Source organism: Odontesthes bonariensis, chromosome 18 (genome assembly GCF_027942865.1).
Source record: "Odontesthes bonariensis isolate fOdoBon6 chromosome 18, fOdoBon6.hap1, whole genome shotgun sequence".
NCBI lineage: Eukaryota > Metazoa > Chordata > Actinopteri > Atheriniformes > Atherinopsidae > Odontesthes > Odontesthes bonariensis.
Window position 1 is genome coordinate 16365681 of NC_134523.1, and position 142069 is coordinate 16507749.

At 40.8% G+C, this 142069-nt stretch overlaps 8 protein-coding genes and 1 non-coding gene across 18 annotated transcripts; 3 read left to right on the forward strand and 6 right to left on the reverse strand.

Annotated features, from left to right (window-relative positions):
- Positions 1–354: 354 nt before the first annotated feature.
- cgnb (cingulin b) lies at positions 355–23518 on the reverse strand. 3 transcript variants are annotated; one of them, XM_075449059.1, is made up of 21 exons: positions 21616–21742; positions 17147–18295; positions 16961–17055; positions 16813–16882; positions 12082–12179; positions 10543–10675; positions 10252–10464; positions 8393–8541; positions 7824–7850; positions 6619–6739; positions 6140–6340; positions 5837–5935; positions 4977–5234; positions 4707–4877; positions 4299–4460; positions 3999–4088; positions 3811–3894; positions 3604–3722; positions 2664–2772; positions 1918–2081; positions 355–1725 (listed from the first exon to the last, which is right to left on the reverse strand). In XM_075449059.1, exons 2-21 carry the CDS (start codon positions 18278–18280, stop codon positions 1593–1595), a joined length of 3630 nt encoding a protein of 1209 aa, XP_075305174.1. In that variant the 5' UTR covers positions 18281–18295; positions 21616–21742; the 3' UTR covers positions 355–1592. The 3 variants fall into 3 exon arrangements, with proteins under 3 accessions (XP_075305174.1, XP_075305173.1, XP_075305175.1); XM_075449058.1 differs by lacking the exon at positions 21616–21742 and adding an exon at positions 23345–23518 and having other exon boundaries at positions 356–1725; XM_075449060.1 differs by lacking the exons at positions 7824–7850; positions 21616–21742 and adding an exon at positions 23345–23518 and having other exon boundaries at positions 356–1725.
- Positions 23519–25325: 1807 nt separating this feature from the next.
- pygo2 (pygopus homolog 2 (Drosophila)) lies at positions 25326–30961 on the reverse strand. 4 transcript variants are annotated; one of them, XM_075449764.1, is made up of 4 exons: positions 30742–30961; positions 29523–29583; positions 28868–28920; positions 25326–28725 (listed from the first exon to the last, which is right to left on the reverse strand). In XM_075449764.1, the coding sequence occupies exons 2-4, from the start codon at positions 29569–29571 to the stop codon at positions 27025–27027; spliced, it is 1803 nt and encodes a 600-aa protein (XP_075305879.1). In that variant the 5' UTR covers positions 29572–29583; positions 30742–30961; the 3' UTR covers positions 25326–27024. The 4 variants fall into 4 exon arrangements, with proteins under 4 accessions (XP_075305879.1, XP_075305878.1, XP_075305880.1 ...); XM_075449763.1 differs by having other exon boundaries at positions 29523–29730; XM_075449765.1 differs by lacking the exon at positions 29523–29583.
- Positions 30962–31688: 727 nt separating this feature from the next.
- Positions 31689–41807, forward strand: LOC142368055 (SH2 domain-containing adapter protein E-like). Its single transcript, XM_075450103.1, has 6 exons — positions 31689–32700; positions 34930–35056; positions 37938–38174; positions 38485–38713; positions 38931–39050; positions 40519–41807. The coding sequence occupies exons 1-6, from the start codon at positions 32191–32193 to the stop codon at positions 40700–40702; spliced, it is 1407 nt and encodes a 468-aa protein (XP_075306218.1). The 5' UTR covers positions 31689–32190; the 3' UTR covers positions 40703–41807.
- A 7969-nt stretch (positions 41808–49776) lies between these two features.
- Positions 49777–52288, reverse strand: s100s (S100 calcium binding protein S). 3 transcript variants are annotated; one of them, XM_075449315.1, is made up of 4 exons: positions 52209–52288; positions 51043–51089; positions 50587–50740; positions 49777–50411 (listed from the first exon to the last, which is right to left on the reverse strand). In XM_075449315.1, the coding sequence occupies exons 2-4, from the start codon at positions 51054–51056 to the stop codon at positions 50214–50216; spliced, it is 366 nt and encodes a 121-aa protein (XP_075305430.1). In that variant the 5' UTR covers positions 51057–51089; positions 52209–52288; the 3' UTR covers positions 49777–50213. The 3 variants fall into 3 exon arrangements, with proteins under 3 accessions (XP_075305430.1, XP_075305431.1, XP_075305432.1); XM_075449316.1 differs by lacking the exon at positions 52209–52288 and adding an exon at positions 51185–51289; XM_075449317.1 differs by lacking the exon at positions 51043–51089 and having other exon boundaries at positions 52209–52271.
- A 173-nt stretch (positions 52289–52461) lies between these two features.
- s100u (S100 calcium binding protein U) lies at positions 52462–59368 on the reverse strand. Its single transcript, XM_075449025.1, has 3 exons — positions 59215–59368; positions 56410–56538; positions 52462–56096 (listed from the first exon to the last, which is right to left on the reverse strand). Exons 2-3 carry the CDS (start codon positions 56527–56529, stop codon positions 55542–55544), a joined length of 675 nt encoding a protein of 224 aa, XP_075305140.1. The 5' UTR covers positions 56530–56538; positions 59215–59368; the 3' UTR covers positions 52462–55541.
- A 1664-nt stretch (positions 59369–61032) lies between these two features.
- Positions 61033–62681, reverse strand: s100a11 (S100 calcium binding protein A11). The gene is made up of 3 exons (XM_075449424.1): positions 62573–62681; positions 62340–62479; positions 61033–61362 (listed from the first exon to the last, which is right to left on the reverse strand). The coding sequence occupies exons 2-3, from the start codon at positions 62466–62468 to the stop codon at positions 61228–61230; spliced, it is 264 nt and encodes an 87-aa protein (XP_075305539.1). The 5' UTR covers positions 62469–62479; positions 62573–62681; the 3' UTR covers positions 61033–61227.
- A 2357-nt stretch (positions 62682–65038) lies between these two features.
- Positions 65039–75812, reverse strand: pbxip1a (pre-B-cell leukemia homeobox interacting protein 1a). 3 transcript variants are annotated; one of them, XM_075449307.1, is made up of 11 exons: positions 75672–75812; positions 74743–74870; positions 73455–73539; positions 73278–73351; positions 72222–72861; positions 70491–70721; positions 69263–69286; positions 68776–68819; positions 68483–68578; positions 68125–68305; positions 65039–67997 (listed from the first exon to the last, which is right to left on the reverse strand). In XM_075449307.1, exons 2-11 carry the CDS (start codon positions 74812–74814, stop codon positions 66955–66957), a joined length of 2490 nt encoding a protein of 829 aa, XP_075305422.1. In that variant the 5' UTR covers positions 74815–74870; positions 75672–75812; the 3' UTR covers positions 65039–66954. The 3 variants fall into 3 exon arrangements, with proteins under 3 accessions (XP_075305422.1, XP_075305421.1, XP_075305423.1); XM_075449306.1 differs by having other exon boundaries at positions 75440–75812; XM_075449308.1 differs by lacking the exon at positions 69263–69286 and having other exon boundaries at positions 74743–75812.
- Positions 75813–77008: 1196 nt separating this feature from the next.
- cks1b (CDC28 protein kinase regulatory subunit 1B) lies at positions 77009–79122 on the forward strand. Its single transcript, XM_075449583.1, has 4 exons — positions 77009–77115; positions 77341–77408; positions 77583–77710; positions 78294–79122. Exons 2-4 carry the CDS (start codon positions 77350–77352, stop codon positions 78341–78343), a joined length of 237 nt encoding a protein of 78 aa, XP_075305698.1. The 5' UTR covers positions 77009–77115; positions 77341–77349; the 3' UTR covers positions 78344–79122.
- Positions 79123–118537: 39415 nt separating this feature from the next.
- Positions 118538–118610, forward strand: trnaf-gaa (transfer RNA phenylalanine (anticodon GAA)). Its single transcript has one exon. It is a non-coding gene; the product is annotated as a tRNA-Phe (tRNA).
- Positions 118611–142069: the final 23459 nt, after the last annotated feature.

Genomic DNA, 142069 nt, shown 5'->3' on the forward strand with positions numbered 1-142069 from the left:
TTTTAAACAGTTTCCAGTTAAAGCCTGACTAGCTGTTGTAGTGCAGAAGAACCAGAGTAATTGGACTTGGTCTGGCAGCCTCTAAGGAGAAACTTTATTAGCAACGTCAGCAGAGATACATGTCACACAGCGGCATACCAAGATTCCCCAAGACAGTGGATTGTGGTATTCTCTATACTTTAACGCTGTGTGCGTATGTCGCCAAAAAACAATCCATGTCTGGTGCCACTGTGTCTGAGGTTTCCACAAACATCTTCTGTTGATGACCTTAGCAGAACAGACTCCGACGTCAGCCAGGACAGACAATACGTGGTGTGGATATGATATCGATTAACTCCTTCACCCTCTCTTGCATACCACTTTCCATCATTGCACTGTCTATAAACACGAGTAAAACGAACACAATTAATATTGAGAGATTAATGACAAAAAAGTAAGACAATAAGGAAAATGCAGTATTGTTTTTTTTTTTTTATTATACACAAAGTCCAAAATTAGCTTTAAATTCATGTCATAATGTTTTTGGGGGAGCTCATAAAGTTCTGCACAGCATGTCAAATGTTACCCACAGTTTGATAAACACATATTTCTCATTAAATAACATTCTTACTTGTGATCCTAAAATATAATAACATCAGAATGTCATTAGAAGATTTGAATCAACATTCATAACAGCCAGAGGCAAAAAGGAGAAATGCAGTTGCAAATGTGACACAATGAGGTGTCCAATAGGAATGTACAGTGGAAGAAGCAGGCACCGGCAAGCATGCGAGACTCAAATCATTACAACTGCAGCAGCTTAAAGACAATAAACATGAGGCAACAACTTAAAGTGAACATTCGGATATGAAACTCATTTTAAAGGCATTTGAATGAGGATGTGCACATGAATCTAGCTCAACTTATACTGATATAAAACAAACAAACATGAGAAATATGGTGGGTAAAGCAAAAACATAACTGTTAGAGGGGCGAGTTTTCTCTGTGAGGATACATAATGCTACTGCGCGCATATTTGATTGTCGTCAGTAATAGATTTCTAATACAGTGTAAAAATACAGGCTCAGTTTCAGTGGCCCAAAACTGTCACATTCAAAAGGTAAAAAAAAAAACATGACTTCACTCAACACAAAGATTCATTTGGAGGTACTAACAACACTGACAGATAGAACTTATCATGCATAAGCCAATACACAATATGCAAGTCTTTTTTTGGTTAAGAGGTGAAATCTGCTGAACGAGCTGAACATGAGCCATGCCACAGTCATACGATGCCACAGCAGTAAGTGTTCCTTAAAAATAAAGCCAAAAAGCAAAGTTCATTTTTAAAAACATGATGCAGGTTGAAGCACAGTGTCACCTGGTAGTGGCTGTAATTCATATTTTCCAACATAAGAAAAAAATCCAATGAAAGATCACAGATGACAGAGGTGAAGGAATCTTAATCACAGTAAAAGGTTAAAAAGAGCAACCCGTCTCAGACTGAAAACAACAACAAACAAAAAGGTTGGAGGATACAGAAACTCAAGTCTTCACCTACAAAGCTTTGCTGCCCGAAGTACTTTATTCTAGAAAAAAAAAAAGATCCTCTTCTAAGAGTTGGCAGTCTGTGGTTGACTGTCATTCAGCTTGGAGGTGATGCTGCCATCATAGAAACCATCCTCTTCCTCAGAGCTTAGAGCAGAGGAGCCCAAAGCAAGGCGATGCGTCTGCTGTGACTTCCGCCTGAGATGATGCAAACACCAGAAAACTCCATTAACACTCATGTACTTCTTTCAGATTTTCATACGCTGCAGCTCACTGTGTCTGGCTTGTTACTACAGAGTGCCACCTAGTGTAAAGAGGACACACTTCTCAATTATCTTGCACTAACATCTAAAGTCAATCACAGTGCTCGGACAGTAACCGAAGCCTTACTTTAGTTCATTCTCCAGCGCTGTGACTTTGGCCCGCAGTGCCTCCTGGAGTTCTTGCTGTTCCTCCAAGTCCCTGAGGACCTTACGGCGGACTCCCTCCAAGCGCTCCACCTCCCCCTCGCTTTCGTCCACCTGCCGTTTCAGGGCCTTAACACGCAGGGACAGCTGGGGAGGGAGAGGAAGAGGAAGGGGGTTAGAGGGGAACAGAGGTCACAGGTGAGGACGATGGGTGCTGGGGAGCACAAGGGCAGAAGGCAGACAGGCTGGGGTTCGAAAGGAAGTGGCTAAGGCCGTAAATGCTGCTGCAGCAGAAAGATGATAGGAGATGGGAGGTCAGAGAGCCTTCTGCTGACCGAGTGAGGTTGGGTTTTGGTCAGGAGGAGAGTAGATGAGATTAGTCTTATGTAAAGAAGCAACTAACTAGAGTTTAAACTATGTTAATGATTAAACAGCAGGTGTAGGTGAAACCTTATGTGCAGATAATTCTTACTCAGTTAAAATTTACATCAATTTGGTGTCAAATCAGCGCAAAAAAAAAACCTTACATCACAGAACTATATTAGACTTTAGACAAGCACAGTTATTGTGCTCCATCTTCATATTTACTGTAAACACATCAGAATTGGTCGTCATCATCTCATGTAACAGTTAGTTTAACTATTCCTTTAAAGGGTAACATTAAATTTGAGTGTCAGCATTTAGTATTGAACAAGCAAGCACCAAGGCTGATGTGCATATGATATTTACCTGATCCCTCAGCTCCACATGCTGGCTTCTCTCCTGGTCCAATGTGGCGTTTAACTCCTTCAGCTTTCTCTCCATTCGTCTCTGAGATGCCTGAATACTGGCCTTTTCTCTGTGTAGAGGTGATGTAGAAACATTAAGGTACTTCGGGGCCATTATCACTACATTTTTAATGGGAATGGCTCCTAAAATGTGGCTCCCTACATGGGTTGGTGTTGTTTTTAGGGAATATGCATACAGTAGATGCAGGTTTGTTGTCATGTGTCAGCTAGTGTTTGGGAGTAATTAGTTACAGTTCGTACACAGTTCCACACATTTTGATTTGAAATTGGATTTGAACATACATGTAACAGCTTAATATAATTGTATTCTATTTTAGGGCTTTTCATAATCCAAAACAGGAAGTTGAAGAGATAATTATCAACCAATCATGACTATGGGATTTCATCACTGGGATATCTCTTTGATTAAGTAGATTTCTTATTTCACAGTCACTGAAAATGAGGATCTTGCCTTTATGATGCCTTGAGTAGAAATAATTGTTGGAAAAAGTTCAAGCAAATACAGAGCTGTTCTCATGGGTGAAGAGGCTCTGCTCGTTTGGCAACAAGAGCTGAAATTTGTGTTTAGTTTTTTCATTCTCTCATTTAAATTTTGCACTAGTATTATCAATCAGTGTAAGGCTTGTTTATCTCCAATGAAAATGTTTCTGCATCTAAATTTATAAGGTGAAACCTGAGGAAACATCTTCAGGTATGTGTGCTGACTTTAGCTCAATGTTGTGCTCAACGCCTGTCTGGAAGGCCACATCTCAAGTGGCCTTCCACTTTGAATAACTTTGAAGTTATTTAAACTCATTAAAATAGTCCCCAAAGAGTATGATTACATATCAAAATTGAGGAAATAGTTTTTCCCTGTCACATTTAGTTTAGTTTAATCACACCTTTCTTCACTGCGTAGTCTCTCTTCCAACTCCTGAATCTTGTTTTCCAGCAGGGTGACTCCAGCTGAGGGTCGACTTTGCCCCTCCATGTCTGCCATGCGAGACTTCCACTCTTTGAGCTGTGAGGGGAGCGACAGTGTGACGTTGGCAATCTGCAGCTTTCACAAAAAGCTGTCTTAAATATCCCGTCAGGATAGTGTAGAGTACCTGTCGCTCAAGTGCACTCTTGTCCATTTCCAGGTCATGTCTCGCCGATCGCTCCTGCATAAGCTCTGAACGAAGCTGGTCCACCTGTGAGACAAAAGAAGAAAAGAACCAGCAGGCAGAGTCAGTACACTGTTCAGACCTTCATGCCTCCTGCTTATTTGCATGTGTATTCAAATATTGTGTTGCACCTGGTCTCTGCTTCGGTTTATGCGATCATTCAGAAGCTCTGCACTACTCCTTTCCTCGTCCAGCTCGATCTCCAGTGTTTTCATTTTATCCTGTCGACACACACAGACTTAGAAATACAGAGCGGAACATGTTTCCATTTAGGGGCTTATCTCATCAAATTGCCTCATCTCAGCCTCACACACATGGCTCTCAAACCATTTCTTTTTTAGCCGTGAACTCTATTTAAACTGACCCAACAATGCATCCTTGATTTACACCCACTTATCTTTAGCCATGAACTTTGACCGGAGAAACCTCACCTCCAGACCTCTGATCTCTCGGGTGCGATCGGTGTGTGTGCTCCTTTCTGATTCTAGTTCGCTCTCCAAGTGCTTGAGGCGGTTGTTGAGAAGGTCTCTCTCAAGCTGAGCGCTGTCTCTCTCCTCGCTGCACGAGAGCAGCTCCTTCTTCAGACGCGAAACCTGGAAAACGGATGTAAGGTGGTGCTATTTATGGCCTTTTTAATGGATGAATGAAATAAATCTATTCTCACAGCTTTTCTGCCTTAATATTTTTATAATTATTAATATCATATCATTGTTTCCTCACGGTTAAATTGTTATTGTTGTTTAAGTACTTTACAAAACATTTTATTGACAGATCTTGGTTTTATTCCCCACATGTCGCTTCCAGTCCTTTACTTTTCATGGGGCCGTGCTTTTCCTCACCTCCTCCTGCTGGGTCTTCAGGTTGCTCTGAGCCCTCTGCAGCTCAGCCAGCCTGTCCTTGCTGTTACGCTGCGCCTCCAGCAGGTCCTTCCTCGAGCGCTCCCTGAAGTCGTCAAGCTGCGTCTGTAGCGCGGCCACAGACTGACGAGAATCTCCCATCAACACCTCCATCTGAGAGCAGAACAGGCAGAAAGAGAGGAGTAAAAGTGATGACAGCGTCTTCATGTAAAAACAAACCGAGACCTTCATATAACCCTAACACTCTCACACCTCCTTGTTAATCTTCTCGAGGGCTCTGTCCAGCAGCCTCTTCTGCTCCTCCAGGTCACTTCTGCTCCTTTTCAACACGTCCCTCTCCAGGTCTCTCTCCTCCAGCCGTCGGGTCAGCTCATCCCTCTCTTTACTCAGACGGGTCGCTCCTCTCTTGGTCTCCTCAAGCTGAGACTTCAGGGAGCGGTTTTCATCCTCCAGGGCTTCCAGCGCCTCCTCATCCTCTGAGTTCCGTGGCATGTTGGACTGAAGTCGTGTCTAAAGAATGAGATATTCCAATCAGTAACCCGATCTTATAGCACGAGGACCGACTTCTATTTAATAAGTTCAGACAGTGTTTATACTAGTCTTGAAACATATTAGGCCAGAACAAAAGATATTCAAAGAAAAGCAAATCCATAATGTATGTGCCCATGTGTGCTTTTACTGTTTGTTCTGTTATCTCTGCTTGGCATGGAAATTTAGAGGAATGGCAGATAATACAGGGCCCTAAAGTCCAGTTTTAAAAGAAGGATTGTACCTCAGACTTCTCTGTCATTGACTACTCCAAACTAAGTCTATTCCATTTGAGTCCTAACTGATCTGCAGTTCTCTCATGATTCATTCTCTTGAAAAATAACAAGATCATATCACTTTAAATATCTGTAATACATTGCTGTTCCAGGAAAAAATTAAAAACGATATCTTAAGGATTATTTTCTGAGCTTACCCCAACGCGATTCACTTTACTTTTTACTTGGTTGAAAATAAAATGTGTGTGGGAGGACATTTGTTTCGTTTTTGCACTGTATATGTGTTTACATGATTTTGCATGCATGTGTACTGTATACTTTTATACTGTTTGCTTTTTGGTGCAGTACCATGCGGGCTAGCCTCTCTCTGAGGCGGGTGTTTGCTTCCTGCAGCTCCAGGTTGGTGCTGTTATCCACCACTGTCTTTCCTGCAGACCCAGCTGATGACTGCAGAAAAGAGTGGATTAAAATTAGAAAATGATACAGCTCATTTTCCTCATACCTGCAGATTTTTTGAAATTGTTGGCATACAGACGCTTTAATCTTATTTGTTTTCTACATTATACGATGGAAGAGGCATTCCTTTTATCTTCAAAATTGCTATTATCATCAAAGTTGTTTCTTTTCTACTGAACTCAGATAATACCTCACCTCCTTTGCCCTCTCTAGTGCCTTTTCCAGCTCGGCCTTATCTTTCTGCAATCGCTCCTTCTCAGACTGAAGCTCGGCCTCTTTCTTTCCACTCGCTTTCTTCAGAGCTTCGAGTGCCTTGTTTTTCTCATCAAGCGCACCCTTTTGTTTGTCCAGATCGGCACGAGTTCGCTGCAGATCGTCATGGCAACGCTGAAGCTCCTTAGGATAAGTAAGAGTTGTATAATGTGAATGAGAGGAATGTGCCCGGGTGCATGACAATGTGTTAATATGAGAGTTATTTTCTGGAGGACAGCTGAGTGAAAGGGAAAGAAAAATTTAAGAAGGAAAACCTATAATCAGAGTACTGCTGTGAAGGATTATAGATGTATTTTAAAAAGCAAAACCACACTACACTGTAACACAAAGGAGATCAGCCCCTGTGTTTCACCCACACAGTGAGAATAATTGCACTGCTTTATGGCTGATGTGTGAATTACCTCCTTTAAAGAACGGGGATCGTCATACACAGGCGTTTCTTTCTTCGTGGAAAGCAGCGAATCCTGAAGATCCTTCAGGGTACCCTCAACTTTTCCTTTTTCCAAATGAGACTTTTTTAGCCTATGCAAAGAAATCAGATCTTAAGCAAGACTTGGAGGTGGTAGCCCTGTAAGGCTAGAAGAAATACACAAATACAAGGATACAGAATGTATAGCACCGTTCAGCCACAACATCAAAACCACAGACACATGAGGCACATATCATAGATTGTCATGTTAAAACAGCACAAGTCAAGGGATGGAATATATTTAGCATCGAAGCTTCTTTGACAGGGACTGCATTGTCAGGGGCAAAAGACTGAGTCAAAGTGGCTCCAAACGGAGGTCTTGTGGTTTGTTCTCACTATGAAGTTGTTAAGGTCTGACCATTGGATGTCAAGACTCATTAATGCACATGAGGAACGATGGCTGTCCCACGTGGTCTGATTCCTCTTACAGTTCAAGTAGATGTGTATGAGGATGAGCTACTGCAGACAAGTCAATGGCCATACTAACACCGTTATAGAATTGAAAGCACCTGCAGAAAAGACAACATGCATGTCTTTGTTAGATTAACCGACTACATGTCACGATGTCATCTGAGACAGGCTGACCTCTGTGACCCTCTGCAGGTGTGAAAAAAAGGAATGGTTTTAATATTGTGGCTGCTTGGTATAAGTTCAGTAAATGCTGCACCAAACATAACGACAAACAAAGCACAAGGAAGTAAAACTAAAGCTCCAACTCATGTCATTAGCTGCACAGCCACAGCTAGTCTTTGTTCTAGCACAACAATTCTAACCGTAGGACTGCATCTTAAGGTGAGTTGGTTCATTTGTTCATTTATTTAAAGGAAAGACAAATTTCATTTTGAAAGATGGAGGTTTAGATCAACAGCATAATAATTGGTCATGAGGGGGAAAAAGAGAATCAATCAAGAAAGCCTCATTCGAATTTAGACTTTTTTTCTACAACGCTCACAAAAATTGGGTTTTATCATCACCAGATTATTATTAGTTAGGGTTCACCGATCTAATGATCGAAACAGATACCATCAGATACGAAATCCACTCTGACAGGAGACCCTCAGGTGAATTTCAGGCTCTGATCAAAACCAGGCTAAATCTACTCAAACCAAACAGTGTGAGACTAATTTTCTCTCTCACGCTCTGCTGCCGGAGTGCTTCCCATTCCTGCCAAAGGAGAGTCAAGCGAGAAAGTGCAGGCATTAAAAATAACTCACAAAAAATATAACAAACATACTTGAGCCAACCAAAGTTTTTACAGTATCCTTCCAAAGTGCATTCTAATATTTCCAGAGGGCAGCTAGAATACTTTGACAGAATTTCCCTTCACAGTTTTGTCTCTGATTAGAACTGAAACAGGTCAAAAGTAATGAGGAGCAGCTGTGAGCTAAAGCTGCTGATTTTTACATGATACAAGCTTGGAGCTGATGTTTGATATCCGTCTTTGGAATAACTAATTGATACGTCTCGTCTTTGCACTCTTTGAGGATATTGTACAGTATTCCAACCTAGTGTTGATTAATTCAACCTGGTTTCTATCATATAGATAAAGAGTGGTAGCCATTTTCTTATTCGAATGAAGGCAAAATATATTATACTTGTGTTTTCTGGTGAACGGTTACAGAGGTGTAACAGCTTCACTGTTACAATATTTTTCAAGACAATCGGTCATGAATAATAATGACTACATAGGATTTATAGATACTGACTCCTCTCTGGTGTCGTGCAGCTCCTGTGCGGTGGCCTCCAGCTCCGTCCTCCACTGCTCTCCTTGGTCTCTGTAGCTCTCCAGCTCCTCCTCCAGCGTCAACACTGAGGCATTCACTTTCTCCCGCTCCTCCTCTATCTGCTCCTGGGACTAATCACATACAAACACACACACAAATTTAATTTCTAACTTAAGTGAGGCAATGTTCAAAATTTCTTTACTCATCTTTTCAAACAGTCTCCCCCATATTTTTACGATATGTAAAGGCATGGTTCCCACTCTAAAGCCAATCACGTTTCCTTTAAGTTGTTTTTCTTCCTAGATAGTTCAGCTTAAACTGTAATCATCTAAAAACATATCTCTACATGAAACACAACATCATAAAATATCAAATGTACAAGATTAACCCCCAACAGCAATCCAGCTACTGTAAACTTGGTGGATTAAAATAAATCCCCTCCATGAAAAGCTGTAAGTCGGTTTGCTTACTTCCTCCTCTCAGGCTGCAAGCTGCTTTTTTCAGACACAGCCATTACCTTTTCTACATTCTGTATAATGATCTATTCCTGTATGATCCCTTCAAGTTTCCTCAACACCATATCCCACGGTACTCCAAAAATATCTCACTGGTAGAAACTGAAACTTTACAACAAAAATTCAAATGGGAGAGTTTTCCACCGCCATCAGAGGAAGCAAGATTTTATTCTCCAACTCTGCAAACTGGGCTCAGTCTGACCTTGTTATTTTGCACAACTTTTAGTCTAAATGCTGACTGCACACAGACACCAAAAACAGTATGAAAAAGACAAATCATGGATGTATACTTGGGTGATCCAACATCAAAGCCAGAGTCAATATACCCCTGAAAAGGTCATACGAACTCCAACTGCTTGACAGATATAACCTGATTGTTCTCAGAAGAGATGATCTTTAACTGTTTCGATATGACGAGTGCATTAACAAACTGTGACATAACGTTCAGAAGTCATAATCTGAGAAATATTCATTTGGATTGCTGCAATTCAGCTTTTTGAGAAAAAAAAAACCAAATTCTTAACACAACGAAGACACAAATTTAGGCCACTTGCACTATTTGTCCATAAATTAATTGAATACAAGAGGTAGATGATGTCTTTTGTTGCTTTCATGGTCAAAGTTTATGGTCTGAAACTGGTCAGAAATTTGCCGTAAAGCAAAGAAATGCTGGAAGAAAATATACAAAATCAGATTAACTTAAACTGTAGTTATTACATTCTTCTGACAGGTTTGCTCTCCATTTGGGGACTGACTTATTTTGGTTGAGTGACATAAGAGTTGCTATGCCAACATCTTTAGTTTTACTGAGCCAAACATAACCCCTTTTTGGTCCAGAAACACATTGAAAAGCACTCATCCGGTTTCAGTTAAGTTGGGCAAAAAATGCAGCAGAAACCATGTAGATTATGATTTAAGATTTTAAAGTGAGAATTATTCATCACCACGCTGATAATTATCCAAAGATCACAGAACTCACATCAAACAACAAAAAAATCTCTATATTTTACTCATCAGTAGTCTCGTTGTGCACCACTTGTCTCATATTAAAATTAGATAGTTAAAAATAATCCCTTATGATTTGTCTCAGTTGCACGGTCATTAAATGTTGGTGCTGATCTGGAGCACTTTCTTTAATGTTGCAAAACAGTTCACTGGCGTTCGGGGAGGATGAGCAAGTGCTGCTCTAGTTTGTGTTAAATGCTTTACTAGAGAATCACTGCTGCTCTGCACCTCAGAATATTTGTTAGGAAAAACTGGGCCCCGACTTACAGGCTTCAACAAAGTTAACTCTGACGGACTCTTAGAAAGTTGTAAGACATCCACCTGTGTGACCTGCTCCATGGTTTTTCTCAGGTTCTCCATGTCCTGGCTGTACTGCTCCCTAAGAGCCTCCATCTCTCTGTCGTGACACTCCACCTCCTCCTTCAGAGCCCCCTTCAGGGCCGTCAGCTCCCGCTCTCGCTGGTGTAGCGTCTCCTCTTGCCGGTGGCGTAACAGGGTGGCCTCAGCCAGCTGGGCCTGTAGGGTTATTACATCCTGCAAAGAAAAAGGCCGCAGATAGAAACATGGCTGCACAGAAGTGCAGTGGTGTGTGTTTTTGTGCAGTGTGCATACCGTCTGCAGGGAGTCTGCTTGGGGGGAGTTTTCTGAAACCCTCCTCAGCTCTTCCTGAAGTTGGGCCAACTGATCTTCCTGAAGGTGCAGACGGGACTCAGACAATTCTCTAGACATACACTCCGCAGCCAGTCTGCACACACACACTTGTCATCAATATTGCAACATCCCTCTCAGAATAACAAGCCATCAATCAGTCATTAGTGAAATTATCCCAAAAAAAGTAACAAGTAAAAAGATTTGAGGCTTTTTGTGGACTCTGAAGTGCGCACACTGTACATTGAGGACAACGTTTACATCCTCATGATAGACATCGATTTGTTTTTATCTTGGGCAGATGAGCTGCAGAAGAAACATCTTCAAAAGAAGAAAAATAATGGCACTCTTCTGTTTTCTTAAGTAAACAAATTACAAATACAGATTCATAAAAGCAGCAAGCAGCACACCGATTATATGGTTGAATGTTGCACCTCGCTAAGATGACCACTCTTCAGTTCCATTAAATCTTTTTCCGTTTCCTTGCATGAACTCCACTGCGACACACCCTCCATACAGTTTCAATAGCACCAAGGTCAGGTTCCTTAAGCATAATGTTAACCTGCTTTGTCCATTCAACAACCAGTTTAGTTTTGGTTCCTTATTATTCTAATACTCAGGGCCGCTGACAGGTTTGGCTGGGCCCAGGACAAAATTCTCTGAATGGGCCCCCCCCCCCCCCCCCCCCCCCCGAACATTCTTTCTGAGAATGTTTGGGGAACAAGGCGGAGCCCATTCATCTGGCGAGTGTCAAGTTAAATCAGTCTAAACGAAAGTTACAGGCTACCCCAAAACGTCACGTTTATAACCCATTCATTACATTCAACTCTATCTAAATGGCAACTTCACACATTGCTATGTCTATACTGGCTTATTTTAAACAAAATAAGGTTAAACCAGAGCCGCGTTACACTGGCTGTCATTCAGCTGACCGGGGATGATTCTCAAATCAATTCAGCCTGATTGGCATGCGTGCCTGAAACATTTGGACATATTTGCGGACTAATGCGCATATTCCTTTTATTTTTTTTTAAAATGTTTTTTAAAAAAAAATTAAAAAAAATAAAAAAAATTTTTTTGGGCCCCCCCCCATTCCTGGGCCTGGGACAAAATACCCGTTTGTCCCCCCCTATCGGCGGCCCTGCTTATACTTGTACAGAACTGTCAAAATGATAGTATCTTTGACACTAAATCTTTCCACAAGAAGACTTTTCCCTTTGTCCATGTGTTCTGCTCAAAACTCAGTCAAGCCTGAATATGTCTTCCTTACTGGATGACAGCCTTTCAGTCCATGCAGAAACAACGTGATACTGGCGTTCCAGCAGCTTCCTGTTCTGAGATGTTGTGGCTTCTGCTTTGTTACTTGCGCTTACAATATCTTGTACTCATGCACAACTGAACTGTCAAAAGTTGTAAAATCATTCTGCCCACGTCCATAATAGTGCACGTGCACGTAATCAAAATGGAACTGTAGATTAAAAAAACCAACACAAATATCCTTACTCATCCTGTGCCTCCTGCAGTGCTCTCTTGCAGCGTTTGAGTTGCTCTTGAAGTTCCTCAAGATTTCCTTTTTTGATGCCTCCATCAGATCCTCCTTTCTGTATGAAATACACACACAGCAAGTGTGGAGGAGGTTGAGAATGAGACGCAATGAAAAAGAAGTACTGGAAATAGTGCAACTGATTTCCACTGTTGACCTTGCAAATGTATTATGCACCCTGTGTTATTTCAAACTTTTTGAAAAAAAAAACAAAAAAAAAAAACCCTGGCATGGATTCTTCGACCTAGTTTCTGTCTGTCAAACAATCTTTGGTAGAACAAGCCTTGCCAGTGTGCTTAGATATCCTTGAAAAAAAATGCGATCTCCCCACCAGTACAACTCTTCTGACAGGCTGCAGGGGAACAGAGTCGGAGAAGCAGCTCGTTTGTCGCCCACAACACTCCGCTGTTTGGAAAAGGCTCCCTCTTAGTGAAAAGGAAGCATTAGCACAGCCACCCCGTGAAACATCTCTTATCCTCCTACACGTTCATTGCAAGAATGCGCACACTCATACAGAAAAGGGAGACAAAGCAAAGCTCACGGATGTTTTGGTGCCTCAGAGGACCTTATATTTCTCTTACACATCAGTGATGGATCACAAAGATAAATTTTGTACGGAGGGATTTCACTTTCTTCTAGTCCGCCCTGAAGGACAGTTTGCAGATAATCCCAATCGGTTTCTCTCTAGAGAGAGATAATTAACAGAAGATAAGATACATAGGAATAATTATAAGCTCTTTTGAGGACTTAAGAGTATGAATTGTATCAGCTTTATCAGTATGTGTATCAACAATAATGCTAAAGAGAATCTCTTATAATGCTTTAACACCAGTAATCAAAGCTGAATAAGAATTACAAGTCAGGACTTGTCTTTTGTTTTTGATAAGTATTAGTCCAAGGGTAGCTACTGATAAAAGCAGAAAACAGAACTCTTGACCCTTAAAGTGAGAAGATCTGGGGGATGTGTTATGCTGTGAGGGGCATATTGTAGGGATGGTAAAACCTGCTGCAAATCAGTCCAAAGATATTTTGAGCGATCATTTCTCCAGTGATGCAATGTTTCTCTACTGATAAAAGTCAGTCATCTCTCAGGATGACAACAGCCCTGATCTTTAGTCACAAGCGTGCGCTTAAGGGTTTGATGAGTATGAAAATGATGTGTTTTTAGAGCTGGGAAAGTGAACCAAAAAAATAAATCTCTGATATTCTCTCTACGAAATTCAATTTTTGTTTTTATATATATTTTTTGTGTTTATTTCCTTCACACAATATCATTGGTAAAGTTTTTTTTTTTTAAAGTTTGGATTTTATTTTAACAATAAAATTAATAAAATAATTTCCCTTTGGATTTACAGTGCAACCAAACACAGCCTAGAAATCATGCTTTCTTTGGCCTTTATGTCCCACTTTCCTGGGACATAATCTTTCCTTATTTTGAAACTATACCTAAATATATATAATATACAGATCTACGACAGTAAGAGAGGACACCATCAAGCTCACTTCAAAACAGAAATAAAAGGGCTTTCTCTTGGACAAAAAAAAAAAAAAAAAAAGGAAAAAAAAAAAAAAAAAATCAGCATTTCTGTTAGATTATTGAATTAATTAGTTCCAAAGTGCATTCAAACAACACCTTACTAAAGTCCCTTTATGTTGTTCCTTTCATTCATTTTTCACCGATACTCCAGATATATAAATTTATTGAACCAATTTTGCTTTGTTTCTCAGAAAATATAACTGGTCAGTGGCATGTTGATGGTGATTAGTTATTTTGGCATTCTCTATGAGCTCTATGATTTGAGGTTTTTTGGCAAAATGTGCCTTGGACATCTTGGTTAACTTGGTGATAAAGCAAAAAACCCTGCGTTACAACTTTTTGTAAAAAAGACATTTTCTAAAACAGTTTTTTAACTTTTGTATTGAAACTTCGACCAGAAGAGTTTACAATGATCCACTTAGCTGAACGTTTGCTTCCAGACCCATGAGATGGCCCAAATAAACTCTCTTTCTTTGCAACTTTAATTCTAACAAAATTATTAGTCTTGGTTGAACGGGTTGTTCCTTCGTTCAGTCTGTGTACAAACAAGCATTGATCAGCTGTCTTAGACTCGGATTACCCAACACACCAGAATCTTATTTTCAGAGACGCTGGGGTAGAAACATGCAGGCAATGCATTAACTCTCCCTTTGACATGAATTAGCTTGCAACTCTTAAGTGAATCAGTCACGTCACCACGAGCACTCAAGGGGGAGTCACAGACATTAGTGAAGGTGAGGGAACGTGCAGCCTTCTTCACAATCCACTTGTGAGTACAACACAAAGGGAGGCACTTGTCAGTATATTGATCTGGATAGTGGCAACACAAAAACTCTATTCTTCAACTCCATCTGGCCCTGCTCTGTTGTGTATTTCCATTTTATATAGACAAATGCAGAATTTGACATGAAGGCAGAGCTGGAGAAGACATCATCCTTTGATTTTTCTTTATTGTATTGCTGCTCAAAAAGCCTGAGATGACTGCCACTGAATCCATTAAAGTGGACACTGTTGATCATGTCATGACAAACAAGGAGGTTTTGTACAACACGACCCTCAGAGAAGGATCTATCCCATCTTGCAAGCCAACCTCCAGCTGGTGCACGGTTCCACTCCAACTCAATTATTGATGGCTCTCAATGACTGAGTCCTCATCACACTGAGCTTTCCTCTGCAGGTGCATCGTTGCCAAGAGACAAGACGGGCAGATAATTCACAGGCAGCCCATGGTCACAAAAACACAGCAACAACTGCATAACAAGGGATCATACATAATCAACAGCATGTGTTATGAGGGAGTAAAGACACAAAGGAATAACTTTTATATGCAGATTTATGCAAAAGGATGCAAATTTAAAGGAAGAAGTGCAAGCGAGTTATAATAAATGTGGCCCAATCTTTTTCAATGAGGCGTCACATGACCACATTTCATGGCACAAAAACTGAGAGTAGTCAGCATGTGCCTTAATTTTCACATTTTCTGGCTTGCCAAAAGAGGATCCTTGGAGACAAAGTGAATGAAACAGAAACTTCATATGCTCAGAAAAGAAGGCTGGCCGCCAACCATCTGTTAGCTTCACTGCAAGATCTGCTGTAATGAGAAAACAACGCCCATCCAAGAACTACTTTCCAACACTGACCGACATGCTGACCCCACATACAGAAGTAGCTGATGGGATTATGTGCCATTCTAAATATGCCAACATTTTAGGAAACATGCTTATTTAATTTCCTGCAGAGTTAAATAAGTAGTATTGACACTGCTCTCAGATCCGTATGATAGAAATAGCTACAGCTAGCAGCTAGTTAGCTCACCTTGTCATAAAGACTGAAAACGGGGAGAAACGGCTAGCCGAGCTCAGCTAATCGCTAACAAGCCGACTGTGACTAAGCACAGCCAAGTTAGAACATGGGGTAAAATGTATCGTGAGATACCGGTAGATACTGAGAGATTTGACTATCTCTGGGCAGAGGCTGGCAATCTGTTTGAGTCTGTTACCAAGTCAGAAGGTGCCTCTGACGTCATTGACTAAATTCAAACTACCTGATCAATGAGTTTATAAACCTACTGAAAACAACAAATGATGATTAATTATTGATTAACAATAATTCGTGACATTTTTTACGGTGTGACGAGGTCGACTGACATGCCAGGGGGACTATGAGAATGAACTTGAACCAACCCTAACCCTTGGCCTTTGTTCTCCAAACACACACAACATTTTTTATCTTCATCACAGATAACAACATTAGATTTTGTTCAAGGACACTTGAACAAGTGGCGTGGCTAATCGGTCACAGAGCTGTGAGTTATCTGAATTCCTATGAACTAAAAACTTGGTTTGCTAACCAAGCTATCTATTTAACAGAAAATTATAGCTATCCTGAATGTTTACTTGTAAAAAAACACCACTCCCCTCTGGTCAAACATGATGCGGTTTCAAAAAAACTATCATGGAAATGGCCAAATGCCAAACATGAAGCCTCAACACTGTCATCAACAAAAACAACCAGTGGCATCAGAATGACATCATCCACTGCTTTTGTATGAAATCTGTGTTGTGGTATAAGTTATCCAACTTTGCCGTGACAGCTTACACAATACACACACGATGTTACACAATTATCCCAAGTTTCTGATCTTTCAATCACATTAGTGATGGATATTTCTACTGATATCCCATGTGATTCACAAAGTCCCAAATAGTTTTATTTTCCATTCCAGTCAATACCAGTTCCGCCCGGATGTGAAAGAGAAGAACATTGCACTAGTACAAAATACTATAAAGCTTCGCACATCCAATGAAAAAGGGATACATCAAAGGACTGATGTGGATTTACTGAATCGGCATAAACTACCCGTTTATCTGCCAGATCTGTTTGACTCAAAACAGCAAGTTTTCTGACTCAGCCATACAACATGTCATACCTTCTTCACTGTGAGACAATGGCATATTTGTAGGTTATATAAAAAATGGTTCAAGAGAGTGTGATGAACATTTGTGTTCATATTACTGATTTCAGGGACAAACAAATAACATGTTTTGAGAAATTACATTTTTCTAATCAATAAGAAGAACTCAGTAATCATATAGTCATGTTAACTTATTGGATGTTTATAGGTGGTGTTAAGAAAACATGGGCTTGATCGTACCTTTAATATGTCGGTTGTCTCGTGGACAGCGTTGACTTTTCGTCTAAGGGATTCTTCACTTTCACCGTTGCTGATGAGGAGACATTGGAAAGTGGGATTCCAGATATCTGTCAACTATTTTACACATTGTCCTTAGAATTTCACCAACCTGTCTTTGAGTTTGTTGTGAAAAGCCTTCTTGATTTGAACCTCATCCCCATTGATGACCTCTGTGTTCTGACTCTGACTCCTTGGAAGAATTCCCTTTAAATGGAGAATAAGCAAAGTATAAAACAGACCCAAAACAATCCAATATCCACAACATGCTCATGAGTTTCCCATTCCTGGTACTTACAGGCTTTTTTGCAACAGCTGGAGGAGCATCCTTGGCAACAAACTTCTCTGGTGACTTGAAGCTTGCCTTAGGGGCCTGAGGTGCCGTCACCTTGGCAAAAGATGCAGGGCTCCTTCCGAGGCTGCTACTTGCTGAAGCAGAAGACATCAATAAACTGGAGGAGGTGGACAGGGGAGCAGTGGAGTTATTCAGAGTGGGAGATGTAGGAGAAGGAAGGGAAACTTCTGGCTGTACGTCTTTTCTAGCATCAAGACTTCTGGACCTGGTGCGCTCATCGAAGCGGAGCCGCTGCCTCGCTCCAGAGCGCCCTCTGCTCTGTGGGGCGCTCCCTGGTGCTCCACTGTTGAACTTATTGATGAGCTTGTTGATGGGAGCCAGGGAGTTGGTGTCGATTGCTGGGGCAGGCTCGTCATTAATTGAGGCTAGAGGTTCTGGGAAGGACTGTGGAGTGGACTTTGGGTTTTGTCTCCTCCCACTGTATCTCCCCAAAGAGCCAGTGAGGCCAGAGCCAGTTTGATGAGCCACTCCGTTTCTCACAGTGTTAGATTTGACAGGTTTCAGTCCTGCTTCATTATACTCTTCATTACCAGTCTGATCTCTTTTTTGCTCTGTTTCACCAAATGTTGCTTTGAGTTGGGGTTCAGGTTTTGGTCTCTCCACCTCCCTTTCCTTCCCAGCTCTACCTTCCTCCTCTCCTTGAGTTCCTGCTTGACCATCCCCTGGAGGCCTTCGAAGAGGGCTCCCAAAAATTTCTCCATCCTCATCCTCTGTTGGAGAAACAGGGGACTGTGGTGGATTTACAACAGGCCTGTAGGGGCAAGTGAATTCTGATGGTTCTTTATTAGGTCTGGGGACACTATTGTATGGTGAAGGGGGCCCCGAGGTGGGGGTGGGAGTTTTTAGCTGAACTCCATATGAGTCACCTTTCTCTCCATCTTTCAGGACCACATAAGGCTGCCCAGAGATTCCCTGAACCCGCACAGCCACACCATATTTGTTGGAGGGAGGAGTTGCAGTAATGTTTCCTCTGGATTTATCGGGGTAACCTCCACCTGTGTCGTCGAGGTCTTTGATGAAGCGGATCTGAACGCCATAGTCCACATGTGGCTTCCTGTCAGTGGAGAGAGTGCTCATGTTCACTTCCTGTTTCTGTGCAAGACGAGGAAAACAGCAGAAATGCAAATCAGGTGATGCAGTGAAAAAAAAAAGCAGGCAGTACTCGCACATTCGTCTCTAGCCACTAAACAACAATGTCTTTAATCTGCTTCATAAGCTCGCTCATAAGACTGAACCCTTGCTGCTTTATTTCCTTGTTTTCTGTGTAAACTGCCTTCTCCTTCCCAGTTGGAGTCACTCTAACCTGGCTCGAATATCAGATTTCTGATACTGTATCTCATGATAAAGCTGTCATCTTCCCTTGCTGCTCTACAGGTTAAATTCCTTCTCTGACAGAATGTTTTGTATTCATATCGTGCCAAATATGCTACTGGAACACTGAGGATCTCTTTGTACAGGTTGAAGCCTACTTTTTCCAAAGGGTGTGGACAGACAGAAGGAAAAACACAGCCGGACAGGTTGCGTGTGAGACGATTCACACCAAACAGACCGATACGTTGTTGTTCTTTTTATTTCCATCATTTCAATCAAGCTTTGGTAAGAAACATAAATTTGACTTTATATTTCTATGCATTCAAAAGCTGTTTAGAAGTTAAAGTAGCATTTAAATGTCTTTGTTGCTTTAAAATTGGATAACACACCTTGTACTTGGCGGTTGTGTAAAAGTTGGATATGTTCGCACAATAGGTGGCTGCGGTAGCAAATGAACCCTTCCTACTCAAAGTTAATGTGGTAATTTACTGACAAAAGGACACATATTTCAACATAGAGGAGTAGGGGTATTCATCCAGCTTTAAATAAAAGGTCACAAGGAGTACTTCTCATCCTGTGATGAGACATGTGTGATGTCTCTTGAGAGGTTTTCTAAAATCTGAGAAATAGTCACCAGCATTACCTCATCTTAGGCCCCAAGATTAAAAATTGATAAGAACAATCTGCTTTACAAAATGGGGCCATGTAGTGTAAAACCAGCCAAGGAAGAATCAACACAACCAAGCAATTTGATACATTGTAGGTTATGAAGGATGAAGCATTTTATTTAAACATCAGAACATAAGGGGATTAAAAGTTGAGGTATGGCCTTCTGTTGTGTCCTTGCTTTTTAAAGAAAAGACTCAAAAGACAAACATTTGTATTTTTTTTTTTTTAATTTCTGAGAGTTTGGGCTTTCAATAAAAAAATAAATATATTCACATCTTTGAAGGCTGTTTTGTGAGCTCCAAATCTTCTCTTTAGTAACATTTATTACATGCACATACCTTTCTGTTTTACTCGTACTAATAGTTTAAAGTTTTTTTTCAAAGGGTCTTGTTTGTGTCCATTTCTAAAAAATTGGTATTAATCTATTCTTTTTTCTGGCCATCTGCAGTTTTTTTTTTGTTTTTTTACGAGTGAAAGAGAGAAATATTTTTAATAAGAGACATTAAAAAAAACACCATTAAAAACCCGGAAAATTAAACGTGGGAAATCTGTGCAAATTAGTCATTCTTTTCGGACATCATGGATCATCACTCATTTCAATATTTGAAAATAGAATATCAGAAAACATGCAATAAAAATAGTCTTAATCAGCAATCAACTAAGGAAGTATCATTGTGGTATCTACAAGCTAAATTCATCAGTATCTCCTTTCTTTTAGAGGTATTCCAGGTTTGTCATAAATACTATATTGCTGACATTGTTTTGTTGTCACTTAATTTGCCTGTAATTTTAACTTCCTGGTTAGTCATTTAGTTAAAAATTTAGAAAGTGTAAAATGGGCCGACAAATAGTTCCTGCTGTAGATTTAAGTATGACTCAAAATCACTCAAAGCCCAAAAGACAGTCTGAATATCTTAAATAACGAAAAATTAGGGCAGCACAATTTTTGATGACATCTGAAATGCCCATATATTCCAAGTCATTTCAGCGAATCGCTGATGCCGATGTCAATATGTACCCATTTCCCAACCCAACTGAGAAAACATCAAGTTTATCTTGTTGCTGAATTAACACATTAATGTATATTGTTGCTGTGAGGGCTCACAGGCAGATGCAGATATAATATGAAGTAAATTCCCAATGCACACATCCTCTTGACAAAATAAGACAACTACTTTATTTTAAACGTAAAACATGCCATCAAACTAAGAAGGACACAAGAGATCCGCAATATTAGATTTTTTGCAGATAACTGATGGCTGTGGCTCCCTGGAGAAAACCAACAGGGCCTCACATCTGAGAGACTGGAACCAGTGTGTTTGGAAATGTTTTAGCTTGACTAAAAAAAAAATTATGGATTATCCAGCAGTTTCATTTCTGGTTTACAGAGGAAATCCAACCATCTCTCTCATTGTTATGTTTGTAGTATAACTTCAGCAAGTTCACCTTTTCTGCTCCGAGATGAAAATGAGAGGGTGAATGCTCCTCGCATTGTGCAGGCTCTGTGGAGCATTAAACACTAACGGCTATGTCAGGAATGCCCCCCCCCCCCCCTCTTTCTCTCTGCTACTGCCAGTCTTCCCAGCCACCAAACTTCAGAGGAGAGTCACTCAGGCATAGACTGTTTACTTTGAGTTAGACAGACACACACACCAACTCAAGCATGTGCACATATTCAAGGTGGGTTCGCACACACCTGCACCTGCATTCCTTATCTTGTTGCAGTGGATCTTGTAAGCATCTCTCCTTTTAGTATCTAAGTGAGTGGAAAGTACTATGAAATGTGGAGTCACTCCTCTGTTACTGCAGTCACATTATCATTTAAAAGGAAGAGTTTCTCCTGCATACATTGACATTGGTCTTCAAGCTGTGCTAATGTTGATTTTTGCTTCCCGGAGCGCACCATCGTCCTTCAAAGTGCCTTTCATTTGTCCGTGCCTACAGCACTCACAGATGTGACTCTCACCAGGAATTAAAATGTAACCGGCACTAAATAACTACTGGTTATAATGTAATGCGCAAAACCTCAACCACCAATGAGATTAGATTAGTGGATCAAAGTCAGACTTTGTCTTTTCAAAAAACATTCTTAGGATTCCAGACGTTCCCCTTCAGCATTGCGCGTGGTTTGCATTTGTATAATAAGGACAGATTAGGAGGAAACCGAGAACTGGGACAGCACCAACTGTAAAGCCTATACATGGGGAAAAGTCTCCATATAGGCAGTAAATAGAAGTGAGGAGGATAATCAAAAGAGAAGAAACTAGAGACAAAAAAAAATTCTACACAAAATAAATTGATCCCACTGTGCGAACATGCAAGCAGGTTTGGAGACAGTGTTGCATATCAAAACAATGGTGTGAAGGTTAAAAATGACCCATCACTGTGCTGGTTTAAAAAAGGAAAATAGATGAAATGGTCGTCTTTCTCACTGTTGTCAAGGGGATCGGTGCTCAGCTGCTGATCCCACCGAAGGCTCCGAGATGTAAATATGTTCCTTGGGTAAATAAAGATTTCAACAAAGGCTCAGTTGTTGTTCAGCGACCAGTAGCTGTGCACTGTTTGGTGACAACTGGTTCACCTTTCATGCTCGTTCTCTCACTTGTCACAAGGAAAGGCTGTGTCAACAGAGACAGGAATGCCACCAAACTGGCCAATCAGCCGTCGCTTGTTCCGTTCTCCTAACCCAAAAGACTCTACTCATTTTCATCTGGATCCTTTCCTGCCTCTCCCCTCTACTGCTACGCCCCAGCTGAACTGATCTCAAACTTTCTTTTAAGTTTCTCATGCCTCAGGTATCAGAACAGAAAGGTGAGTTATTGTCAAAGCTAGGCTTGGTGACGAGGTGTTATGTGACACATAATGAGGACAACATAATCCTTTAAACAATAAGAAAAGGAAGAAATGTAAGCAATTTCAAGAGTTTATGTAACTGTTTAGCAAAAACTAACTTTCACAGGGTCAAGCTTCTCTGAGGAAAAAATTTGCATTTTCCACTATATTCTGACATTTTATTTGATAAAAAAAAAGTAATTAACACAATTTTGAATAGTGGAAACAATTACTGGTTACAGCCCTGAAGAATGCATGAGATTCAATGTAATGAGCTGTATTCTCCACATGTAGAACAGTCTTTCATTATCTTCTTAAATTAGATTTAAACAAGTAATTTATCAAGTATTTGAGTAAAAATGACCACGAACAGGCCACATGTGACCGTGCAACTAAGCTAAAGGAAAGTAGAAGAAATGATGACTGCATTACCACACATGATCAAAATGTTGTGGGCTGTGAGAGTGAAGCAGAGGATGGTCCTCCTGCCTAAAATAGCAACATGATAATATAGTCTCTCATTAAAGGTGCATGTTTATCCGAAAACCTCAAAGTGAGCTTGAAGTGTGGCCCCGAGCAGAAATTGTAGGTCAGAACTGTTTATGGAGCCTTGCAATGTTTACAAGGAATATAATGTTCATCATCCTTCTCTGCCATGTAAATGTAACCAAACACAAAACTCTAGCATATACTTAACTACTTGGCAGACCTGGCATTATACACAACTTGACACGTAAAATAAACAACTTCAAACTGGATACGTAAACAAAGATGCTTTAGATTGTTTGGTCCATTGGAGCACCTTTTGGTTTCTGCATCTGTTGCGTCACACCCACCTCTCCGGTCAGTCAGTATCGGTGAGCGTCGAAACCACCGGTTTGTTTACCCCAGACACGAGCAGAGCAGCAAGATAATCAACCGACGCACCTGCCTCCCAACGAGACGCCATCGCATCCTATTAGAAGCCGCTGTAACAGTCCCTTATATCCTCTTTGCGCAGCGCAGACAGATCCGATTATACCCAGCGGAGTACGCGCGCACACACACAGACACAGAGAGCTGCATCCAGACCTCTGAAAACACGCGTGTAATCGTACAACATATGCTTCTGTTCGTAAAGGTGAGCACAAGAAGTCTGCTGCCGAATCCAGCCCCAAAGCCACAGGTGTTCCTCTCTTGCTTATCCGAAACGTGCCCGCTCAGTTTAACGAGGTACATTGTGGGCTGTTTCTCCTACTTTCCCCCCACTTCTTCCCCGCCAAAGTAAACACGCAGTAATTAGGGAGCAGATGGTTAAGTAACCTCATTATAGTAAACGTTTTACTGTACCTGCAAAGATGATCCGAATTCAGAGGCGTTCTCCTTAATCGGGTGTCCGACAAGTGTCAATGCGAGGACCGCAGCTCCTACGAGATGGGACGCTGTTACTCAAGGAGCTGAGGACATCGGGAAAATTACCACCGCTACCAGTGGAACCTGTTGCCAGCACAGAGGACAAGCCGTCGTCCCAGCTCAGCAACAAACTCATTGGTGAGCGGCTCCCCTGGGGGCGGGGCCTGCTGCAGGCTCACTTTCATCTATGGGCTCCAAACACTGAACACAGCGGCCGCAATGACCCACTTCAGCTGTGCACCGGGAAATATTTTGCATGGCGATATTGTCTATAACAATTAGATAGTATCTCATTCCAGTGCAAGTGATGAGGCGCGGTGGCGCTGCTATGAATAATTCAGCTATAAATAAGGCGCCTAATTTAAAAAAAAAAACAAAAAAAAACAACCAGTGTTGTCTACACGACAGAAAACTTAGCTTAGAACCAATATGCACTTTGTTACCAGCAGCCTGTCACAAAGACACGTCATTAATTCCCCATCTCTTTAGTTGCATCTATGAAAAATGTTAAGGATGACAGTTTCACCAACATAACATAAACAGTGTCTGTGCACCAACAAGGTGCTTCCCAAAGCTGAAAACTGTCTGAGCATGGGGTGCAGTGTGTCCTTATAAAGATCAGGAATCTGGACGGAAGTGTAGAGAAAGGGAAGTGGCAGGAAAACTATGTAGATTAGAATGAACAGTGTCTGAAAGTGATGTCTTTAAGAAAAGGAGAAAATAAAATCCAACAAAAACCTGTCACAGGACCAGAGAGATGCACCTGGACCTTCAGTTGATCCATCTACTGTTCACTGAAGCCTCATCAGAGATGTTCTCCATGAAAAGAAGTCATTCTTAGAGGGGAAACGGAGAAAAAGCTGAGGTATGACAAATGACACAGGAACTGGACTGAAAATCAGCGGCAGCAGGTCTGATGGAGGGATGAATCCTCCCCAGAGCCCGGAGTTCAACATTACTGAAGCAGTGTGGGATCATCTTGACAGAGAACGGAACAAAAGGCAGCCGACATCCAAAGAAGAGCTTTGAAATGTCCTTCAAGAAACCTGTAGAACTGACAAAAAAAGCTTATCCATAAGTGGTTCAGTCTGTATAGAATAAAGGTGCTCGTACCAAATATTGACTTTCAAGCATGTTAGAATTGTACAAACTGGTTTTGCTTCATATACCATATTTATACTTCTATTTGCATTTTCCAATGAATCGACACATTTCCTGAAAATATTTAAAGAAATGAGGGGAGGCTCAACACTTTTGCATGGCGCTGTTGTTCCACTTCAGCTTAGTTTGTAATAAAAATTGGGTTTTTACACCAATAACCATTTCTCCCTATTGGGACCATTAGGCACAACTCACCCAGCTTTACGCAGTTTGTGTTGTTTTGCTTTTTTAACAAGCAACTCAACATAAATTAAACTCCACTAGGCCAATAAGCCCATTATATTGTACAGAAAACACTGTTTGGATGAGTGGAGGTACTGTTTATGTGTCTAAAAAAAAACTTTTTATAAACGAAACATTCAGATAATCCCCTATTTGTTTAATAAAAATCCCTACATAGAGATATACTAAAAAAACGATGGGAATCTTTACCTTGAATTAGAGCAAATTCCAAATCATTTCTTTTATATGAAACTTTCCTTGGTTTTTACACATTATTTAGACATTATTATTATTATTTAAGACATTATTTAGAATTAAAGGTGCATGTAAATTTAACCCATTTTTAATAAAAAAAAAAAAAAAACACCATCATTGGCCTCAACAATCAGTTTTCCACCAATAAAACCTTCACTAAACAGTCAGAAAAAATATTTCATTTCTCAGTAAGCTTGAAATAAAACTTTTCAGGAAATGTTGTAAATAGTGAATAAAATCATTCATCTGTAGCCCAGAGCATCATGACAAAGAACTTAAAAAGATTTAAAGGGTCTTCCAACCCTCATTTTAATACAATTATCAAACAAATTAGAAAAAAAAAAAAACACCCCCAAAAAACTAAAGGGTATTAAAAACAAATCTGGACAAAAACAAAAACAAAAGAAATCAGTCTTTACTTGGTAGTTCAGTACCTCTCCTTCTCCTCGCTGGTTCCACCAGGAGGCACCAGAGCACAAATACCAGTACAAAGCAAAAAGGAACAGCTGAGGGTGAGAAAGGAAAGGCAACTCGGACACTTAAAAAAAGAAGAGTAAGAGCAGAGGAGGAAGAAGAATCATTAGAAACACCTTATATTGTGGGACAAAATGTGAAAATGTTTTTTTTTCTTTTTTTTTGCCCTTTAGTCATTTGGTCTACTTCAAGGTCTCCAGCAGCGCAGAAACCAGAAAATAAACAACAGATCAGACAGTTACTGCATTGGTTCACATGCAACCCCCTCCCCTTATTTTTTCGTTTCTTTTTTTCATTTTTTTTTTAAAGGACTAAGCACATCTGATATGACATGATGTCACTACTTGCTATGCCAACACCACCCAAAAGCACTGATTTCACAATTCATGAGTACTGCAGAGATAAAAAACAAAACAAAAACAGAAACGCTCAACTCAAATGTAGTGTATAAAAAAACAAAAAAAAACCACCATGTACACAACCAAGACATAAGTTTAACTCATTGTTTAGTTCGTTGGTTGACGTTGCAGCTTGTTCACAACTGATGGAAGTTCTGGACAAAAGTTTTGTCCTAATATTTACAACTCCTCAGAGGTGAGATCCTCTCTGAGAGGTGTGGATGAAATCTCAGCCTGGTTCTCCTTTGGAATTATCAGCACGGGAAACAAAATGATAGTATACACATATATATATATATATATATATATATATATATATATATATATATATATATACATATATAGTTGAAGAATGTGCATGTTTGGAGTCGCAGGAACTGCTGAATTTATGTTTTACAATATACTTGATACTGACATTTTCATACTTCAATACATTGATTTATTTTTCCATCTCTTTCACCTGCTTGTGGTAATAAAAAAAAAAAGGAAAAAAAAAGGCCAACGATGTGATAGGGCAGTGCTGGACTGAAGCATTTTGGTTGTAAATTAAGCTGTGAATCGAATAGTTTTGGATCTTCTTGTACCCTTTTCATGTTTTATCCTGTTAAAATCTGTCATTTATCCAATTCCACTGTGTTAATACAAAGTATCAATTTCAACATCAGTTCCCCAAATAGTGAGAATTTTTGACTGTGTGTGTGTTGGAAACGTCGTCACGCACTTGTGATGCATGAGTGTGGAGAGTCAATCACAGTCAGTCAGTGCGGGAGCTTCTGTGTCAGTCAGTCGCAAACTGTTTGAGGTAGTGTGTTGATGTCAGTGCTTTGCTGGTTGGCAGGTGGATATCTGAAGAACTGAGTAGGTAACATTCATCTTGTTTTGACTCATATTAAGGTGGGAGGGGGTGTCATATAGCTGGAGTCACTCAAAGTGCTATGTATAAGCATGAAAGTCAATGAGTGTGTCGCTTTTTGTAATGAACAAGTAAAGGGCTGGCCAAGACTAAGTTGGGCAAGTAGCTGACATGGCACACAGGTCATTCAGTTAGATCAGTCTCTATTTGTCCATACATGCCACACCTCAACACTGCTCCATCTCTGCTGCACCTCAACTCTCATTAGCTGCCACCAGCTGACCTAATCCCTGGCGCACAAAAACGGCCTGTATGTCCTTGGTCTTGATGCAGAAGTCACAAGCCCAAACAGCAGCGCTCTCTCGAGTCAGTAGCCCATAGGCTGGTTCTGTCAGGCCTGTGCAGTCTCGGTGGAACCAGCGTTGGCAGGATGCCTCACAAAGGATGGCATCCTGGTCGTCGTGTACTTCCGCCAAACAGAGGCCACAAGGAAAGACCATCCCGGGACCACCAAGTTTTCCAGGGCCAGAACCGGGACCGGTTGAGGGGGCGGCGGGGCCAGGTGGCAAGGGAGATTGGGTGTTTGGAGTCGATGTGGAGTTAGAGGGGGGATTGGGATTGCTGCCAGGAGTGTTGCCACCATTGTTGTTAGTTATGTTGTTCTGACCAGAATTGGAAGCAGCGTTTGACAAAGGGCCGCCAGCACCAGGAGTACTGTTTTGTTGGTTGTAAGAGGTGGAGCCTGGGGCAGAGTTAGGAGGAGTGGATTGCTGCTGCTGGTTAGAGTTATTAGAGTTAGGGGTGTTTGTGTTGCTGGGGGGCTGTAGCTGACTGGATTGTGGATGCTGGGGCTGGCCTGATCCATTTAGGGGACCGGTAGGAGACGAATTGGGGTTAGGCTGTGGTGGTGCAGAAGGAGGCTGACCTGGTGTATTGGCACTGGGCTGTTGGACATCAGGGTGACCAGGGAAGCCTCCCCCAGGCTGTGATGGGCCAGAGTTAGGAGGGGGGCCAGGAGTGTTATTATTAGTGGGAGCGCCATTAGGGTTTAGATTAAGCTGCTGCTGTTGCTGCTGTTGTTGTTGTTGTTGTTGTTGTTGTTGTTGTTGTTGTTGTTGTTGTTGTTGCTGCTGCTGCGGAGGTCCTGGTGGTGCCCCAGCTCCAAAGTTTTTTCCATCCTCATTGCCTGGCCCTGGTGGACTAGGGCCAGGGTAAGGGCCATCCTGTGAGGGAGGAAATTGTCCTTGAGGGGGCAGACCTGGCAACCCTCCACCCACCATGTTGCCACCAGGGCCCATGCCACCCATGATATTCATCCCTGGACCTATGCCTCCTCCCATGGGAGGCAAGGGCCCTCGTGGGCCTCCACCTCCAGGTAATGGTGGGCTGTTGAAAGGGTGCCCACCCTGTCCGTGCTGCGGCTGGGGAGGCATGCTAAACCGAGGGTGGGGTGGCCCTCCTCCCCCAGGACCTCCCATACTCCCAGGAGAAAGCATGGCATTGAATCCTGGCCCAGGATGCATCGGGGGACTAAAATTGGGTGGCATATTAAATTGAGAGGGGCCAGCAGGAGGAAATCCACCTCCTCCTCCACCTCCCCCACTGCCACCACCACCACCGGCTCCAAATCCAGGCATTCCTCCAAAGCCTAGCTGGTGGTGGGGTCCAGCATTAGGTGCAGGGCCATAGGGTGGCCTGCGCCCAGGCTGACCACCTCCCGGTCCTCCTGGTCCTCCCATGAAGTTCATGCCTGCACTCATTCTGCCTCCACCTCCATACCCACCTCCTCCACCGGCACCTGGACTGGAAAGAAAAGGGGCACCGCCTGGTCCACCTGCCCCACCAGGTCTGGATGGAGGCCCAAAATCATCATCGAAGGGGTTGGAGGCAACCAGATGGTCCACCATTGGCGTAGGAGGAGGTGCAAACTCAGTGAGGTGGGAGAACCCTGCCGCCTAAAGTGAAGGAGAGCAAATTACAGCGTTTTATTCATTCTTTTTACTTCTCTTATAGGATCATATCCAAGCACTTTTCATTATTGAGAAAATGTGCATGTTAACAAAACAAAGACAAAAAAAAATATCCAAAAACTCTAACCTGAGTTGTGGATTTCCTCGCCTTCTTCTTCTCTGGGCTCTTCATCTGTGAAGCTGAAACAGTAAAAATATGGAGGGAAGGGGTGGAAAAGGGGAAACATAAGTAACAGAAACATTGCCTCCATTGTTCATACGACTGGTCCACCACCATTCAGGCGCAACATCACATTTGGACTGGCCAATACCCCTTAGTGACAGAGTGGAGCAGCTTTAGACCTAGGGCCTCTTTATCGAGTCCAACTGTTGACATGAATTAAATGATGGGACATAGACTGGCATGAGGACAAAATGCTGAACATCCAGGCGTTATCACCAAGCTTATGAAGCCTTGAATCGCAAATGACCCAGGCAGACCAAATGACCCAGGCAAGAGGGAGAGAGGCCGCAAACAGAGGCAAAAGAGGTAAGGTCAATGAGGGAGACAAGAAAAGACATGAGAACGAGGAAACGGAATTGCAGGTACACTGATAGCAAGATAGACATAAACCCCGTTCACAGATCCACTCTGTGAGAAAACAGCTACCACCGGAGACAGTCGGGAAGTTTACATATGGGGGAGGCGAAAAGGGATTTGCTAACAGCACCAGTGCAACCCTTTGCAGCGCAGTAATGGATGATTCCGATCTGATTGGGAGATGGGTGAAATTAATTCCTACCTTTTCGTTTTCCTTGTCCCGCCAGTAGTCTCCCCGATTCGGCAGCCATTAGCTAATATGACTGTCGGTGAAGTGGCATATCACCGTTCATATGCAAGAAAAAAAAAAAAGTTAAAAATGACGACGTCTTGAAGGCTTTATGCCGACTCGGTGGAATCTGCCTTCAGGTCATGTCTACGGTGGCCCTAAGGTGCAACACACAACAACACTGGACACAACGAAAAAACAAACAAACAAACCCCCAAAAAAGGAAAAGTTAACAAACGAAAGAACTAAAATATACAAAAGAAAAAAAATCCGAAAAAACTAGAACAAATTTAAAATCGACAACTCAGAAGAAAAAAAAATCTAAACAAAACGGAAAATAGCATTTCGCGGAACTAAACGTGTGTTGTTTAAGCCGCCTGTTTTGTGAAATGTCTTGCTTTCTGCTTTGTTGTAGTGTTTTCTGCAGTGTTTTAGTTTTTTCGTTGTCTTATCTGTGATGTGTTTTCTGCTTTCATGCTGAGTTATTCGCAAAGTGCATCTTGTCCAGGGTTGTTGTGAATTTTGCATCTCAGGGTCACCATACGTGTCTGTAAGGCCTAAAACTGTAATTACAGAATTTGCTAAAAGTCAATAGCAACTGGATTAGCTGGTGAAATAACGCCGGCCCGGGTCTGCGAACTCTTTTCCAGCTGCAAATCTTTCGCCATGGTGTCTGTCACGCCGGGATTTGGTCACCAAATAAACGCCTGGTAAAATGAGCAGGCTAACGTTATGTAGCACAAGTTCCCCTTGATGCAAGCCAGTTTCTCTTGGCTGAGTGAAACTGGTTGCTTGCTACCTGGCGTCACTGTCAGTTCAAGCAAGTTACAGAGGACCCCTTCCTTCTCTAAAGTAATCACTTACAGATGTGTGGCTATGAACTCGCTAGCTAACGCAAGCCAGTTTATACATTAGCGAACTAGCTAGCCACGTTATTCAATGTGGCTAGATAGCAGCGTTGAGATTTCACCCAGCAGTCGCAGCACTGGATCACTTAACCAATTATTTGATGTGTGCCTCTACATCCATATGTGAAAATGTGCACTTAATTAAACGTTTGAAATCATTTATGAGACAAAGCAATCGATTACGTTATGAGAACTGTTGTTTACTATGCTAACATTAGCTAGCAAGCTAATGTTAGCTAACGGTAGCTAGCCATCTTGCAGACTGTCGTGGAAGCAAACTGTACCCTTTCTCCGTTGCTTGCTCTGCTGTCCTTTAAATTGAAACTCTCTGGTGTGTCATTGCCAGCAAACCAGTCGTCACACGGTGTATGCTTGTTGATCCACCATTCAACTATAATTCATTCAAAAACGCAAATTTTGCCATAATTATCATGGCCTTCTATCGCTACCGGACAAAGAGGAATAAGCAGGAGCATCGCGCACTGAGGAAGGTTACATGTCACCGCCAAAATAGGGGTGTCGGTAGGTAACACTAATCAATCGGAAACTAAATTAGGCAAAGACAGTGTAAAATATCAGTTTTTATGGATAACACTGCGGTCTATTATAGTTTATTTTACTGATACACCAGAATTGTCAACTTATATTATATTGATTTTTGCCTAATAGTATCAGCATCACACCCCTAAATGCCACACATGGAGCAGCTCTGAACGGACCATGTCTCAGCGATGCACTGTACATTTAAAAGCAGTGGCGGACATCAATTAGTCAGCCAATTAAGCATATTATTAAGTAATGTTTTAATCAATACTGAATTAATACACTAAATAAAAAAATCTCCATAACACTAGACTTTATTTTAGAGTAATTATATGAATGGCAGTGATATGTACAAAAATACCGGTGCTGTCTACAACTACTAATTAAAGCATTATGGCAATATGCAAAGTTAAACATGAAGCCCGGATTTTTGTTTTTTATTCTTATGATTATTATGTAATAAAATCAAACTGAAAATGCATTATTCAGGCTTATTAATCCACAGAATACCAAAGGTTTCCCTGTAATTAGTGGGTTACTTCAGCGTGGTTCAAAATGTGCCAGATTCCTAAATTCCTTAAATGGTTATTTTGTCATGGTGTCTGCAATCAAAGGGTTTTCACCGCCCACCATGTCCTGCTTCCCCTCCTTAACTAGAGATACCCCCTCCCCTCTGTTCTCCAGGCGCAGTCTGGAGTCTCATTGCGACAGTGGACGTTAGTAAAAGATCGAAAAACCGCGCTGGGAATGGGACCGCAAATCAGCACAAAGAAAAACTTTGCTTTTTTTCGGATGATTCCTCTCCGAAGGCATCTGTTCATGCAAAGGGAATAAACTTTGAGCAAAAAAAGGAATGAGCCAATAATTACAAATGGGATAAAGTAGGTGTTGTAATTGGTTTCGTAACCTGTCACTTTTTTTTGTCTTTTTACATTTTGTTACTTACCTTTAAAAAAAAAAAAAAAAATAGGTTTAAGGACAAAGTCACTGCCTCTTGTGAGCATCTCTGACATAATTTAAAGTGAGGTGTGGAAATGTTTACTTCACAGGCTCTATCCTAGAATAAAACAACGGAAGTCTTTTGTTAGAGAGGCTGTGATTTCTAAAGGTGCGTCCCTGGGGCCCTGGTGTATGGCGCTAAAAGGTGTCAGAGCAGGCAGAAAAGAATACTGGTTTCCATCCGAGTTAACATGGCAAAGTGGTTCAAGGAGTTCCCCATAACTCTGAAAAATGGTACCGACAGAATACGCTCAGCCTCCGAGTCAGGCTCACAACCAAGAGCCAATAAACCCGGTCTGGTGGCCAGCATTGGTACCAAAACAACGGGCTCCAAAACGGGCCATCGCAAAAACTCCTCTGTCGACTGCACAGGCGGAGGAGGTGGAGGCGTTGGGTCACTCTTGTCCGGGAGAAACCGAAAAAACTCGGCCACAGAGCTGAGTAGAAACGGTGTGAACTCCCAGAAAGATGGAAAAGTTTGGGACAGTCTCTTGTCCGGGAAGAGTCGCAAGAACTCCAAAACAGAACCTGTATTTGAGGAGCAGCACAGACCTCTGAAGACTTCTCCGTCTGCCAATGCCTACATCAGCAGGCTGATAAGAGTGGACAAACAGGACAAAACACCCAATTTCAACAGCGGTACCATCACCAGCGCAGTGGTGCCTGAAGCTGAGAAACCGGTCCAATGCAAGACAGAAACAGTGAGTTACACAATATTTAATACAGGCTCTAACTATAATATCTTAATGTTTTTTCCCCCTTTGAAAGTGTTGCTTCTTACCTTAATTGACCATTTTCAACTTTTCTGTGACTGATGTAGTAATTGATGTATGTGCTGTGTCTCTGGAGACATAATTAGGAAGGCAAAAAATAATTTGTACCAATTAAGTAAAAGTTTGAGGCATATACTTTCTTTACTATAATATTTTAAGTTTATATTAATAAATAAACACATATATCATGTTACATACTACATACTACTCACTTTTCATATTCAGATTTCCTTGAATAAACTTCAAAATGGGTTTAAAATATACACAATATATATTATACTTTTTAGCTCCAACTTGACCAACCACTGCTTATGTAAATGCATCAACTTTTGTGTAGAATATGATATCTAGTGAGACGTGAGTGAAAAAATGAAAAAACTGTTGCATAATAATTAGACTTTGATAAATGCACTTTATTTGAACATGAAGTTCTAAGGTTTGACAGGATGCCAGCTCAAACAAAATGAATGCCACCTTCCTCCATTGAAGTCACAATACAATGAACACGACACCAACAATAAAAGTTAAGAAGAGTCATCAAATCTGTTCACAATGAAGAAGCTGGGACCAAGTCCAAGCTCCGAAAAGTGATATTATTGTTTTGTTATCTCCCTCCCCTTTTGTCTCAGTTTCCCATTGTGTCCACTCCTCCCAGTCTGCCTTTCTGTTCCTCTCCACTCTCCGTGCTTACACCCATCTTCCCTGCCTCCAACACAAACCTGTGGTTAGACATGAGGCCTTTACCTTCCCCTCCTGCATGCAATCTGGGTCTGTGTTCACCTCCATTCTGCCCCTCCCTCCCTCGCTCACCCAGAATCATCCCTCCCTTTCACTACATTCAGCCCCCCTGGTGATGGCTATCAGGTTATAAAAAGCACCGTGTTATCTGACACTCAGGCGCTAATCCAAGTCCCCTCCAGCTCATCTTTAAAAAAAAAAACCAGTATGGAGACGTAAGGGAGCTGATGGTGGGGTGATGGTGAGATAAATGAGATCAAAATTGAGGTTTTATTTTTCAGAGATGGAGTGAATCCCCTTTCCCATCTCAAAACCAGCCAGTAGGTTGCAAGTTCTCTTGTTAGGTTATGCCTGTGTGTCCAAGTCAAATGTGGCGTTTCCCCAGGAGGTGAAGGTGAAGACCTGTGTCGTTGAGTGAATAAATAAGTTCCACTAAACTCCCCCAAACTTAACACTCAACAACACTCAACGTTCTCATTTTGGTTAGCAGAGTTTCGGACTTACTCAAACACGACTTTTACAGCAGCCATTGTCTCTTACGGAGTAAAGTTAACAAGGTCTTATCTCTCATTGATAAGCTGACAGGCCAGTCAGGAATGACACAGAATGGAGGTTGATTGAATTTGAAAGGACAAGAATTTATGATAAAAGGAGCACCTGGAGAAGAAAAAATGGGTAAAAAGTGTTCTTCATATCAGCTGAAGGCTGCTTTGTTGTTTTATTACGTTAATTTGGCACGGTGTTATCACACCTCTCCAGCACTCGAGTGAACTGAGACAATTAATCAGAAACTAACAGGAAAATGGTCAAATTTGGCTGTTTCCTGCTTTTCAAACATAAGGGAAAAAGTAATCGGTAGATTAATTGTTTATAAATAAGTGGCAAGTCTTTTTTGTAACTATATGAGCCATATAAACCATAAATGTTCAATCACATAAAAAACAAAACAAAAATAATAAAAATAAACTTTTAGGAGCTTATTTGCACGCTTGATTTTGGAAGACTATTATTCATTTATTTATTTTTCCTGCACTCAGAGGCTCACTGATCCAGTGTTCTCATCATAGTTTGCAGCACCATGTACATTTTAATTTTTTTAATTTAAATTTTAATTGAAAGGAGGAATGAAAGAAAGAGGAAGAGAGGCTCCGACCCGCACCTTGGTAGCCTCTTCTAATCGATAGTTGAAATATTTCTAAAAATCAGCATCGCAAATATGTTACTTTTTGTGTTTTTATTTCCTTCCTAAACACAAAATTGTGGATTTTACTTTTTTTAATTGAAAAGGTTTTTATTCAATGTTCCTAAAATGAGCCTCTTTGTAACTTTCTCATCTGTTTTTCTGAGTTTAAAGTGTCTGGTTCTTGAAAAGAAATACTGATTTCTCTTTTTTTTTTCTTTTTTTTTTTATCAACCCAGTTGATCATTCTTGAAGATTACGCAGATCCCTTTGATGCTCAGAAGACCAAAGAACAAAGGGATGCAGAGAGGGTTGGGGAGAACGATGGATACATGGAGCCTTACGATGCACAGCAGATGATAACTGGTGAGTCTTTCCTCACTTGTGGCAGACAGCTCCGTGTTTGACCTCACAGTCCTTGTATGAATGACGGGATTCCCATTTTCAGTCCCCACAGTCATCGTAGTGAGAACGTGAACTCATTCCCGTAGTGCTTTCTGTACCCCATGGGGTTGCTACAGCAACTGCGTTGAATTTGGACAATGGGTGCAGTTTCCTGTCCGAGCTTCCTTTTTCCTGTCTCTGTTTCCTGGTGCTATTCTCCAAAAAGGAAGTTTGCTCTCAGCGCCTCCCAGCATCTCGGACGCAGCTCTGTGCAAACCCCTATATGGACCTGTCTGGCCATTAATCAAAACTTCCCAGCGTCAAGGAAATGTGGCCAGTTGACCAATCACATGCTGTCCTAACCTTTCATTCCAGCGGTGTATTGTTTTAACTAAAAGTGTTACACAATGGACTGCTGTGATTGTGAAAATGCTTTATTGCTCTGCTGTCTAGTTGTGCTTCAGTAAGGGCCGATGCTGAGAAGTCGGCAGAGGATGTGATGATGTGACTGAGTCAGTTTAAGAGGCTTAAATCATGCCAAGGAAGGAAGCAAGAGTCTGATGTCACTGTGTGTCAGTAAGCAGGCACTCAAAGGGGGGACAGCATCATCGTTAAGACTTTACTTAGCAGCCGACAATGGTCAACAGAATCCACCTTTATGTTTAATTGAAGTGTCTGTTAATACAGCTTCTTCTGCTGTGATTTCACACCCACTTCTGATTGTTTGGTTAGATTTGTAGTGCTCATAGTTTGACTATGATATGACTTTTCCTGCTAAAAGCATAGCTTGGAGAAGCTTTCCCAGGAAACTTTTGCTGCTTCAGCACACATGGCTCTTTATAGTGAAACAAAATGATTTAAAAAAACATTTATTTCACAAAAACTGGAGTTGTCTCTATACTGCTAACGCACTAAACTCTCATGGATACAGCGATAGAGCAAAGATTCATGAATGAAGACATTTATAAATGAATAACAATAAATGAGCTGACACTGATATATGTCTGTTCGTGCTATCACAGCCCAATTCTACTGTTAACTGACTCTTGATTTATGGCTTGAAAATATGTTACGTCTTCTCAAGAATTCTTACCCATTGGACATATTAGGGTTGCAAATGAAGGGTTTGATAAGTAGATATTACTGGCAATATTGAATTTCATTCTAAGAAGATACTTGACCATGTTATTCTTAGTATTCAAATGCACTTAGAATTGAATTTCTGTTTTGCTTTCCCTCATTTCCACACAAGCATTAGTGCAGATGTGCTGGTGCTCAATGGCAGGTACACCCACTCAGCTAAGTTGATGGACTCTTTTCTGTTGATAGAAGCTCTGTGGCTACCATCAGTGCGAGAACAACCCAGATTGCTACAGCAGGACGGGCTGGATATATCGAAACTAAAGGTTGTGGTTGATCACTATTTGTAGAAAAGCACGATTTTCTGAGAAAAGTATCTGTTTTAAGTAGAGTGCATGAGTCATGCCCATACAGCAGGACCAAGAGTGAGCATCGGCCATACTGTTAAAATGGATCCGTCGCATTGCTTTTCATTTGTTGGTTGATGCTTCGGCCCCATCGGAGCCTCAATGTGTTTGTGTTTTAAACTCATTTCGGGGTTACGTTTACTTTTGCAGCTCAGAGTCTAACACACAAGTTTATCTCATCCACCTTGGTGTCGTGTTTCCATCACTGCCAACCGGAGCTGTGTCTGATTAATACCCCTGACTTTCCCCCTGCATAACATTAAAAAACAAAGAATGAATTACAATAAAGCTAGAGCTGTACAGTATCTGCTGATGGTTTAGTGTGTTGTGCAACACATATTTATCTTCTATTTGGAAAAATGCAAGAATTATGAGATAATTCAGCAATGACTTGAAAGGATCTATTTGTAAAGAATTTCTGGAATGAATGAGGTGAATTTGTAAGGGAATGTGCCTACATAGAAAATCAAATTAATGTTAAAAACATGCAACGACTATACAAAATTATCATATAGGAGACACAGCTCTATGATAACACTATTGTTAATGAAATCAATAGAATTAATAAATCGATGTTGAAAAATATATGTTTGAATATTGTGTAGTTGCAAGAGGGTTCCTGGTGTGAATCCCGGCTGGAGCCTTTCTGTGTGGAGTGTGCATGTCCTCCCTGTGTTTGTGTGGGTTCTTTCCAGGTACTCGTTAGGTTAATTGGTGATTCTAAATTTACCCTGGGAGTGAGTGTGAGTGTTTGTCTCATTTGTCTCCGTGTGGCCCTGTGATGGACTGGCGACCTGTCCAGGTTGTACCCCGCCTCTCGCCCAATGACGGCTGAGATAGGCTCCAGTCCCCAATTGGGATAACATCAACCAATGGGAGTGGCTGATATTTAGCTAGCGGGTCCTTTTGGAGTTGCATTGACTTTGCCCTGAGACTGACAATTCTTATGTCGATGCAACTTGTTTAGGAACAAAAGAAAAAAAATCATTGGGCTATGTAAGCACTGAAAAGTCATTGGGTTTGTTATTGTTAAACAAACTAAAACGTATTTTCTCAAATGCCATCAAAGGAAAAATAAATGACAGCAACCAGAATTTCACAATCAGTGATTACCAACATTTATCGTGGCATTAATGCAAAAATTTAGAGGTTGAATAATTTCTCTGGTTGCCCTTTTGTTTCTTGCTCAGTCACTGTGGCAGCTGTGATAGGTATTGGTCCACAAACTCTTGATCCTCTTTCTCGTCCAGTGTCCTGGCCGTTCACTCATGCAGTGCCACATACAACTGTTGGAGGAAATGCATCACTCGAGTTTGGAGGGTATTTATCTTTCAGCAGAGATTTTAAATATTTATTCCTTGTTTTGAACCTGCCAGAGATCAGACGTCGGGGATCTAAGGACCTGCTGAAGGTGTGTGTGCTGGTGGAGGGGAATGAGGGAACAGTGGAAGAAGATCAGCCTCCTCCCTTGCAGATCTATGACGTCCCATATGAGGGAAGTGGTGACAGTGAGAAGACGATGGTCACAAGGCCGGAGCTGGACCCTCGTCCCGCCACTGAGTACGAGTTGCCCTGGGAGTGGAGGAAGGAGCATATTGTCAGAACTCTGTCAGGTACAGTGTAGCTTCTTTCAGCACGGTATAATCTCTTATCATGGATTTTCATTGTGGTTAAAGTTTTGCTGGACTAGTTGCCAATGTTTACCCATATGAAAGGATTTTGTTCAAAAACCAGTCATGCTTACCCTCACATCTATATTTTATAAGCCCCACAGACCAACAGCATTCTGGATAACTTCTTGTATGAAACATCAAAGCGGTCATATAGGCTTCAACATTCAGTTCAAACTCAGACAGAAAGTCAATTATTCCTTTACAATACATAAAGTCTTGTTTTTTTTGGCCGCCTCTCGTCTTCCCCCAGCACAATTTGACAGCCCATCAAAAGACGAGACATGTCACCCCACACTCACAAGACAGCCCCAGCATCTAGCGGGCCAGCCGCAGCAGCATCAACATTTGAGGCAGAAAAGCTGGACTCAAAAGATCCTGAGATCCTCGCCTCCGACTTTGCTCTCGTCTTCTATGACTGGCAGCAGCCCTGAGAGCGAGCCCTGCTGTGTGGACCCCTCACTGCCCCTGGAAAAACAGAGGTAAGGAGAGCCTCAGGTGCTTTAAGTGCCAGAATAGTAAATATAGAGCTTTGTTAATCCAAATTCTGGACTAAAAAGGCCTTCATCAAATTGAATTCTTACCTACAAGAAATGCTCATTTCCAAAGAGCTTTTATTTTGATGTCATGCAAGATTCTACACTTAATTGATCAGTCAGAGATGAAGTGTAGTCACCCCACTTCCACCTTTTGTCTCAGCTGGTACCATGGCTGTGTGACACGCCAGGAGGCCGAGTTTCAACTGCAATCGTGCAAGGAGGCCAGCTTCCTGGTCAGGAACAGCGAGTCAGACAACAGCAAGTACTCCATCGCCCTCAAGTGAGTGTAATCTGAAAGTACATGGGAAGTCGATCAATGACTCAAAAGTTGCTAAATGGATTCAGATTTCTTATATCCCGCAGGCATTAGGTTATGAAAGAATGAAGGTATAATGGGTCCAGTCGTAAACTTATTTTAATTTTTTCCATATCTAATTTATTCTTATTTATTTTAAGATAAGGATGTTTATACTCAATACACTGTATTTCTTTGAAATACAAAAACCAACAATCGAATTATGCTACTAACAAGCACAACCCGTGTATTTAAAGCTCGTCCCTTCAACGTATAGAACTCTGTTCTGCTTCTCACCATGATTTCAGATACATCAGTAGATCATGCTTTTGCGCTAAATATCTAGTTTTTTTTGTCTTTTAAAAAAATAGGATATACAGTGGAGATACATGTTGATGATTAGCAGAGCAAGAAGGTTCCCGGTCTGAATCTCAACTGGAAGTTTTCTGTGTGGCGTTTGATTGTTTCAAGCTTGTGTGGGCTCTCTCCAAGTTCTCTGGCTTAATTGGTGATTCTAAATTAACATAGGAGAGAATGTAAGCAGGTATAGTTGTTTGTCCCATTTGTCTCTGTGCTTGCCCTGGACTGGCAATCTGTCTAGGGTGTTCTCTGCCTCTTTCCCTTTGGCAACTGGGACAGGCTCCAGCCCCCCCTGTTATCCTGAATAACACTGTTATGGAAAACAAATGGATGAAATTTGTACAGTGGCTCTGAGGTTCAAATAAAAAAAAAAAAATCATAACATTGTGTTAATCTTATCTGAAATGTTGTGTGTTTAGTTTTGTTGTGGGCAGTGGTGCTGTGGTTGTCACAGACACTTGACACCAAGAAGGTCCTTGGCTTGAACCTCAGCTGGGGTCTTTCATTGTGGACATTTTATGTTCTCCTTGTGCTTTTGTGGGTTTCCTGCCACAGTCTAAGGATGCGCATGTTAGGTTAAGTTGTAATAGTAATTTGGCCATAAGTCTTTGTTTTTGTGTACGTGGTTGTCTGTGTGGACTGGCCCCATATTCAAGGTACAGCAGTTGGCCTGGTTAAAAACTGCCTTGGATGGGCTCAAAGAACATGATAAAGAGTCTGAGGTGCTCACCTGCCATCCAAAGTCACCAAATACTAATTGGATGGGATTCCAATGGTAGTCCAATCCAAAAAGACCTCACAACTCACAGAGCCCAAAGGATCCATTGCTAACATCCTGGTACCAGAGAGTTGAGGACAACCTGAGCTCATATAGCAGCATGAGGATAAAGTACTCAGTAAAGTTATAGCTGATCATGTGTAGATTAAATTAATTTTGTCCCTTTATTTTTCTCTATTTTTTTCTCTTTTGCTTTCAGAATTTATTGTCTGCCTTTGCTTTGACAATCAAACTTGTAAGGGGATGAGGTTATCTGTTTTTAATGTTGAATGAAAAAACGTATATTCATTCTCTCCCCTCCTGTGTGTGTCTCAGGACGAGCCAGGGCTGCGTTCATATCATTGTTGCCCAGACAAAAGAAAATGGTTACACCCTGGACCAGAGCAGCTGCGTGTTCCCCAGCATCCCAGAGGTGGTGCACCATTACTGCTCTCAGCGTCTGCCTTTTAACGGGGCAGAGCACATGACCCTGCTACACCCAGTGCCCCGGATCCACTGACTCCACCTTAAAGCGGCTTTGGAATATGAAGCAAATACCCCTCTGGACCTGCCTAGAAAAAGAAAAATCTGTCACAATATCCCCTCTGATGAGTGTACTTATATTTCCACTCTGTTCAAGGCAGGCCTCGGGTTGTTTCTCATCTGTATGACTTTTACTTTATGTGTTAATTAAACGATTTCATCTTTGAAATGCGTGCAGAGCCCCTAGTTGGCTTCTTTTTAATTTGTTTTACTTTGATGTGCAGCTGATGCAAAACATCCAGGCTGCTGTTTTGCATGTGAACAAGCTCAGCAGATACGATGAGGCACTTTTACCGATTTAAATGTGACCTGGATGAGGACAGAACTCAATGATGTGTTGTTTCAGCCATCCATTATTGATATTCTGGAAGCTGCTCCTTATATTTTAGCTGTTATTGAGTGAAATTTTCGGTGGTAAAACACACTGTAGTTTGTGGCTCTCTACTACTCTCTAGTGGATGCGTTGGTACCCTGCACCAACAACACAAAGACTTCTTTTACTGAAGTTTATAAGTCCAAGCACATAAGCATATCATTCCACTTTTAAAGATATGAACACCAGATGTTTTATGTGTATCTTTGCAGAAAATTGTAACCACTACCCATATACCATTGGTTTTCTGTTTCAAATGTCCCTTGAGGATTTCCTCTGTTTTACTGTGAATGAGGGGGTTGTTTCTATTGTATTGTCTGCACTGTGAAGAGTGAGTGATTCACCACAATGCAATGTGCTTGATTGCTCTGCAGTAGTCAGAGGGTTTATGACTAGTTTAAAGCTTAAACAAGCCTGTTAAATTCTGGAGAATGTCAGTAAAGTATTCCTGCAGTTTACTGTGATTTGTATGAAGAAAACATTGTAAAATGAAGGTTTTATGCCAACTGTCTTGAGGAATACAATTGAGGATCAAATGCAGATAAAAGTTCAAGTAAACAAAAGCAGCAAAAGACTCTGTTGATACCAACATAGAATAAATGTCAGCCTTGTCTCTTTTTGAATTCACTTGTTAGTTCAGGCCCCTGTTGCTAAAAGGTGATATTGTTCTCCACCAAGGTGAGATGTCCCCTGGTGCTGTGAGGAGGAGGAGGAGGAGGAGGAGGAGGAGGAGGAGGAGGAGGAGGAGGAGGAGGAGGAGGAGGAGGAGGAGGAGGAGGGATGGCCTTTTATTCACTGAAAATCTTTTATTTTCTTCATTTATTCTAAACATAATTCATCAACATGTAGGCACAGTGTGTTAACTCTTTCTTCAGGTGTATGCTGGAAACAATTTTAGGCAACATTTACCTGCAACACAATTCTGACCTGAAGCTCTACTACAAAGTGTATTTTTGTGTATTTTTTATTTTTTGGAGGTCTGCCATTCACATATCTCATCAAAATCTTTATAGGAAGGCAGTTTCTCTCAGAGGAGACACTCTTTCTATGCTTTTTTTTTTTTTTTTTTCAAACAAAAAATGTATGTCTTTTGATGTGTGGAGACTTATCAAATGTTGAAAAACACATTATAAAAGGTCCTGAATCTCAATGCTGGAAATATTCTGTGAGATTCTCTCTAATCCCAATAAATCGACAACATAAACAACTAAATGTGAAGTGTTTCTTTTCAGTGATGTGTGCTCTGAAGGAAGGCGATCAAAGTTTCTCATCACCCTTCATGACCCAGCCTCTTCACGATGACTGAATGAGGGCATTATTGAACTTAATGATTCTTAAACTTGTTGGAGACTGATTGTGATTTGAGCTGTTCTGTAATTTGTCTTGGTTCGCAAAAATGGGTTAAAATTTTATTCCGAATTAGTGTGAGGAGGGGAAGGTGGAAGGCCTGGTTGAGGGATTAGGTTTTTCCCGAGGATCATGTTGAGGACAAACAGCTTACGTACCTGTAGTGTGCACCGGCTTGTGCACATCGAAGGTAAATGCAGCACTAAAAACAAAGAGTAAGAGTAGTATCATTACACTCATGTCAAGGACACTTAATGTGAAGGGAAAAAAGAGCATTTGACACCATTCCTCTCTTCTTCCCTCCTTTTCTTACGTATCTCCTTTACCTTCCTCACTCGTTTGGTGTTATCTGAGGCTGATGACTGTCTAGCATCTGTTTCCCCTTGACTCTCAGGGAGGACATCTTCCCTGCTTGCCTATGTTTCATGCCAAGAGTTTGCGCTTTAATTCATGAAGGTACGTACCCACAGGTTAGGCTTCATTACTTTGAAACCACAGATAACTTTCAGTCTTCTCACGAATGTTGTGTTACCTCATGGTTTGCGGCAATCTTCTTAATCAGGAACACGGTGTCAGGTGACCTACGAGCCGCTTTTATCCGCTTCTCTGCTTTTATATGCTCCTATAAAACATCAACCATTGTCAGTGGCAGGTGAAATTCTAATTTGGTTTAATTTTCAAATCAGACGTAAGACTTTAGTTTACCTTAGATGTATATAATTGAAGAAATACCAGCTAAATACTTGAAAGAGCCAAAAGTAAAAGCTCTCGGTCTGCCGAAAAACTAGCCCTGCATTCATGGACTTAATGTTATGCAATGTATTGGCCTTTCAATTATAATTGTTTGTTTTCTCGAGCAGTTGTACAACATACATTGTTGATAAAGATAATAAGATTTTGGTGAAAAAGTTTTAGTCTTAGTCTTACCCATCAAGAGTGACTGCAGCTGGTAGCTACACCCACTGGACTGACCAGCTAACAGTACAATGTAAAAAAAAAAACAAGGACCTCAGAGGACATCCTTAAATCGTTGTACTTCTGTGCAATGACAATAAAGCTTTCTATTTTATTTGAGAAAATGGTTCACAGATATTTACACAAGTTGGCAATGTCTCTTGTTGCCATTGTTAAACCATGTCAGATTCCTTGCTCATCAGTTCAAGAAATCCCACCAATGTGCAAATTTTTGGGAGTTGTTGCCACTTTGCCAAGACTTGGAGGAAGTCCAAAAGGCACAAGTCTGCGATGAACTGGAAGCTGCCTGTTCCAAGACTAACAACTTTAAGCTTGACTCATTTTTGCAGCTGATAACAAAGACAAAGAAAAACCTTCCTGGAGGACAAAGGTTGACTTGTTTGGCTTTGGAGACTAAAGGTAAATTTGCAGAAGTCAAGCTAAGAAACTCAACATCGACAACGCTGTTCTGGCTGTAGTTGGAGTGTTTTCTGGGGTTGTTGGAAGATTGCAAAAACTGGACGGAATAAAGAAGAAGGAGGACTTCCACAGAATTCTTCAGCATAACTTAAAAACTGGACATTTTAAACATAGACACATTTGGGTGTTCCTACAAAACATGACACCATGCACACATCGAAACTTGTGGAACGAATGAAGCAACCTACTGTCACCTGAAGCTGTTGGATCAGCTGGTCCAAAGTCCAGATCTTAACCTGATGGAAAATATGTGGGCTGTACCTAAATGTTGGGTCAGTGACAGGAAAATAAAAAAAATGTAATTCTGCCACAGAAAAGGTTGTCAAATATCCGACCATAATCCTGCCAGAAACATCTGGTCAAGCTGCAACTTGCTAAATAAAACCAAGTATAATGTGTGGTGTGAAACAGTAATATATATATAGCTATATATATAGAGAGATCTGTATATCTGTGAGTCTCATGTCTCTTGATTCATCTTGCATTGTGCCACAGTCATGAGGTTTCCGTGAAGACTTCTGTCAAGATGGATATCATGTGAGAAAAGCTGGCCTTCTCAAATTCTACACCTGGAAAGAGATTAATCATCAAACGATGTAGCCTTGGAGCCTGTGCTACTGTACACTTGAATGAATAATTTCACTTTGTTCTCACGATCGTTCCACACTACTCTTGTGCTATCATTGCCTCACTCTTTGGCTTGGGTGACAGCTTGACATGATCCAGCCTGACTTGCTCTGATGGACGTGGTGGCTTGACATCTGGGTGTCGCCTCACCTGCTCTGTTGGTAACCGAACTGTTCTTGTCGTCCTTATCAGATGTTTCAGGCTTGGTGCCAGTGACACGGTCTGGCTTTGTGTTGCACATCTCCTTTCCTCAAGCAGCCTGTACTTGCCATGTGTGATGTATCTGCAGATACTCATTAAGTTTGACCTCACCTGGTGAGGTTAGGCCTTTTTTTAGATACTGTTTGCATGATGTTCCTGGGCCATTGTTTGTGTAGGTAAAAAGGCCATGTGACTGGAGGATGTCTGTTTCATCCTTATTCACAACTGACACGCCTCAATTACAAGCCAAAATTTCACCGGACAAACACCAGACTCTGTTTAAGGAATTTAGTACCCCAGAATCCCAACCAGTACTTCTGATGCTAAATAAAATAAAATAAAAAAGCAAAACCAGAATATTTCTGAATGTCTTCACAATGGCGAAGAAAGCATTCATTGAATGAAATAAAAAACACAAACCCAAAAGGGGCCCAGGATGCAATTATTGGCAGCATTCACTGATATTTGGTTGCAGAACCTTTGGCAATAATGACAGCCTATAAATGGTACTTGTAGCTTTCTAAAAGCTTTATGCAATGTCTGATTTCAAGTCCCCAAAGGTTTAAAGGAATTTAGGTCAAGACTCAGTGCTTGCCTGTATAAAACAGCCCATCTTTTCCTCTTTCTAACATTTTCCTTTTTTGTTGACTCTGTAGTTGTCCTGAAAGACTGAAGACCTTCCCCTCAGACCTTGTTTTCTGACACTAAGTGACAAACTTCTCTCTAGAACGTGGTAGCAATCTTCTGATTTCATTAATCCTTTCATATAATTAAAACCTCTGATTCCATAAGCACAGCATATGGTCCATGTCTATCCGTGGAACAGCCTTCCTGAAGACATGAGGGCAGCAGAGAATGTTAATTCCCGCGACCTGACAGACAGATTAAGCGGGTATAGATAATGGATGGATGGATGGATATTTACCTGGTCTCAGGTTTTTCCTCACTAATAACGCTTCCTCAGTTCAGTTTTTATTGTTTTAAATGGAGGGCTCAGTAGTGATCTGTGTGTGTGTGTGTGAGAGAGAAATAAAAAGCTGGGGCTTTTTGGCACATATTATTGTTGCTCTGAAAGCACTTTGCAAAGTTGTTTGAAAAATGTTATGTAAATAAAGCTCGATTGATTGAACAATTCAATCAATTAATATCTTTGTGGTGCCACTTCCTGGAGTTTTTTATAACAAGGGAGACTTTCTGTCTTTGGTGATTGAACAGTGGGCGTGTTTCCATGACACTAGCAAAAAAAAAAATATTCTGTTAGTCCAATCAAAATGATTCCAGGACTTTTAAAATGCATGTTAACATGTTTGTTTGAAATCATACGAAATCAAAACTCTAGATGCTGGACTAACAAACTCAGATAATCCAGTTGGGGATCAAAATGCGTCCGATATTGTGCCTAAAAGGAAGCCCATTCAGACTATGTGTCTACTGCTCACTCTGTCCACAGTGTCGCCAGGTATGCTGAAGTCAATAACTAGGTTTTCCTTCCATGCATGTATTCTGGGACAAGGACATGTGGTTCAAATAAATGCCTGAATTACTGCATGTAGAAGCCCTTCTTTTAAGCACAGATTTGCGTATTTCATCAAAATATCATAAATATACATTGGTGGAATTCTTCTTCTTCTAAATTCTAAACTTACAACTAAAGAGTGACAATTATTCTGATTTTTCTGGGCTGTATTTTCTACTGTAACTGAAGATTTGACCACATTTTCCTCTGGTAGATGGTATGTCTGTCATATGTGGTGCAGATGCTCTGCAGATTGATTGAATTTGACGTATGGAACGTGTGGTGTCATAACTTTTGAAACTGAAGCACATGCAGTTTCAAAAGGAAACTGCAGTTGAGAAAAAAAGGATTTCACCTTTCATTAGATTCACGTTTTCTTAGTTGCAGTTGTTGCCAGCTGACTTGGATTCTCTTTTTCTATAAGCTGTTTATAAAAAGTCTAAACTTTTCTATTCTACACGAAAACAGTCTATTTCTTTGCCCTTTTGAATGAGAGAAACAAGTTTACAAGGCCGTTAACTGTTGTAACAGACTCTTCGTTTCTCTTCAGGCCACAGCAGGGTTAACATTTTGAACTGGAAACCTTTCAGCAGGCTGCGCAAGCTCAAAAATTCAAACTAACCAACCAGAAGACACCTGACGAGAAAACAGAGGGCCCAGGAATGAGAGCAGACAGGCTAAGCCACACCCACAGCCACTAGCTGACCTGGAATCACTTTTTATATTATTGCTGAAGGTAAGAAGAGGTGGTGGTTAAGCTCATCATTGCACACCCAGAAGTGAAGAAATCCCTTTAGTTGAGAGGAGTTGCTTCACATTTGGTCTTCCATCACACTTTAAGACTGACCAGCAGCTATAAAAGCCAATGAAGTGTAAAAGAACGTGTTGATTTACTGATGTGTGTGTGTGTATGAGGGACAGAAAGGGTTCTCACACTCACAGCAGCTTGAGCATTCCTCTGTGATTATAACAGAGCTTTCCAAGTTACATACTTGACTAATGTACTTCATAAATTGGATCCATTCCCTGCCATTGCTGTTCACAACATACACAAGCATGCACACAAAAACTCACTATCTTCCTTTCACACCCTCTTTCTTTCTTTTTTTCTTCCTTTCTTTCCCCCCCCCCCCCCCCCCCCCGTCTTCCTCTTTTGAAGAAGTTTTCTATGCAGAATCCAAGTCAAACATCTGGGTCAGCTTATATCTAGTGGAACAAGACTTGCAGGATATTGTTGGCAGGATGTGTGAGCTGGAGCAGTTTACTCTGTGGGAATCCCCAATACACAGACACACACACACAGATACACAAACAGTGAGCATGCGTACACAGCAACACACAATCCCAGATTGCTGACGTCCTCCTTGTTCAACTTTATTTCCAGGTGCAGCAATTCATGTCAGACAATTTGATGAACTGGCAGCATGTAAGGACAACACACACTTCCCAGAAAAATTGGGACCCGGTAAAGAATATCATTTAAAACAATGCAATGGTTTGCAAAACAATCAAGCCTTTTTTCGAAAAAAAAAAATTGCTGATATGTTTATGCTTATGCATTTAGCAGACGCTTTTATCCAAAGCAACTTACACTCATATCCCAGGTAGGTAGGTAGGGGTAGGAATTTAAACCCAGATCACCCCAAAATAGCACATCAGGAAAGTTGGACAGGTTTACCTCTGCATTCCATCATGTCCTCTTTTAAAAACAATCATTTTCTCATTCTTGCTTAACATAAGATTTAGTTGGTCAGTCGTTCCTGTTTTAGCCAAATGCTTTTGACCGCCTGGACTGTAAGCACGAGTTTAACACAGCTTCTTTTTTTTTTTTAATGACAGGCAGGCTGTTGTACAGATCTAATCCAAAAAAGGTTGGAACTATGTGAAAAGTGTAAATCAAACAAAAGCCAATATTCTATTCACAATGGAACATAAAGATATTTTATTATTTCATGAAAAATATTAGATCATCTTGAATTTGATGGCTGCGACGTGTCTCAAAAAGATTGGGACTGGGTCAACAAAAGACTGAAAAAGTAAGTGGTACTAAAAAGAAATATTGGCAACATGTCAGCTAACATGACCGGATATAAAAATGAGCACCTTAGAGAGGCAGAGTCTCTCAGAAGTAACGATGGACAGAGGTTTAGCCAGCAAAAATTGCTACAAATTGTGGAATAATTTCAGAATTGATTTTAAATTTTCATCATCTACAGTACATAATATCATCAAAAGATTCAGAGATTATTGAGATATCTCATTACGCAAGGCAAAAATCTACGTACATTGAATGCAAGTGATCATCGGGCCCTTCGGCATCACTACATTAAGGCAGACACGATTCTGTCACGGAAATCCCTGCACAGGCTCAGGAACACTTCCAGAAATTATTGTCAATGTACGTAGTTTGCTGTGCCAGCAACAGCAAAATAGTTCTGTGGTCACACAAATTGAAATTCGAAAGATTTTTTTGAAATCGTGGATGGTGCATCATCCAGACTAATTATCAGGGCTCAGATTAAAAGACTCCATCTCCGATGGTATCAGGGTACATTAGTGCCTATGGAATGGGCACCTTCTACATGTAGAAAGGCACCATCAATGTTGAAAGGTATTTATATGTTTTAGATCAACTCATGCTTAAGCGGGTGCACAAACAAAAAGCACACTCCTTTAAAAATGGTCAGGCACAACAATAGGGCTGAAAATGAATGAAAAGCAGTCAATGTTCAAAGAAAAAAGGAATGGGCCAAGACTTTTGTACTGTTGTATATACTGTTCAGCGTTAAAGGGTCCTTCACAGACATGCAAGTTACTCATGCCTTGTCCATTAATGCAACCGACCATCACAGATGCTGACTTCAACTTTGGCTGATAAGTCTATGATCCGTCTTATCTTTAGCGCAGAGAAAAACGGCATTTTTGATTTCGAAAAAGAAAAAATCAAACTGCGGGGCAGTCTTACACTTTAGCCAAAGTTAGAGTTAGGGTCGAGAAACGACAGGAGCATGTCTGAAGCATGTATATTTTTGTTTCTTTGCATGGCAGTTTTAACTTGCTTGTTTCTACATGCAGCAACAAACCATGTTCAGTGGCATGGTTTTCAGAGGTGTTCTTGAGCCTATGGATTGATTTCAGCTACAGGGTGTTGTCTGTATTCATTGCCGTTCTGCCTGAGGGCTGTTTCAGTACTGAGTTTAAGCCTTGTACTACAGAAATCTTTTAATTATATCATGTGCAGCTGATTATGAAATGATTAGATTATCATTCTTTTTCCCACATAGTTTTCTCAGAAAGGATGTTTATTTTAATACCAAATGATGTTACTGACCTGTTGACAATTAACCTGATGAGTTGTAAGATAATCCATTGGGTGACATTTTTTCTTTGATTACACAATTTAGTTATATGTTGCCCCTGTCCCAACTTCATTTTAAACATCTTGTCTGCATCAAGTTAAAATTAGTCTACCAAACAAAGGACACACAGCATTCTATACAGATTTGTATGTGAAACCAAACAGACACCAAGAAGTTGCTGTTTAAATGCCATGTTTATTATTTTGAAGCATTGGTTATTTCCATAAAATATTACAAAATAGGTGCAAGATCTCCTATTTTTCAACACAGACTACATACAATAATATGATGATCTACAACTTCATATATGTTCAGAAATTATTTGTGTGCAAGAAAAGCTCAAATACCCATTTCTGCAAAACTCCCTTTCTTTCCGTTGTCTTCTTGACTCCAGTGAAGTGTCAAAACTGCTTAAATTGAGTTGAAAGTTGTTGTTTATGTAAATTCACTAACTGGATTTATGCAAGTGCAACTCGACCTGAATTGGATGGGTATGAAAATCTTCTACAATGTGTGCTTTTAGTGCTTGAAAATTATATAAGACTAAAAAGCCATCCGAATTACAGCTCTTCCTCCTCCTCTTCTTCCCCTCTCTCCCTCCCTCCTGTTTTTCTCCTTCTCTTGCACAGATTCAATCTTTCTTCTCTGCTGACTCGCCCGTGCCTGCGTCTTTTGCCTTGTCATCTGTTTTGAACTCCAGGAAGAAGTCGTTGCAGGCGACCGTGAGAGCTCCCATCAGAATGATAAACTCGGTGAAGTCCACCTCCCCGTCATTGTTGGCGTCCAGGTCGTTCATCACCTTCTCAACTGCTTCATTATCTTTGGAGCTCTGTCAGTGGGGAACAGACCCAGAGAGAGTTAAGAATGTGTCCTCTGATATTTGTGTGTGGGCTTATGAATCACAGGCTTGTTTGAACTTGTGTGTGTGTGCAAACCTGCAAACCTGCATATTTGTATGTTAGTGTGCAACCATGTATTTGTTTCTCTATACACTCCCCTCTTACCCCAAGGTAACTCCCCAGCTCCTCTAGTAGCAGCTCCTTCAGTTCTCCCCTGCTCAGAGTATACTTGTCGCCTTCCTTCCCCGAGTACTTGTGGAAGGTCTTTATGAGCATCTGCATGGCACTCTCCAGGTTGGAAGTGGGCTCTTTGGACATTCTGGAAAGGGCATCGGGTCAAAAGGTTAGACAGGAACAAAATGCCCGCTCCAGCCCCATCTGCATGTGCGGTCACATAGCAGTCAAGGGTGCAGCCACCTCCAAGATAAAGTGACAGTTGGACAGTTAGAATGATGAGTGGAATAATAAGAGAGAGGTAGGTTGAATAACTTTCTGTGTGAAGTGTAGAGGCTATTGTAGACCCAAATTTGAAATAGTGTGGTATTATTCCTGAAGATTTTACATTTTGGATGGAAAGATGGAAAACAGCTTTGGAAAAGCTTTTCGAACAATCTTACACACATTGTGTCCGGCATCTTGGAGCGTCTTGTGCTGGACTCGTGGAGAGACTGTGCACACACAGACACAGATAGGTTACTGTCAATGATGCAACGTTTGAGTGCGAACACCGTCTCATTGTGCAGAAACAATTCACACACTTAACTGTTTTTAGTTCCTCAGGTTATTGCCTATGTTAGCTGAATCGGTAATGGACGTGATAGTTACCGTAGAAAAGCGGTTTTAGTGTAAAAGACGTCTCTGTGTGTTGAATGTGTAACAGTCTTATTGTTCAAAATGGAGACCAGAAGTGAAACACAACCCTGACATACAGAAACTGAGGCGGCACGTAATCTGAGGTGCTTGCATATGCACTAACTTGCGCACAAATGGGGGCATTCCATGTTCACTATGCATCCAACTTTCATTCTCAAGTTAAAAGTTCAGGAATGTAAAAACAGTGTAGAGAGTTTTGGCAAGGCTTATCAATTATACTGAGAGACAATCAATCCGCCAGTCTCCCTCGCCATGATTTATTAATTATTACAAAAGCAGTTGCTGATGTCAGAATGTTGAACAGGTAGCAGACAAAAGAGGAGGCCAGTGGACACCAAAGCTGGCGAGCTGGAAAATCTATAGGGGTCATTCGTCTCAGTGACTGACGCAATACAACAGGAAACAATGATACGCAAATTCTATCAGTAACCCCATACAATATTTAGAATGGTAATAATGCACATGCACTATGTATTCTTATTGATGAAACCATACCCATGTCCTGAAAGAGATGCACACTATTTTAGGCTTTGACATAATGAAAGTTTGCTTTATGAAGGCAGGATACATGGAGATATCATTCCAGTCACATCAAGAGCTGTTTATTCTAGATTAATGTCAGCATAGAGTGATCACGTATCACTGCTTATCAACAAACCCCTTCTGGCTTTAATTGTTTTATGTTTTAATTTCCTGTCACCCTTTTCTCAGATCCCACATCAATGGAAAGCAAACCCTAACCCATCAGATTACCCTCACAGTCCAAGTCAACTGCAGAGCACCCACTATTTATTCCATATTAAAGGTTTTAGTTCCCACTGTATTCACTGCAGTTGCACAGAATGCTACGCAGTGAACCCTTCATCAGATACAGAGGAGAAAGTCCAGGAAAGCAAGCTGTCTGTCCGTCTTACCTGAGTGCTGATGGAGGGCCTCCTTTGTCTTTAAAGAGGTGCAGGGGACAGAGCCAAAGCAGAGATGGATGGGGAGAGAGTTCGCCAGTGGCTTAAATATCACCTGCCCCCCCCCCTCCTCCTCACCCCCATACTCCCTCACCCACTTACTCCTCCTGTTTCTATCTATCTCTCTAGGTGATTCCCTCCCTCTTTTCCTCTCTCCATCAAATATACATATGGGTTTTTAACAGAGCGAGCCTCACAATGAAAACATGTTGTCAAAATTTTATTCTTTATTAGCCATTACATAGATTAAGCAAAAATGATACAGCATTACTTATGAAATATTAGCACAGTGACTTTTATTGGACATGACAGTGGACTGACACGAGTCCAGCTGCTAAACACACATCCTCTCTAGGTCTTGGCAGGACATAAACAGATAATAGACTGCACAGCATGCTGGGAATTGTCCCATAATAACAAACATTTAGACCCTGTGAGTTTGAAAAGAACATCTGTATACTTCTATGTGTACTTGGGAAATCCAGTTGGGAGATTGTCAACTTTCATCTTCATCAACTGTATCTCAGATGGAACGAGATTTATCGAGGGACAATGGAAACACTCCCTGACGCAAATCTGCTTTGCTCAATTCCAGCATGTTTTTAATCTATTTGAGTTAAAGCTGGGTGGGGTCTACACTGCGGGACATATCTGTCAAAGAAAACTGATAAACCTCTTGGAAAGAAAACTTATCTCTCATAGGTCTTGTGTTATTCCAAATATGCTCAAATAAAGGATTATCTGTGATTAAACATTTTCCACATGATGGTCAAACCAAGTCTGCTCACATTAAATAAAGGAATCTGCTGGTAGTGCAAGTTAAGTAATTTCAAATCATCAAGTAGGTGAATTTTGCTTGAACCATCCTACTGTACCTCAACTCAGCTATCACGGGCCCACAAGGGCAGTGATGATACACTGCTAAACAGGAAGCTGACTGTAGATGGTGCAATAGACTGATGTTTTCAATATCCACAGGAAGTACCAAAAGTAATATAAAAAAGTTAAGATTTTAATATAAGAAATAATAACAATAGTCTAAAAAAAACAAAGGTCCAGGGTAAGCAGTAAGTTTGTTAATATCAGCTAATGCTGGACGCGTAGTGTACTTTCAGTACAGACTGAGCAGAGTAAGTGTAAATTAGAGTGTTTACAATGGGAGTGTCACGGTGAGGCAAGGTGATCGCATGACCCGTGTTTATTTGTCTCGCCCATTTTGCTGTTGAGCAGTTTGAAATGCCAGGTGCTCCGATAGTGCACAAGGTGTAACGTTTTGGTAGTGTGCCTAAAATGTCTGCACTCCGCAGATGAATTATGACACACGGAAAGCCCTTTTCTCATGGCGTATTTCTAATGATGAGATGATTTACAAATTCATTCAACTCGAACTGACAAATTATAAAGAATGTGGCAAAGAAGTACATTTTCAAGTGATCTCCATAGTGGTCCAAACAAGAGTACTAGAATTGATATAGGTTTTAAGGTACATATAAAGAGGCCAAATAGGATTTAAATAATGGCCATAATGGTAATAAAATGGGAATATCTAGCAAATAAGTTTCAGATAACATGGACCATATTAGGCTCATTATTATTTGTTGCTTATCAACATCAAAATTTGTCAAAGATGCTACCTCCTCATATGATGAGCAAGACTACTGGAGCCTGGGATTAGTTCATGTAATTGTTTGTGTCCCAGGGTGTGTTACTCATGAAATGCCTAGTCCAGTAATTTCCCAATGCCTAATGCCCAAGGATCCAGTTGCAGGTCAAACAGGGTGTTTAAACCATAGGAGGGTGTAACCGACAAACAAAAGCCCAAACAGCTGGTGCTGAAACCAACAAACTTCAATGATTCATGCTAAAGAGAGCCTCGAAAACAGAGTTCAGATTTCTGCTTTTCTCGCCACTTCCCTCTATCCAGTGCTGCCAGAGGTTTCTCCAGATAATTCTTGCCCAGCACCTAATGGTTCAGTAAGAAGAACCTGTCACAGTTCTAAAAAACAAAAAATCAAGTTTTGCACCCCTTCTTTTTTGACATCTTGGTGCTTTATTATCCTGTTCTTCTCTTCCATGTCTAATCAGGCAGATTAGGTTGCACAAACACCTTCTCTGACCTGCTATGCTAGTCCCCAGCCCACTCCCATGGGACTATTTCAGCCTCCTTTTTTTTTTTTTTTTTACCATAATGGTCCTTTAGGTGTAGATTCCATCCCTGTGCCTTAATTATTTAGCCAAGGGTCACACCTGATCTTCCAGTTCCCAATTATGGCTGAGGATGGGTGAGGATAACATACTGTAGGCTCCAGATAAACTAAAGGAGTGAGATAGCCTTTAGAGTAGACTAGAAGGAGCATGAGAGCACAATCAAGATAAGCTGAAGCACTGCAAAGCTTCAGCTAAACAGTTTGTTTATAGTCTTGCTAAATTAGCCATAGTACTGAGTTAAAGGAATGTAAAAAGATTTAGTGTTAGTGTTATTTGATGCAATGTAATATATAATAATTAACATTTCCAAAGGTTCAAGCTGGCGTGGTTCTTTCCTACCAGCTCCTTTAAAGCTCACTGATTGTTTAAAATGAAAACTGGTTAAACCAACAATACTTAATCATTTATTCAGTGAGCTTTAAGTGTACTTTTAGATGTTTTTGGCTCTTCAATCATGACAGAGTAATATATTTCATAGTGGTACCATTCATCCCGTCTGAATCATGACTATTAAGCCCCAAAAATGTCAAACTATTCCTTTGAGATATAGGAGTCTAGCCTGTTGTTAATAGCTAAAGCTTCATAGAGGACCCATATGACTGTGCAATGAGAGCATGCCACAGCTTTGGAAGATAGACATAATTGGGGAAAACATGGGGAGTATCTTGTCTGCAGTAGTGTGTTGAGACATCTAAGTCAAGTGTGCAGCAAAAATCATAGTTTACATGAAGGTTTTCACATGGATACAGCATGCACATGATAGTACAACTGGATGCTATCATAGTATGTCATCATAATGAGGTAAATGTGCTTAATAGTGGGATGCACATGCTGTACATATGGACATAGTGGTAACTAGCAGTACAAAGCAATAGCTGTACTCTCATGTACATAATCATATATAAGGAATAGTGTGGGTTTTGTAGTGTTTGATGTTTTACCATAATTCTGTATTTTAAAGTTGTATATTTAAAAAAATTACCAGCTTTCTGACTTATTTGGCATACATGTTTAACTCTCTGTAGTGTTGAATTGGGAAGTGTGAGTTATTTCTTTTGTGAAGGAATGGGTTGTCCACTATGAAGTGGCCTCCTCTGTCTTCTTCTCCACTTCTTCCTCCACAGCAGCGGGCAACTTCTCTGCAGTTTCCTCCACCTTTATTGTTTCTTCCGCCTTCTCTGCCTCTTTACCAGCCACTTCTACTGCTGCTGCTGCAGCTGCCACTGCTGTCGTGGCTGGTGTTGCTTCCTCCTTTGCCGCCTTGGGCTTCGCCTCTCCCTCTGCCTTCGCTTCGACCTTTACTTCTACCTTTGCATCTGCATCTGCTTTTGCTTCTACTTTTGCTTCAGCTGTCGCGTCTGCCTTCGCTTCTTCATCTGCCTTTGGCTTTGCTTCCTCCTTTACCTCTGCATTTGCCTCAGACTTCTCCTCTTCTTTATCCGGGGCGCTTTGCGTCCCTTGACCGGGTGCGGCGTTCTGTGCAGGCTCCTCTTTGGCAATGTTGCGCTGCTCGCTGAGCGAGCACGCCAAGTAGCCGACTAGCTTCATGTACTCCTCAAAGCCGACCTTACCGTCTTGGTTGGAATCCAGTCCCTGGCCCATGTTATCAATTGCCTCCTTGCTGTCTGTGTCCTGGGTAGTAGATAAACAGAACCATGAAACAATCAATCATGACGACGAGTAACTATAACCTGGACTTTCACTGCTAAAAAATGCCATACACAGTCAATAAATTACAGTCTTTCAGCGGCTTGATTTACGTGAAATGGCTGAAGATAAACATTCTAACATAACACTTCACTTTTTACACTATTCCATAATTATTCGATCAAATTAAAAATATGGACAGATTAAGACTGGCCACAGCTCTTTAAATGACCACTATGTGCTTCACATCATAAAAGGTTAGGAGCAGGTCAGAGAGGTTCAATAAACATTTCCTAACCGAAAGGATGTTGCCGAGCTGGTTTGATACCAGGCTCTGGAATTCTTTCTTTCCTAGACTCTCTTTTCCTTTGGTCGTCTTGAGGAAAACCTTCACCATGCTCTGAATGGCATCCTCCATGTCTCCTCTCTGGGAAAAGAGAAGTCACACCAGTGGTGTGATAGATGATTAGGTAGGTGGACAGACAAATGGACATAAAGACATGACAGATAGATAGATAGATAGATAGATAGATAGATAGACAGATAGATAGATAGATAGATAGATAGATAGATAGATAGTTTATTGATCCCGAAGGAAATTCAAGAGGGACTAAGTTACAGAGATGTTTGATTTAAAACACATTGTGGTTACAGGCACATGCAGTGGAAAATGAAACAGAGGATCCCCTCACGTCCATGCGAGGGCTTTCATATCAGGTGGTGAGTCTAGAGCTACAATAAGACAGGAACGGTGACGTAAGATAAGTGGAGCGAGGGTGAGAGGGAGTTTGATTGCGAGATGAGCTCTGATCCACAATGGAAGTTCTGATCTTTGATAGGTCATCTGATCTTCTGAAGCCACCGAGGGAACTGGGATTCAGATTACCTGAGGGGTTACCTAGTCCCTGTCTGCTCATCTCTCTCTTTCTTTCTTCCTCTCTCGATTTTGCTTTCTTGCCAGTGTCACTCTCTTCTTATACCTGCCACTGCCTCATCCTGGTTTTATACTCTGCTACCCTTTTTCTCTCTCCAGCTACTTGTCTCACACACAACCAAAGACGAAAATTAGGGCAGCTACGGTAGGAATTATCACCAGATGGTTCCAACGCATTGAAATATGCACAAATATTTGAGAGTCTTCCTGACTTTGACAGCAAGGCAATCAAGAATTTGGGTCTTGTCAGATGCAAAGATAAACTACAGACATTGCTCAAAGTGCAACAAGCCAGTTGGTGACATGTTTTCTGGAATTCCATTCATTGCAGTCTGTGGAGATCACTTAGACAGGAATTTACAGGCCAACTCTGAGCAAGTTTGCCCCAAAGCAGTGAGACATATTCAAGAAAAAACACAGTTGTCAGTTGGCTTACTATTCACACCTCAAAACAAACAACAAGTTACATACAGTAGATGAATAAACACCCTGTTGACTCTTCTTTCAACAAGGATGCAGTCTTGCAAGACGTAAATTTGTGAACAGCATATCAATATTCTCAGTTACTGAAGTGCATTTCACACTAAAGCACCATCCAAGAAAGCAATTTCCTCTAAGAGTCACCACAAGAATGCACTATATGGCCAATTCAGCTATGTGACTGTTAGTGTCATTATACCAGGTGACAAGGAGCTCTGGCCGCAAAGCATCATTAAAATCTAAAATTTCACTCGACCCTTTTCAGATCAGCAGATGACCTACTGATCTCCGTAACTGTTTGAGCCATATGAACACAGTACAACCCCAAGTTTGCATGAAGCCGAGACTCGATTTCTTCTGAGTGTCAAAACAGCTGTCACTAAACAACTGTAATTTCATGAGCATGTACTTAAAAAGCTTTTCTTTTTAGTTTTTTTTTCTTAAGTGCACACCTGAACAAAGGTGTCTTTTAGTCAGTTTTAATTGTTTCAAACAAATCCTGAGCTCTGCTGGAATTTTAGGGGACTTCTTCCTGCGCCAGTGACACACCCTCTGCAGCCTGAGTAAACTCAAGGCTTAACAGCTCTTCACAGAAATACCCACAACATTTCTTCTATTCTTGGACTGACATCTCACTACATTCTCACATTCATTATTTGCCAGGTGACCTATCTTAAGGTGCCTGGATAGCAGCCCAACACATGCCCTAATTAAGACAAATGAATTCAGGACTTCGTCTGTCCCACGTCGGAGGTTCATCTTGTCCAAACTAATCCCTGTTATTTGCCCCAAACGCGCCCAAAACAACTGCGCAAATAATTAAACATACAGGCCTACAACTGAAGGTTTCCCGTTTCTCCCCGGAGCCCAAAGGAGATGAGTGTTGCGTTTCCAAATGGGCGAACGTGATACGGTATGTGCGCAGAGTAACGACAATACTACCGCTAGTGTGGCATAAAATATTAACAGAGGAACAAGTTAGGTTGTGGCTGTAAATTGCGATGAGCAGACGAACAGTGACCGTCTTTCATCCCGCTCTTCTGCACATATTTAAACGCAGAACCGCGTGTGCGACATTATGAGGAGTAGTGGCTTTAGAACTCACCAAAAACACCACACGTTGTTGTAGATACTCAAAAGTAAATACTCAAGAGGCAGTATTGACAGAAGCTATCACAAATCTACCGGGATAAACTCAGAAAGCCAGACTGTCACTCTAGTGGGCCTCTCTATAAAAAGCAAATTGCCAAAAGCGCTTTTACGCACGACCCGGATACCGGCGGATTGTGCTCTGTTTAAGCCCCAAACCCTGTCACATCGAGTCCCTTCTATTTTTAATAAGTTCTCGGTACCTGACCGTCATCTTGACAACTTGTCTAAATCAAAATATCAGATATCTTTGCAGGAATTTAAGAGGGAGAGTAGAAAGCAACCACACTCTGTCGAAAAAAGGGCAAATGAAAACTAAACACGACAATCAACTATCACAATTCCCGCTTTTATAAAAGAGCAAGGGGATCCTAAAACTTCGCAGAACACTATTTTCATTCCGTCTTGCAGTAAGACAGCGGCCAAGTTTCATGGCTCTTACAAGAGTTTATCGAAACGTGGCAAAACGATGGGGAAATAAGCTGCTTACACGGAGGAAAAGCTTAAAATAAAGCAAAAAAATAAACGCAGTCAACTCACCGTTTACCGTCTGCGGGACACGAGAAGTGTGTAAAATATGTGCAAATGTGAGTTTCTGTCTTCTTCTCCGCCTTTCTGCGCTGATTGAGCCCAGAGGACTTGCCAAACTAGTAGGACTGCAGAATCTCTTCCGTGATTTAGTTTTTTTTTTTTTTTCTGTCTTTAAAAGTTTTCCCCCTCACAAGTCAAAGGGCGTGTACCTGGAAGAGTGCGAGGAGGGACTGTGAATGTGGAAGACAGCGATCCTAACTCGCGTGAAAAGGGAGTGAAAGTGTATCAAATATACTTATAGATGTTTTTTATTGGAATTATCTTTGGTGCATGGGTCTGCTATTTGACTTCATGTGTGATTTGCTCAGTTTCACGCCAGCTGGGCTGGCTTGTGGCTTGGAGCGGCTTCATCTGCTGGGACTGGGAGACAGGGCGGGTGGGATTACTTCATCTGCACAAGATTCAGGCCCTTTCAAGAGCATTTCAGTTCACTTATTGAGTGAACAGAAAAGGAAAAAATAAACGAAATGAAAGTATAGCCATATGCCATAATACTCTGGTTAAACTTAACCGAACACATATGTGGTCGAAGAGGCTGGTTATTACAACTTTTATCCAGGTAGAAAATATATACATAGCAAACGTAGATTTAAGAAAATCTTCTAAAGGGTAAAAGTTATAGATTAATGACATACTTTTTGGTAACTATTGATGTATAAACAGGCGGTGGATGCAGTTTGACTAATTGTTTTTGTGCTGACACGTGGCTCAGGTTTCTGTGTAACAGTTGATATATTTTTCAATCTGATCTCTTCTGTTTTTAAAGTTAACCTCTGCTGTAACCTACAGCTGTTAGATCAATTTAACATGAAAATCAAGATACATAAGTAAAGTACAAGTAACTTAAAATGTGGGCTGAAGTGCCTGGGTGGAGATAGAGCTGAAGACAGACAGATGGAAAATCTGACCAGAGAATGCAATTCTGGTCATTAACAAAGTACTTTGGATATTTCAGAATATATTACAGGAAAGCTGATGTGAGCGGCAAGATGTGAAACAGTCTTGCCAGATTCTTTTACAAGCCAGTAGTAAATTCCCTCTACAGATTATATCTCACTGCTGGTGTTTCTTTGTATGGCTACACGAGACACTAACACCCACGTTTATTATCTGGAGGAGCTCACGGCAGCAAACAGGCAGTTTGCACAAAGTCTTCCCTAAATGGATGCCATGCTCACTTTGTCTTTGTTTTTTGGACTCGTTGGCCCATTGTCAACCCTCCCACGCCAGCACCTTACCATAACTTAATTCGGATGCAAAGTTTACTTTTACTTATCAGTTGAAAGAGTCAAGCCCCAAAGTCATGAGAGCAGCACCTTTTTTTTTTTTCCACCTACAAAATTAGCCAAGGTCTATAGGCTTTAAAACAGCAGGGGAGCGTGCCAGCACACATAACTTTGTCTAGACATTAGAAGTAATCCAAAGTGACCAAATCAAAGGGAAATACAGTCTAAAGAAACACCATGTTGCAACAACAATACTGTTTCCCAAAAATAATGGGATGTATTTGGGCCTATCTATTGAAGTCTTATTGATGGACAGTAAAGACAAGGCTTTTGCATCATAGCTGCTTAATGCTTGGACAGGCAGCTTTGTACAGACATTAGGACGCCCTATGGAACAAGATATAAGGTTGATGGTGTGGTTGTGGCGGCAGTAATCCATATAGGATTACAACCGCCAAATCAAGGCTGTCATTCTCTCCTGATCAAATGTGGGTGGCTGAACATCATATAAGGTGGTGAATGAATGACAGGAGACTGAGAGTAGGTGGTTGTAGATTCATGACAATGAAGCCTTTAATTCAAAGTTCCCCACATTCAACAAATGGTTAACTAAGGAGTTACACGTGTTGCATTGGTGGAGCGATAAAAGAATTCAAACGCCCCACAGTTTACAGCCGAAATAAACTTATGTGATGGGTGTTGCACAATCTGTTCAATGACAGAAGATGGCAAAGCACTACGGACTGAAGCCTCCCTGTTTACTCGCCAGTTTGCCAATCAGCTGCCAGAACTCAGAGAACGTCAACTCCCCGTCGTTGTTTTCATCTATAGAGGCCATGAGCTGGTCGATCGCTCCGGGATCGTTGGCATTCTGTGGGCGATAGACGAGACACTGATCATTGTAAGATCACTTTGAGCTGCAACATCAGCTACTGTGAAAGACTGTCCTGCCACCTAATGGTTGAGTGGAGTAATAAATATATGGACAGACAATGTTTCCTAATGTTAAAAGCCTTTGAAGGCACAAATTTAATCTATTTATTTACATGTTAGGCCTATATGTGTTGATAACTGTGGGAAACTTAACTTAAACATAATCACTGACTGTAGCCTTTATAACACATTTACTACATTGACGGTTATAGTAAAAGTTGCTTTACTTGTCAAACACTACTGCTTTTATTACATTGTCATAAGCGTGAAAGATTTGAACAAATTGTCACCAATTTGATTGGTTCTACATTTCAGCAATTATTAAGAAAACATACTGAATCCTAAACTGTATCATTAAACACATCTGAAGGTTGACTTTTAAAGAAAACTAATCCCACCCTAAACCTAAGCCTGAGATTAGAGTTTTGAAACCTGTTTGTCATTTTCAATGTGACAAGTGAAGAAAAAACAAGTAAAACAGTAGTGTGGTGTGTCACATGTACACCCACACGAAGTCTGTAGTAGTAAAAGCGTGCAAAATCGAATGCAGGAAATTCCCACAAGTGCAAAGTTATTAAACTGACTGAAAAATAATAACTCGTGTTACAATACACACAGATAATATAGCATCATCATTCATGTTCTAAAATCATACATTTAAAAAAATGAAAATGGTCATGTTCACATCCCAGAATATAAATTTTTGATTCTGCTCTGACATCTGTAAAACTAAGTAAAGTAAAATTCGAACTAAAGGAAAATACTGATGGAGTGTAACATCTGACATGTAACAAAGCTCCAAACAACTGGATGCTGCAAAATAAAAGAGTTTCATTTAACGTCTCCCTGTCTGTGCTCAATGAAGTCGACAGAAATCAGGACCCAAAGAAGCTGACAACAATCCAGGAGACTCACCTTGACGAAGTTTGGTAGCTGAGAGGTCACCAGGCTGTGGAATTCATCTTTGCTCAGCGTGTTGGAGGATCCGTCATTCCCAGCGTACACCTTGAACTGGGTGACAATGGTGGTGATGGCTGCTTCCATGATGGTTTGTGCTGTAAAGCAGGTGAGCCGTGAAAAAAGCTTCAACAAAGCTGAGTACACCTAGACATAAAATCAGATGTAGAAACCAACAGTCGATGTCTTACCTGCTGTGTTTAGATACAGCGTGGCGAGTTGCAGAAGGTACCAAGAGCCTTATCCCTCCACTCTGACCATCACCTCCCCAAATATATGTGCTTCATCGCCATCACTGCTGCACACATCAGCGGAAAACACTTAACCTGCCCATCTCTTCTCCCCCATCCTGCAGGCTGCCCTCATCGCTGCCTGATTTCCATGACCCAGGCACGTTAAAAAAAAAAAAACTACAAACCCTCCCACGCACACATAAACCAGGGAACTGCCATGCTGACCTACAAAGGGCAATTCTCTTCTGATGACTGCACAAAACCTATCTCAGTCTTTTCTGCAGATAGCATCAGGCTGGTCTAATCGAGAGACAGAATCATGCATGTCTAAGCAGTAATTAGTTTATACAAAACATGACACAAATAATAGCACAGAGGACAAACGCACACTGACTCATGTGTACCTTTCAACTGCATATTGTGTGTATGGAATACCATTTTAACCACATTGGAGGATGATGGTTGTTTTGCAGCAGATCTAGTGACCATCATTTTATTAGGGTCATACCTTTAGAAGTCAAAGAGAGGAAGCACAAATGTCTGAAATGCCTCTTTGCTGACTTGTTGTAGAATTTAAAGAATGACAGGCTCTCTCTGCTGTTTCATAAGGACCGAGTTGTTCTCACTCATCAACATACCAGGTCTGTGACTGGTTTGTCGCCGTATCGGCACAGGGTGCGGGTGAGTTTGTGCTTGTGAATGTGTAAGCTCTTGCTCAGAGTATTAAATCTGGGAGTAAATATTTCAGTTTGGTATCTTAGGTGTGATAATAGGTGCCAGCCGTGACAACACTTCTACTTCCCATCAGAGAGTGAGTCAGCTGCCGTGTTTTACACACTGCTGGGTGGCATTGTTAACTTTTCAAAACCAAAAGTATCGCATTGACAACACCGGCTCTAGTTCTTTTCATTTAGGAATCTATTCAGTTGGTTTGTGAAATGCTCTCCATAGAAACATAAAAGGATGGAAAAGAAAGTAAGCCCTCCTTCAGTTCTGAGGTTTTACGTGTCAGCACTTGGAAAATAAATTTGGTCCTCACTAGCTCTTAAAATAGAAAGATACAAGCTCAGTTAAACAACAACACATGCCATGTTACAGTGTGTCATTATTTATTGAACAAAAACTAAGCCAAAATGCATAATCAGTGTGAAAAAATTAAGTATGTCCTTACTGTTTCCACAACAGCTGAGTAGTCAGGTACTGCTCATTAAATGCCCTTGATTAATAAGCAAGTTTGGGCATGTCCCTAAAAGCTAATGTTTTGACAGTTTTCTGGTCTCGAGCACTGAGATGTACGTCAACTCTATTCCAAGATAGAGAGCTGTCGGCAATGATGCTAGGAAAGCAAGTATTTCTGCTCACCAATCCGAGGAGATTTATGAAACAATTCCAAGTGCATCATTCTACAGAGAGAAAGATTATTCACAAGTGGAAACGTCCCAGCATGTTCACCCAATGTGAGACTGCGCAATGCTCAGAAAAACTGCAAAAAGCCAAGGGCTACATCTCAGACTCTTATGGGCCTCAAGTAGCATGTTAAATGTTAAAGTTCATGACAGTACAATTAGAAAAAGACAAGTATGGCCTGTTTGGAAGGGTTGCAGGAGAAAGACTCTTTTCTCCAATAAGAACATGGCAGCATGGCTTAGGTTTGCAAAGTTGTGTCTGAACAAACCACCAAGATTTCTGGACAGACGAAAACAAGGTGGAGATGTTTAGTCATAATGTACAGCAACGGGTTGGGTGAAAACCAAAAACAGCAGATCAGCACAAACACCTCCTATCAACTGTCGAGCACTGACGGAGGGCTGAAGATTTGAGCTTGTTTTGCAGCCACAGGACCCAAACATGTTGCAGTCACCGAGTCGACCACAAACTTGTCTGCATACCAAAGTATTCTAGAGTCAAATGTGAGGCCATCTGTTCGACAGCTAAAGTTTGGGCCATGCAACAGGACTATGATCCCAAACACAGCCGCAAATCTGCAACAGAATAACTGCGAAAGTAAAGACTCGAGGTGTTGAAACGAGAGTTAAAGTCCAGACCTCAAACTGACGTAAAGTAAGCTGTGCACAAACAAACACTGCAAACCTCAAGGAACTGAAGCAACATTATAAAGAATAGTGGGCCAAAGTCCTTCCACAACAATGTGAGAGACTGATAACATCTTAAGAAAAAAATTACTCCAAGTTATTGCTGCTAAAGGTGGTTCGGCAAGCTGTTGAATCATGAGGTGGATTTAATGTTGCTTCTGCTTTGTTTTGGTGAAATAAAAACAATGAAATACGGAATATTATGTCAACTGGTGTCGCTCCTCTGAGGTTGTATTTCAGCAGTTTTAAAGATCTGATAAGAACCTTCACATTTCAACCAATGAATCTGGTAAACCTTGGGGGAAAAAAAAGAAAAAAAGAGAGAGAACAATTTACAGACGAAATGGTGAAAAATTTATTGAACTCAACATTTACGTTCTAAAAACAGGACATAACTGATGATGAGGAAAATTAGATAGATCAATTACATCCGGATCAGAGTCAGTCCTACATTATCAGCAAGCACAGAGCCTTACTGTTGTCCCACAAAGACAGAAGTACTTCTCAAGTATCAATTCAACTTTCACTTTCATTAAAAGGATTCACATGTTGAGATTAGAGCACTCTTTCCTTCAAATCCTTTGGTCTAGAAACCTTCAGAATAAAAACCGTTCCCCCGCTACAAACAGCAGAGAAAATTGAACAAAGATCAGTTCAACACTTCGTGTGTAAAAACTTTGACATTCACTCTCTGCCCTATCAACAGCGGTACAACTGAAAGTAGTGTAAACTCGTTTTTTCTCTCGCAGTAGCAAATTAAATCCAAGAACTCATCTCAAAACTAAGATATTCATCATGAAAAAAGGCACATAAGCAGCAAAGGGTACTACATTTCTGAAAATCGCTTTTAACATTCAGCGGCAATAGCCTGGGACTAAATCTGTGGCTCCTCTCGTTAAAATACGGGAAACAGCCGCCCAACAGTGACTAATAAATAATCAGCAAACACTTCAAAGCTTCTTTCAATCACTGGAAAAAAAAAAAAAAAAAAAAAACCCCATCACAATCTGTCCATTTCGACATTGCATCCACAGAAAGGGCGAAGCAAAAGAAAAAGAACCATCTTAACTTCGCTCAAAAGTAATACAGGAGAACCTTTTGCACTTTGCTTCGTGCTAGTCTCGCTTTTATCTTTGCCTGGCTTTTACCTGACTTAGAGAAAAAAATAATCTGTCTCTGCTTTTCTTTTTTCCTACAATCCAAAAAAAAAAAAAAAAAAACTACATCTAAATTACTTGCAAGCATGCCAATCATTTCTATTTATGAACAAAGTAAGACGAAAGGGGAAAACAAAACACTGGTTTGGTTGCAAAACTCATTTTGGTGAATCAACAAATGATCTCAAATAAACTCTTTGGGAATTACTTCACATCACTAACCTCTATGGTTTTACTCAATGCCCTGGGAGTAAGGAGGTTTACAACTACACTACAAAAACACAAGAGAACTCGTGTTTTACAGAAAGCGACAGAAAAGAAAACCAAGACGAGCTATTTCTGAAACGCTTGAGGAAGGTGCTAAAGCGGTTTAGCAGTCATCAGTTTAACCATGGCTATCACTTCGTATTGCTCTCTTTGATGAACACTGACGTCCCCACAAACTGATTCATAGGACATAGGACTTGAGTTGGAGGATGAAAAGGTTGATTGGGGCTTTTGAACAGGCCACAGTGTGCGTTTGTTCAGGGAAACTGGTCCGTCGTGATCTGATTCTTTTCACTTTAAAAACAGATCTATTCCTCTGGGACTGGACAGTTGCTAAAGGCAAGTGGTATCTACAAACAGAAAAAAAAGAAGGAAAAACCACTGGACATTTCTTTAACCTGCTTGGAGAGGTTTATCCATTGCACTGTTATTAAGTAGCATTTTTAGCAAGTTACATCTCCTTAGGATCCTGTTTTTGTGTGCTCCGACTTTAATTTTACATCGCAGACTGCAACATGCACTGTGTACAGCACTAAATAGCAAAGGAAAATTCACACAACACATTACTGCGGGACTTCACTTGAGGAGGCATGACCTGACAGAGGTAGGTAACAACAACTAAGTCCAAAATGACAAATACAAGTGTAGCTTATAATTAGAGACTCAGAGGGACACGTTTATGAGAGGCACAACCACTCTGTACCAAATGTTACTACAATTACAGCTCTGAAGAGGAGAGGTTGGGCAAGAAATGTCCTATAAAATCACCACCTGTGCTTTGTCTTCCACTTGGATTTTACTGTTTGTAACCTCGTGTCCATTTCTAAGCTGTGGCAGCAAACTTCCAAAGGGCCTCTCGCTCAAACTCCTCCATCTCCTCCTCAAGGGAGTCGTCATCCTTCTGTCCTCCACCCTCCAATACGTCAACCATGTCTTCCAGAATGTCGGCCACATCCTCAGCAAAGTCGCTGAAGAGAACCCTGTCGTGAATGAACACTCCGTCCTCAAAGAACTCTGCAGTCAGCCTCCTGATCTTGTCCTTGCTTTCATTTGAGGACCCTTCAAGCTTGCTCAGGTAGCCCTCTAACAGTTCCTCAAACTCAGGCAGCTCCACTGGATAGAGTCCCTCCTTGTTGGCGCAGTCCTCCACAGAGGTGCAGCCCAGCTGGGGGCGGACGTTGCGATGGAGCTTCTGCTCCTGGTCTCTCCAGAAGTCGTTGTTGCGGTGCTGATGAGGCTGGCGGGGCTGCGGATGGTGATGCTGGTGCTGATGCTGATGATGAAGGTTGTGAGAGTTTTTACTCGGAAGGCTGTGCCACGGTTTCTCCTTCCTCCTTTCCTCTCTGTCCTTTCTGCGCTCATCCTTCTTTCTCTCCCAGTCATCCTGGTGTTTCCTCCAGGCTTCTTTGTGAGCATTTTGCTTCTGAGGCTTCCACTCCTTTTCCTTCTTCTCCTCCTTGTCCCTCAATCCGCCCTCTTTGCTGCGTTTCCATTCCTTCTCTCCTCTCCACTCCTTATCCTCCTTCTTCCACTGGTCCCGTTCACTGTTTTTGCCTTTGTTTCCTTTCCATTTGGACTCCTGTTGCTTCTTCTTCCCCCACCTCTCAACTTGTTCAGACAGCTTCTTCTGGATCTCATCCAAGCTATCCCAAACTCGTTTTCTGTCGCCCCCATCTTTTCTCATCCCCTCAAGTCTTTTCTTGCTCTCTTCCAGAAGAACCTTCTGCCTCTGGAGTTCTTCCTTCCGCATTCCTTCCACATTTATTTCCTTCCTTTCTGGTCCAGCTGTTTTATGAGAACTCTGAGCGTCTTTGTCATCCGGCTGAGAGGCTGAACTCGAAGTAGCTGGGAGTATTTCCGGATCAGCTGCAGGGGTTTTAAGAAATCAAAACTTAAGAAATTGTCACAGGACATTTCTATCTACACAAACAATTCAAGTAAAAAGTACCAAGGCGACACAGATTTCATTCCCCGTGTTTTGGCCACATCATACCTGTGAGCTGGTTGAGTTCAGTCACTCTGGCCCTCAGGCTCTCCAGCTCTCTCTTCAGCTCAGGCAGGGACAACAGCTCCTCTCTCAGTTTTGCATTTTCGTTTTCCAAATCAGCTTTACCCTTTTCATCACCACTGGCAGCCACTGCCCTCATCTCAGAAACAAGTTCCTTTTTCTTAGTCTGAGAGATGACACAAAATGGAGACGGGTTACAGTGCGGACAAAAGGGCAGCTGAAATCAAGACGCTGCACAAATTAGACAATAATCAAAAAGCTTTATTTCAAATCAAGCCGACTTTACTCAGCAGTATCTTAATGTGAGGGTATAAATGAATAATTAGTAGGGTTCAATGCTGACCTGCAGTTTAGCCTCCAACTCAGAGATTTGTTGGTTTTCCTGTGTCAGTTTGTCCAATAGCTCTTTCATATCCTGTGGATCATTGCTAAGCCAGTCCTGGATTGAAAATCATCGGAGCGTGAAGAAAACACATACTTTGATAAAATACGTTATGCTTTTTATTTTTGCCATTCGTCTCTGCAGCTTCGAGGCAAATGATTCATTTGCATACTACTACACAAACACATACTGGACAACGAGAATAATCAGCTTTAAAAAAAAAAAAAAAAAAAAAAGACACAGTGGAAACAGACCTGGCTTTGTTCTCCGTCGCTCAGTTCAGAGGCATCAAAGTCACCTGTCAAACAAGACAAAACCACATTCACACAAACCTGATGAAGGACACATTTATTTACACATAGTTGCCAAACTGTCTCAGAAACTTGCTTTAATTGGGAGGTGCATTCTTCCATCTCAGGCACTACCTCTACATCACAAAGACTCTATTAGTTTGCTGATATTTTTTAGTTTTTTAGGAAAGCATGATACATTCGACTTCTCATCAAACGGAATACCTGCCACGGATACTTTCATTTCTACATCCTCCCCCTGTACATCAAGTGAGTCCTTCTAAACAGTGACGAAGAGCGTCATCCCACAATTCCCAAAGCATGTTATTTGCTTTTTTCTGCTGCTGCTGCATGAGCTGTCAGGCCAGATAAGTGCTTTGACAATCGTCTGAGCGTCAGCCAGCGAGAGCAGAAGCTTACACTGCAGTCTTATCTTTGGCACTGGACCTACCATTATCCAGGTCAGAGAGGAAACCTGTTGACATAGTGCAGCTTCGTCAACAAGATCTAAAAACGGGCATCCAAGTATTGCTGAGAACTGCAAATAAACACGCTTATGCGACTCAAATACTGTCACTGTCAAACAAGTAGACTTGTAATAACACTTTGACTACATTTACAGTGTGAAACTTACAGCAGTCTAACCTTTTGCTGCAAAGGGCGAACAACCCCATTTATTTAATGAGACAGAATAATAAGAGAATACCAAGTAGCATAATCTCACAAGGTAAAGGTTAAGATGTGGAGGGCCTCATCTAGCTGGGAATCCGTGGTCAAATGGTGTAACAATTTAGGAGTAATGCTTCTCTGTTTAAAACAGCAGCGACTTTGTGAATTCAGAATTTACAACGCATAATATCATTAAAAGGTGCAGAGAATATAGGACAAAAAATAAGTGAAAAAGGTTTCAAATTTTAAAGGGAGAATTTGAAACCCTTCCAGACCATTCCAAAATATTACATGAACGTCTGGCTCCCTGGAAGCAAAATATAAAAAGAAATGAAGGGTGGCTCAAGGCTCACAGTATTGTATATTTTACACAATGAACCACAGGCTTCAGGAAACTGGGTCATAGGAAGATGCTCCATTTATGATCATTTATAAATGAAGATGTGCGGCAACCACAAACTTCCTCCAGGCATCCAATGCTGATTTTGGGCCCTCTACCTTGCGTTCAGAGACGACTTCAGATTCTCTGAATCTTCTGATGATATTATGTATTGTAGATGATGGAATATTCTGAAACTGTTCCATAATTTGTAGACACATTTTTTTTTTTTTAAAGATTACTGAACTTCTGTCCATATTTACTTCTAACAGACTGCATCTCTAAGGTGCTCTCCTCACATCTAATAAAGTTACCAATATGTTGCCGGTTAAGCGAATTAGTTGCAACGTGATCCTCCAGCTGTTTCTTTTTGTTTTGTCTGTTCTACTGTAAATAAGATAAGTTAGTACAAACTGTCTTCATTCACATTCTACACGGTGACCCACTATTTGGAATCGCGGTGTAATCCTACCATGAATAATAAAGTATACAGTGAAAAATACAATTGAGTAATTCAGCTTCTGTTGTTACTGCACAGCATGCAGATGCTGTAAGCAAGAATAATACCTTTTACTAGATGAGGTTTTAAAAAGCAGAAGCAAGCTGGCATGGTTATTAAAGAGGAACTCACCTGAAAGAAAGAGGGAACCTAAGAAAAGCAGGACCAGACCAGCCACAATGCATTTGTTCAGGGAGAACCATGACCTTTCCTCCTTCCTCTCAGCCAACTTAAATTCTACCTCCTCTTCATCATCTTCCTCATCAGAGGTTCTTGGTCTTGGAGCATCAAAGGGCACATTCCTCCTCCTCAGTCCATCATCAAAGCTGCTCCTTTCACCCAACTCCAAAGTGCTGGATAGCTCTGAAAGGGGGAGAAGCGTAACCAGGAGAGTTTGTGAACATGAAAACAGAGTTGCAGAACAGCAGAGGATCTTTGTGACAGATGACGCATATTATGCGTGAACCTAAGCCACATGTATTCAACTGAGGCTCCAAGCCACGTCAATAAATCATCTTAGCATCTTTACAGACTAAATCATCAGTAGTTATTCCCAAGATTGTAATTATCTACTGGCAGCCTTCCGCACATAAAAATACCAGAATCTGAATAACGACATGAAATTCAGAACACAAAAATGTGCAAACAGCATGTGAGAAATGTCTGACAGAGACTGTGCTGGTTGTGGAAATGCACGACATTTTCTCACTAAATTACAACAACAGTAATTTCATGCTTGGGTTTTCTTTAATTTCTCAGCGGGGCGTGGACCTCACTGACATGGTGATAAATCTCTTTCCAGCTGCTAGCGCGACACAGATAAGAAACACGTTAACAAATCTTCAGTGAGATTTCTCTGATGTTTTTTTTGTTTTGTTTTAAATCAGCTTTTGCTAATTGCAAGCACCAGAAACCACTTCTACTTTCCTCAAGGCTGCGCTACCAACTGGGAAAAGCTGTTAACAGCCACAGGACCTCCGATCCCCCCCAGAGGCTGGTCTGAAAATGCAAACCACTAAAGCACAATGTGAAGTCACACGTTAATGGCCTTAAAATGGACCAGCTGATCTCAAGTCAAAATCTTTATTAAAATGCTCACATATGATGTAGCACTTATTTCTAAATCAACTTGTATTTAGATTCCTACATAGCACACACATGGCCTCTTATTATTCCAGCCGAGCAGAACTGTATAGACCAAAAGGAATCAAAGGTTAGTAAGAGCCCAGCGACCCATTTTCGCCTCGCGTCACCTTTATGTCAGAAAGAACTCTCCTGTCCACCTCCTACGCCTGTCCTAGATGACCCAGTGCTCCGGTGTGTTAAAACATTTCTTTACATTGTTTGGTTCTTTAGAATTTTTCTTGTTTTGCTGGCGAAAGCCCATCATATCTTGCATTTTTCTTACAAATTGTCACACTTGTTGCAAGGTAACACATGGCCAGATATCCTAATAACTAGAAGACAAACTGGCTTAGATAAACAATAAAAAGAAAAACGGTATTTCTAGGAGAAGCTAGCAGGTCAACGCTTTTTAGTGTTTTTTAAATTCACACGTAAAGAATATTTAGAAACAACGTTAGAGCAGGATGTCACATACCATCCCATCTATCTATCTATCTATCTATCTGTACTCCATTTATAACTTATGGATGTCTTGTGGATGTGAATCATGAGCAAGCCTACCAAACTGTCACTTTTATGTCAATAGTCGTTTCATTTGAAGGATTTCTGAATGCCCGCTGAATTAAAAGCCTCAATCACTTCTGAAGAAGTGTTAAGAAAAAGAAAATGTGTGATTTCTCACTGTATTTGTAATTGCTGAGTGACTACCTCAAGCATTCCTGTTGGATTATTCCATACCTTCATCATCTTCTTTTTCTTCCTCAGTCACGCTCTCACATGGCTTTGCTGGCTCCTTTTCAACAGCAGCCTCCTCTTCCTCCGTCTCAGCTGAGCCAACTGTCTCTGGTGCAGGACTTTCTTTGTCTGGATGTTCTTTTAACAGGCTCTCTGGAATTGTGCTCGGAGGCGCTGTGCTGTCTGGAACGACATCGATATCAGCTTCGACATCGGATGGCGGACCGGTGGCTGTAAGGGTCTCTGTGTGGACGTTAACCTCGAGTATAGCGCTGAAGACGGGGCTCTCCTCAGCAGGACTTGCAGGAAGCACAGAATCAGCAGGCGTGTCAAGAGCCGGCTCAGCTGAGACGGGGATCTCACTCATGGGAGGAGCAGAGTAGGACTCATCAGGCTCATCTGGGGGGATTTCTACAGCTGGGATATCTAGTGGAGCCCCTGAACTGATGTTGGTGACAAAAGGCATGGCACCCAGGTGCTCATAGTCACTTGGGGAGCTGGTTACAATATCATGGATAACTGGAGGCTGACTCTCCAGATCAAGGTCTGATAGGTCAAGGGGGCTGGGTGGAAGAGGGCTCAACCGGGTAGGACTAGAAGGGACGGGACCCTCACTAGACTCTGGGGATGTCTCTTGACAAACCTGGTTATGGGGCAGAAAAGGAAGAAGATTACCGGTTTTACCTTTTTCATTTGAAAGTTTTTGCCATTTTAAGCCAAATATGCTGTCCTTTGTATGACCCTTTTTTTTTTTTTCACAATATGCAGCTGAGAAGGACTTTTGAATAATTTAAGAGAACATATCTCAACTTCTGAAGATATTTATTTATATAAGCAGACATTGGCTTTGCACTTAAAAAAAACAACTTCAACTTTTGTGTTTTCTACTTTTAGTGTTTCTCTACAAGTTGCGTTACACACTTCTCTCTGAATGTTTAGAAATGATAAAACATTGCTAATTATAACAAAGAAATGAAGCAGTAATAGGATTTTTGTGGTTGTTTTTCAATGGTTTGACTCGCCCGAACTAGGTTTTAGTTTAGGTTACTGTGTACCAACCTGGTGGCCTTCTTCAGATAGAACAGTTTCTACTGGAATATCAGCTGGTTTGTACTCTGCAGCAGCACCTGAAACTAAATGTGCACAATGTCAGAAACGAAATATGAAACCAACAGGTTTAAAAGCAGATTTGATTCTCATTTATGCCACAACCCGAGCCACAGATGTTGACAATACCTATCACCTCCTCAGAGAGACTGGGAGCGTCGCCCAGACTCTCAGTGCCATCATCCACAGGCCCGACATTCTCAATGGCAGCTTCCTGTGGGGTAAGAAGATCCAACTAGATCAGGCTTCCTACAATTATTACCTAATTGGTAATGCTAACCTTGACATTTAAAGTGCACCTAATAAGGGCCGCATGTTTATTCACCAGTGCAGACAAATGTTTGACACAGGGAATACGTTTTCATTCATTGTGGTTTACAGCTCAAAGGAATTTCTTTCAGTTTGTACTGTTCCATATGATCATCTTAATTAATCAAATGCCGCTATCCAGATGTCACATTTTTCAGCCAAGACTTAATTTATTTCAGCAAGACAACCCCAAACCGCATTCTGCTAGTATTACAACAGCACAACTCCATATAAAAACAGCCTTCAGGCTAAATTGACCAGTCTGTATTTCAGTCCAGTCACCTCCTGTAAATATCAGTATTATTATGCCTAAAAACTTGACAAAAGATCTCCAGACTGTTGAGCTGCTGAAAATCCTATAACAATCCTATAACAACCCAAGTATTTCACAGCTTTCAATACTAAAGCGGTTTGTCTCTTAAGTTCTAAAAGGCTGCGAGTGTAGTTACATTTTCAAATTTCAATATCTGCAATATTGTCTTGACACTATTTTCTAGGCAACATGGGGCTTGAATGATTTACAAATAATCTCACTCAGTTTTTTATTTATACCGATCAGCTTCAATGTTAGAACCACTGAAAGGTTAAGTTCTTTGTCCATGCCAGAGCTCTTTAGGTGAAAATAAGAGGAACTACACAATACTAGACAGGCGGACAAAATGTTACGGATAATCGATGTACATTTTACACAGCATCCAAATGTTTTTGGAATTAGAAAGACTTCAGTAACACAATGCAACCCAACATGAATACAGAGTCACAATATTTTTGCTTAAATGCCAGACTCAACACAGGCAGTGATGCAAAACTGACAAGACAGTGAAATTGGTAAATAAAAAAATGTACAGATCAGTGCCCAGAAAGATAAATTAACAGTCTTGCAGTAAAAGAAAGCAGGAGGTGGAGTTGCTTTCATCCAAACTGGACATATTGTATGAATGATGACTCATAACTTGGGGCTCTGCAGACACCCACCATGGTTTTATAATCTCAAGGGTTTTAAAGTTCAGGGAATTCATGGGCCAGAATGATAACCATTCTCGAAGTTATATCCAGACTCAGAGATCACTATGAGGCAGACTTTCCTCTCCTGGTTGTCCATGCTTACCTCTGGGGAGAGGAGGGTCCAGCTGTTGGTTGAGGAGCCACTGCTGCCAGTGCTGTTGCTGCTGTCAGACATCGCCCTCGTCAGGCTCAATTTGGCACAGCACGAGTCAGATTCTGCTTTATGATATCCTGCAAATGAACACAACAACAACAACAACAACAACAACAACGTGTCTTCACTAAACGTGCCAAACCCATGTATTGTGGGAGTCAAGAAAATGCTCTAGTTGAAATAATCCGACTGCAACCCTTGATAATAATGTTTCTGTGGCGACAAGAAAACACACATAAAACGACAAAGTATATCTAGTTGCATGCGGTTTTTAGGCTTTAGATTATATAAACTATTGCTTAAACTGATTTAATTAAGCAATAGCGGTGCAGTTTACGAAATAATAGCCTACACTGCGCACACGGGATAAAGAGCTGATTATCGTTGATTCAAGTTATGCAACACTGTGGTGGCATCCATAATACAATGCTGCGCAGCTAAACAAAGGGTCCTGTTACAAAAAAAAAAGACAGAGATTTCCTGATTTGATTTTTGACTGCTTTGCTAACGCTGCTACTAGACAACCTCTCATTCAGATCCATCCATCCAGTCAATCTGTGCTGCTGTTAAATATCCAAAAACGGACAAGCCCCTGGCACGAGCAACTCATTGATCCACTAACGAGCAAACAAAGATTCATACTCACTCCTCTGCAAAACTACATGCGCTAAGGTTCTGTTTTGCACATAAACGACAGCCTCTGGGGGCTATGATTGCCGTAGCAACCAAATTCAATGTTCACTCAGGATGGTAAACAAAGGATGGTAGATTGAGCATTCCCACTCTTCCGCGTTCCCACTCAGGCCCACCAGTTAGCAGGCGCATCACACACATGCTAGCAATATCAAATTGAACCCACAAGAAGACGTTTTGTTTACCCCTGTTGCTTACGGCTCTGTTGCTCGCAGTTTTATCGCCTGAAAAACGTTATGTTTTAAGTAACAACAAAGGTCTTCTTCTCCTGTGAACTTGGGAACTTTGGGAATTCCAAGCTGCGTCACGTCGTCCCAAAGCGCCTCTTGTCCAATGGGATTTCAGTAAGTACAGGGAATGCCCGCCCCTAAATCAAGGCTTGGCCAATCAGATAGATGTGTCGTGTCAGGAAAGCGACGTCCATCCCGGCATGATTGACGCCTGCAGGTGACGGTAGCAGGTGACGGACAGACCTCATTCTCTTTGGTTTATAATAATATAACTATGTGTGTGACCCTGACCCTCAAAATGCATGCTTGCACACACACATATATATAGGAGGGAAAGGCCACTAGAACCAGCTGCACACTGACACGTCTGCAGAGCTAAATTTGACTGCGGGACTTACCAAAGCAGATAATCCCACAACTGCTATTGCTCTAGTGTAGACATTCATTTCATCATCTGACTGCTTCTCCTCTATTATTAGAATGTTATTAGTTTTGTCTGTGAGAGGCACATTTTTACTTGTGCAGTTTTGCGGATCTGAAATAATAACCTAAATAAAAGAAGCATTCAAATGTTTTATTTAAGTATGTAGTTATTGAAAATAATAATGATAAATAAAAAAAAACTCAATATATCTGAATTCCTTAATACAACGTAGGAAAATGTAATCAAAATAAGAATTAAGGTGAGGGCAAAAGTCTTGACCCACTCATCATTTCTTTATATTTTAATCCTCTAGGCCTATGTAGGCCTAGAGGATTATTTTTCTTTACTATTTTGGATATTGGCTGTTTTTCCAGTTCTTTTACCTGACACCTTTTTTTTGTTTCTTTGTTAAATAACTAAACACGGACCTATGAGTCGTGCAGCCATGAAAAAAATAGCCTAACTCAACGGATAATCCAGTGTTATTTCCAGACATAAACAGCAAACAAACACTTTGTCATTTGTTGCTGGCAGCCTGCAACAAAAGCATCAATGCAAAATACCAAAGATAACACACACAGTACTAAACGACACAAAAATACTTGTAAAGACGCTCAATTACATGTAAGTCTGGTAATTAAAGTGGTTAAATAAAAGTAAAAATAATTAACAGTGTTAAGCACGCATGTGCGTACGAACCTGGACCAGATTCCGACCCCCAAGTCATGCTGGCCAATTAAGAAGCAATACATAGGTTACGTTATTTCCTGCCATAGAATGAATTGACCAATGGTAAGTAAGGTTTCCTGTTAGTGTGACCAATAGGATGAGGCCTGGTTCATTTGAACGGTGAAAAGCGGGCTCGCAAACATTCGAGAGGGAAACAAAGAGAGAGAAAACATCGAGCTGTTATCGGACGCCAAAACTGGAATAGTGTGTTTTATTTGCACCAAAATACTTTGTCACTCACATAAGGTAATTTTAAAACTTAACTTATTGTGTCGTAAAGTAAGAAAATGGGTTTGGTTTGGAGTTAACATACACACAACTTCTCATAATCACGGTTGATCTCGGCTAACTGGAAGCAGGTTAGCTTAGCCACACTCGCTTAGCTTGCTGCTAACAGTATTATGCTAACTTTTTTCTTTTTTTTTTTTTTTATTTCTGAACGCTAACTAACGCTTAAAATTTCTTCATCAGGCTTCCGCCATGTCTCACAAGCAAATCTACTACTCTGACAAATATGACGATGAAAAATACGAGTACAGGTATGTTTATACAACATGCAGTATAACTTTGACATTAGATTGATACCTTTATCCTCTAAACAGTTTACAGCGAGTTGACATTATAAAGTCAAATGCCAGCTGTGTGACACGATGTGCAAAGAGTATTTTCTATTTCACCCGTACATTTATTAGTTTTCTTTTTTCTTTCGACAGACATGTCATGCTACCCAAAGACATCGCAAAGCGTGTACCCAAGACCCATTTGATGTCGGAGACTGAATGGAGGAACCTTGGGGTCCAACAAAGCCAAGGATGGGTTCATTACATGATACATCAGCCAGGTATCTTTATCGTAACCCAGGTGTAATGTCCCTTACAAGAAAAAAACGTGTAGCAGATGCTGAATTTCTTGTCGTGCACCAAAAAGTCAAAATTAAACTAGGCACAAGCTTAATGTAAAGGATTTTGGCTTTTTTTTAATATTTTGGGTAATTTTTAATAAGAGGAAATTCTCTTAACACACTGCCTTTTAACATGTCTGCTACTGTAAGTCAAAATCTGAAGCCATGTCAGCCCCCTCAAATGTGCACATTTGTCATCTCCTATACAGCAATGAAAGATAAGCTCCTGAACATACTGGGGGTGTTCGTTTTTCTTTTTTTCTTCAAATGGTTAACTGTATGCTCTTGATGGCACAGTGCAGAGGAGTTGTCAACACTTTTTTTTTTTTTTTTTTGTAAAGCACATGGGCATGTGGCAAACAGTCACATACTCCATTCAGAGATGTATTTGAAGCCACAAGTGTTATGTTTTCCTACATATAATAAGTGTTACATTTGTTTAATTGGTTTTTTTTTTTTTTTTTTTTTTTTTTAAAAACAATTTGTTTTACCTAATGTCTATTTTTCTGCTTTCGCCCTGTAGAGCCACACATTTTGCTGTTTCGGCGTCCTCTGCCAAATCCCAAAGCATAAGGGAGACTCTTTGGGGCCCACAAAGGTCAGTCCCTATGTGCCACACATCAACTCTTCAGTGTGGTAGGTGCCTTTGGGCTGATCACGCTGGACCTGGAGATGGACTATCACATTTTTGAACAGTGGTTGTGGAATGGCGTATGTTTTGAAGGAAAAGATGATCAACCTTCTCTTGGCAAAAGGACTTCTGCATGTGTTAACGGCGACGCCCCATCTGCAAGAAACATTGAAACCTTTTGACTTGTCCACCTGTCCAACTTGCTGAACCCGCTTGGATATTCCAGCTTTTTAGATCGATTGCTTTAAGATGTGGGGAGCGAAACGTCAACATTTGAGGTATTCTAAAAGAGCATCATGACAGAAAGAATAGTTGGATCCTGACTATAGTTTGAGTCTGAACCATAAATCTATGGATTTAAGTGACATACTGCTGCTTGGTTTAAATGACACTGTAAATTGGCATTTAACAATATTGTCATGTGCGTGAAAATCCGCATCAAGTCTCATAGAAACTTGTCTTGATCCTGTTTTGATAAGAGCATATTAGTTTTGGCCTCCTTTTTAGAGCAAATTGTTTCGACTGGTCTGATTGTACCTGTGAGCTGCTCAGTATTTATGAAACATTGCCCTTTCTGAAATAAATGTAAACTTTTAAATCTCATGCGTGGGCTTATATTTTGGCAGATGTTACAGTCGTAACAGGGCTTATTCACATGTAAAAGTTAACAGAAGGTGGTTGATGGCTTTGGTGGCAATGTCAAAACGTTCTCTTGGAATAAACCAGAATTGTTTGCATCAGAGATGAGAAAGTGACTTTTCTGAGAAACTAAAGCGCTCGTCTTGATTATCCTGTCTCATTACCAACTGTAAAGTCTGTTATTCTGTTTCATTTTGAGCTGCTTTAAGGGGATACTAACTTCCCCCTTTGCAGAGTTGTGACTTAGATGTGGATTGTTTTTTTTTTTTGTTTTGTTTTCCCCTCTTAAACTTTTTTTTTTTTTTTTTTTTTTTTTTAAACCATCTTTTAATTTAGACTGGAATTGTAGAGACAATGGACTTTTACTAATTGTGCCATAGAGTTACAGTAGAACTTTGGTATTGATGACAAGGCCGGCTCTACACAGGGGCAAGAGGGGGCATTGCCCCCTCAAATCAACATTTTTCAAAGTTGAGAAAGCACATTTTAATACAACTATTAATATTACATGTTGAAAAAAGTAACTGCAGTAGCATAAAAATCCGCCAAAAAGGTGACAAGATACAGCTCCCTCTCCAAAGCCGCCTGCTCATCTGCCCAGTGACTTCAATGGCAATGCACTCTCAGCCAATATTAGGTAGCTTAAAAAAAAAAACCTAGCCAAAAAAAAAAGAAGTTTAGTTTGAGAAGTGATTTATTTTAAATTATTTGCAAGACTACCTTTCAGTTTTGTAAATACTGATGTCTTATTCTAGTTTCAAATTTATTTGAGAATTGTGCCATCCAGTTAAGATAAAGGTTATGTTGTTTGTTAAAATCCTCCCAGAGGGATTGCCACCTTATTGTTGTCAGGCGGATTGCGTGCCTTAGGCTACCTTTACACGGAAACGATCTGAAACCAAAACGCAAAAGTGGCGTTTCGTTTTCACTTTTAAATCTGCATTTAGACGAGCGTTTTGGGGTTAAAATCTGCGTACATACGGAAACGCAAAAGTGTGTGACGTTTCATATTTATCGATGCCGTAAACACGCTTGTCGTGTACCACTCCATTCATGAAGTTATCCCACCACTGAGAAGTCTTCCCAGGTCTCACCCACAGCTGTCTAGGTCGCCTGCTCTCTCTATGAACTTCAAGAATTTCGAGAACGTAGTTCATATTTTTGGTCTGTTCTTTACTACTCTCGCTCATCATTGCTGTTATGTGATTAAATGACTCTTGGATGTCAATTACCGCGCCTAAGGCGAGTTGAAAGTCAGCAGGGGCGGACATGTTGATAGCCTACTGATAGCCCACAGTTTTCTGGCGCTTTATTATGCTTGTCACGTCATTTATATGTGACGAGAAACGCAGTTTTGCGTTTTCATCCTTTACACGGTGGCGCGACAGTGGAGCGTTTTCAAGAATTCCACTCTGTAGGGCGGTTTCACTTTTTTGCGTTTTCATGCCCCCAAAACGCCGTTACCATCTAAACGATATAGTGCATCCGCAAAAAGGTTTTGCATTTTTAACCTGTTTTCGTTTCCGTGTAAAGTGCCCCTCAGTGACCTAGAGCTATACCAGCAGGAACTTAGTTTTCACCCAAGTTGGACATGTCTGAAGGTAGAGACCTGACAAAGTGCAATCCACTTCTCCAGGTAGGGGTTGGACACATACCTAACAACCTAATTCCATGAAGAAAACACTGTCACGAAAAGAACAAAAAAAAAAAAGTGCTGGAACCTGATGTTAACACATGATACCCCCTTCACAATTCTGACTGCCCCCTTATATATGCCTGCCTAAAACCGGTCCTGATTGATGATGCAGCACTATTAAGCTCCATTTTTAATTCAATACCTCAATGACTCATCATCCGAACAGATTTTTATTTTGGTAAAATTGTCTACTCCTAATCTGCGTGCTGTGAATGTTGGATAACTGAACAATGGGATAATCATAAACCATAGATGTGGATCTGCTGATCAGGGTGAAGCGCACAGCATCACATAAATTAAGCCACCTGACCTGTTTAGCATGAACCAACCCCCCCCCCCCTCCACAAACAGTTCACAGCAGCCTTTAAGGATCAGTTAGGGAGGCCCAATCATATGAAGACTGGGAGTTCAACCAGGTGTGATGCAAGATCACTTTCAAAGCCCTTATGTTACACCACTTTATGCTTTAAACACGCTTGTTTAACAAACTGAGTGCTGCGTGTGTCCCATTTTTATTATTTTTTATAGCTCAACCAAATCCAGTTGATCATTAGTGGCACCAGAAAAAAACAAAAAGACTTGCATCTATTGCCTTATTGCGACTCCAAAATGTGTGCTGCTAGAAAAAGTGGGGCATATGTGTTGTGAGATTTCGCATCGTGATCCATTGGAGCCCTGCTGTTTAAAGGTGTGATCTGTAGAATAGACCTGTGTGCTGCGCAGCAGACTTGATGTGATATTATAACACTTAGCTGGTGTTCATTCAGTGGCTCCTTCTGCACTCCTGTTTCTTCTATTTGTGTACAAAACATCTGCAGTTTCCTCCATTTCATGTGTAACACGGTTCTCATCTGCCAGCAGCTTTCACTGTGATTGTTATTATGTACACACATACTGCAGATTTAGAAGTCAGAAGCTTTATAAAATTTGATGGATAATGCTGAACATGGGTTCTAACAAACAGGCAATGATAAAATCTTAAAAGATGATGCTGGATAAATTAGAGGAAATGATAGACATGTGGCTCCATCTGAACGAAACCACACAACTCCACATTCGTTGCTTAAAACAGAAAAAGGGGGTGTTAATGCTATTGAAATTAGTTCAACTACACAAAGAAAAGCGATTCTGTTATTACTTTATTTACAATTTTGTTAATTATTGCTCAGTCTGATAATTTTCTTATTCATTTTGGATTTTGACATGCTACACTGTCACAGCCGAGACCCAAAGGATACTACCATTAGACACATTTAGGCTATGGCAGTGTTCAGATATTTACTTAAGCTATAATGACAGCTTCAGGTTCTCAGATAATTTCTAACGAACTGGTCGAATGATTTAATCACCACAGCAGCGGTGAATGTTAATAAGTTCAACTACAAATCCGAACCTCTTGTCTACATCAAATACAATTCCACTACATCTCAGAAATATTGTGTCTCACTACATTTCACTAACAGCTTCCATTACTTAGAAAGTACTGTAAGAACAAATAAAACTGTATAAAACTCCTGCGGCCTCCCACAGGTTCCATACTTTCCCACTTTGAACTGTGGAGGGCAGTGCAACACAACCATAAAGTGGAGCAGAGGATTTACATCGACTCAGCTGGCATTTTGCATACATGCTGCGTTGAACTCAAAATGTAAACAAACGTCCAACTCCGGGTTACATTTAAGTAAGTATCTGATCTGCATCATCCGTTTGAAGCCCTTCTCAAAGCCCTTGCTGTGATGCAATGGTGTGAGTGGAAAAGAGAAAGCGTGTTGGTTTGTGTTTGAGACGCATGCAGGATAACAGTGGGTGCAAACAGCATGTGGCGACAGTCAGTCACCGTGGGTAGTAACCACACAAACAAGTCATTAGTAATGGAGGAAAATAATATTTTTCTGAAATCACAGTGAGATTTCAAACAATTTCTGCAAAGTGTTGCCGAGGTAATCTCCAGGCTGTGATGGTCAGCAATCTGAGCCTTCTCCTGAGATTCAGAGATGTGCAGTGGGCAGAAAAAAAGATTTTTGTCACCTTAAGGTGAAGAACGCTTGAGCCTGAGCTGGAAGCGGCTGGAAATTGGTTCCTGTTGGATTTGTAATGGTGACCGATGACATAAATTGCGTTTACTTTTTATCAGGCTGATGACCTTCTACTGAAACACAGTCAGGATCGTATAGAATTGGTGACAAGTGTGCTCATTTTATTAGTGTTAATGGTGTTCAGAGGGTTTTTTTTGTCATCCGGACATAAAATCTAGGAGTAATAGTGAGTGGCTGAAATGACAAATCGATTAAGCATCAGGTTGTTGTCCCAAATAACCGAAGAAACATTTGCTTTATAGAAATGTCAAAAAAGCTGTTTTTTCTCAGACCAATGGTTCAAAACACCAGTACGTTTCTTGTTCTGTGAAAGAAGACAAATGATGAAAAAGTTGTTAATCCTATTATTGTTTAAACCTGTTTAGAATTTTTTTGGTCATATTTTACAACATGATTTCTCAAATTCATTTAAAAGCAGAGAAATATATATATATATATATATATATAAAAGCTCAATTATTTAGCCTAATTTGTTATTCCTCCTGTAGAGTTTGAATTATGAGACAAACACACCTTCCAATGCACACCAGTTGAATTAGATCAAGTAGCTGCCTACCATTGTTGAGCTGCAGGTCAGAGTCAGATAAAAAATAAACCATCCCATTCTGTTGTATTTCCATTTCACAACTCACCTGACTGATCTCTAAACATTACAGTTTTTATCAGACTGCAGCACTTAAAGCTCCTCTTGGATAATTAGCATAAGCAACAGAGAGCACATGGTTTTATTCTCATCATTTCTGATGCACATTAGCAGCTATTATCGTCTTTTTTTTTTGGTTTCAAATTCGGTTTCTGATTAATTTGTGTTGCAGTTTTGGTCAAAGATAAAACTTTTACTCAGAGGAGGTAATGCCACAAAGTCCAAGACTAAACAGTTTCCATCAAAATGTGAACAGAAAGAGGTCAGTCTGACTCCAAACTTGTTACGTAATGGAACATTATCAAGAAATGCCAAATAAATCTTCTTCAGGCACAAGGGACCTTGTGACAGGCAGTGGCTAAAAAACAGGAGGAGGTACGAAACAAAGAGCCAGAAACAGGGAGTCAAAGAATAGAATAGAATAGAAAAATACTTTATTTATCCCCCAATGGGGGAAATTCAAAATCTGCTGGGCTGGCTGCAAGAAGCACAGGGCACTAAACTCAACGATCTACCTTGTATGCTGCAATATGTATTTCAAGCTGAACGCTAACCTTGTGCTAATCAGAACCAAAACCTACGTGGTGTCCAAAGCTAAACAAACAGCATGTGAGAAGGGAATAAAAACGTCTTACCGGAGACTTCAACCATACATTCCAAGATCAAACTAAGTTAAACGACATCATTCACATTGTACACTTGAACACAGGTCTCAAAGATGAAGTCTCCACTGCTTCGTTCACAAAGCTCAACATGGGGAATGTACAACTTTCTTTTTGCTTCAAAATTTGATGTGATCCGTGCATCGTGGCACCATGTGCACTTCTCCGAGGTTTAGAGACATTTACATAAAGCTGGATGGTAACTGTTTGTGACTTGCTTTGCCACAGCTATATACAGAGCTTTGTTTTTATCTGTGTTCCTTTTTGTTGTCTTTTGCGACTGGAATTTGCAAGATTACAACCATTAGAGGATTTACCTTACCAAGTCATGCATTTGTCACTAAAAACAATAGTTTGCAGCTTAATGGTGGCAGCTTTCAGCAAGTTTTAGGCCTGACGACAGTCAACAGTTTCAGCTGCTATTTGCTTACTTTATTGATTTAATTGGTTCAAGTTCACTGAACATGGTGATAGATGCTTAATCAAATCACCTACTTTCAAGGTTTAAATTGGAATGAAATGACCGCTGGTTGGCTTATGTATGTGGACAGAGCCATGTGGAGACAAGGTGTTACTCTGGCGACTAAGTAAAACACTTTCAAGACACCTGGTACGGAACATACAACATGACAAGAAATCCCAGCTTGTTTCTTTTAGGAACTGGCATTGCAACACCATTCAGTAACAAAAACCTCCAAAAGAGCTCCATAGTGTTATATGTTTTGCCAGGTATATGAATAATTTAAAGCAAAATGGAAAGCTGTGAGAGGAAAGTCTGATGGAGGACAACAGGGTGTGAAGATGTGCTCAGTTAAGGATGAGAGCAGAGAGCAGGAGGTTTTATGCTGAAAAAAAGGAGGCGAGAGACAAAGAGAAAGAGCCAAGCTGGGCACAAAAGGTAAGTCTGCACAGGAGCTGGTGCAGGAAAGAAATAAAAGGGAGAAGAAACGGAGAAACTGGAGAACAGGAGAGAAAGAAGGTCAGACAAGAAACCAAAAAAAAAGGGCTCTGGTGAGATGGCATATTTATGTCTGGGTGTTGTCAGCGCAGTGGGACACCTCCTAAAAAGAAACCGGGTTTGATGTAGAGTGCAAGAGAGGGAGGTGTTTGAAAGATGGCTGATGGAACAAAGAGACCAAAACTGTTCCATTAGACTGTCCAGAGGATCACATTCTAAAAATGAATTTCAGAACAGCATGAATAATTCATAACACTCATTTTTCAAAGTACAGAAAGAAAATGAATCCAATTGTGAGTTATTCTAAGGTTAATATTATGTGAAACAACAAGCTGCTTGATAAATCAATCAATGAATAATACATACAAAACAATGTTTAATTTAGTTAACATGATTTAGCAAAGTTCCTCAGACGGATACTGTGAAGGAATATTGAAATGTGAAACGATCCCCCATGTCCTAGGACATAACACGAGACCTCAAGGCTGAATTGAGTGGTGCTAAATAAATGCATTTGCCCACAGATAATTAGTGCTGCAGGACAAAATTGTGATATGTTAAATTTCAAAAATACACATGTTAACACCACTTTATTGTTTTGAATCTCGTCAGTAAATAAAGGAGAGAAAGGAATAATCACATGAACACAGACTGGGAGAAAAGCCAGAGACACAAAGTGCAGTTCAACATTTCTAAGATTTTTCTGGATTCTGTAGCCTACATCAGATTTGAATCTGCATAAAGCATAATTAATAAAGATATTAAGTTTATGGAAATATCAATCCTCAATTGAAGTTCAGAATCAAAACTTGGTGCTCGAATGTGGATATATACCCGCTCTGATGCATGCTTTCTGACCGCATGAATCAGAGGCATGATGTGTCAGGGCTGACACACACCCAACCAACGCCAAGAACCAGTGGTGATGGCAGGACCTCCTGCTTTGTGTCCTCCCGTCTCCAGCATGAGGGGAAAATAACTGCACTTTAACACACAGTAAAGACAACCTGTCAGCTACCATGTATAATTTGTCAAACTGACAACTAGTACAGTTTTTAGTATCCAACATAGTTGTTCCTCAGTCCCATTTTAATTTCTTTAGACTCAAAAATTGAAACTAGCACATTGTTTGGATTGTGTTTTCCTTTTTTTACATGGATGCTATTATGGGCTGCACGGTGGTGCGGTGGTTATCTCCGTCGCCTCACAGCAAGAGAGTTCCTGGTTTGAATCCCGGCTGGAGCCTTTCAGTGTGGAGTTTGCATGTTCTCTCCGACTATGTGTGAGTTCTCTCTGGATACTCCGGCTTCCCCCCACCGCCCAAAAACATGTATGTTAGGTTAACTGGTGACTCTAAAGATTGACCCTAGGAGTGAGTATGAGCGTGGATGGTTGTTTGTCTCGTTTGGCTCTATGTGGCCCTGTGACTGGCGATCTGTCCAGGGTGTAGCCTGCCTCTCGCCCAATGACAGCTGGGATGGGCTCCAGATCCCCTGCGACCCTAAATTGGATTAAGCAAGTATAAAAAGTGGATGGATGGATGGATGGATGCTAATATTAAGCAATGAAGCTTCATGCATTTAAAAATAACACATTTTACACATTACAGTATTACAGAGTTAATTCTATATGCTAAACAGTTAATCAGAGTCATATTTCTCCCTGACTGGCCCGACGGCGATTGAACATGTGGAATCATCTGAAAAAGACATTAATGGTGTCTGACAGAGCCAATGCTGTTACACCCTGAAGAACAAGTGAGAGATGGAAATTCTGAACATTCTCAACGTTCTCAGCGGCCCATTCTGGCCCGTCTGGTGTCAATCTGTGCCAATTATCAATATGTGCTACATTTCTGGGGTATGGTTTTACACAGATGTAGATTCACCGGTAACTTTAATTATGAAATGAGTTGAACAACGAAGTGAAAGTTTAATCTTTGTTTTTAATTGTTGAACTCCTGCTTGTTCAGTGAGGAAGATGTCAAATGACTTCATCCACTAAAGTGGAACTTAAGCTTACTACAAGAAGGTAAAGCCTCGGCCTAAGCCTTAACTGATCCACCTGCAGCAATCACTACTGCTCTTAAGAAGGTCCTCTAATGGAGTCAGCCGGTCAAGCATTGATTTGCTCAGAGAAGCAACTCCGTCACCTCTGGTGATACTAATTTTAAGATGTCTGGTCCACGGCATAACGGCGTTTAGTTGAATTGATTGACCCTTGCAGAATGTGCTTATCAGACTTTATGGTATGTGTGTAATAGCTGTTTTATGAACTGGACTATTGAAAAGTGTAATGAGATTGGCACTGAGTGCTCTTTCTGTTTGGATTAGTGGTGGCACGCTGAGTCCTGCAGCAAAAAAAGTATTGTCTGTCGATATGAGCAGCAGGGGTCAGACATCCTGTCCTTATAATGCTGCACTGTAAAGGCACTACACAGCATTTCAGGGTCTCTTAGTTTCCTCTTTATCACCCCATAGAGGTACTATTCAACCATATTTTTGGATTATGTCTTCAGCCTCTATTCAAAGGGAATAGGGCTCAAAATGAAATCAGCCTTAAACACCATAGCACTGGCTCATGTATTTTCAAAAGCTTTTTGTGTGAGGTAGGTTATAAATCAATTTTAGGATCAACTGAGCACTTTATCTTGATTTTCAACCTTGGCAGATCATTTAGGGTCTTTCAAACATAAGTATATTTCTCTCACTGGAAAGAGCCTAAACGTTTGACTGCTTGCTGTATGTAGAACAAGGCAATTCAATCTAGAGTGATTCACTGACTCACTCATAAAAACGAGGAATATTAAACTGCACCTGTTGATGGGAGGTTGAGAGCAAACGGAGTGCATGTGTGTATGCATAGCTTATTGACCCAGCTGGGAGAAAGCAAGGGAGGACTTCCACATGGCCTTGATTCAATTCAATTCAATTCATTTTTATTTATATAGCGCCAAATACAACAAATGTCATCTCAAGGCACTTAGATAGTAAGTCCAATTCAAGCCAATTGGAATTCAATTAATTAATAATAATCATAATTCATAAAATAATCCAATTCGTTCACATAGAGCCAATTCAAAAACAATTTCCTAGCTAAGAAAACCAACAGATTGCACTGAAAACTTTTTGTTTTTCGGTCCAATCTCCCGGCCTGAGCGTGCCTGAGGCGACTGTGGAGAGAAACGACTCCCTTTTAACAGGAAGAAACCTCTGGCAGAACCAGACTCAGGAAGGGTGGCCATCCGCCTCGACCAGCTGGGGTTTGAGAAGACAGAAAGGGGGGGAGGGCCGCAGCGGCGGCGGCGGCACTGTAACACCATTCAAAGGATATCTGTTGGAACAGGGAAACACGAGTTAATGACCACAATAATATCACATATATATAAAGAGAGTAAAGTGAGGAAAGGTGTGACAGATGAGGCCCCCCAGCAGTCTAGGCCTATAGCAGCTTAACTATGGGATGTTTCAGGATTACCTGAGCCATCCCTATTCAAGGTAAACACAAGAAACTTGTGCTAACGAAAAAATAAATAATAAAATAAAGGACCAGACTCAGTGAGTAATTCCCTATCCTTCCTATATAGATCTGCTCCTCACACCACAACAACCATCTTTTTACAGCCACAAGCTACCTCAGCCTCTCACCAACTGCACACCAGTCACAGCGGGGTGGGGATGCAAACCCTGGTTCGGGTAGGGGGAGAAATAAAAGAGGTAAGATAAGCGGGAATGGGATTCAAACCCTGGTTCGGGTAGGGGGTAATGAAAGTATAGAGGGTGCCAGAGGTGGAGGCAGAACAAGACACACTAGCAGATACACTATCAGATTCAACAGACCTAACTATAAGCTTTATAAAAAAGGAAAGTTTTAAGCCTGGTCTTAAAAGTGGAAAGGGTGTCTGCTTCCCGGACATTTACTGGCAGCTTATTCCACAATAGAGGGGCCTGATAACTGAAGGCTCTGCCTCCCATTCTACTTTTAGAAACTCTGGGAACCTCAAGTAAACCTGCAGTTTGGGAACGAAGTGCTCTGTTAGGAAAATATCTTACAATGAGATCTTTAAGATATGATGGAGCTCGGTCATTAAGAGCTTCATATGTAAGGAGAAGAATCTTAAATTCTATTCTGAATTTAACAGGGAGCCAATGAAGAGAAGCTAAAACTGAAGAAATATGATCTCTCCTGTTAGTTCTCATCAAAACTCTGGCTGCAGCATTTTGGATCAACTGAAGGCTTTTCAGAGAATATGTGGGACAGCCCAATAATAAAGAATTACAGTAGTCCAATCTTGAAGTAACAAATGCATGAATTAGTTTTTCTGCATCACTCTGAGACAAGATGTTCCTGATTTTAACAATATTACGAAGGTGAAAGAAGGCAGTCCTAGAAACCTGTTTTATATGCGAGTCAAATGATAAGTTCTGGTCAAAAATAACTCCAAGGTTCCTCACTGTAGAACTAGAAGCCAAGGAAATACCATCTAGAGAAACTATATAGCTAGACAATTTCTCCCTGAAACGCTCAGGTCCAAAGATAACGACTTCAGTTTTGTCTGAATTTAGAAGCAGACAGTTCTGAATCATCCAGGTCTTTATGTCTTTAAGACATGCTTGTAGTCTGACCAACCTATTGGGTTCATCTGGTTTTATAGATAAGTACAGCTGAGTATCATCAGCATAGCAATGGAAATTTATGCCATGCTGTCTAATGTTACCTAATGGAAGCATGTATAAACTGAAAAGAATCGGTCCAAGCACAGAACCCTGGGGAACTCCATGACTTACTCTGGTGTGTGAGGAAGATTCTTCATTTACAAGAACAAACTGAAATCTATCAGATAAATATGACTTAAACCAGCCTAATGCAGTTCCTTTAATCCCAATAACATGTTCAAGTCTGTGTAATAAGATACTGTGATCGACCGTATCAAATGCAGCACTGAGATCCAACAGGACAAGCACAGACACAAGTCCGCTATCAGAGGCTAAGAGGAGATCATTGGTAACTTTCAGCAGTGCAGTTTCTGTGCTATGATGCACTCTGAATCCTGACTGAAACTCTTCAAACAGATTATTTCTGTGTAAGTGATCACAAAGCTGAGCTGCAACTATTTTTTCAAGAACTTTAGACATAAAAGGGAGATTGGATATAGGTCTATAATGAGCCAACACTTCTGAATCAAGAGTAGGTTTTTTAAGTAAAGGTTTAATTACAGCAACCTTAAATGTGTGAGATGCTGTCTGGACCTGAAGACTGCGCTATTGATCAGCACGTTGAGCCTAAAGTAGCCTCTCCATTCAGATCCCTTGACGGTAACACACTTGCAAAATGACAGTAATCAATGGATAATGGTTAAATGACCCCACACAACTCAAATGTTATGAATTGCCTCGGTACAGCAGATTTATCTTTGCGTATTATGGAGCACAGTCTGACTTATTGGCCACTCATGAGGCTTCTTATCCTCCCAGAGGATAGACAGTGTCAAACTGGGGCTTATTGTTTATGGACTATACCCACAGGGACTTAGTGAATGTTTACTTCCCTTGGCTCTTTTTGCATGATAGATAGGCAATATGCAAGTCATTTCCCCCTTTGCATACTGCACTGCTTGTAATCCAAACACATTTCAGTGTGATGGTTGTCAAATGGGAGTGGGCACTCAGACAGACAAAAATGAATAATGCATCACGATATGTCTATCATTGTGTTGATTATTGTCAGAACAAGCCAAAGTACTGTTGTTGAAATTAGAGGACATGCAGCACAGCTCAAGCTATTTCTCCAATTGCAAAAGAAACATTTTTCTGTCCCTCTCGAACTCAGAAAAAATCCTATACTGTGCAACTCTGGAAAGTTATAAAAGAGCTAGAACTGCCATTTTCAGTCAGTTGTTTACCCCGCCATTTGTAAGCCCAAGGGAAAAGAAAGTGGTAAAGTCCTCTATAATTTCACTTTGCCCCAGCAGGGTAGACACATTGACAAACAGTATAACACAGACAATTGAGATTTATACAAACAGCAGAGAGACACAGGGAGCTCGGGACACTACTAAGCAGCTTCTAGCAGAATACTGTCTTCTCCTGAAAGCTCAAAGACAACAGTTAAGGAAAACTGAGATCAAGTGATTAAGTATAGAGAGGAAAAATAAGAATATTGACACTCAGATCTGATTAAAGACTGTCAACATAGTCCAATGATAGTTCATCAGACAAAAAAGGTTTCTCAGTCTTAACAAGCAAAATAAGTCACTTTGTTTTGGTCGATCAACACAATTGTTGTATGAAAAACACAAATTTGTCTTCTTCACTTAATTTCTGTTTACATTCTCTGTCTAATTAGGTTGATAAAAATGATCCCCATAAATTTGCCATTAATTTCAACCTGGAAAGGGTTAGAAAAACATCAAGGCTTGCCTGAGAAACTCCCTTACAATGTTTAACATGTTGTGAACACAAGAAAGGCCTTCAACTGAAATGCTTTCATTTGAAAAAATTTATCGTCTGGTTGTCATAAAAAATGCACAATTTGTGTCTGCGAGGAAAAGTGGGTTTTATTTAACCAAAGGATGAAAACAATATACAAAAATCTACTAAACTACATAGGGCCCTTAAAAGAGGTCAAATGAACAGAACCTGACCAAGAACTGACCAATCATGCAACAAAAGGGACTTAAATACTGGCAGATCAGACCAGTCTCAGACCAGGGGGTGCTGAAGCCTATCCCAGCGGTCAATGGGAGAGAGGCAGGGTACACCCTGGACAAGTCCAAATAAGAACTAGTTAGATTATATTCAAGGTTGAACGTACAAAAGCCAACAGAATGTGTATGCTACAGACAGAGCTAATGCATTTCAACAATGTCGAATAAATATGAATATGTAGACAAAAACTGTGTCATGTTTGTGTGTGCAATGTATATACACATAGATAACTCATTGTGTAAGTGTTGGTGAATGGGGGTTACTGACTCCATGGTTGTGTGGCTGCAAGTGTGGCCATCACTATCTCTTTTTAATTTAAAAACTGTGTGGCATCCTGACTCAGTAGGACTACTTGGAGAATCCAATCTTGGACCACCTCAATTCACCCCAGTAATGCCACACAGCTTCACAGTTTTATAGACTGACAAACCATCCTGTCAGTAGGAAATACTTGAATGTGAAATTGTTATGTAAGAGGAATCTGTAAACAGACTTTGATCTAGGGAAAGGCTGAACAATCTGACAGACTGTGAAATATTTAAGAGGAGCAACAGGGAAGTTCACATGATACAATATCAAACACAGATATTACCTTACACACTCCATGGAATAAAACATATTCATCTCAGTTTATGTTTGATGTGTTTAACAAAAACTTGAATCTGCATGCATTGGATATGGGAATGTAAGTAAGAGATAAGGTTGTGTTGAGTCAGTTGTCTGATTCCTTAAATCCCTTTACTCCTGCTCTATGGGTGTTAGGGGGATGATACCAAATAACAAATGTACCCAAATCTGCATTATGTGTCATTTTTATCTTTTATTTTCTTCACAACCAACTGGTAACTCCCATAAATTATTGATCAACCTCAATAAGGTTTTGTATTAGTTAGTTAGTTAGTTAGTTTAGTAATCCTCAGGTTTAGTATTATTGATGTAGAAGATGGGACGACTTCTTTGGATTTGAAGACTGATGTTGTTCAGACAGAAGAAGCAAAAACTGTATTTTGAATCCCCCACTTGCATACGAACAGCAGCATTTAGCTGATTGATTTGCATTTTGCTTTGGTTTCTGTTTGCCATGTCTTGGAAGCTCTGGGCCAGGACTCTTGGGGATATATTATTTTCTTTATATGAATATTATTTATTTAATTTAAAATATATTTGAGAGGGACAGATTCAAAGACACATATTTCCAATGCAAGTATCATCCCTGGGGGATAAATAAAACTATAAAGTTAAAAAAAGGTATTAAAAACTGAACAAAAAAAGAAAAGTTAACAACACCAATTTTTGAAAGTAGCCATGAGAACAAGTTTGTTGCTGAATTAAAAGGAAAAAAAAGCTGTCTTGAAAGAGCTTAAGTTTGTGTGTTCATTGGCCACTTTTTGTGAAAAAAAAGATTTAACAGAAATTGAAATAACAAAATAGAAAAAGAAAAATGCCTACCAGAAGATAAATACATTTTTTGAGCTTTGATTGTCAGATGGGTGCAAAAACATAGCATCAGTCTGTAATTCTTTCCCCTTATTTTTGCTTTATAAGACCGGATCTTCACAATTGTTTTGGAGGAAGAATTTTCTAACATCAAGACAGAATGAAAGCATGAGAAATGAATTGTAAAACTGACAGCAGCATTTAGCCACCGTTAAAGAGCAGAATCAAAAGTTTTCTGTTGAGAAATAATCCGTTAGAGAGTTTTAAAAAATGCCCATATGTGATTGTGGTAATAAAGTGAAATGAACGCATTGATTTTTATGAAAACCAGTTGGACAAAGGCACATGTGATAAAATAGCATGGATATCCACAAAATCCACACAGAAACTTATCTTTTCTGGTAAGATTCTGACATTTGGGTGCTGCTGTCACAATTTGTGTGTTACATGATGACAAGCCCTTTCCATTTTTATCTGAGCTTTAATGCTTTTAGACCCTCTCTCTGAATTAGCTGTCAGACACTGTGGTCTCCTCCTCAATGCTTCTTTGGAGCTCAAATGACTGAATTAGGCTCTACCTTTAAAGATAATTGCTTAATTGGGGTCTTTTCATATGCTGTCTGTAGCTGAGGACCGTAGAAAGGGAATGATTACTCTGTAATTACGCAGCTAAGGCAGATACATGCATTAGCAGCACAGCTGTGAAGAAAGAGCTGACAGCTTCATGCTCTATCTGTGTCCACGATCCCTATATGGACATTGACATGCAGCCAAAATTGCTGTATTTTATGCCAAATACAGAAATATTTGTGTGTTGCTGTCTGAAAGTGTGCTTGTCAGGATTTATGAAGGCCTCTCTGTCTTTGAGTAAGACGTCTTGAATATGTTTGAATCCAGCTAGGCTGCAGGTTTGCCTGGTAAAAGTCTTTGCCTCTGCTTTTATTCCCTCTGCACTACACTGTCTCCTATTTGAAAGATGGAAGCAGACTATTACATGGTTCATCTTCCTCCTTCCAATGCAGCTCTTGGTTACAAAGTGTCAGGTGGAATCTATTTGTGTGAGATGTTTTGGGGTGGAACATCACAGACAGGGCAGGAGCTTTCACATAGGTCTTTTTTTCTTTTTCTTCCAAAGGCATCGTTGTCAATATAACTTAGTAGCAGAGGTGTGCTTTGGTTGGGAGAGGGCCGAAGCAGAGGTAAATACAGTTATGGTTTGAGCTGGATAACAGTGGGATGTCAGAAGGAAGAAGGAAGAGTCTGAGTGGGAAGACGAAAGGGAGGGTAAGAGCACATGGAGGAGAAAGGAGGATTAGTTTTGGTCTGGCAGTGACAGATCATAAAAACACGAAGGGGGAGGAAAGAGGAGATGAAAAAGAGAGAAGGGGGAGGATTAGTGCCACTTCAGGAATGACAGAGCATGGGGGAGTGAGAGGAAGTGGAGTGGGATGGGAGATGGGAGGAATCCTTGGAGTTTAGTTAGGATTAGTTTTGCTTCAGGAACTGGGGATTGAATGAGGAAGAGAGAGCTGGGTGATCTGGTCGGCGTCATGAAAACAAAACCTCTTATCAATCAATTGTTGACAAAGTGATCCCCTGAACAATCTCTTATTCTCCAACTCACAGCCCTCTGGGTGGTACTTTATATCACTAGCAAAACAATTGGATTCTTAAAGATGCTATGGTAAATAAAGCGCGCCACCTTCGGCACAGGAACGTCGTGCATCGTTCCTGTGCCGAAGATGCCGCGCCCCAGTGGCCATAAGGACTACAGACCCGTGGCACTGACGTCACACATCATGAAGACCCTGGAGAGACTCATCCTGGAACAGCTCCGGCCCATGGTCAGACCACTTCTGGACCCCCTCCAGTTCGCATACCAGCCCCGACTAGGAGTGGAGCACGCCATCATCTACCTGCTCAACCGTGTCTACGCCCACCTGGACAAGCCAGCGAGCACTTTGAGAGTCACGTTCGTTGATTTCTCCAGTGCATTCAACACCATCAGGCCGGCTCTACTGGGTGAGAAACTGACGGCGATGCAGGTGGATGCCCCCATTATGTCCTGGATTGTGGATTACCTGACTGGCAGACCACAGTACGTGCGCCTGCAGCACTGCGGGTCAGACAAGGTGATCTGCAGCACCGGGGCCCCGCAGGGGACCGACTTAGGTGAAGTTAGTTTCAAGTTGGATATTCGACAGACATTCGCAAGCAAGCCACTCCAACATTTCAAGTGCACCCGTATTGCAGACTTTACAGTAATCACACGGAGAGGACGACTGCAGCGTGTTCCAACTTCCTGTTTTCAAAATAAAATAAAAAGGAAAAAAAAAAATTATATTTAAAGCAGAGATGAGCGACTGTGTATAAAGTTATTGAAAATTATGGACAGAACTGAATTGTAAAAATAAAAGGTGTATCTCATGTAGCAAGTGTAGTTACATGACCCCACACTGATTTGGAGTCAATTGATCACATGACCTGGAAACTAGTGAGCAAAAATGCTAATATTTACATATAAAAATTCATTTCAAATATGAACAGATCTAAAATGTAAAAATAAAAGGCGTATCTCATGCAGCCAGTGTAGTTACATGATCCCAAACTGATTTGGAGTCAATTGATGACATAACCTGGAAGCTATTGAGCAAAAATGCTAATATTTACATATAAAAATTAATAAAAAATATGAACAGATCTAAAATGTAAAAATAAAAGGCGTATCTCATGCAGCCAGTGTAGTTATATGATCCCAAGCTGATTTGGAGTCAATTGATCACATGTCCTGGAAGCTATTGAGCAAAAATGCTAATATTTACATATAAAAATTCATTAAAAATATGAACAGATCTAAAATGTAAAAATAAAAGGCGTATCTCATGCAGCCAGTGTAGTTACATGATCCCAAGCTGATTTGGAGTAAATTGATCACATGTCCTGGAAGCTATTGAGCAAAAATGGCCGTTTTCATTTGGAAACTAAAACCGGGAGCTCCGTCGACAACGCTGTGGAGCCAGATAAAGGCCACAAAAATAAAATAATTGACTGTTGTAGATGAGGAAGAAGCCTTGTGTGTTTTCATTAATGCAGGTTTTTTGAGATAATTTCTTTTTACCAGTTCACTTTTCTAACATGGGCTGTTGTTCCCTCTTGACAAACATCCACAATTCATAGTACTCTTTGCCGAAACCCGGGATTGAACCAGGGACCTTCAGATCTTCAGTCTGAGCTATTTCGGCTACACAGGGCCAAAATGGCCGTTTTCATTTGAAAACTAAAATCGGGAGCTCGGTCCGTGGAGCTTTGGCGACAAAGCTGGGGAGCCAGATAAAGGCCACAAAAATGCAATAATTGACTGTTGTAGATGAGGAAGAAGCCTCTTGTGTTTTCATTAATGCAGGTTTTTTGTAAATAATTCCTTTTTACCAGTTCACTTTCCTACCAGCCTCGTATGTTTTCATTGATCTAAGTTTTTTGAGATAATTCCTTTTTACCAGTTCACTTGTCAAGAGGGAACAATACCCCTTGTTAGGAAAGTGAACCGAACCGAAATAGCTCAGACTGAAGATCTGAAGGTCCCTGGTTCAATCCGGGGTTTTGGCAAAGACTACTATGAATTTTGGATGTTTGTCGAGAGGGAACAACAGCCCATTTTAGGAAAGTGAACTGGTAAAAAGGAATTATCTCAATGAAAACACACGAGGCTGGTAGGAAAGTGAACTGGTAAAAAGGAATTATCTCAAAAAAGCTGCATTAATGAAAACACACGAGGCTTCTTCCTCATCTACAACAGTCAATTATTGCATTTTTGTGGCCTATATCTAGCTCCCCAGCTTTGTCGCCTAAGCTCCAAGGAGCGCGCTCCGGTTTTAGTTTCCAAATGAAAACGGCCAGTTTGGCCCTGTTTAGCCGAAATAGCTCAGTTGGGAGAGCGTCAGCCTGAAGATCTGAAGGTCCCTGGTTCAATCCGGGGTTTCGGCAAAGACTACTATGAATTGTGGATGCTTGTCAAGAGGGAACAATAGTCCATTTTAGGAAAGTGAACTGGTAAAAAGGAATTATCTCAAAAAACCTAGATCAATGAAAACATACGAGGCTGGTAGGAAAGTGAACTTGTAAAAAGGAATTATCTCAAAAAAGCTTCATTAATGAAAACACACAAGTCTTCTTCCTCATCTACAATAGTCAATTATTGCATTTTTGTGGCCTTTATCTGGCTCCCCAGCTTTGTCGCCTAAGCTCCAAGGAGCGCGCTCCGGTTTTAGTTTCCAAATGAAAACGGCCATTTTGGCCCTGTGTAGCCAAAATAGCTCAGTTGGGAGAGCATCAGACTGAAGATCTGAAGGTCCCTGGTTCAATCCCGGGTTTTGGCAAAGACTGCTATGAATTGTGGGTGTTTGTCAAGAGGGAAACACAGCCCATGTTTGGAAAGTGAACTGGTAAAAAGGAATTATCTCAAAAAAGCTGTATTAATGAAAACACACGAGGCTTCTTCCTCATCTACAACAGTCAATTATTGCATTTTTGTGGCCTTTATCTGGCTCCCCAGCTTTGTCGCCCAAGCTCCAAGGAGCGCGCTCCGGTTTTAGTTTCCAAATGAAAACGGCCATTTTGGCCCTGTTTAGCCGAAATAGCTCAGTTGGGAGAGCTCAGACTGAAGATCTGAAGGTCCCTGGTTCAATCCCGGGTTTCGGCAAAGACTACTATGAATTGTGGATGTTTGTCAAGAGGGAAACACAGCCCAAGTTTGGAAAGTGAACTGGTAAAAAGGAATTATCTCAAAAAACCTAGATCAATGAAAACACACGAGCCTGGTAGGAAATTGAACTGGTAAAAAGGAATTATCTAAAAAAAACTGCATCAATGAAAACACACAAGGCTTCTTCCTCATCTACAACAGTCAATTATTGCATTTTTGTGGCCTTTATCTGGCTCCACAGCTTTGTCGCCTAAGCTCCAAGGAGCGCGCTCCCGATTTTAGTTTTCAAATGAACACGGCCATTTTAGCCCTGTTTAGTCGAAATAGCTCAGTTGGGAGAGCGTCAGACTGAAGAACTGAAGGTCCCTGGTTCAATCCCGGGTTTCGGCAAAGACTACTATGAATTGTGGATGCTTGTCAAGAGGGAACAACAGCCCATGTTTGGAAAGTGAACTGGTAAAAAGGAATTATCTCAAAAAAGCTGCATTAATGAAAACACACAAGGCTTCTTCCTCATCTACAACAGTCAATTATTGCATTTTTGTGGCCTTTATCTGGCTCCACAGCTTTGTCGCCTAAGCTCCATGGAGCGAGCTCCCGATTTTAGTTTTCAAATGAAAACGGCCATTTTGGCCCTGTGTAGCCGAAATAGCTCAGACTGAAGATCTGAAGGTCCCTGGTTCAATCCCGGGTTTCGGCAAAGACTACTATGAATTTTGGATGTTTGTCGAGAGGGAACAACAGCCCATTTTAGGAAAAGTGAACTGGTAAAAAGGAATTATCTCAATGAAAACACACGAGGCTGGTAGGAAAGTGAACTGGTAAAAAGGAATTATCTCAAAAACCCTAGATCAATGAAAACACACGAGCCTGGTAGGAAATTGAACTGGTAAAAAGGAATTATCTCAAAAAAACTGCATCAATGAAAACACACAAGGCTTCTTCCTCATCTACAACAGTCAATTATTGCATTTTTGTGGCCTTTATCTGGCTCCACAGCTTTGTCGCCTAAGCTCCAAGGAGCGCGCTCCCGATTTTAGTTTTCAAATGAACACGGCCATTTTAGCCCTGTTTAGGGGAAATAGCTCAGTTGGGAGAGCGTCAGACTGAAGAACTGAAGGTCCCTGGTTCAATCCCGGGTTTCGGCAAAGACTACTATGAATTGTGGATGCTTGTCAAGAGGGAACAACAGCCCATGTTTGGAAAGTGAACTGGTAAAAAGGAATTATCTAAAAAAAACTGCATCAATGAAAACACACGAGGCTTCTTCCTCATCTACAACAGTCAATTATTGCATTTTTGTGGCCTTTATCTGGCTCCACAGCTTTGTCGCCTAAGCTCCATGGAGCGAGCTCCCGATTTTAGTTTTCAAATGAAAACGGCCATTTTGGCCCTGTGTAGCCGAAATAGCTCAGACTGAAGATCTGAAGGTCCCTGGTTCAATCCCGGGTTTCGGCAAAGACTACTATGAATTTTGGATGTTTGTCGAGAGGGAACAACAGCCCATTTTAGGAAAAGTGAACTGGTAAAAAGGAATTATCTCAATGAAAACACACGAGGCTGGTAGGAAAGTGAACTGGTAAAAAGGAATTATCTCAAAAAAGCTGCATTAATGAAAACACACGAGGCTTCTTCCTCATCTACAACAGTCAATTATTGCATTTTTGTGGCCTTTCTCTGGCTCCCCAGCTTTGTCGCCTAAGCTCCAAGGAGCGCGCTCCGGTTTTAGTTTCCAGATGAAAACGGCCAGTTTAGCCCTGTGTAGCTGAAATAGCTCAGTTGGGAGAGCGTCAGACTGAAGATCTGAAGGTCCCTGGTTCAATCCCGGGTTTCGGCAAAGACTACTATGAATTGTGGATGTTTGTCAAGAGGAAACAACAGCCCATGTTTGGAAAGTGAACTGGTAAAAAGGAATTATCTCAAAAAAGCTGCATTAATGAAAACACACAAGGCTTCTTCCTCATCTACAACAGTCAATTATTGCATTTTTGTGGCCTTTATCTGGCTCCACAGCTTTGTCGCCTAAGCTCCAAGGAGCGCGCTCCGGTTTTAGTTTCCAAATGAAAACGGCCATTTTGGCCCTGTTTAGCCGAAATAGCTCAGTTGGGAGAGCTCAGACTGAAGATCTGAAGGTCCCTGGTTCAATCCCGGGTTTCGGCAAAGACTACTATGAATTTTGGATGTTTGTCGAGAGGGAACAACAGCCCATTTTAGGAAAAGTGAACTGGTAAAAAGGAATTATCTCAATGAAAACACACGAGGCTGGTAGGAAAGTGAACTGGTAAAAAGGAATTATCTCAAAAAAGCTGCATTAATGAAAACACACGAGGCTTCTTCCTCATCTACAACAGTCAATTATTGCATTTTTGTGGCCTTTCTCTGGCTCCCCAGCTTTGTCGCCTAAGCTCCAAGGAGCGCGCTCCGGTTTTAGTTTCCAGATGAAAACGGCCAGTTTAGCCCTGTGTAGCTGAAATAGCTCAGTTGGGAGAGCGTCAGACTGAAGATCTGAAGGTCCCTGGTTCAATCCCGGGTTTCGGCAAAGACTACTATGAATTGTGGATGTTTGTCAAGAGGAAACAACAGCCCATGTTTGGAAAGTGAACTGGTAAAAAGGAATTATCTCAAAAAAGCTGCATTAATGAAAACACACAAGGCTTCTTCCTCATCTACAACAGTCAATTATTGCATTTTTGTGGCCTTTATCTGGCTCCACAGCTTTGTCGCCTAAGCTCCAAGGAGCGCGCTCCGGTTTTAGTTTCCAAATGAAAACGGCCATTTTGGCCCTGTTTAGCCGAAATAGCTCAGTTGGGAGAGCTCAGACTGAAGATCTGAAGGTCCCTGGTTCAATCCCGGGTTTCGGCAAAGACTACTATGAATTGTGGATGTTTGTCAAGAGGGAAACACAGCCCAAGTTTGGAAAGTGAACTGGTAAAAAGGAATTATCTCAAAAAACCTAGATCAATGAAAACACACGAGGCTGGTAGGAAAGTGAACTGGTAAAAAGGAATTATCTCAATGAAAACACACGAGCCTGGTAGGAAATTGAACTGGTAAAAAGGAATTATCTAAAAAAAACTGCATCAATGAAAACACACAAGGCTTCTTCCTCATCTACAACAGTCAATTATTGCATTTTTGTGGCCTTTATCTGGCTCCACAGCTTTGTCGCCTAAGCTCCAAGGAGCGCGCTCCCGATTTTGGTTTTCAAATGAACACGGCCATTTTATCCCTCTTTAGGCGAAATAGCTCAGTTGGGAGAGCGTCAGACTGAAGATCTGAAGGTCCCTGGTTCAATCCCGGGTTTCGGCAAAGACTACTATGAATTGTGGATGCTTGTCAAGAGGGAACAATAGCCCATGTTAGGAAAGTGAACTGGTAAAAAGGAATTATCTCAAAAAAGCTGTATTAATGAAAACACACGAGGCTTCTTCCTCATCTACAACAGTCAATTATTGCATTTTTGTGGCCTTTATCTGGCTCCCCAGCTTTGTCGCCCAAGCTCCAAGGAGCGCGCTCCGGTTTTAGTTTCCAAATGAAAACGGCCATTTTGGCCCTGTTTAGCCGAAATAGCTCAGTTGGGAGAGCTCAGACTGAAGATCTGAAGGTCCCTGGTTCAATCCCGGGTTTCGGCAAAGACTACTATGAATTGTGGATGTTTGTCAAGAGGGAAACACAGCCCAAGTTTGGAAAGTGAACTGGTAAAAAGGAATTATCTCAAAAAACCTAGATCAATGAAAACACACGAGGCTGGTAGGAAAGTGAACTGGTAAAAAGGAATTATCTCAAAAAACCTAGATCAATGAAAACACACGAGCCTGGTAGGAAATTGAACTGGTAAAAAGGAATTATCTAAAAAAAACTGCATCAATGAAAACACACAAGGCTTCTTCCTCATCTACAACAGTCAATTATTGCATTTTTGTGGCCTTTATCTGGCTCCACAGCTTTGTCGCCTAAGCTCCAAGGAGCGCGCTCCCGATTTTAGTTTTCAAATGAACACGGCCATTTTAGCCCTGTTTAGGCGAAATAGCTCAGTTGGGAGAGCGTCAGACTGAAGAACTGAAGGTCCCTGGTTCAATCCCGGGTTTCGGCAAAGACTACTATGAATTTTGGATGTTTGTCGAGAGGGAACAACAGCCCATTTTAGGAAAAGTGAACTGGTAAAAAGGAATTATCTCAATGAAAACACACGAGGCTGGTAGGAAAGTGAACTGGTAAAAAGGAATTATCTCAAAAAAGCTGCATTAATGAAAACACACGAGGCTTCTTCCTCATCTACAACAGTCAATTATTGCATTTTTGTGGCCTTTCTCTGGCTCCCCAGCTTTGTCGCCTAAGCTCCAAGGAGCGCGCTCCGGTTTTAGTTTCCAGATGAAAACGGCCAGTTTGGCCCTGTGTAGCCGAAATAGCTCAGTTGGGATAGCTCAGACTGAAGATCTGAAGGTCCCTGGTTCAATCCCAGGTTTCGGCAAAGACTGCTATGAATTGTGGGTGTTTGTCAAGAGGGAAACACAGCCCATGTTAGCAAAGTGAACTGGTAAAAAGGAATTATCTAAAAAAAAACTGCATCAATGAAAACACACGAGGCTTCTTCCTCATCTACAACAGTCAATTATTGCATTTTTGTGGCCTTTATCTGGCTCCACAGCTTTGTCGCCTAAGCTCCATGGAGCGAGCTCCCGATTTTAGTTTCCAAATGAAAACGGCCATTTTGGCCCTGTGTAGCCGAAATAGCTCAGTTGGGATAGCTCAGACTGAAGATCTGAAGGTCCCTGGTTCAATCCCAGGGTTCGGCAAAGAGTACTATGAATTGTGGATGTTTGTCAAGAGGGAACAACAGCCCATGTTAGAAAAGTGAACTGGTAAATAGGAATTATCTCAAAAAAGCTGCATTAATGAAAACACACAAGGCTTCTTCCTCATCTACAACAGTCAATTATTGCATTTTTGTGGCCTTTATCTGGCTCCCCAGCTTTGTCGCCCAAGCTCCAAGGAGCGCGCTCCGGTTTTAGTTTCCAAATGAAAACGGCCATTTTGGCCCTGTTTAGCCGAAATAGCTCAGTTGGGAGAGCTCAGACTGAAGATCTGAAGGTCCCTGGTTCAATCCCGGGTTTCGGCAAAGACTACTATGAATTGTGGATGTTTGTCAAGAGGGAAACACAGCCCAAGTTTGGAAAGTGAACTGGTAAAAAGGAATTATCTCAAAAAACCTAGATCAATGAAAACACACGAGGCTGGTAGGAAAGTGAACTGGTAAAAAGGAATTATCTCAAAAAACCTAGATCAATGAAAACACACGAGCCTGGTAGGAAATTGAACTGGTAAAAAGGAATTATCTAAAAAAAACTGCATCAATGAAAACACACGAGGCTTCTTCCTCATCTACAACAGTCAATTATTGCATTTTTGTGGCCTTTATCTGGCTCCACAGCTTTGTCGCCTAAGCTCCATGGAGCGAGCTCCCGATTTTAGTTTTCAAATGAAAACGGCCATTTTGGCCCTGTGTAGCCGAAATAGCTCAGACTGAAGATCTGAAGGTCCCTGGTTCAATCCCGGGTTTCGGCAAAGACTACTATGAATTTTGGATGTTTGTCGAGAGGGAACAACAGCCCATTTTAGGAAAAGTGAACTGGTAAAAAGGAATTATCTCAATGAAAACACACGAGGCTGGTAGGAAATTGAACTGGTAAAAAGGAATTATCTAAAAAAAACTGCATCAATGAAAACACACAAGGCTTCTTCCTCATCTACAACAGTCAATTATTGCATTTTTGTGGCCTTTCTCTGGCTCCCCAGCTTTGTCGCCTAAGCTCCAAGGAGCGCGCTCCGGTTTTAGTTTCCAGATGAAAACGGCCAGTTTAGCCCTGTGTAGCTGAAATAGCTCAGTTGGGAGAGCGTCAGACTGAAGATCTGAAGGTCCCTGGTTCAATCCCGGGTTTCGGCAAAGACTACTATGAATTGTGGATGTTTGTCAAGAGGGAACAACAGCCCATGTTTGGAAAGTGAACTGGTAAAAAGGAATTATCTCAAAAAAGCTGCATTAATGAAAACACACAAGGCTTCTTCCTCATCTACAACAGTCAATTATTGCATTTTTGTGGCCTTTATCTGGCTCCACAGCTTTGTCGCCTAAGCTCCAAGGAGCGCGCTCCGGTTTTAGTTTCCAAATGAAAACGGCCAGTTTGGCCCTGTTTAGCCGAAATAGCTCAGTTGGGAGAGCTCAGACTGAAGATCTGAAGGTCCCTGGTTCAATCCCGGGTTTCGGCAAAGACTACTATGAATTGTGGATGTTTGTCAAGAGGGAAACACAGCCCAAGTTTGGAAAGTGAACTGGTAAAAAGGAATTATCTCAAAAAACCTAGATCAATGAAAACACACGAGGCTGGTAGGAAAGTGAACTGGTAAAAAGGAATTATCTAAAAAAAACTGCATCAATGAAAACACACAAGGCTTCTTCCTCATCTACAACAGTCAATTATTGCATTTTTGTGGCCTTTATCTGGCTCCACAGCTTTGTCGCCTAAGCTCCAAGGAGCGCGCTCCCGATTTTGGTTTTCAAATGAACACGGCCATTTTAGCCCTCTTTAGGCGAAATAGCTCAGTTGGGAGAGCGTCAGACTGAAGATCTGAAGGTCCCTGGTTCAATCCCGGGTTTCGGCAAAGACTACTATGAATTGTGGGTGTTTGTCAAGAGGGAACAATAGCCCATGTTAGGAAAGTGAACTGGTAAAAAGGAATTATCTCAAAAAAGCTGCATTAATGAAAACACACAAGGCTTCTTCCTCATCTACAACAGTCAATTATTGCATTTTTGTGGCCTTTATCTGGCTCCACAGCTTTGTCGCCTAAGCTCCATGGAGCGAGCTCCCGATTTTAGTTTTCAAATGAAAACGGCCATTTTGGCCCTGTGTAGCCGAAATAGCTCAGACTGAAGATCTGAAGGTCCCTGGTTCAATCCCAGGTTTCGGCAAAGACTGCTATGAATTGTGGGTGTTTGTCAAGAGGGAAACACAGCCCATGTTAGCAAAGTGAACTGGTAAAAAGGAATTATCTAAAAAAAACTGCATCAATGAAAACACACGAGGCTTCTTCCTCATCTACAACAGTCAATTATTGCATTTTTGTGGCCTTTATCTGGCTCCACAGCTTTGTCGCCTAAGCTCCATGGAGCGAGCTCCCGATTTTAGTTTCCAAATGAAAACGGCCATTTTGGCCCTGTGTAGCCGAAATAGCTCAGTTGGGATAGCTCAGACTGAAGATCTGAAGGTCCCTGGTTCAATCCCGGGTTTCGGCAAAGACTACTATGAATTGTGGATGTTTGTCAAGAGGGAAACACAGCCCAAGTTTGGAAAGTGAACTGGTAAAAAGGAATTATCTAAAAAAAACTGCATCAATGAAAACACACGAGGCTTCTTCCTCATCTACAACAGTCAATTATTGCATTTTTGTGGCCTTTATCTGGCTCCACAGCTTTGTCGCCTAAGCTCCATGGAGCGAGCTCCCGATTTTAATTTTCAAATGAAAACGGCCATTTTGGCCCTGTGTAGCCGAAATAGCTCAGACTGAAGATCTGAAGGTCCCTGGTTCAATCCCGGGTTTCGGCAAAGACTACTATGAATTTTGGATGTTTGTCGAGAGGGAACAACAGCCCATTTTAGGAAAGTGAACTGGTAAAAAGGAATTATCTCAATGAAAACACACGAGGCTGGTAGGAAAGTGAACTGGTAAAAAGGAATTATCTCAAAAAAGCTGCATTAATGAAAACACACGAGGCTTCTTCCTCATCTACAACAGTCAATTATTGCATTTTTGTGGCCTTTCTCTGGCTCCCCAGCTTTGTCGCCTAAGCTCCAAGGAGCGCGCTCCGGTTTTAGTTTCCAGATGAAAACGGCCAGTTTAGCCCTGTGTAGCTGAAATAGCTCAGTTGGGAGAGCGTCAGACTGAAGATCTGAAGGTCCCTGGTTCAATCCCGGGTTTCGGCAAAGACTACTATGAATTGTGGATGTTTGTCAAGAGGGAACAACAGCCCATGTTTGGAAAGTGAACTGGTAAAAAGGAATTATCTCAAAAAACCTAGATCAATGAAAACACACGAGGCTGGTAGGAAAGTGAACTGGTAAAAAGGAATTATCTCAAAAAACCTAGATCAATGAAAACACACGAGCCTGGTAGGAAATTGAACTGGTAAAAAGGAATTATCTAAAAAAAACTGCATCAATGAAAACACACGAGGCTTCTTCCTCATCTACAACAGTCAATTATTGCATTTTTGTGGCCTTTATCTGGCTCCACAGCTTTGTCGCCTAAGCTCCAAGGAGCGCGCTCCCGATTTTGGTTTTCAAATGAACACGGCCATTTTAGCCCTCTTTAGGCGAAATAGCTCAGTTGGGAGAGCGTCAGACTGAAGATCTGAAGGTCCCTGGTTCAATCCCGGGTTTCGGCAAAGACTACTATGAATTGTGGGTGTTTGTCAAGAGGGAACAATAGCCCATGTTAGGAAAGTGAACTGGTAAAAAGGAATTATCTCAAAAAAGCTGCATTAATGAAAACACACAAGGCTTCTTCCTCATCTACAACAGTCAATTATTGCATTTTTGTGGCCTTTATCTGGCTCCACAGCTTTGTCGCCTAAGCTCCATGGAGCGAGCTCCCGATTTTAGTTTTCAAATGAAAACGGCCATTTTGGCCCTGTGTAGCCGAAATAGCTCAGACTGAAGATCTGAAGGTCCCTGGTTCAATCCCAGGTTTCGGCAAAGACTGCTATGAATTGTGGGTGTTTGTCAAGAGGGAAACACAGCCAATGTTAGCAAAGTGAACTGGTAAAAAGGAATTATCTAAAAAAAACTGCATCAATGAAAACACACGAGGCTTCTTCCTCATCTACAACAGTCAATTATTGCATTTTTGTGGCCTTTATCTGGCTCCACAGCTTTGTCGCCTAAGCTCCAAGGAGCGAGCTCCCGATTTTAGTTTCCAAATGAAAACGGCCATTTTGGCCCTGTGTAGCCGAAATAGCTCAGTTGGGATAGCTCAGACTGAAGATCTGAAGGTCCCTGGTTCAATCCCGGGTTTCGGCAAAGACTACTATGAATTGTGGATGTTTGTCAAGAGGGAAACACAGCCCAAGTTTGGAAAGTGAACTGGTAAAAAGGAATTATCTCAAAAAACCTAGATCAATGAAAACACACGAGGCTGGTAGGAAAGTGAACTGGTAAAAAGGAATTATCTCAAAAAACCTAGATCAATGAAAACACACGAGCCTGGTAGGAAATTGAACTGGTAAAAAGGAATTATCTAAAAAAAACTGCATCAATGAAAACACACGAGGCTTCTTCCTCATCTACAACAGTCAATTATTGCATTTTTGTGGCCTTTATCTGGCTCCACAGCTTTGTCGCCTAAGCTCCATGGAGCGAGCTCCCGATTTTAATTTTCAAATGAAAACGGCCATTTTGGCCCTGTGTAGCCGAAATAGCTCAGACTGAAGATCTGAAGGTCCCTGGTTCAATCCCGGGTTTCGGCAAAGACTACTATGAATTTTGGATGTTTGTCGAGAGGGAACAACAGCCCATTTTAGGAAAAGTGAACTGGTAAAAAGGAATTATCTCAATGAAAACACACGAGGCTGGTAGGAAAGTGAACTGGTAAAAAGGAATTATCTCAAAAAAGCTGCATTAATGAAAACACACGAGGCTTCTTCCTCATCTACAACAGTTAATTATTGCATTTTTGTGGCCTTTATCTGGCTCCACAGCTTTGTCGCCTAAGCTCCAAGGAGCGCGCTCCCGATTTTGGTTTTCAAATGAACACGGCCATTTTAGCCCTGTTTAGGCGAAATAGCTCAGTTGGGAGAGCGTCAGACTGAAGATCTGAAGGTCCCTGGTTCAATCCCGGGTTTCGGCAAAGACTACTATGAATTGTGGGTGTTTGTCAAGAGGGAACAATAGCCCATGTTAGGAAAGTGAACTGGTAAAAAGGAATTATCTCAAAAAAGCTGCATTAATGAAAACACACAAGGCTTCTTCCTCATCTACAACAGTCAATTATTGCATTTTTGTGGCCTTTATCTGGCTCCACAGCTTTGTCGCCTAAGCTCCATGGAGCGAGCTCCCGATTTTAGTTTTCAAATGAAAACAGCCATTTTGGCCCTGTGTAGCCGAAATAGCTCAGACTGAAGATCTGAAGGTCCCTGGTTCAATCCCAGGTTTCGGCAAAGACTGCTATGAATTGTGGGTGTTTGTCAAGAGGGAAACACAGCCCATGTTAGCAAAGTGAACTGGTAAAAAGGAATTATCTAAAAAAAACTGCATCAATGAAAACACACGAGGCTTCTTCCTCATCTACAACAGTCAATTATTGCATTTTTGTGGCCTTTATCTGGCTCCACAGCTTTGTCGCCTAAGCTCCATGGAGCGAGCTCCCGATTTTAGTTTCCAAATGAAAACGGCCATTTTGGCCCTGTGTAGCCGAAATAGCTCAGTTGGGATAGCTCAGACTGAAGATCTGAAGGTCCCTGGTTCAATCCCGGGTTTCGGCAAAGACTACTATGAATTGTGGATGTTTGTCAAGAGGGAAACACAGCCCAAGTTTGGAAAGTGAACTGGTAAAAAGGAATTATCTCAAAAAACCTAGATCAATGAAAACACACGAGGCTGGTAGGAAAGTGAACTGGTAAAAAGGAATTATCTCAAAAAACCTAGATCAATGAAAACACACGAGCCTGGTAGGAAATTGAACTGGTAAAAAGGAATTATCTAAAAAAAACTGCATCAATGAAAACACACGAGGCTTCTTCCTCATCTACAACAGTCAATTATTGCATTTTTGTGGCCTTTATCTGGCTCCACAGCTTTGTCGCCTAAGCTCCATGGAGCGAGCTCCCGATTTTAATTTTCAAATGAAAACGGCCATTTTGGCCCTGTGTAGCCGAAATAGCTCAGACTGAAGATCTGAAGGTCCCTGGTTCAATCCCAGGTTTCGGCAAAGACTACTATGAATTTTGGATGTTTGTCGAGAGGGAACAACAGCCCATTTTAGGAAAAGTGAACTGGTAAAAAGGAATTATCTCAATGAAAACACACGAGGCTGGTAGGAAAGTGAACTGGTAAAAAGGAATTATCTCAAAAAAGCTGCATTAATGAAAACACACGAGGCTTCTTCCTCATCTACAACAGTCAATTATTGCATTTTTGTGGCCTTTATCTGGCTCCCCAGCTTTGTCGCCTAAGCTCCAAGGAGCGCGCTCCCGATTTTGGTTTTCAAATGAACACGGCCATTTTAGCCCTCTTTAGCCGAAATAGCTCAGTTGGGAGAGCTCAGACTGAAGATCTGAAGGTCCCTGGTTCAATCCCGGGTTTCGGCAAAGACTACTATGAATTGTCGATGTTTGTCAAGAGGGAAACACAGCCCAAGTTTGGAAAGTGAACTGGTAAAAAGGAATTATCTCAAAAAACCTAGATCAATGAAAACACACGAGGCTGGTAGGAAAGTGAACTGGTAAAAAGGAATTATCTCAAAAAACCTAGATCAATGAAAACACACGAGCCTGGTAGGAAATTGAACTGGTAAAAAGGAATTATCTAAAAAAAACTGCATCAATGAAAACACACAAGGCTTCTTCCTCATCTACAACAGTCAATTATTGCATTTTTGTGGCCTTTATCTGGCTCCACAGCTTTGTCGCCTAAGCTCCAAGGAGCGCGCTCCCGATTTTAGTTTTCAAATGAACACGGCCATTTTAGCCCTGTTTAGGCGAAATAGCTCAGTTGGGAGAGCGTCAGACTGAAGAACTGAAGGTCCCTGGTTCAATCCCGGGTTTCGGCAAAGACTACTATGAATTTTGGATGTTTGTCAAGAGGGAACAACAGCCCATGTTTGGAAAGTGAACTGGTAAAAAGGAATAATCTCAAAAAAGCTGCATTAATGAAAACACACAAGGCTTCTTCCTCATCTACAACAGTCAATTATTGCATTTTTGTGGCCTTTATCTGGCTCCACAGCTTTGTCGCCTAAGCTCCAAGGAGCGAGCTCCGGTTTTAGTTTCCAAATGAAAACGGCCAGTTTGGCCCTGTTTAGCCGAAATAGCTCAGTTGGGAGAGCTCAGACTGAAGATCTGAAGGTCCCTGGTTCAATCCCGGGTTTCGGCAAAGACTACTATGAATTGTGGATGTTTGTCAAGAGGGAAACACAGCCCAAGTTTGGAAAGTGAACTGGTAAAAAGGAATTATCTCAAAAAACCTAGATCAATGAAAACACACGAGGCTGGTAGGAAAGTGAACTGGTAAAAAGGAATTATCTCAATGAAAACACACGAGCCTGGTAGGAAATTGAACTGGTAAAAAGGAATTATCTAAAAAAAACTGCATCAATGAAAACACACAAGGCTTCTTCCTCATCTACAACAGTCAATTATTGCATTTTTGTGGCCTTTATCTGGCTCCACAGCTTTGTCGCCTAAGCTCCAAGGAGCGCGCTCCCGATTTTGGTTTTCAAATGAACACGGCCATTTTGGCCCTGTGTAGGCGAAATAGCTCAGTTGGGAGAGCGTCAGACTGAAGATCTGAAGGTCCCTGGTTCAATCCCGGGTTTCGGCAAAGACTACTATGAATTGTGGGTGTTTGTCAAGAGGGAACAACAGCCCATGTTTGGAAAGTGAACTGGTAAAAAGGAATTATCTCAAAAAAGCTGCATTAATGAAAACACACAAGGCTTCTTCCTCATCTACAACAGTCAATTATTGCATTTTTGTGGCCTTTATCTGGCTCCACAGCTTTGTCGCCTAAGCTCCATGGAGCGAGCTCCCGATTTTAGTTTTCAAATGAAAACAGCCATTTTGGCCCTGTGTAGCCGAAATAGCTCAGACTGAAGATCTGAAGGTCCCTGGTTCAATCCCAGGTTTCGGCAAAGACTGCTATGAATTGTGGGTGTTTGTCAAGAGGGAAACACAGCCCATGTTAGCAAAGTGAACTGGTAAAAAGGAATTATCTAAAAAAAACTGCATCAATGAAAACACACGAGGCTTCTTCCTCATCTACAACAGTCAATTATTGCATTTTTGTGGCCTTTATCTGGCTCCACAGCTTTGTCGCCTAAGCTCCATGGAGCGAGCTCCCGATTTTAGTTTCCAAATGAAAACGGCCATTTTGGCCCTGTGTAGCCGAAATAGCTCAGTTGGGATAGCTCAGACTGAAGATCTGAAGGTCCCTGGTTCAATCCCGGGTTTCGGCAAAGACTACTATGAATTGTGGATGTTTGTCAAGAGGGAAACACAGCCCAAGTTTGGAAAGTGAACTGGTAAAAAGGAATTATCTCAAAAAACCTAGATCAATGAAAACACACGAGGCTGGTAGGAAAGTGAACTGGTAAAAAGGAATTATCTCAAAAAACCTAGATCAATGAAAACACACGAGCCTGGTAGGAAATTGAACTGGTAAAAAGGAATTATCTAAAAAAAACTGCATCAATGAAAACACACGAGGCTTCTTCCTCATCTACAACAGTCAATTATTGCATTTTTGTGGCCTTTATCTGGCTCCACAGCTTTGTCGCCTAAGCTCCATGGAGCGAGCTCCCGATTTTAATTTTCAAATGAAAACGGCCATTTTGGCCCTGTGTAGCCGAAATAGCTCAGACTGAAGATCTGAAGGTCCCTGGTTCAATCCCAGGTTTCGGCAAAGACTACTATGAATTTTGGATGTTTGTCGAGAGGGAACAACAGCCCATTTTAGGAAAAGTGAACTGGTAAAAAGGAATTATCTCAATGAAAACACACGAGGCTGGTAGGAAAGTGAACTGGTAAAAAGGAATTATCTCAAAAAAGCTGCATTAATGAAAACACACGAGGCTTCTTCCTCATCTACAACAGTCAATTATTGCATTTTTGTGGCCTTTATCTGGCTCCCCAGCTTTGTCGCCTAAGCTCCAAGGAGCGCGCTCCCGATTTTGGTTTTCAAATGAACACGGCCATTTTAGCCCTCTTTAGCCGAAATAGCTCAGTTGGGAGAGCTCAGACTGAAGATCTGAAGGTCCCTGGTTCAATCCCGGGTTTCGGCAAAGACTACTATGAATTGTCGATGTTTGTCAAGAGGGAAACACAGCCCAAGTTTGGAAAGTGAACTGGTAAAAAGGAATTATCTCAAAAAACCTAGATCAATGAAAACACACGAGGCTGGTAGGAAAGTGAACTGGTAAAAAGGAATTATCTCAAAAAACCTAGATCAATGAAAACACACGAGCCTGGTAGGAAATTGAACTGGTAAAAAGGAATTATCTAAAAAAAACTGCATCAATGAAAACACACAAGGCTTCTTCCTCATCTACAACAGTCAATTATTGCATTTTTGTGGCCTTTATCTGGCTCCACAGCTTTGTCGCCTAAGCTCCAAGGAGCGCGCTCCCGATTTTAGTTTTCAAATGAACACGGCCATTTTAGCCCTGTTTAGGCGAAATAGCTCAGTTGGGAGAGCGTCAGACTGAAGAACTGAAGGTCCCTGGTTCAATCCCGGGTTTCGGCAAAGACTACTATGAATTTTGGATGTTTGTCAAGAGGGAACAACAGCCCATGTTTGGAAAGTGAACTGGTAAAAAGGAATAATCTCAAAAAAGCTGCATTAATGAAAACACACAAGGCTTCTTCCTCATCTACAACAGTCAATTATTGCATTTTTGTGGCCTTTATCTGGCTCCACAGCTTTGTCGCCTAAGCTCCAAGGAGCGAGCTCCGGTTTTAGTTTCCAAATGAAAACGGCCAGTTTGGCCCTGTTTAGCCGAAATAGCTCAGTTGGGAGAGCTCAGACTGAAGATCTGAAGGTCCCTGGTTCAATCCCGGGTTTCGGCAAAGACTACTATGAATTGTGGATGTTTGTCAAGAGGGAAACACAGCCCAAGTTTGGAAAGTGAACTGGTAAAAAGGAATTATCTCAAAAAACCTAGATCAATGAAAACACACGAGGCTGGTAGGAAAGTGAACTGGTAAAAAGGAATTATCTCAATGAAAACACACGAGCCTGGTAGGAAATTGAACTGGTAAAAAGGAATTATCTAAAAAAAACTGCATCAATGAAAACACACAAGGCTTCTTCCTCATCTACAACAGTCAATTATTGCATTTTTGTGGCCTTTATCTGGCTCCACAGCTTTGTCGCCTAAGCTCCAAGGAGCGCGCTCCCGATTTTGGTTTTCAAATGAACACGGCCATTTTGGCCCTGTGTAGGCGAAATAGCTCAGTTGGGAGAGCGTCAGACTGAAGATCTGAAGGTCCCTGGTTCAATCCCGGGTTTCGGCAAAGACTACTATGAATTGTGGGTGTTTGTCAAGAGGGAACAATAGCCCATGTTAGGAAAGTGAACTGGTAAAAAGGAATTATCTCAAAAAAGCTGCATTAATGAAAACACACAAGGCTTCTTCCTCATCTACAACAGTCAATTATTGCATTTTTGTGGCCTTTATCTGGCTCCACAGCTTTGTCGCCTAAGCTCCATGGAGCGAGCTCCCGATTTTAGTTTTCAAATGAAAACGGCCATTTTGGCCCTGTGTAGCCGAAATAGCTCAGACTGAAGATCTGAAGGTCCCTGGTTCAATCCCAGGTTTCGGCAAAGACTGCTATGAATTGTGGGTGTTTGTCAAGAGGGAAACACAGCCCATGTTAGCAAAGTGAACTGGTAAAAAGGAATTATCTCAAAAAAGCTGCATTAATGAAAACACACAAGGCTTCTTCCTCATCTACAACAGTCAATTATTGCATTTTTGTGGCCTTTATCTGGCTCCACAGCTTTGTCGCCTAAGCTCCAAGGAGCGCGCTCCGGTTTTAGTTTCCAAATGAAAACGGCCAGTTTGGCCCTGTTTAGCCGAAATAGCTCAGTTGGGAGAGCTCAGACTGAAGATCTGAAGGTCCCTGGTTCAATCCCGGGTTTCGGCAAAGACTACTATGAATTGTGGATGTTTGTCAAGAGGGAAACACAGCCCAAGTTTGGAAAGTGAACTGGTAAAAAGGAATTATCTCAAAAAACCTAGATCAATGAAAACACACGAGGCTGGTAGGAAAGTGAACTGGTAAAAAGGAATTATCTCAATGAAAACACACGAGGCTGGTAGGAAAGTGAACTGGTAAAAAGGAATTATCTCAATGAAAACACACGAGGCTGGTAGGAAAGTGAACTGGTAAAAAGGAATTATCTCAATGAAAACACACGAGGCTGGTAGGAAATTGAACTGGTAAAAAGGAATTATCTAAAAAAAACTGCATCAATGAAAACACACAAGGCTTCTTCCTCATCTACAACAGTCAATTATTGCATTTTTGTGGCCTTTATCTGGCTCCAAAGCTTTGTCGCCTAAGCTCCAAGGAGCGCGCTCCCGATTTTGGTTTTCAAATGAACACGGCCATTTTAGCCCTCTTTAGGCGAAATAGCTCAGTTGGGAGAGCGTCAGACTGAAGATCTGAAGGTCCCTGGTTCAATCCCGGGTTTCGGCAAAGACTACTATGAATTGTGGATGCTTGTCAAGAGGGAACAATAGCCCATGTTAGGAAAGTGAACTGGTAAAAAGGAATTATCTCAAAAAAGCTGTATTAATGAAAACACACGAGGCTTCTTCCTCATCTACAACAGTCAATTATTGCATTTTTGTGGCCTTTATCTGGCTCCCCAGCTTTGTCGCCCAAGCTCCAAGGAGCGCGCTCCGGTTTTAGTTTCCAAATGAAAACGGCCATTTTGGCCCTATTTAGCCGAAATAGCTCAGTTGGGAGAGCTCAGACTGAAGATCTGAAGGTCCCTGGTTCAATCCCGGGTTTCGGCAAAGACTACTATGAATTGTGGATGTTTGTCAAGAGGGAAACACAGCCCAAGTTTGGAAAGTGAACTGGTAAAAAGGAATTATCTCAAAAAACCTAGATCAATGAAAACACACGAGCCTGGTAGGAAATTGAACTGGTAAAAAGGAATTATCTAAAAAAAACTGCATCAATGAAAACACACAAGGCTTCTTCCTCATCTACAACAGTCAATTATTGCATTTTTGTGGCCTTTATCTGGCTCCACAGCTTTGTCGCCTAAGCTCCAAGGAGCGCGCTCCCGATTTTAGTTTTCAAATGAACACGGCCATTTTAGCCCTGTTTAGGCGAAATAGCTCAGTTGGGAGAGCGTCAGACTGAAGAACTGAAGGTCCCTGGTTCAATCCCGGGTTTCGGCAAAGACTACTATGAATTTTGGATGTTTGTCGAGAGGGAACAACAGCCCATTTTAGGAAAAGTGAACTGGTAAAAAGGAATTATCTCAATGAAAACACACGAGGCTGGTAGGAAAGTGAACTGGTAAAAAGGAATTATCTCAAAAAAGCTGCATTAATGAAAACACACGAGGCTTCTTCCTCATCTACAACAGTCAATTATTGCATTTTTGTGGCCTTTCTCTGGCTCCCCAGCTTTGTCGCCTAAGCTCCAAGGAGCGCGCTCCGGTTTTAGTTTCCAGATGAAAACGGCCAGTTTAGCCCTGTGTAGCTGAAATAGCTCAGTTGGGAGAGCGTCAGACTGAAGATCTGAAGGTCCCTGGTTCAATCCCGGGTTTCGGCAAAGACTACTATGAATTGTGGATGTTTGTCAAGAGGGAACAACAGCCCATGTTTGGAAAGTGAACTGGTAAAAAGGAATTATCTCAAAAAAGCTGCATTAATGAAAAGACACAAGGCTTCTTCCTCATCTACAACAGTCAATTATTGCATTTTTGTGGCCTTTATCTGGCTCCACAGCTTTGTCGCCTAAGCTCCAAGGAGCGCGCTCCGGTTTTAGTTTCCAAATGAAAACGGCCAGTTTGGCCCTGTTTAGCCGAAATAGCTCAGTTGGGAGAGCTAAGACTGAAGATCTGAAGGTCCCTGGTTCAATCCCGGGTTTCGGCAAAGACTACTATGAATTGTGGATGTTTGTCAAGAGGGAAACACAGCCCAAGTTTGGAAAGTGAACTGGTAAAAAGGAATTATCTCAAAAAACCTAGATCAATGAAAACACACGAGGCTGGTAGGAAAGTGAACTGGTAAAAAGGAATTATCTCAATGAAAACACACGAGCCTGGTAGGAAATTGAACTGGTAAAAAGGAATTATCTAAAAAAAACTGCATCAATGAAAACACACAAGGCTTCTTCCTCATCTACAACAGTCAATTATTGCATTTTTGTGGCCTTTATCTGGCTCCACAGCTTTGTCGCCTAAGCTCCAAGGAGCGCGCTCCCGATTTTGGTTTTCAAATGAACACGGCCATTTTAGCCCTCTTTAGGCGAAATAGCTCAGTTGGGAGAGCGTCAGACTGAAGATCTGAAGGTCCCTGGTTCAATCCCAGGTTTCGGCAAAGACTGCTATGAATTGTGGGTGTTTGTCAAGAGGGAAACACAGCCCATGTTAGCAAAGTGAACTGGTAAAAAGGAATTATCTAAAAAAAACTGCATCAATGAAAACACACGAGGCTTCTTCCTCATCTACAACAGTCAATTATTGCATTTTTGTGGCCTTTATCTGGCTCCACAGCTTTGTCGCCTAAGCTCCATGGAGCGAGCTCCCGATTTTAGTTTCCAAATGAAAACGGCCATTTTGGCCCTGTGTAGCCGAAATAGCTCAGTTGGGATAGCTCAGACTGAAGATCTGAAGGTCCCTGGTTCAATCCCGGGGTTCGGCAAAGAGTACTATGAATTGTGGATGTTTGTCAAGAGGGAACAACAGCCCATGTTAGAAAAGTGAACTGGTAAATAGGAATTATCTCAAAAAAGCTTCATTAATGAAAACACAGAAGTCTTCTTCCTCATCTACAATTATTGCATTTTTGTTGCCTTTATCTGGCTCCCCAGCTTTGTCGCCCAAGCTCCAAGGAGCGAGCTCCGGTTTTAGTTTCCAAATGAAAACGGCCATTTTTGCCCTGTGTAGCCGAAATAGCTCAGTTGGGAGAGCGTCAGACTGAAGATCTGAAGGTCCCTGGTTCAATGCCGGGTTTTGGCAAAGACTGCTATGAATTGTGGGTGTTTGTCAAGAGGGAAACACAGCCCATGTTTGGAAAGTGAACTGGTAAAAAGGAATTATATCAAAAAAGCTGCATTAATGAAAACACACAAGGCTTCTTCCTCATCTACAACAGTCAATTATTGCATTTTTGTGGCCTTTATCTGGCTCCCCAGCTTTGTCGCCTAAGCTCCAAGGAGCGCGCTCCGGTTTTAGTTTCCAAATGAAAACGGCCAGTTTATTCCTGTGTAGCCGAAATAGCTCAGTTGGGAGAGCATCAGACTGAAGATCTGAAGGTCCCGGTTCAATCCCGGGTTTCGGCAAAGACTGCTATGAATTGTGGATGTTTGTCAAGATGGAAACACAGCCCATGTTTGGAAAGTGAACTGGTAAAAAGGAATTATATCAAAAAAGCTGCATTAATGAAAACACACAAGGCTTCTTCCTCATCTACAACAGTCAATTATTGCATTTTTGTGGCCTTTATCTGGCTCCACAGCTTTGTCGCCTAAGCTCCATGGAGCGAGCTCCCGATTTTAGTTTTCAAATGAAAACGGCCATTTTGGCCCTGTGTAGCCGAAATAGCTCAGACTGAAGATCTGAAGGTCCCTGGTTCAATCCCAGGTTTCGGCAAAGACTGCTATGAATTGTGGGTGTTTGTCAAGAGGGAAACACAGCCCATGTTTGGAAAGTGAACTGGTAAAAAGGAATTATCTCAATGAAAACACACGAGCCTGGTAGCAAAGTGAACTGGCAAAAAGGAATTATCTAAAAAAAACTGCATCAATGAAAACACACGAGGCTTCTTCCTCATCTACAACACTCAATTATTGCATTTTTGTGGCCTTTATCTGGCTCCCCAGCTTTGTCGCCTAAGCTCCATCGAGCGAGCTCCCGACTTTAGTTTTCAAATGAAAACGGCCATTTTGGCCTTGTGTAGCCGAAATAGCTCAGACTGAAGATCTGAAGGTCCCTGGTTCAATCCGGGGTTTCGGCAAAGACTACTATGAATTTTGGATGTTTGTCGAGAGGGAACAACAGCCCATTTTAGGAAAGTGAACTGGTAAAAAGGAATTATCTCAATGAAAACACACGAGGCTGGTAGGAAAGTGAACTGGTAAAAAGGAATTATCTCAAAAAAGCTGCATTAATGAAAACACACGAGGCTTCTTCCTCATCTACAACAGTCAATTATTGCATTTTTGTGGCCTTTATCTGGCTCCCCAGCTTTGTCGCCTAAGCTCCAAGGAGCGCGCTCCGGTTTTAGTTTCCAAATGAAAACGGCCAGTTTGGCCCTGTGTAGCCGAAATAGCTCAGTTGGGAGAGCGTCAGACTGAAGATCTGAAGGTCCCTGGTTCAATCCCGGGGTTTGGCAAAGAGTACTATGAATTGTGGATGTTTGTCAAGAGGGAACAACAGCCCATGTTAGAAAAGTGAACTGGTAAATAGGAATTATCTCAAAAAAGCTTCATTAATGAAAACACAGAAGTCTTCTTCCTCATCTACAATTATTGCATTTTTGTTGCCTTTATCTGGCTCCCCAGCTTTGTCGCCTAAGCTCCAAGGAGAGCGCTCCGGTTTTAGTTTCCAAATGAAAACGGCCATTTTGGCCCTGTGTAGCCGAAATAGCTCAGTTGGGAGAGCATCAGACTGAAGATCTGAAGGTCCCTGGTTCAATCCCGGGTTTCGGCAAAGACTGCTATGAATTGTGGATGTTTGTCAAGAGGGAAACACAGCCCATGTTTGGAAAGTGAACTGGTAAAAAGGAATTATCTCAAAAAAGCTGCATTAATGAAAACACACAAGGCTTCTCCCTCATCTACAACAATCAATTATTGCATTTTTGTGGCCTTTATCTGGCTCCCCAGCTTTGTCGCCTAAGCTCCATGGAGCGAGCTCCCGATTTTAGTTTTCAAATGAAAACGGCCATTTTGGCCCTGTGTAGCCGAAATAGCTCAGACTGAAGATCTGAAGGTCCCTGGTTCAATCCCAGGTTTCGGCAAAGACTACTATGAATTTTGGATGTTTGTCGAGAGGGAACAACAGCCCATTTTAGGAAAAGTGAACTGGTAAAAAGGAATTATCTCAATGAAAACACACGAGGCTGGTAGGAAAGTGAACTGGTAAAAAGGAATTATCTCAAAAAAGCTGCATTAATGAAAACACACGAGGCTTCTTCCTCATCTACAACAGTCAATTATTGCATTTTTGTGGCCTATATCTGGCTCCACAGCTTTGTCGCCTAAGCTCCAAGGAGCGCGCTCCGGTTTTAGTTTCCAAATGAAAACGGCCAGGTTGGACCTGTTTAGCCGAAATAGCTCAGTTGGGAGAGCTCAGACTGAAGATCTGAAGGTCCCTGGTTCAATCCCGGGTTTCGGCAAAGACTACTATGAATTGTGGATGCTTGTCAAGAGGGAACAATAGCCCATGTTAGGAAAGTGAACTGGTAAAAAGGAATTATCTCAAAAAACCTAGATCAACGAAAACATACAAGGCTGGTAGGAAAGTGCACTGGTAAAAAGGAATTATCTCAAAAAACCTGCATTAATGAAAACACACGAAGCTTCTTCCTCGTCTACAACCATCAATTATTGCACTTTTGTGGCCTTTATCTGGCTCCACAGCTTTGTCGACGGAGCTCCCGGTTTTAGTTTCCAAATGAAAACGGCCATTTTTGCTCAATAGCTTCCAGGTCATGTGATCAGTTGACTCCACATCAGTTTGGGATCATGTAACTACACTGGCTGCATGAGATACGCCTTTTATTTTTACATTTTAGATCTGTTCATATTTTTAATGAATTTATATATGTAAATATTAGCATTTTTGCTCAATAGCTTCCAGGTCATGTGATCAATTGACTCCAAATCAGTGTGGGGTCATGTAACTACACTTGCTGCATGAGATACACCTTTTATTTTTACATTTTAGATCTGTTAATATTTTTTTTATTAATTTTTATATGTAAATATTAGCATTTTTGCTCAATAGCTTCCAGGTCATGTGATCAATTGACTCCAAATCAGTTTGGGATCATGTAACTACACTGGCTGCATGAGATACGCCTTTTATTTTTACATTTTAGATCTGTTCATATTTGTAATGAATTTTTATATGTAAATATTAGCATTTTTGCTCAATAGCTTCCAGGTCATGTGATCAATTGACTCCAAATCAGTGTGGGGTCATGTAACTACACTTGCTACATGAGATACACCTTTAATTTATTACAATTCAGTTCTGTCCATAATTTTCAATAACTTTATACACAGTCGCTCATCTCTGCTTTAAATATAATTTTTTTTTTCCTTTTTATTTTATTTTGAAAACAGGAAGTTGAAACACGCTGCAGTCGTCCTCTCCGTGTGTTTACTGTAAAGTCTGCAATACGGGTGCACTTGAAATGTTGGAGTGGCTTGCTTGCGAATGTCTGTCGAATATCCAACTTAAAACTAACTTCACCTAAGTAGGGGACCGTCCTCTCTCCCTTCCTCTTCACCCTGTACACCACTAACTTCAGCTACTGCACAGAGACCTGCCACATTCAGAAGTTTTCTGACGACTGTGCAGTAGTTGGATGCATCAGCAATGGTGATGAGACTGAGTACAGGGGTGTGGTGGACAATTTTGTCACTTGGTGTGAGCAGAACCATCTGCAGCTCAATGTGGCTAAAACCAAGGAACTGGTGGTGGATTTGAGAAGGAGTAAGGCCCCAGTGACCCCTGTCTCCATCTGTGGGGTCAATGTGGACATGGTGGAGGACTATAAATACTTAGGGGTGCACTTGGACCATAAACTGGACTGGACTAAAAACACAAATGCCCTCTACAGGAAGGGCCAGAGCCGTCTCTATTTTCTGAGGCGGCTTAGGTCCTTCAACATCTGTCGGACAATGCTGCGGATGTTCTATGAGTCTGTGGTGGCCAGTGCCATCCTCTACGCTGTTGCATGCTGGGGCAGCAGACTGAAGGTGAGGGACGCCAACAGACTGAGGAAACTCATCCGCAAAGCCAGCCACGTTGTTGGAGAGGAGCTGGACTCTCTGACAGCAGTGTCAGACAGAAGGATGCTGTCCAGGATAAAATCCATGCTGGACAGTCCTGCACATCCTCTTCTTCTGTGGTCAGCCACAGAAGCACCTTCAGCCAGAGACTGATTGCACCACGCTGCACCACAGAGCGCCACAGGAAGTCATTCCTGCCTGTGGCCATCAAACTGTACAATTCCAGTGTATGACATTACTTCAACATGTGCAATAACCCGGTCATGTGCAATAACAATAATAATTAGCTACTGAGTAGCATTGTAAATACTGCTTATTGTTTATTGTATTTTTGTACATATTGATATTTTTATTTTTTTCCCTATCTTATTCTTATTAATCTTTTCTTTTTCCTGTAATGAGAGCACTGCAATAAAGGAATTTCCCGCAAGGGATTAATAAAGTAATTCTGATTCTGATTCTGATTCTAATCTAAAGTTAGCCACTATAATCCTAAAAATCCTAAAAAGTACTGATAAAATTATACCTTCAGAAATATGATTAATTTAGAGTGATTTTCTACAAATGTCAGAGTAAACGTTTGCATAGACATTCAGTCCGAAGAAGATGAATGACTCAAACTGAACTGTAGTTCGAATTATCTCTGGTGGGAAAAAGCTGCGAGACTGGCTGGGACTTTCGGACCATTCACATAAAGTTAGGGAAGGCTATGGCCTAAGCTGTAAAGAGAAAACTGAGCCTCAGCAGTCCCCAAATCCTGCAGAGGCAATGTTTTCACCTCCTCGCCTGTCAGTGACTGTACTGTTTTCCTAAGATGAGGATGTTGATTTGGCGAATTCAAACTAGTCTTGAGTATTGTATTTGAACTTAGTGCTGCTGATAGTTATGCCATAATAGTGCTGCAGTAGTCACAAAATAATTAGATAATTTCTCTCATTTCATTCAAATTGGTGAGACTACCCACCAACACACTGACACAGACTTACACCTGTTTCTAAACCAGTGTTTGTGATGTGGGTCTTGTGGGTAATGACAACAGGAGTTCATATCTCATGCGAAGTTGTTTGATGTGTGAGGTGCAGTGTGAAACCAAACCTAACCACAAGGTAACCCACCTTCACTTTGTGGTCATGTTTTATCGGTTACTATGTGTCCTTCCTTAATTAGTCATGCTGCCGTCACATGACTTCTCTAAAAGAAAACAGTCTCAGATCCCATATTTCTCTACTTACACTTCTTTATTCAGATGCAAAACGTGTTCATATTGATATTGTACATAACAATCAAAACACTGGAAGACTCTCTCAGTCCAAGGGCACTATAGGGCACCTGCTGATTCTAGCAGGCAAGCTGAAAGATTTTTATCAGATATGGGACAATTGTGGACCAAACAGTATTCGGGGGCTGCTGCAGGTTATGCTGACAGGGGAGTTCTCAGAACTTCACAAGCTTTATCTCTCGTTGCATTTGTACAGCAGATCGAAATGTGTGTTGAACTGTTGTCTTCACAGTAGTATCAGATGCAGTTAGAGGCTCGACGAATGCCAAAAAATGAAGAAGGCAATGCAACAGCCACAATCAGCATTGTGCTTGTCATTTCTGATCAGTGCACAGCTCACTTTATAAGATTAGCAAAACACTACCTTGTCAATATTCACACAGTATGCAAGACAGTACAAAGAAAATGATGTGTATTAAATAGTGGTGTACTAATGGATTTATTCAAAATGAAACACTAAAAGACATCAGTCTTGACAACCATGACTACTATTATCAAATAAAAATGGATAACTATATAAACTAGTTGCTGATATTGTCCTCTACGGTAAAAGCTATGATCCAGAGTGAAATTCAGAATTTTATCATGCTGCTGCCTTCATACAGTATGCAGTATTTTCAGGTGTGTTAGTATGAACATAAAACATATAACTGAGGGAAGAGTATTCTCTGAAACAGTATCACAGAACAAAAAGGTATTAATGTGTAAAAATGGCTTTGAAATGATTTCTCCAGCTCTTTTGTGGTACCTCAGAGGCTCTTTGTGGTTTTTTTTGACTTGGTTATGAACACCTGTTTCGTTAAACTCATGCACTCCCATTGCATACAAAAAAAAGGGAGAAGAAAAAAAATCCTTCACAGGCCTTCCAGGGATTTAGCAGCATTTCACATGCTTATATTCCCATATTCAAACACTTTTGACCATTCGCTTTCCTTTTATAGGTTTCCAACAAACAAAAAAGCTTTGTTTGCAAACCAAAACGGTAGCACCAAAAAGGCTAACTCTGATACACATGGGAACATTTTCTAATGCGCGATAAAAAAAAAAAAAGAAGAGGTTTCTTCTCATTCTCCTGTAGGGTAAGTTAGAAGCTAAAAGTATTATTTCAACAGAATTATAGGACATACAAGAGTCACGTCTGAAAACAGAATTTTTATGAGGCAGTTTTAATAAGATTATTAATCATCTCGTGACCATGCAAATCTATCTAAAGAAGTCCTGATCCCCACTTTGGCAGCCAATGTCATACATTAATTTTGTGCCTGCATATATAACCGTGGGTAAACGAAGTGTGACGGACCCTCGTCAGTGTATTCAAACTTCCATTTTTTTTTTGGAGGCAGTCCATCCCTTAAACATCAGGACTTACAACCCCTATAGGTCTAAAACTTTTCCTCTGAAAATGAAAGATCTCCATATGACATATTTTTCCCTGTATTAAGCCTTACGAGGAAGTTTTTTTAACATAAAAATCATTATGCAGTGACAAACCTTTGTGTTGTCTTGGTATAAGATATCTTCTGTTTTTCTAAGCCAACATTTACATTTAGTGTGACCAGACAAATGCATTAGCAAGTGAAGGTTTCTCTGAAGCTGTTTATATTTACTCCAGGGCTTGAGTTGACAGGAGGTGATGGGGTGAAAAGAAAAATTGGAAGTGAGAGAAGAAAGCAGGAGTACAGCTGATGACCAAGACTGGCCCATTAACAGAACTGGTTGACAGTGTCAGTGGGCTCAGCTGCTGACAGCGGCCAACAACAGGTCCAGAGGAACATTGTTAAAAAGAAGCTGCACTGTCAGATCTGGACATTCTCCTAAAGTGGGCACGAGGTCATGGGGTGCATGGTTAACACTACCAGAAGAGGATAACAACTCCTGTGCTTTGTACAGATTGACTCTGAAGACTATCCCGATGTGAATATCAAACCTGCACCGTGACAAATAGGCAAAGAGGCCGAGGAATGAAGTGCCAGGCGAGAGTTGTGAATAGAGGGAAGCACTGATGGAAAAAGGTTGCTGTGAGCAAGGAAGGGTAGGAGGGAGAAGATGTAAGGCAGATGGAGAGAGGTGACAGTGCAGAGAGAAAGGGAAAGAATAAGACAGAAAGGGGAATGGGTTGTGTTTAATTAGCAACCCTGGAGAGTGCCTTGGTTGAGTCAAGAAGGAACAGGGGATGTTCTCTAATTGGCCCTGCTCTGTGGAGAGGGAGGGAAGGAGGAAAAGCAAAAAATGGAAAAAAACAGACACAAAAGGGAAGAGAGGAAAAAGGGGAGGAATGACCGGACCTTTGTCTGCTTGCAAGCTCTATGTGTGCATCAGTCCATGGAAGTATAAAATCATAGTTACTCTATTCATTACATTTTATTGATGCTGTATAATTAAACTGTATGATACATGAAATAATGTTGTTTTAACTGGAATTATTTTTTTTCTTTCTAGTTTGACTTCAGAAATAATTATTTTCTCTTTGTTGAAAAGTTAGATGAGGAAATTCATTCTCCTCGCAATATCTGTCAATTAGAGGAGACTCGAAGCTGAGCTTCAAGACAATGCCAATAAGACTATAACATTTTCTTGTTGTACAAATTAAAAAACAAAAGATAATTACTGAGGTGTTGGTGGGCTTATTTCTTTACACTTGGACAGGACAAGGCCAGCTGTTTTCCCCTGCTTTGAATTCATAGGACGAGTTAGTCGTCACTAGTTTGTTCAATTTCTGCAGGCAAACAAGCATTCTCCGTTATATCCTACCCCAACACGTGTCTTATGGAGGGCAGCTGTTGGTTTAACAGTCACTGGGATAACGGATTAAATGTGTTTTCTCTGCAGGCGGCTGAGTTTACTGTTTATCTGGTAGAAGCTCAGAGTAGACCTGCTGTTCCTTAACAGCGTCAGTTGATGCAAAGGGCTGTTGGTCTGGTTTAGCTGATGCAGCAGATGATCGTACAAGTGGCGTTTTGGATCATTTCTAATCTGTGATAGTGTCCTTACATTTTTATCATTTGGCAGACACTTTTGTCAAAAGCAGCTTACTCACAAGTAACAAAAGACAAGCTATTGTACATAAGAAACCATGGCATGAGCATGAAAGGAAGGTATGTTGAGCGGTATTTCAAACTTGGCCCATCCTCCACATCACCGTGGAGTAAAAGAGCATTCAGTGTACCTGTGAAATGGGAAGGCGGCCCACAAAATAAGTAATTTTTTACTTTAACCCTTTAATGTTCACACTTATGGGGCGTGATAATAATCCAAATCAATATTTTTCTCACAAATGCCTGGAATCACTTATTGTAAGTCGCTTTGGATAAAAGCGTCTGCAAAATGACCGTAACGTAATGTAATGTGACACTTCATAGTAGAAGTATAAACATTTCAAAAAGTATACTTTCTTTTTCCATTACATACCTAAACTGAGTGGAAGGAAGCAAGTGGTAGGTTAATTAACAGGAGTTTTTAAAAATAATCATGTTAAAAGGATTAATGATAATGACGTTTGTCTTTGCTAACAGCATTCAGGGTAGGTATTTAAATAAGATCTTTGGTGTATTTAACTTAGATGGCAGGACTTAGCAGCCAGTCATTCAGGTAAAGGATATGTTGTAGTGCGATGTTATCTTTGTGTCTGTTATAAAGCATTAATGTTTTCCTAACCTTAACCAAGTTGTTTTTATTAAATAACCTTAACTAAATAGTTTGTAATTTGTAAAACAGAGATGAATTAGTGAGTGAAAGTGCAAAGAAGCAGTGTGGTAACAGTTAGTTAACTTGAAGTTTACTCTTTTGGAACAACTAGTTTTTTAGTATAAGTATATTTTAGTCGGAATTTGAACTTGAAGTGTATTCATTGTACTTTTGTGTGCCAAAGTGTAACAATATACAGTACACTTAGCATACTTAAGTATATGGTTGTATATGGAATAATTTACATGTTTAATTGGTAAAATAAAATAAAATTGACCTACTTTGTTTTTTGTTTGTTTGTTTGTAAGTAATTCATTTCAATATTAACTTTCGTCCTTGTACACGAATACATATTTGAATTTAATAACTAAACCAGCTCCTGCTTGATCCAATGGTCAACTGTGCTGTGCAGGACATCAAATGAGGGAACCTCCAAAACACAGTTTATTTTCCCTTTATACATTTGTGTGTGCATGTGCACTGTATATGTATGAGTGCCAGAACCACACCCATGTGAGATGTTGGAGTAAAGACCCCTTCTGCCCATCTGCCAGCTATTAAGACTTAATTACTGAAATGAACAGATTGGTGGTGCTGAGTGTCCTTTTCTATCAACTCAACCAGAACAACCAGTTGACAGAACCCCATCAACCTGAATCAGAGAGGAGCAGCGAACTCTGAGGGAGCTCGTCTGGATTAAGAGCTCCAACTGTTTGAAAGGAAAGCAAGTGCTGCTGGGAGAGAGCCTAATCTGGCCTGACATGTTTTTCCAAGTAATGTTTTTTTTTTTAATGGAAGAATGACCTCTTTTTACAAGAAACAAATTAAGAAGAATTGATCTGTCAAGGAATGGACTGCGGGTGTGGTGGGAACTTATTGTCTCTGAGCATCACACCTTGCAATTGAAAGCCCTGGAAGGGAAAGGCACTGTATCCAGTCAGGTAGTGGCCAATCTGTGAGGAGCTGCCGGAGGCTAAAGAGAAACAACACCAGGATTTGTACCCCCAGAGGCAAGAATTAAGGTGCTCTCCTCCGTAAGTCAAGCCTTGTCTGTGTAGAAGGAATTTCTTACTAGAGGGCTATCACAAAATGTGGACAAAAATATGGCGACAAAATATGGCCAAATACATACTTTTGCCATTTTCAGTGAGTAAACCTTTCTGTGTTTCGAGCCAGTCCAATCCAGACTTCACAGTTCATGACTGCAATGATCTGTAACCCTCATCCCTTGGTTGATAATTGCATCCTACAAAGAAAATTAAGTGTTGTATAGACCTGTCTTGTGGGTGGAGGTGTTTTTTTTTGTTTTTTTTTTACCTAGTCACATTTTATTCCTACACTATGTTACAGAACCTACTATGATTTAAGATTACAATGGCAGCAGATTAAGATAAAAAAAAAAATGTGACATCTCAGAAGTGTTTTTTTACAACTTGAAGCACAATCAACCACAAATGGAGGATATTTAATCAGGCAGTATTGAATAAAATGAAATTGCGATGTCATTTTATATTCCAGTTCTGACTTTGATGAGCTCATTAGCTATTGCCCTTTTTATTTTTAGCACCAAAACAAAGGCTACAAACATTATCAATGACCAGTTGCCCCTAATGTTACTCCACAATGCAGTTCAAATAATTTAATAACTAAGACATATTAGTTGATGATTACTCATTTGTGTAACAGACTTTAAAATCAAGAAATAAGGTGTTGTGGTGGATTAGTAGATGGTGTTAGAATAGTTGTGCACTGGTTGGAGTAGTCAGTGTGAAGTCACCCACTCGTATGTGAACTGCCATTGAATTGAAACCTCAATTTAAGTATTTCTGGATCCTTGTCCTTTTGGAAATAAGGGACACAATATGATTAAAAAAAATGTTTATTAGATGTGAGATAATTCAAGGTGGAATATATTGTATTAAACTTGTTTTATGGTTTCTTTGTGGGGTGGATTAAGGGTGTGACGTGAAGATTGTGCTCTTCCATAATTTAAAACACAAAAGAGTGACATAAACAAACGATCACAATGCTTTTGTTAGACACAAATGACAATAGCTTTAAGAACATGTCACTGATACCTTTTCCTAATAGAGGTACTGCACAGTCCTCAACTTTATAGCTGACATAAACACCATTATATTAAAACAGTTTTTCTTTGAGAGAAATCGTAGCCAGTAGCCATGCAAAATAGAGTACTTGTGTTCTCGTGCATTGCTTGCATGTCATGTTTTGGCTGCAAAAACACAGCATTGTGGCAGCTAAGCTTCCTCACATGTATCACATGTATCCCAGTGACAAAGCACCATCTCACTATAGTTAAACTTCAAACTACAAACAAGATCATAAAAATAGTTACTTTTGGGAGGCCGTGGCTCAGTGGGTCATCCAATAACTGGAAGGCCAGGGGTTCAATTCCCACTCTCACCACTCAAAATAGATTGGGAGACTGAGATCTGGAGGGGTGGCAGTCCACCTCCTTGCCATGGCTGAGGTTCCATTGAGCAAGGCACCCTTACCCCCATGCTCCTTGGGTGCTGTGCCCAGCACTCCAGTCAATGAGTGTGTGTGTGATTGTGTGCATATGAATGTATGTTCAACAGGTGCCAACCTGGATGGGTCAAATGCAGAGGAATAATTTTGTGTTAACATTCGTGTGACAATGAATTAATATTAATTTTTCTGAATTTGTTCTGAACTGTTCTTATACAGGGCTTCACATCATGGTTGCCTCACAGCATTAGGTTGCCTGGTTCAAATCCCAGCTGGGGTCTTTCTTTGTGGAGTTTGCATGTTTTCCATGTGCATGCGTGGGTTCTCTGCGGGTACGCCGGCTTCCTCCCACCATTAATAATCATGCATGTTAGGTTAATTGGTGATTCTAAATTGTCCATAGGCGTGCATGGTTGTTTATCTCTGTGATGGACTAGCATCCTGTCCAGATTTTCCCCCTCCTCTTGCCCAATGGCAGCTTGGATGGGCTCCAGCCCCCCCTCAACCCTAAATTGGATTAGATAAGGTATAGAAAATGAATAGATTTTCCTATGCAGGTAAAGAGATACAATTCTAGAAATTATGCAAAAGTGTTTAAGGTCATTTTGAATATTTTAAGTTATGTGATACCAGTGACAGCCCTAACAACAATGATTGTTTTAGGTGGTTTGCTTGAGAACAGTGGCTGAAAACTCTCACTGTTTTCCACAGTATGGCAGAAAAAGGTTAATGACTGCAACTCAGAACAATAAATGAATAAATAATAATAAATAAAAAAGTTTTCCCAGTGCGGCGAACATTAACTTGGCTGAACTGCACAGAGACCTGACCTAAACCTCAACCAACAGCTTTGGGATGAACGACTGCAAGCCAAGCCTCACTGCCCAAAATCAGTGGCCAACCTCAGGGAAGCAAATCCTGATTTAATATAAATTTTAATGGAATAATATCAACAATAGTACATGCCTGAAATGTCGGATATCCCATATTTTTTTTATGTAAACTGATTGTGTAACCCAGTGTGACATGTAAAGTAAGAAAAACTACATATATTCTTCAAACGATTTACTCATAATGACATTTCACAGTATTGCATACGTATGGTTTTGCTGCAGGGGGTCAAGGATAAACTTGGTTGCCATGACACACAACAGAGAAGAGAGGAGAGAAAGCTTGGAGGATATGAATAAGGGAGCAGGTGAGATGGATGAGGGGAGTAGGGAGAAGCCGGAGAGAGACAGAGATGGATGGAGTGAAGAGTTTGGCTGTACAGGGGCAATGCCACGGAGAGAGACAATTCACAGATGCACAGAAGAGATCTGGGAGAGACTTTGGAAAAATGACAAGTCGAGAAGTTGGGGAAGGAGGGATAATGAGACGGGAGGAGGTAAGAGTGTATTTGTGTGCAAAAAGGAGAACCAGGGCCAATAGGGAGACAAGGAGAAAAAAAAGGGAAGTTTATTGTAGTTTTTACAAGATTTAGAGAAAAGATGTGCACAGAGAAATGTAAAAAATGGGGTGATCACAAAACGCACAGAGATTCTATGGACCATGCAGAAACAAATCAGGCCTGCTCAGAATGTTCTACTTCATCCACCCCATTTAGGATGGTGGCATTATTCTAAGCATAGCCTAAATCAATACCTGTGACAGCATATTGGTGATCAATCAAAGTGCCAGGACAGAATTGATCATGCTCAGTCAAATGTGACATAAACAAGGCTTTGGGATCGATATGATGTTAGTGTATTCAGTCCAAGACAAACATTGTGTATCTCAATTAACTGCTCATTTTGCAAGTGTATACTCTGACAAAGGAGTCATTTAAGCACACCAACAAAGCACCGGAGTGAAAGATGATGTGTCAGAGAAACCCAAAAAAGATTTCAGTGGTACCATGTATCTCATTCCTAACATAGTTTATGTATATATACATTTACTCAGAAAACAAATGTATATAGATTGATTCTGATAAAACTATCTGTTTCTCTTTGTCACAGGGCAGTTATCGAGAGGTAGAAAATATATACTACAGAAGCATTTGAACTAAACTGTGCTAAGGAGACAATAAAAAGAGAAATAGGATCTGCTTTTTCCCTGCAAAAGTTAATAACATAGCATACCACAGCAAAATAATCAGAAGCATAGCTTCAAGAGGTGCCTTAATTATGGGTAGGAGCTAATTAGCATATACGAAGTAATTCTTTCTGTACAGATGTCACCATTTAATGAGACAGAATAGAGAGAGTGTCAGGAGGAAGGTGAAGAAGGCACTGAACCACACATCTTAATGCTGGGGTCACAGCGGATCCAGACACAGATTTCAAATCTTCATTAAAAGCTCTGATAATCTTGCAGCCTATTGGGTGTAAATGAAGCTTGAAGATCGATACCCCGATGCTTGGTCGGGTCTAATGGAGTAAGAGAGACTGTGATATATACGGTTGGAACCAAACTGCTTCGTATTACGGATAACCCTTCATAACCCCAGTACCTGCTATGTCTCCAATTAAACCATAATGCCTTTGGGAGAGAATGCAAGAAAGAGGCCCGCCGGTCAAAGCGCAGACGCTTCTATCACAGCTAAATGATACTACATCCAACCTCGAGTGTTGCTAGCTGCAGAGCATTAGGAGCTTTTGGAACTGTAATGCATCATTATGATATTGAACGGCTGATGGCTTTCCCCCTTTCTCCCACCACAACTCCCAAAATCCCAAAACAAACCAAATATACTTCGCCTTCCTTCACCCTACTCAGTAATAGGACATTGAATGAAGGAGCATTGGCGTGATTTCCACAAGTTAAAAAACCCTGAGGAGACAGCAGAATGGCTTAATTGACCAGAATACCGAGACTAATTGGGCCAATTGTGAATAACCGGCTCATTAAGGTGAGTGAGGAGATAACGAAGCATGGGGCAGAGTTGAGAAGAATCGTGTGGATATTAGATATTTAAATTATTTGGAAAGTACACAAGTAGAATGAACACACAGTTTTGTATGCAGACTTGTTCATTTGAACTTGTAAGCTGACACACACAAACACTTGCAGTTACTTGCCTCAGATAGTTGAGATTGTTAGCATGTAGCACATCCTTGTTAAAGGGTTGGTTCACCCCAGTGAACAATCTTCTCACTCACCCTTTATAGTGTCAAAGCATGCGTTAATGTGTATTTTATTTGTCCAGGTTCTGTCTTATTCAACTTACAGTTACACTTAATCTTTTTTCTTTTACCAAAACAATATTTCCCAATGCATCCTTGTCTCTTAGAAATTACACTTAATTATGTGTGAGGCTAATTACGTACCAGCAAAACCAAGACAACAAAGGAAACAAGATGTGAATTTAAGGAATAAAGGGCTTACAAAAGTAAGGAAAGTAGAATCTCTCTCATACATAATTGTGCACAAGAGAGTCTGGCTCTCCAAGAGAGTCTGGCTGCAGACCTGCACTGTCAGGACCCTGTTGGAGACCGTTACCTGCACTGTGAGGACCGGAAGTGCGCTGTGAGGACCGGAAGTTGATTTGAAGCCTTTCAAAATAAAAGCGTGTGTATCGGAAGCACGTATTTTTAAACGATTTTAAACGCTATATTTTTCAAGAGGTCCTCACAAATGAATTAATTAGTTAACAGTACGACATAAAATCTATCAATTTCCGGTCTATTGTTTTTATTTGTATTGTAAACTTTTGTTTGGTCACTGCACACATTTTCTCTTAGGCTCATATTCATAAGCCAACATCTCACAAGATGCCATAGGCCTATACTGTACATTTTATTGTGTACTATAGAGTAAGTCACTGCTATTTCATTATCATTTCATTTTGACTTTATCGCACTGGTCTTTATATATATATATTTGTTTCAATTAGTTTTTCTGTTGTATTATTCTGTATTTTTATCCTTAACCACCATAAATTTCATGTTTGGTTCTATGTCTATGCCAATTATGTTCTTTTTTTTTTTGTTACTTTGTTTATTGGTAGACTTGTACAACATATACAATTTCATCATCATCATCAGCAATATATATATATATATATATATATATATATATATATATATATATTTTTTTTTTTTTCCCTTTTCTTCTTTCTCTTCCTCCAGTTCACAGTGTATGCCCATACACGACTACAGTTATTTTCCATTATATTTTAACATACCACCATATAAACTTTTTTTTTTTTTCACAAAAATATACACAAATGACACTAGACAGTTGACGCATAGACAAACACATAAGCATACAAGAAAATGGGGCAGAGAGAGAGAAAAAGTAAGAGATAGAGAGAGAGAGAGGGCTGCTGGAACACCTTAGTACCACTAAATAGTACCCTAACTCTTGATATCTACAGTATAATCTTAGTCAAATTATTAAGGGATCAATGAGAAAACATAAAAAGCACACCAAGTCACAACATGATCAAATGTTCGGTAGTGTTTATTCAGTCAAACATTCACAATATGACAAAAAATCTTTGTTTCTGTCGACTACCTGTTCACAAAATATCAACATGTCGTTAATATTGTGAAATATCATTTTGAAAGGCTCCAGGATCGCTTCTCTTTCATCCTCATCCAGTTCTTCGTTCCACAACCTCCCATACTGTAGAGCAGCCTCTGCCTGTTCCTCTTCCCCCATGCCCAGAACGTCAGGCAGGTCCACTCTGGCAGACAACAGTGGTTTGTTGGCCACTCTGCTGCATGTCTGCGATTTTGAAGAATGCGATCTTCAACCGAGTCCTATGGAAAAGACAGAAAGAAAGATGTCTGTACTATAGCTGCCACACCAACAGTATCTGACCAATAGATACTGTGCAAAAGCTTACGCCTTCCACTGGTGTGTCCACATCAGCAAGTCTGGCTCTCTTGGAGACCTCTGCCTGCTGCTCTTCTTCCTGAGTACTCAACATATGAATACATGCATTATACATACTTTATACTCTTACCTGAATTTGTAGTCCAGTTTTCTCTGTCCAGTTGCCAGAATTTAGTGACTGGAATAGGTTTCTAAAAGACAGAAAGTGAGGTGTCAGATGTTCTTCACTGCAACCTACATTCCCTTGATTTTCCTTTTACCCTTTTACAAACCAAACCACAACCTGCCAGAAGTTAGTAGCGTTGGCTAATACTTATGAGTACAAACAAACAGACAAATACATTATGCTTACCTTTAAATAAAATGCCACCTTTTGTATGTGCCTCTAAGTGGCTCTGCAGCTTGGACAATTTTGCTGGTTTAAATCGTAGGCACAGAGGGCAGTGAAACAGTTTGCAACATGACGTGCAGCGTTCAATTTTGGGCGTAGTGCCGGCGGTTGTTATTGAAATATGCATCTGTAAGAGACAAATAATGTCGTAATAAGTAAAACTAAATTATATATATATATATATATATATATATATATATATATATATACATATATATATATATATGGCGCATTTAAGTGAGCACTATCGATACGATAACAACGCTAAAGACTAGCCAAAAGTAAAAAAACCTGATTCTTTAAAATTAATATAACTTTAGAGTATATAGTTATTGAAATATGCATCTGTAAGAGACAAATAATGTCGTAATAAGTCAAACAAAATTAAACAAGTCAGCACTATCGATACGAAAAATGGCACTTTTAAGTGAGCACTATCGATACGATTACAACGCTGAAGACTAGCCAAAAGTTTAAAAAAAACCCTGATTCTTTAAAATTAATATAACTTTAGAGTATATAGTGTGCAACGTAACGTTAAGGTGAATAAAGACTGTTTCTGTTTCTTTGTATGAAAGAAAGTTGTTTTCACTCGACTTTTACTCACCTCGTCGCCTCCACAGTTCAAATGGGGAACGAAAAATACGTGCTCCTCGCTTGTCGCTTCGGGTCCTCACAGTGCAGGTGACGTCACAGTGCATGTCTGCAACTAAGGGTCCTGACAGTGCAGGTCATGGGTCCTGACAGTGCAGGTCTGCAGCCAGACGCCTCTCTAATTGTGAATCAATATAAGGTTAGTTGATAGTGTATTTTGGTTCTCTTTTAAGCACGATCCAGTCTTGAAATTCAGCAATCTCTCTTAGCAATTATCACATTATGTCCATTTTTCTTAATTCAAACAACAAGATTAGACAAAGATTGTGGTCTTGAGTACTTAAAAGCCAAAATCCACACCAGAGACACAATGCAAAACCCCAGTTTCTTTTAAAGGCAAGGCAAGGCAATTTTATTTATAGAGCACAATTCATACACAAGGCAATTCAAAGTGCTTCACAGCTATATAAAATCACAAGAAGGCAATAAGATCATTAAAAATAAAATAAGAAAAAAAATAATAAGAAAAAAAAGAAAAAAAAAGAAGTCCTGCAGTTTGTAAACCCACCATCTACCTTAGCTAACACCCTATATGCAACGTAGTCTCACAGCAAAACTTAAAATAGTCACAGAAATTAGGCAAGGCAAGCCAAGTTTATTTGTAGAGCACAATTCGTACACAAGGCAATTCAAAGTGCTTTTTACATTACAATTACAAACTGGGAGCACCTGAAGTTTTCCTGGCGGGCTGCTGAAGAATTGGGCCGATCATGTTGTAGTAAGATATGGAAGAAAATATGTAAGATCAATTGATATGTGCCTTGATGAACTGGTGTGTGGTAACTGGCTCAAAGGGAGGTAGTATGATTGGCTTCCTCTCAGTCAGTTTCACATAATCCTACATCCTAGCCAGTTACATTGGTTTGCTCAGGCCCTTTTACTATCAGTCAATCAGATTAAATGTGGATGCTAAACCAAGCATGTTGAACTTCAACAACAAAACATGTCAGTGGTGCTGAAAAGATGATGGATGATCAACAAAAGGCACTTGAGGCAGGCCCATCACAGTGCCTTAAAATGACAAACTTAGATGTTAGCGATGCTGCTACTTGACAGTTGAGGAGACAGCCATGAGGATGCCAGCAGCACAAAAGCATACAAGGCAAAACCTTGCCAGGTTGTATAATGGTTTGTGTATTTTCTTTTCCTTTCTTTTTTAAATCAAATTTTTAAAGGTCTTAAAACTTTTTTTTTCCAAATTACTCTTTAAATAATAGTATTGCAACATTATTTTTATTCCATGTTTATGAGACCACACCAAACTGATGGATCGAAATTTTTATGGCTCAATAATTTCTTACATTTTAAGTCATATATGCATGCTCCATATATCCAACAGGCAGAGGCTTTTATGCAGTGTGTAATCTGCTTATCTGCTGCAACAGGCTCAGGTGGAATGACAACCTGAGAAGAGCTAAACAGGTGTGTCTGATTAGAAAAAAATGTTTTTAATGTCCCAATTTTACATATTATTTACTTGTATAAAAGAGTCTCCAAAGACAAAGACCCCTTGACAAATGCATTTTCTTGAAAGTAGACTGACTAGGAGCAAATCACATTTGGAAGTCAAAGTGGAGCTACACAAATGACTGTCAAGCTGAACAACAAAGTTAGACTTTGTCATTTTAGGATTTATTCCTGGTTTCCTTGAGTTGTCTGTCACTGTTTTACACTAAATCTAACAGCTTAGAGTAGGCCATTAAAAAAAAATGGTTATGGTCAGATATTAAGAATAGCTAAAGATTCGATTAAAAAAAAAAAGACATTGTAATAATATATTTCATCCAAACATCCTTTTTCTGGATTTCTATATACTGATCCCATACTATCTCTTTTAAATGCACAAAATCTATTGGACACATGAACCAGATGTCTTACTGGAAAATAATACTATGATAGTTTTGCTAGGTGATATGACAGAAATATGACAAATATAAAATATCTGTTTTGATTTACGCATTGCCAAGAGTTAATTGCTTGGTAGAACTCTATATGTCATGTGACTACCCCAAACAGAATTCTAGAGCCCAATAGACAGTTAAAACCAGAGCTATGTCCATAGACAGATAACATGAGCTTTAAAAGAAACTGTTTTTCGTCACACTGGTGAGCTGACTCTTTAATGTAACAGAAAAAGGCAGATGTTATACTCTGAAGACATCGAATTATTATTCAAGTAGATGTTTAGGCTCAGCTAAAGATGCCAGTGGAGGGAGGGGAGCGTTTCCTTATGCTTCAGGCCTCCATCGCTTCATCGCCCCTTCACTCCACAAGCCACCCCTCCATCAAAGAGCGAAAGGGGGGAACGGACAACCTTGCCCGAAGCCAACAGAGCAACAGAGCGAGCGAGTGAGGAAGAGTCAGGTGTGAAAGAGAGAAATACAGAAAGACAGAGCATAAGAGCAAGACCCAGCTGCTTTCCAGGGAAGTTTTGCTTTTCTCTGGTTATCCTCCATCACCCTGCCTGTGTTTTCTTCATCCCCGTGACTCTCTTCATGGCCCTTTGGCTTCGTGACCCCTGTGTCGGCTGCCATTTCTCCGCCCTGCCCTGTCACTTTCCTCCCGGCACACATGCCGCCCACACTGGAGGGTCGAGTGTCGTCAGCGGACCTTGAACCTCACACCATTGTTGTAAGACAGAGCAGATCCTGTGACGGACTAAATGTGACAGTTGAGCTGCTGACCTTTGGTCTGGAGACGACAGAAGAGAATCAGCATCTGCAGCCGAAGCATTCATATACACATGGGTGCTCCATAAATATACACACCCAGTAAGAAAACATGCAATCTTTGGTCTTGGTGGGTTAGGAGAGGTACACAAGGTATAACAATGTAGCGTGAAACGTAAATGCAAATATATTTGAATATTTAGAGATAAAATCAAAGGGGTGTTGAAAACAGCAAATTGTGCAGTGATGAGAAGATAATCGTTATGACTTACATCAGATGCAAATATCTAAGATTTGTCTTTGTGGATACATTTTTCATCATTAAGTCACCTGGATGGGTTAAAAGCGGAGGACAAATTTTGTGTGTATGCATGTATGCATGACCAATAAATCGGATCTTAATCTTAATGTGACAATAATCATCGTGAAATACTGAGCAAAACAACTAATAGGTTACTACTCAGAGGTATTCTGTGGTGGTTCTAAAACCTTCTGCTTTTCCTATTGATATACCAACAATTACAGAGGTTGCTTTCAAAGTGATATTACTTCATAATAATAAATAGAAAAACTGCATTGTTAAAGAGAGGCTCAATACTTTGAGAGCAACGTGGAATTTTTTTATACCGTCAAGAACAAAATCACAACAAACACACTTTCATCTGTGTGTCTTGGCAGAAATTTAAAAGAATTTAACATGTTGAGAAATATGCCTACACACTTTCATGATTGAGGATAAACACCACGCACACTTCTTTATTTAAGTTTTGGTTTTAAATGGGTTTAGAGTTTGCAAATGTGTATCAAAGCTGTGTATCAAATCTTACTGGATTTGTTTAATTTCAGCAATGTTGGGGTGAGTCTGTGTGCAAACATTTTGAGATTCTGAGGTCTCTCCAGAGATGTTGGGCCTCAGCTTCAGACACTCCAGTTCCCACTGTCTGTAAATTGTATAAAACAGATAGATGTGGTCAGTTTGACTCAAAAGTGAGGTTAATACGTAAGTGCCTAGAAATGCAATAATACTGATGGCTACTAGGTGCTGACTCCAAAATGAAGGTTTCTTCTGGCTCCAAAAAGAGCAAGATGGCAATTGCTTTGCTTAAGTGCTAAATTTCAGGATTTAAATATCAGTTCGCAAACCATTGGTTTGTCACAGAAGCTAGTTTTGATATAGCACACAAATCTTCACCCCAGTCTGGGATCCCAAGCACTTGGATTTTCCCCGAGTAAATGGATTTTACTCTCTTTTTACCCCATTTTTCTGCATCCATCTTTCCTTTTATCCTGTTTGCTCTCCTGGTCCCTACCACATGAAAACATCCCCACGGAATGATGCTGCCGTTCCCATTTTGCAGATTGTGACTAAAAAGTTCAATCCTTGTTTTGTCAGAACAAAAGATTTTGTTGAGAGTCACTCATGTCCCTTTGGTCAAATCCTCAGTGGGCTGTCATATCCCGTTTAGTAAGGAATAGCCTCTGTTTAGCTACTGCCAAAAAGGCCTGAGTGGGGGAGTGTTAAACTGATAGTTTCCCATCTCTAAGGCTCTCATATCTCCTCATAGGAGCTTTGGATCTCTTTCATACTAAAACGTGGCTCTTCAGAGACCTGTGTGACCAAGGCCTCTCATTTGTAATTTCTCAGTTTGGCTGGTCGACAGGATCTTGAGAGTGTTATTGGCTCTAAGAATACTGAAGGATTATGTCCTTTAGCACACTTTAAATGACTCATAAATCTCGTTGTGCTTTTCCCCTGATCTGCGCCTTTATGATGGTGTCCCAAAGACCTAAGAACTAATCTCTTGACTTCATAGTTTGGTTTTCACTCTTGACATTAAACTGTGAGACCTCGTACAAACAGGATAGTTCCTTTTGATTAATTACAGTTAATTCAGTAAGACACAGGTGGACCTCAGTCACGTTATTCAAACACCACATAGACCACTGACAGGCGGCTGCAGCAGAACATAGACACGAGTGTCATAATAAAGGGTCTGAATAGGTATGCAAATGTATCATATTTCAATGTTTCTTACTTCAATTAATTTAAATGGGAAAAAAAGCTCCAAAAACAAAATAAATTAATAAAATTCATTTTAAGATACGTCTGAAATATCTAAACATGAGAAACTTGAAAGGATCTGAAAGCTGAATGTGACAGATTTATTGGCCTCAGGAGTGGCTGCTTGTTGAACAAGTGGAAACAGCTGAGAGTCATTGGCATCAATTTTCTCATTTTATTTTTCACGAAAAGAAGATTGCTGTGAACTGAAGTAAAAGCATCTCAAGTCAACTGAAATCATTTCCCTACATTCCTTTTATCCACTTTACAATGACTTGTACAGCTGAATACAGCAGCTCCTTTTCAGTGGAGTAGCAGCTAATTAGCTATGTAATGCTAGTTAGTTATGCAGGAAAAGGATAAACCTCCTTTTAGTCTTGGCCAGTGTGTTTAGTTATTTCTTTCCTAGAATCATCAATATCAGACTACACACTTTTACATATTAGGCACACTTTGTTTTACTAATTCACACATTAATATATATTTTACTATAGTATGTTCATGTAGTACTTTCATGAGATTGCAATTTCACACCTCACTATGTATTTTTTACTCTAAAAAAAATACTCTTTTCTGTTGTCCAGTAAAGAGGAGAAATCACTTGAATAAGCTAAAGCTAATTTAAGACTACTGTGGTAAATTTGCATTAATGCAGGCCTGAAAAGTTATTTCTCTGATCATGGTATTTTTTTTGGTCACTCATCTGGAACTTAATGGCATTTCATTTGAATTTGGCAGCTCAGGACTGGAAACAGGCTATGGTAATAAAAATCCCTTTAGAACTGGATACTTGGTCAAATATATACAGAATATGGAAGGTTTTTAGCATGATCGAAAATTAGCATTATCGAGAATGATTTATTAATTCATTCAGCAATGGAGCCATGCTAATGCATAGTATTGTATATATCAATAATGCATGTGCTGTGCATCGAGTTCCTTACTGTATGAGAGGCATAAATACGCTGTTTTGTGTGTCTGGCTAAATAAGAGTCAGAAATAGGTGGGAGAATTGGTGGATAAAAAGCTCAGCACTTTGTGTTAAATAAGCATTTGTTTTTGTAAATGTCAGTTGGTTTTAATAGGCTGTATAATCCCTGTAGAGTCATGACACCGGCTTCTCACATAGCACGCTGTGCCAACACTGGCTGAAGTGAATATGGAAATCACCAGGATTGGAGGTAAAAGGTTTTTCTGTCACAGCAGTGTTAGGTGGGTTAAGGCTGAAGCAGTCCCTGAGGCATCGTTTTCACTTCTGGCAGTCATAGTGAACTGTGCACTTTCTATCAGTTCACTTTCTTCACTCACAATGGTCCCCTCCATTTTGCCAAATGCATTTCACCCTCATTAGTTCAATTCTGCAGCCTTGTTCGTAATATGCTTCTTTATCTCTCTTGTTTTGGTTACACACACTGTCTACTTCACTTTCTTTACTGTGGTGTTTCTCTCCTTAAATCTTCTCTTCTTCTTCTCTGAAAAATAGCCTGCATCCACTCTCTTCCCTTTCTTTTTTTACTTTGTCTCCCAGGAGAACCTAGTCACTGACTTTCTCCTCCTTCTGCTCTCTTGCAGTGTTTATTCAAGCAGTTTCACAGTCAATGCACCCTGCTCTGACTGTGTCGAACTAATAACTCCCACCTCCTTCCATTTCTCATGGACACAGTGTGTGTCTTTGTATCTCTGTACTCCTCTTCTGATTCTTTTCTAAATTCTTGTCACTTTTACTCTATCCCTACTTCCTTACACCCTTTTTCTTGGTGCTCCATGCTTCTTTAGACATTCAGAGTTGCTTTAAAGACTTCGCAGCCCCCCCCCCCCCCCCCCCTCCCTCCCTCCCTCCGCCGTTGGAGTCTTTTAGATCTCAGAGGAGATGGCAGCAGAAAACTGGGCCACATAGAATAGGCATAGGCAGGAGAAAATATATATTTAAACTTTGGCTGTTGCAGAGACAAGTGATCGCTAAATAAAGAGAAGAGTTTCCCAAGCAGCTCACGATTATCAAACGAGATGGATTTAATTTAATAACCTGGAGGGCAGAGATTGTTGTATCTAACTAATGTTTGAAAAGAGCAACATCAAGGCATTAGTCCCACTCATTCATTCAATATTAATTTTTCTGGTGTTAATAATAGCTTCACAAGGACATGTAACTGACTCGTAAATTCTTTTTTAAAATATGTTTTGCTTTAAAAGGAATTTGTAGTTTAGTTACATATCATGTTTCAAATATCTGCTGAGAGCAATAAAGATATTTCTCCTCAAAAGCTTTGACTTGGAAGCCAGACACATTTAACAGAAGCAGGGGAACTGAGTATATTATTAAACTCAGTTTAACAATGTACTATAGTGTCCCAACATGTCAATTTAAAGGGCTTCTAATAAAGGTGATGATCTGTAAGATTTTTAAGAACTCATAAGATATTTTATGGTAAAGCATTTGCATTCTTTATGTCTTTTTTTGTAGATGTTTTTATCTTACCCTCCCATACTTCAAATTGGCATTCACATGTCCAGTGGATGCACAGGAAACAATGCATGTATGTTAGTGCTTTTATCTTTTTTGTAAGTCTCTTCCAATCCTTTGAAGTTCACATTATGTCTGTCAAGTCAGTATCTTGCTCATGCGTGTTCTTACACTTTGTAAGTCAACACACGACTTCAGACAAGATTGTGTCTAAAATTTGATCAGCACCAACTGTTCATTGCCACACTACAGATGAGGCAACTGTAAATATTTGTGATTAAAGTTTCCAGTCAAGTTTCAGTTTCAGTTTGCCAGTGTGAGCTCTAACACAAGCTGCTGTATGCTATCAAACTGTATAATATGCTACTTTTATACTTTTAAAACATGGCTCTAAATTGAGCTGTTGTTGTGTTTTGACCATATTTTGACCAATGCATATCATTTAAAACATCAGAAAAAATTGCAAAAAATTAGATTAAGCTGGATAATTTGTTCAAATTTGCTGACTCTATTTCCAAACTTGTCTAATATAGCAGTCTGTCGGTACTGCAGGGGGCAGGAGACGGGTATTGAGGAGCAATATATATTGCACATCACGTTCTTTGGATTTTCCAAGAAAATTTGTCCAGA

Coding starts and splice junctions, on each gene's coding strand:
- cgnb (XM_075449059.1), bottom strand. CDS start 18,280: ATGAGCACTCTCTCCACTGACAGGAAGCCACATGTGGACTATGGCGTT. Junction 16,883..16,960: donor CACAACAAACTCAAAGACAG/GTTGGTGAAATT, acceptor TCTCCTCATCAG/CAACGGTGAAAGTGAAGAAT. Junction 4,461..4,706: donor TGAAGACCCAGCAGGAGGAG/GTGAGGAAAAGC, acceptor TCCGTTTTCCAG/GTTTCGCGTCTGAAGAAGGA.
- pygo2 (XM_075449764.1), bottom strand. CDS start 29,571: ATGGCTGCCGAATCGGGGAGACTACTGGCGGGACAAGGAAAACGAAAA. Junction 28,921..29,522: donor GGGACAAGGAAAACGAAAAG/GTAGGAATTAAT, acceptor TTACTGTTTCAG/CTTCACAGATGAAGAGCCCA. Junction 28,726..28,867: donor CGAGGAAATCCACAACTCAG/GTTAGAGTTTTT, acceptor CCTTCACTTTAG/GCGGCAGGGTTCTCCCACCT.
- LOC142368055 (XM_075450103.1), top strand. CDS start 32,191: ATGGCAAAGTGGTTCAAGGAGTTCCCCATAACTCTGAAAAATGGTACC. Junction 35,057..37,937: donor TGCACAGCAGATGATAACTG/GTGAGTCTTTCC, acceptor TGAACCTGCCAG/AGATCAGACGTCGGGGATCT. Junction 39,051..40,518: donor AAGTACTCCATCGCCCTCAA/GTGAGTGTAATC, acceptor TGTGTGTCTCAG/GACGAGCCAGGGCTGCGTTC.
- s100s (XM_075449315.1), bottom strand. Junction 50,412..50,586: donor AGCTGGGGAGTTACCTTGGG/GTAAGAGGGGAG, acceptor CCCCACTGACAG/AGCTCCAAAGATAATGAAGC.
- s100u (XM_075449025.1), bottom strand. CDS start 56,529: ATGGAGGATGCCATTCAGAGCATGGTGAAGGTTTTCCTCAAGACGACC. Junction 56,097..56,409: donor AGCTCGGCAACATCCTTTCG/GTTAGGAAATGT, acceptor TCTACTACCCAG/GACACAGACAGCAAGGAGGC.
- s100a11 (XM_075449424.1), bottom strand. CDS start 62,468: ATGGAAGCAGCCATCACCACCATTGTCACCCAGTTCAAGGTGTACGCT. Junction 61,363..62,339: donor AGCTACCAAACTTCGTCAAG/GTGAGTCTCCTG, acceptor TATCGCCCACAG/AATGCCAACGATCCCGGAGC.
- pbxip1a (XM_075449307.1), bottom strand. CDS start 74,814: ATGTCTGACAGCAGCAACAGCACTGGCAGCAGTGGCTCCTCAACCAAC. Junction 68,820..69,262: donor CCTCTCTGACCTGGATAATG/GTAGGTCCAGTG, acceptor CTTGTTTGACAG/GTGACTTTGATGCCTCTGAA. Junction 67,998..68,124: donor TGAACTCAACCAGCTCACAG/GTATGATGTGGC, acceptor AAACCCCTGCAG/CTGATCCGGAAATACTCCCA.
- cks1b (XM_075449583.1), top strand. CDS start 77,350: ATGTCTCACAAGCAAATCTACTACTCTGACAAATATGACGATGAAAAA. Junction 77,409..77,582: donor GATGAAAAATACGAGTACAG/GTATGTTTATAC, acceptor TTCTTTCGACAG/ACATGTCATGCTACCCAAAG. Junction 77,711..78,293: donor TTACATGATACATCAGCCAG/GTATCTTTATCG, acceptor TTCGCCCTGTAG/AGCCACACATTTTGCTGTTT.